The sequence below is a fragment of the Clytia hemisphaerica genome, unplaced genomic scaffold, assembly GCF_902728285.1.
Source record: "Clytia hemisphaerica strain Z4C2 unplaced genomic scaffold, Clytia hemisphaerica genome assembly, whole genome shotgun sequence".
Classification (NCBI taxonomy): domain Eukaryota; kingdom Metazoa; phylum Cnidaria; class Hydrozoa; order Leptothecata; family Clytiidae; genus Clytia; species Clytia hemisphaerica.
The window spans coordinates 28221-172399 of record NW_027103535.1 but is presented as its reverse complement, the minus strand read 5'-3'; the positions used below and the strand labels follow the sequence as shown (position 1 = coordinate 172399).

At 34.9% G+C, this 144179-nt stretch overlaps 1 protein-coding gene and 8 long non-coding RNA genes across 12 annotated transcripts; 1 reads left to right on the top strand and 8 right to left on the bottom strand.

Annotated features, from left to right (window-relative positions):
• Positions 1 to 19907: 19907 nt before the first annotated feature.
• On the bottom strand, positions 19908 to 21589 carry LOC136799944 (uncharacterized). Of its 3 annotated transcripts, XR_010845645.1 has the most exons (5): positions 21506 to 21589; positions 21084 to 21223; positions 20663 to 20802; positions 20238 to 20377; positions 19908 to 19960 (listed from the first exon to the last, which is right to left on the bottom strand). It is a non-coding gene; the product is annotated as an uncharacterized lncRNA (long non-coding RNA). The 3 variants fall into 3 exon arrangements; XR_010845643.1 differs by lacking the exon at positions 20238 to 20377; XR_010845644.1 differs by lacking the exon at positions 19908 to 19960 and having other exon boundaries at positions 20184 to 20377.
• Positions 21590 to 21591: 2 nt separating this feature from the next.
• LOC136799947 (uncharacterized) lies at positions 21592 to 22380 on the bottom strand. The gene is made up of 3 exons (XR_010845648.1): positions 22346 to 22380; positions 21925 to 22064; positions 21592 to 21643 (listed from the first exon to the last, which is right to left on the bottom strand). It is a non-coding gene; the product is annotated as an uncharacterized lncRNA (long non-coding RNA).
• Positions 22376 to 23656, bottom strand: LOC136799945 (uncharacterized). Its single transcript, XR_010845646.1, has 3 exons — positions 23609 to 23656; positions 22767 to 22906; positions 22376 to 22485 (listed from the first exon to the last, which is right to left on the bottom strand). It is a non-coding gene; the product is annotated as an uncharacterized lncRNA (long non-coding RNA).
• Positions 23657 to 24480: 824 nt separating this feature from the next.
• On the bottom strand, positions 24481 to 25208 carry LOC136799946 (uncharacterized). The gene is made up of 3 exons (XR_010845647.1): positions 25130 to 25208; positions 24872 to 25011; positions 24481 to 24590 (listed from the first exon to the last, which is right to left on the bottom strand). It is a non-coding gene; the product is annotated as an uncharacterized lncRNA (long non-coding RNA).
• A 44985-nt stretch (positions 25209 to 70193) lies between these two features.
• On the bottom strand, positions 70194 to 71547 carry LOC136799943 (uncharacterized). 2 transcript variants are annotated; one of them, XR_010845641.1, is made up of 3 exons: positions 71528 to 71547; positions 71110 to 71249; positions 70194 to 70707 (listed from the first exon to the last, which is right to left on the bottom strand). It is a non-coding gene; the product is annotated as an uncharacterized lncRNA (long non-coding RNA). The 2 variants fall into 2 exon arrangements; XR_010845642.1 differs by having other exon boundaries at positions 70194 to 70704.
• Positions 71548 to 73736: 2189 nt separating this feature from the next.
• LOC136799936 (uncharacterized) lies at positions 73737 to 79241 on the bottom strand. The gene is made up of 2 exons (XM_067056566.1): positions 78254 to 79241; positions 73737 to 78058 (listed from the first exon to the last, which is right to left on the bottom strand). Exons 1-2 carry the CDS (start codon positions 79239 to 79241, stop codon positions 73737 to 73739), a joined length of 5310 nt encoding a protein of 1769 aa, XP_066912667.1.
• A 1075-nt stretch (positions 79242 to 80316) lies between these two features.
• Positions 80317 to 92137, bottom strand: LOC136799942 (uncharacterized). Its single transcript, XR_010845640.1, has 4 exons — positions 91955 to 92137; positions 81261 to 81490; positions 80806 to 80946; positions 80317 to 80368 (listed from the first exon to the last, which is right to left on the bottom strand). It is a non-coding gene; the product is annotated as an uncharacterized lncRNA (long non-coding RNA).
• A 2200-nt stretch (positions 92138 to 94337) lies between these two features.
• On the bottom strand, positions 94338 to 108242 carry LOC136799940 (uncharacterized). The gene is made up of 4 exons (XR_010845639.1): positions 108013 to 108242; positions 102559 to 102665; positions 100477 to 100601; positions 94338 to 94364 (listed from the first exon to the last, which is right to left on the bottom strand). It is a non-coding gene; the product is annotated as an uncharacterized lncRNA (long non-coding RNA).
• Positions 100363 to 116953, top strand: LOC136799939 (uncharacterized). The gene is made up of 6 exons (XR_010845638.1): positions 100363 to 100402; positions 108598 to 108656; positions 113427 to 113503; positions 113621 to 113750; positions 114141 to 114316; positions 116866 to 116953. It is a non-coding gene; the product is annotated as an uncharacterized lncRNA (long non-coding RNA).
• Positions 116954 to 144179: the final 27226 nt, after the last annotated feature.

Sequence of the window (144179 nt, the reverse complement as noted above, 5' to 3'; positions counted from 1 at the left end):
TGGAGAAAGTGAGTACATATATCAAAGAAATTTTTTTCCTTCGAATAATGTTAAAAGTTATATACTACTTGTAGACTATTTCTTCTATCTGGGTCTTTTATTATTGTCATGGAAAGAGTATAACAACAACGGAATAAATCTTTTTCACCGACTTCTGCTTTGGATACGGATTCCACTATGCACTGCTCTGTTTTCTTCTGAACGTTTCAAGCAAATAGTTACGTTCTTTCAAGCTGCTCAGATTTTAACAAAGCCAGATTTCTTATCTGTACTTCCTATTAATCATCCTAAGCCTTCTAAGCATTTTGGGCTGACTTTCCAGCGCAGCTGGTTTATTACATTTCAAGTCATGTGATAAAAATAATTTGTGCGCTTAGTTGGCCTGGTTCCTCCTCCTTATTTATCATGAAAACACATTCCAGGCGGCTGCATGCTGTGATGGCCAGTATGGCAGTCACATTAAATTCAAAAGGAAACCGGGTTCCTTTTGTCATTTTCCGTTCACAGTAAAAAGTCCTGGAGATCCAAGCTATGATTTCTTATTTTATATACTGATGGCAAAATATATAGCATGGTTTGAGCTGAGAGTTTGAATTTCTCAGATCCTAATGACGGTTGAAAACACAGCCAATCATATTTTGTTATTCTTTTACTAGTCACACTTTCTTAGATAACGTGCAAGTTCCGAAATTTGGTTTTTTATTTTAGTAAGCAAGGACAGCGCTAAATTCGAATTTCCCACTGTAAATTTTTGAGGTGGAAATCTGCCTCACAGGTCATACCCGTTCTGTATACATCAGATTATAAAAAATAAAGGACGGTTCTCGTGTCTAGGTAAAAAGGTCTACTAAAAAATTCCTTGCGTGCAAAATGTTGTTTTGATTTGAATATCTTAGTTGAAAGCATGCTAATTAGTTCTTTAGTGATGACTTACATCGCTAAAAGTTTTTATTCAAACATAAGTAATAACACTTCACATTATTCATATATCAACAATCTGTGACGTGATAGGAAAAGTACAATTTAGTGATTGATTGGTAACTTTGATATGTATTTGTTTATGTTTATGATTTTTTTATTTCGAAGATCAGCATACATCTATGTCGGGTTAACGAGACGCATGTTGATATTAGACGATTCTATGTTAATTAATTTTTCATCCAAAAAAAGATATTCCACCAAAAATGCTGACGTCAGCCAAATTTGTTCTTTGATCAGCTCAGTTTGGTGAACATGACATTAGGCCCAAAGGTGCACATCATTAAAAGAATCTTTTTTGCACGGCTAGTTTGAAAGACGGGGCACGGGTTACGGGTTACGGGGCACGGGTCACGGAGCACGGGGTGACAGGGTAGCTCAGATCTAAGTAATTCAAACAGAAAATGTTTTAAAAAACACCAAAAATTATTGAAAAATCAATTATAAGGTATTTTATCCAGGATAACTATTTAAAACTTCAAAATCTAACCATGTGCTTTCGAAGTTTGCGTTATGTATAATGCTGACCGGAAAACACTGCAACTATTACATGCATATAACAAGCTTATATTATCAATAATACACTTTTATAACAATATATGCATGTTATATGTTATACGTAAGTAATATACATAATTACAATTCCCATCGCCTGAAAACCAATCTTTCTCAAGGAAATGATAGTCCGGCTATTGTTAAATCATATCTCATTATATCCCCTCGATCACCTTGAGAATGAATATAATTTTTAATAGAAATAACCTAATTGTACTCATATCTCTAAAAATCTTGCAGCATTTTAATCGTTTTAAAACATGTCAATCTATATCTAGTCACTTTTCACATAATTAGCATCCTATTGAGTATAAAAAAACATTTTGCTGTAAATTGGTTCAGAGGCCTTATCTCTTATGATTTTGACAATATTTTTGTCATTCAATATCATTTTGTCAATATTTGTGGGTAACATATTTTTTTTTAAATTTTCATGATAATACTATTCGTATATAATTGTTTCAGACATACTATACTAGTACTATCATATGTGCTATGTAGTACGTGTTATGAATTATACGCCATGATATCGTTATATTTTTTCCGGTCTGTAATTTGTATGCCCCGTGCCCCGTACCCCGTACCCCGTGCCCCGTACCTCGTGACCCGTACCCTGTGACCTGTGTTTCGAACTAGCCATTTTTTGCATAATTAAAATGTTTTTATTCAAATCTTGCTGACTTTCTAAAAATAAAAAAAATAAAAAAAATTTGTAACAAAGTGCTGATATCAGCAACGGATGTGAGAGTTAGTATAATATAGTTAAAATCATAGAATAAAAGAAGAACTTTAAATCTCATATGTTTTCAGGAGTATTAAATTGATAAAACTTTTCCATATTTCACTTTTTCACATCAATTCTTCAAAATTGACCAATATATACTCCTAATCCCTTAAAATTGACCCGCACTTGATCCAAATTCGTAATTTTGATATAGGAGTTTTAGTCTCAACTGCCAACTGTGCAAATGAGCTAGAACGTGTAAGGCAAAATGCGCGAAAATTAACAAATCTCAACTTTAAAATGAAATGGCATAAAACCAAGACAAATGGCATTTTTCATTTTCTCTTTAGAAGATTCTTTAGCCTTTTTAGAAAATTTTTGTCTACGGGTTAAAATTTTGATCTGTTCAATTTTTTATAATCAAGTAATCAAAGTTTTCCACTCTGTGTAAATGCAACGGGTCGCAGTGAATAAGTGTATTTGCACAGGGTTTTTTTGTCACTTTCGTTTTCGACTCGTTGCATTTGCCGCATGTCGAACCCTGCAAATGCCAGGATTTCTGTGACTGTTAGAGCTCTCCTACAGTCCTACATTTTGGTGAAGCAAGTTTCACATCTACAGTTGAGTCTTTGAAACTCAAACCCGCACTGGCAACTGGAAACACAAATTTGTTAAAACTTTTTCACACACGGTGATCTGTAGCCAGAGAATCCAAGCGTTAAACTTTATTCACAGTCTAGTTTATGATATTTTTGCTGCTTGTTTAACACTTGGCGCAGGTAACTTGCCTACAGGGAGATTTTTCCCTGCAATGCAGCATCGAGCTGATTGGCCAGCTTTCGGCGTATTACTTAGCAGTACTTTTGCGCGCATTTTGATAATTTCGATGCACACGCATAATTTATGGAAAAAGCTGACTCTGCAGAAAAAAAGAAAACAAATGAAAATAAAAACATAGATTCATTTAGAAACAAAATGGCTGTTGGCTGGATGTCTAAATACATGTGGCTGATGTTTTGATGTCGTTTTTAGTAGTTTTGAAAGTCTTTTAGAGCTTGTGAAAGAGCCGCATCTTTTTTATTAGCTTGACTATAAGACGGTCTCCTTCCTTATATTTTATGTGCATATCATCAGTTTGTATTTTATTTGTAGAGTTAAAACGCTGAAGCTCTAAACAGATGGGTGAAAACATACAATCTGACGAATATGCTATCTAAAAATCGTAAGGACCGCGTTTGTCTAAAAAGACTGGGGATGACGACAAAGTTGCGTGATTGTGTTTACGAATAGGGCACCGTATCAGTTTTTGACTTTCTGGCACACAACAAGATTCATTGTTGTAAAATTTTCAGCGGGAGGAGTATTTTCCTCAGATGTATAATTTTCAAGTGCCTTCAGAGGTTTACCGTGCACGTAGGAAAATTATGAACCGCTGTTATCAGGTTACCTGCACCAAGCTCTATAATCTTAGAACTTTGTGAGGTGAAGTATTTTTTGTTTTTTCTATGATTACCGTGAGTGGTCCTAAATCTGACAGCCCTGTCCAAATCTGACCCCCCAAATAACTGCTATGAAAAAAAATTCTATGTTTACAAACATTCCCTCTCCAAGTTGAACAATAAACTATATCCTATATTGCAAGAATTCTTGAAACAAAACATCTAACAAGATGACTAAAATGTCAAGATGTCAATTAATGTGATAAAAAAGTGTGAGTTGTAAAAATAGTTATATACCTCTATTATTCAGATCTGTTGCTTGTGTTTAAAACGTTAACAATTTTGTAATAAAAAATTATGTTTTGTATAACCATAAGAAGCAATAATGTTTTGGTTCAATTGGTTCAGTGTATCAAATCTCTCAGTTTAGTTGACACTTTGGTATCTTCATTGCGTCACAGCGAAAGGTTTGTTTTTATTTTAGTTTGTATCTTTGAAAGACCCCATTGGATTTAGGCAGGGATGTCGGATTTAGGACCACTCACGGTATGAGCTTGGATTTCCAGGCTAGGTGATCTGGTGTTGGAAGTCATGGCACAGAATTGTGCTTACGTTTTGTGTCATCTTAAAAAAAGAAGAATGTTGCAGCGTTTTTCGCGCATGTTCGAATCTCTGCCAATCAAATTGTGTCACGCATTTGAAAAACATTCGAATTATTTCATGAATAAAAACAAAAACAATTCGCGTCAGTTTGTGAGTGGCTTTTAAAAAGAAAAGATCAACTGGATCAACTTTTCAAAACAAAAAACTCAGCTTTGTTTGTGATTAATTATAATTCTTTTTTTTACAAAAGTTTGGAAAAGGTTTATAGAGAAAGTTCTAAAATTACTTTCCATGTTGAAATTTGATTGTCAAAGGTAAGGATTGATAATGCTTTGCTTCAGGTTTCACTGTAAACATTTCCCTTCGGTTTTCGAAGGATTGTATCTATATTATATTAAAACTAAATTTTCATCAATGGTAATTCATTTTTGGATATCAAGAACTCCCAAGGAGAAACAGTAAGTCTTTTTTAATTTAAAGATGAAAGATGCCAGTAGAAAAGTAGTAGAATTTGTCTGTGCCTCTCTCTGTAAAGGTAAGAAATGTTTCAAACTTTCTTTCTTTTTTTTTCTTTTACTCTTTTTCTATACATACAGGTAAAACTTTAAGTTTGTGCTACTACATGTTTTTTTTTTATAAGCATACAAAAATCCGAAAACAGGCTCAGAGATGCTTAGTTCGAAAGCTTAATAATGCTGAAAAATGCTTGAGGGGATGCTTAAATCAAAAGCATAAATTCAGGGAAATACTGAAAATCCGTAAAATTCCAGCCAAAAAAAGCCAAAATCAGGAAAAAAACATTTTTCGTAGCCTCAAGTAATACTTGCCATATGCTTAATTTTTCCCCATATCTGAGCCTAGATATGCTTATAAGTGCAATGCTTATAAAAAAAACATGTAGTTTGAATTAAAAATTGCCCAATAATGCAATCTCTACCTTTCAATCTTCAATTTTTTTTATAATTACAAAATATTTTTTGGTATATGCATCAGAAATTCAAAACAAAAACAATTCGTGAAAAGTAATGCCAGCGTTGTTAAATCTTCAAATGCTAACTTTGAAAAATTTTTCATGAAACTTCATAGGACCAGTGCGTACTAAAATTCCCTTAAAGATATAGGTTTTTACACATCATTTTTTGGGATTTTTTATCTACTTTCTCCAGGGATAGGTGCCAAATTTGGGTCCAGGTGCGCTTTAAATACAAGCTTTTTTGTGAGTAACGTCAATTTTTACCAGCTGGATTTTTTGGGGGGTCTGAGAAGTGACAAATCTTCTAGCCAAGCTAGCGTAAAGAAAAATCATTACAACCCATAGATATTTATACGTCGTTGGAAAGAAAAAGAACTGAAGTTTCTTCTGAGAGGGGTGCCAAATTACAAGACAAATATTTCTTACATTAAATGCACTTAGAAAATTGCCTTTTCTTAGGATATAGCTGGAAAAAGGTTGTGGTTGTAAAATAACTTGAAATTTTCTGTCATAACTCATTCGTAATGTAATTTTGATATCAATCAAAAGAGGAAGAATCCAGGGTTTCAAAAATACCAAACTTAGCCCTTAGAAATAAATTCAAAGACTTTAGAGATGATACAGAGGTGCTATGAAATATTAAAATTTTAAAAAGCTTCTCTTTTTGATGTAAAAAAAGTGACGTCAAACACCCGGATTTCAACACATGACACAAAACGCAACGTCAATTCTGTGCCATGTATGAAAAATCAGGGAAACTTTGACTCGTTTTTTAATAACTCGAGTTTTAATAGTCGAATGAAGATGGAAATTTGTGTACCTTGAGCTGGTCCTAAATCCGACATCCCTGCCTAAATCCGATGGGGTCTTTCAAAGATACAAACTAAAATGAAAACAAACCTTTCGCTGTGACGCATGAAGATACCAAAGTATCAATTAAACTGAAAAATTTGATACATCGAACTAATTGAACCAAAACATTAATTGCTTCTTATAGTTATACAAAACATAATTTTTTATTACAAAATTGTTAACGTTTTAAACACGAGCAAAAGATTCAGAATAAATAGAGGTAATTATTATTACAACTCACACTTTTTTTATCACATTAATTGACATCTTGACATTTTAGTCATCGTGTTGTTTTGTTTCATGAGTTCTTGCGATATAGTTTATTGTTCAACTTGGAGAGGGAATCTTTGTAAACATAGAATTTTTTTTCATAGCAGTTATTTTGGGGGGTCGGAGTTAGGCAGGGCTGTCGGATTTAGGACCACTCACGGTATATAGTGCAATTGATGTACGAAATAGACCAAAATCTAAAATTTCGGAAAACTACAATAAGGTTTCTTGAAACAGAGCACTTCAGTTTTCTCAGATCCCTCAAAATCCCTATAATCCCCTCTCAGATCCCCAAATCCGCAAATCAGAATTCACATAAGGCGGCAATCACAAATATCTTCATTACGCGTCCTCGTTGGGTCTAATAAGTGAGTCGGTCAGTCGGTCGGTTGTAAAAATTTTCGGGTTTCCATTTTTCCATCCATTTTTGGAGTGCATTCATGGAGGTAACTGCCAGCCAGCCAGCAGCCAAAACAACCACGTGTAATTGGTGGTTTAAAATTATGACCTTTGAACACTGTGACCTCCGACCCCAAAATGGCGCTTGTAATGATAAACAGATTCGGCTAATGCTTCAGATGCATCAGGCCGCGCGGGACGCGCGTATATCATGCGAAGCCACCCTGGTGCACATCCCTAACCCCTCACCCGGCCGGCGGTGCACCCACCCAGCGGTGCACATGTGTGGTGGCTTCTTCGGAGTAATGGCGATCATAACAGTTAGCCTAACTCGTCAGTCAGACTTATTTATATATAGTACTAAGACCTTCGTATAGTTAACCCTAAATAACAAATTTACGGCAGCTGGTTTGGCCTAGTGGATAGGGCATTGGTTTCGAAACCTATAGGTTCCCGGTTCGAGACCCCCTTTGGTCACTATTCACTATTCACAAGTCCAGCCGGATGCATCTGAACTGAAGCTTTAGCCGAATGTTGATAAACAAAGTCAAAATGCTCTGCGAATGCGCTAGAAATCGCTCGCAAAAAATTGGTAATAATAAAATTTTTGAACGAAGGAAAGGTCATTGACATAAAAAGTCCGACAAATTTACCAACTCACCGACTCAATTCTACTCAATTTTCGAGAGTCGGTCGGGCGACGCGAAACAAAGATATTTGTGATTGCCGCCTAAATTTTGTACAGTAAATGCTACAGACCTAAAATTTTTACTGTAGGAACAGACCATAAATGCAATAAGGATAAATTAAAAAGTTTTTGTTGATTGATAAATTTTTCTACAAAAATTTAAATCTATCGATATTTTGATAACAGATCGCTGTGTTTTGCGAGGAGAGTTATGGCTGTGAGAGGGAAGAGAAAACTTGATTGAGCGAGTTTTTTAAAAAGTTATAGAGGTTTGAGTTAAAGAAACTCAACTGTATAAATTGACCATATGAAAAATATTAAGAATACCTTTTTACTGTGCTATGAATTGACAGCTTCTGTAACACCTCCTGCTCCTCCTACACACGTGGGCCAACACATCGCGTTACCATTTTGAAGTAGCTGTTTTTTTTTTTGCTGCGTCAGCTTTTTCTATTTTTCCCGGGCTAAAAAAGCCACCGCATCCACGCCACCGCCACGACGAGCGTTTATTGAATTTTTATTTTGGTTTTTAGGAGGAAGGTGGTTATTTATTCGAAGGGGGCGTTTAGTGAATAATTATTTATAACCAAGGTCATTTTTGAATCAGCCCTTGTTTTGTCTTCTCATTATCATTTGTGTACAAATATCATTGTTAGTTATCGTATTCATTCGTACGTCCCGCCCAAAGGGGGAGGGGGGGGTACTAAGGTTGCGAGCTGACGGGGATGGGGTGCTTCCCGACTTTCGAACTTTGGACCCTTACCGGGACTAAAAAGGAGAAAACAAACAAAGGGGGTAGAAAGTAGCTGAAAGAATCAAAAATTTGTTCTAATTTTTCCGACCCTTAGCGACTTTGGAAATTCAACAAAGAACGGCGGCACATACCGTACTCTCCATTTGCCTAAGTACCCACCCCCGGGGCGTACGTCTAAGTTTTCCTCCCATTTATACTTACTTACAGACCCAAAATCTAAATTTCCTCCCTCAAAGGGTCGTGATTTTCAAAAAATTGGAGAAGAATCGAGTGAAAATCGACAAAAATATTCATGAATCAGAATATTCATGATGGAAATGATAAAAAAATTGAGAATGTGCTAAAGAATATCATCATCATGGATTTCTTTTTTTAACCATTTATTTGCATAAGCCTAAAAAAGCTAACATCGCAAATATCAATTGACTAAAATCAACGGTCAAAAATTGTTCACCGGCATTTTGGAAAAAAAAGTGAAACGTTTTGAGGGGGGGGCTGGCCATGGCCTAATTATAAAATAATGAATATTAATAAATAGTTGTTGACCTACAATCATGGACAAAACATTTAAGACAAAGGGGAGTTTTAGCTCTGAGTTTTAACATGAGACTTAAGACCTTAAATTTGCTCCAATAAGGCTTGGAACATAGCCTAGAAGCCATCGAACCCCTCCAAAATCGGAATATTCAATGAAAGAAAGTGAAAGTACTAAGATAGCTATTCTCGTCCGAGTTTATATTCTGAAATGAAGTTAAAATACCTTAAAATCTCAATATATTTCCACCATGATTTCAGAGGTATTAATGGGTGAAAGGGTCACGATAAACTATTTTAAACTACACCTCAAGAGGTGCTTTTAGGTATTTTAGGTTATGTACAATGAAGATATTCCAAAAATTAGGGGCACTGTCGTGTCAAATATTGGTGGCAAGTCTCTTTTAGCGAACAATTGGTCAAAGAGATCATTCAGCGAGAGGGACCAAAACCAGTATCGAGGGTATCGGAACTAACGGATTGAATTAGTTCCATGAAACTCGATTTTCAAATGATGGAAAGCCACAGAATCGATACCTATAGGAAAAGCTTATATAGGAAGCAAGCCATAACGAGCCAGAGCCAGAGCCTCACGTCCGTCTATGTGACACATTTTAAGGTTAATGAAGAAGAAGTTTGGAAGCTTACGTTACACCCATCTAAAACATCTCGACAGTTAACAAAATACCAGTGATGTGCTTTTCAGACTGATGGAATCTATTCTACATTCTACATTATCGCGAACAACCTGAAGTTAGCCGGTATGGCTGTTTGGTTAAGAATTTCATTACCTATTTCTAAGCGGAAGAAGGCTGCTATTCCTGGCTACACCCATGTATCACAGACCCGCTGGAACCCCAGCCCCATTGAAAAATGTGGCCGAAATTTTGTCACACAATTTCAGCCCCACCGGGAAATTGACTTTAATTTCATTCCCAGGAACAATAAAATTTCTACCCCCATTGGGATTTTGATAGAAATTTTTATCCCCACTGTGGGAAAAAGTCCCACCGGGACAGGGGACAGGGGGGTCAGGGGGGTCTAGCTAGTCAAGGTGAAACATTCAAAATCAAAAGTGAACTCAATCATGATATTAAAACGACAAGGAACAGCTTTGATAAGAGCGGGGTAGGTCGAATAGTCTGAAACTTTTTTCATTTTTGAATATGTTTTTTAAATATTAAACTTAGTCCGGCGGCGGATTTTGGTGACCCTGACAAGCCGTATATATTGTTTTTTTTCTCACTATATGGTCTCTTGGGACTTCAAAACCAGTTTTTGGAAGGCTGGAAAACCTGGAGAAAATGTTCTATGGAGCCGTGAAGAAGGTAAGGTCAAATTGGCCTACAATCGGCGTGGAAAGGGAAATTCCATCAAAACTTTATAATCGCAAGTGATTTTTCAGTGCTTTGATTTTGAAGTACAGTTCGGAAGTAGAGTTTTTATTCTGAGTTTTAACATTAAACTTTCAGGATCAGGATCTAAAAGCTCAAAAATGTTCCAATAAGGCTGAGAATATAGTCTGGAAGCCACTTAACCCCTCCCAATTCGAAAAATCCAATGAAGCAAAGTGGAAGTACTGAAACTACAATCCTCGCCCGACCTTGAAATTCTGAAAAACGTTAAAATACCCAAAATTGTCAATATATTTCGGCGCTGATTGTAGAGAGCCTTGCAAAGTCAATTATTGAAGTTCCTTATTGACAAAAACTGATTGTATTATCTGATAGAACTTTAAAGAAGAAATTTCCAAAATGGGGTTATTTCTCTTATTTGGTTGCTAAGTCCCCCGGAAATGGACGCTACATCTTCAAAAATGCAAATCTTTATGCTGACTTTCAACAGGTGCATCTCGAAGAGATCAGTGGACGTTCTCTAATTCGACATAATCAAACCAAATGTCTCAAATGATTATGATTAAGTGCAACAAAAGACCCCCCTCAGATGATAGATTAAACAAATTTTATAATTGAAGCAAGGTCAGATTAGTAATTGGAAATGAAAATTTGTCTTGAACATTTGATCAATGGAATCTAATCAGATCCCAATTTACTTATCCATCAAGCATAGTTTTGAGTATTCGAGATCCAGATCTTGATTTTGAATTAGTCCTTTTGTTTTTTTAACATATTCTGATCAGATCCCAATTTATTTATCTTTCGTGGGTAGGACCAATCCCAAATGCACTCGGAGGGCTCACATCTATATTTCTATCATTGAGATAAAGCAATAAACTTACACTAATCAACTGTCCCTGTAACGATTAATCATATTCTCCATGAAACCAAGGCATCATTTCCTGTTGGGTTCTTTCGTTTTTCTTTAAAACGAATCGTCAATAAATTCTTTCACAGTCTCTTTTATTTACTTTGTTTCACTGAAATGTGAAATTCACGAAATTTAGTTTCTAATTATATATTGCGTATTCGATAAATGTTTGTGATAAAACAATACACCAAAACATATGGATAGAGTACAATAAAGCACGAAATATCAGCATTACTTTGGGAAGACCAAGTAAATAAAAAAATCGATATAAGATAACTTAAGTCTTCTGGATTAGGATTAGTAACTTATCATAGGACTTGATACTTTGCGATCGTTCAAAAGATATTTCTGAGTGCAATATTTTCAAATAAAGATTCGGTAATAGAAAAAAAAAACCAAGATGAAAGGAAGCAAAGAAAGGTCAAGGTTTAGAATAACAGGATAAAATTTTTGTTTTGATGGTCAAGTTATATTTACTATGAAGAACAAATAATGATTCTTATCAGCAAAAAATATTACAAAATATTTTTGTGAATTAGCATCTATGTACTCTGCTTAGTGGTAGTTAATAAAAAATATTCAATGTCATTTCATTCTTGAATTTTCTTGACCAACATTAGACCATTAGCACTTCTAGACGAACTGATGTCAATCTTTGAAGTTAGGTGCTTTCCTGAAAACAAAAAAAGTAATAGAAATTCTTAATCACTGTAGATAATTGATGATTGAGAATGAGGCTCTTTCTGATTATTCATGATATTCATGATGTAATCTTTTATATGGAAGCACACAAAATAATCCGGAACTAGTGGCAAAATAGTCTTTTGTTATTTTGCCACTAGTTCCGGGTTATCTCGGGTGCTTCCGTATAAAAGATTACGTCATGAATATCATGAATTTAACCTGTTGATTGAACTTTCTAAGCTTCAAGAAATTCTTGGAATAAGAGATCGACTAGCTGTAGTATTCGTTGTTTAAGAAGACTAATATTTACTGCTGATATAACAACGATCCCTTTTAAAAACCTAACATGATGTTAAAGAACTTTACACTCCTGTCTCACGGCCCCGGTGGAATTCTTTTCCTCGGCGGGGATAATTATTTCTAGTGAAATTCCAATGGGGATAGAAATTTTATTGATCTAAGGTTAAAAAATCCAGTGGGGATGGTTTTGAAGTGCCGCCATTTTTAAACATTGAATTTCGAATGGGGATAAAATCAAACTAAATTTCCCAGTGGGTTTAAAATCCCTCGGTATTTTCCCACCGGGGACAAAATTTTTGCCAAATTTAGGGCTGGTGTCCCAGCGGGTCTGTGACACAGGGGTGTAACTTTTAAAGGTGAAAAATCAAGTCATACTAACAACAAGTTATATAATTTGCATTTGCATTTGTACTTTTATACATTGAAAAGGCGCCTCTTTGTCTTGAATTTAATGTTCATACACGGGTAAGCCACGCAATTTTACTAAATCTTTTGGGCTTTAAACACTCTTTTGACTTGAAAAAGTCTGTTTCTCTTGGACCAAAATCACCAAAATTAGTATTTAACTCCTTGGATGTTTCATTATAACTTTTAATCGAATTGATTTTCTTTAGAACTCTTGGGAATACAATGCTTGAGCGCAGAACGAATCCCTTTTAGAAAGAACGACCCAAACCAAACTCTCTGGAAAAATATTTGAACTTTCTTATACCCTTAAAGATTCATTTTGAAGTACACCCTAAAATAAAATGGGGTGATCAACTTTTTTATCAGATATATTGTAAAATATCACCTCACCTCTGTACCAAATGCAAATGTCACACATTACTTCGAACTGGTTGGTCATCATGCCTTGCAGATTTCGACATGTGACTTTTCTGGGACAAAACGAGATTACACATGAAGACATTCATAAAATATCCATTGGTGTGGTACTGTGATAGCCTGATTGAACCAAGTTCCTTGATTGAGCAGATTCCTGGAAGAAGATAAATTCATGAGATTCCGTAAAAAGCCTTTCAAAGCTCAAGGTTGAACAGTTCATTTGGCGTATGGTTAAATTCTAGATGCAGAGTGATAACCTCAAATGATATAATTCAAAAGTAAAAATATCAAAACATTGTGTCCCGAAAAAAAGTGAAACAGAATTTAAAACGTTGTTTTCTTGTCGTGCCTTTTCAGGGGGTCACCAGCATTGAGTTTCAAGCCCGAAGGCTAGAGGTCAATCTCTAACCTTTCTCAGGCAAGAAAAATTGAAGCCTTAAAATATGCGCCGTATTTTTGATGACGGATTGAATCTAGCAATTCCTTTGTTTTCGAGTGATATATTTTTCAACATGAAGCGGTAAATTTTAGTTTCAATCTGTCATTTGTGTAAAAGCCAGGCAGCTCGCTCAAGGCCGCGCAACTTTGGTAGGATTTGTTGGCTTCAAATCCTACCAAGGAGATTGACCTCTAGCCCTTCGGGCTTGAAACTCAATGGTCACCAGCATTTAATGGGTAACAAGGAGAGTGTTTTTGCCACAAAGAGAGTCCAGATGATATTTTTAACATCTAAATATATTATTTCCCAGAACTAGACACGTCATTTACCTACCTCTAATTTTATTAGAGTGTGAAGGTCGCATCAGATTGATCAGGTTAACTTCAATTGTTATCTTCGGGATTGTTCGAATTCGAAGTTTTTGGTATTGGGTGTCAATTTAGACATGTTTCTTGTATTGCCGCTACAAAGGCCTCACTTCTAAGGCGTCACCTGAAAAACCTATAAAAAAGAAGCCATAGATTAAGAACACCCCTGTCTCGCAACCCCGGTGGAACTTTTTTTCTTCAGTGGGGATAAAAATCCCCATTGAAATCCCAATGGGGATAGAAATTTTATTGTTCTTGTTCCAATGTTAAAAAATGTTGGAATGTAATCTTTAAACATTGATTTCCCAGTGGAGCTAAAATTCTAGGGTCTTTTCCCACCAGGGAACAAATTTTTGCCAAATTTTCCAGTTGGAATGGGGTCTCACTGGGTCTGTGACACATGGGTGATTAGCAACAAAACAAAATATAAATAAAATACTGTAAAATAACCTGCAAGATAGCTAAAATTTTGTTTTGGCAATGCAGGGCTATTCTTGAAAAATGTTCCCTTATGTCAATGATGACCTTGTATACAACAAGGAACGAAAATGAATAAAGCAAACATCAGTAAACACTTTCGGTTTAGAGCCTAATCAAGTGGTTTTAATTCAAGAGGCTTACCCATGCTGGATCATTTTAATGGTTTTTCAGAAAAGTTTCATCGTCGGGCAATTCCTTCATGCTGACAGAGGGATGTGATGCGTGAAACATCCTCCTTCTCATCTTACTTAGCCAGTTGATTATGTCTTGGCAGGCATTATACTCTTGGCTGAATTGACGGTTGAGCCATGGATGGCTGCTTTTCACCATTTCTTGCTTGATATAAGCGTTGGAATCTATCCTGAGAACGTTAAAATTTAGGAATGAGTGTGGTAAATAGCACATTAAGAAATTTTGAATTAATTTTGAAAATGATCTTTTGAGGAGAGGTGTTGCAAAGCGTGAAACTGTTGAAAGATGGGGAGAGGTGTGGTGACCAAATCGATGGTAATTTAGGAAGAACTTTTCAAAGAAAGATGTGACAAACCTTGACCTGTAAGAAGATGTGAAATTCACTGAGATTTGCAGTGATTTATTGAGGACTGAAATTTATTGAGATTTAAATTTTTGGAGGAGAGGGGGCAATTGTCCGGGGGGCAATTGTCACGGGTGGTAATTGTCCTAGAACCGTGGAAAAACTGGTGGAAATTTGGAATCTCTTCGGGAGAGGTGGACAAACCCTGAGCTGTTGAAATAATTTGAAATTCACTGAGATTTGCAGTGGTTTATTGAGACTGGACTTTTTGGAGGAGAGGTGTGGCGAACTGTGAAAAAGTGGGAGAGAGAAAAAGAGAAAATGGTGGTACCGGTACCAGTGGTATTTGGAGACTGGACTTTTGAAAGGGAGTATTATGAGACTGAAATGAGGTGTGGAGAAGTTGATTATTGGAGACTGGATTTTTTAAGGAGAGGTGAGCCAATCTTGAAGCTTTAGAGAACTATTTTGAGACTGATTTATAAAGAAATAAGAGAGGTACGGCTGAGTGGTGAGCTGTGGAACTGTTTAGATATTTGGTGATAATTCATTGAAAGATTAATGGTATTTTGAGAGTTGGAATTTCTTGGATCGGAAATGTGAGCCATGAAACCTGAGATTCTAGTGTAACTTTAAAATATTGAGAAGAGAGTTGGTATCTTATGGCTGAAACTTTGAGAGGAAATTAGCAAACAGTGGCACTGAAGAGAGATGATCATAAATTTACTAGGAAAAACTGGTGGTATGGCTGAATTCTTAGAAGAAACTGTGGAGGGTTGGTAAAATACTACGAAAACTGGTGGTGTTTTTGAAGTGAATTTTTTATGAGAGGTGTGGCAGCCCATAAGAGTTTGGAGAACGTGACAATTGTTCATGGAGAAAATCCAGTGGTATTTTGAACTTTTTGGGAAGGAGTGACAAATAAAATAGTAAATCTGTGGTGATTAACTGAGGAAACTAGTAGTACTTAAGATGGGTTTTCTAGTATGATTGCAAATCGTGAAACTTTGGAGAGGATGAACTTTTGAGGAGACAAACAGAGAACTTTGAAAAGCGTGGTATCTATTAACTGAAGAAAGTGGCGGTACTTTCGAAGCGAGTTTTCTAGGAGAGGGTTTGCAAACCGTGAAACTTTGAAACGTGGTCAATATTCATTGAGAAAATCCAGTGGTATTTTGAAACTGAATTATCTAGGTGTGGCAAGCCATACAACTGTGGGGAGAAGTGAGAATCTTTCATTTAGAAATACAATGGTATTTTGGCAACGAAATCTTTGAGGAGGTGTAGCAAACAGAGAATTTTGGAGAGTATGTGATATTAGTCAACTTGAAATTGGTGGAATTTTTAAAGTGGGTTCCATGGAAATGCCATCTCGGAAAGGGATATTCTGAAAAGGCATACTCTGGAAAGGCTGTGCAAACCGTGAAACTTTGGAGATAATTGTAGAGATCTACTAAGAAAACCCAGTGGTAATTGAGACTGAATTTTCTAGGCGGCGTGTAACAAACCGATAAAATTTGGTGAACATGGTAGCTATTAACTGAAGGAACTGGTGGTATTTTCTAAGAAAGGTTGGCAAACCATGAAACTTTTGAGAACGTGGTCATTATTTATTGAGAAAATCCAGTGCTATTTACGGACTGAATTTTCTAGCAGAGATGCGGGAAACTGTGGAACTGTTAAGATAACTGGTAATAATTCATTGAGAAATGTAATCGTATTTTGAGGATGAATCCTTTCGAGGAGATTAGGAAACCATGGCAATTATCTAATGATAAATAGTGGTACTTTGAGATGGAACTACCACAAGAAGTCTTTTATAAACCGTGATTCTTTGAGTAGAGGTGTAACAAACAGAGTATTTTGGAGGGAGTGAATGTGGCAAACAGATGTGGTAAACAAAAAACTGCGGAAAGCGTGGTAATGAATGATGGTATCTTTGAAGTGAGTTTTCCCGGAGGGGTGCTGCAAATCGCGAACCTGCTGAGAGAGATCTAGTGGTATTTTGGGAGTGAATTTTCTAGGATCAGCAAGCCATACAACTGTTGGGAGACGTGGGAAGATTTCATTTAGAAATAGTGGTATTTTGGCAACGAAATTTAGATTTGAGGAGAGGTGTAACAAACAGAGAATTTTGGAGAGTATGTGATAGTAGTCAACTTGAAATTGATGGAAATTTTAAAGTGGGTACCATGGACTGGCCATCTCGGAAAGGCATACACCGGAAAGGCAGTACAAACCATGAAACTTTGGAGATAATGGTAGAGAGGGAGTGAACAAAAAACTGTGGAGAGCGTAGTAATGACTGGTGGTATCTTTGAAGTGAGTTTTCCCGGAGGGTTGTTGCACACCGTGAAGCTTTGAAGAGTGAGGTGGTTGAGAAAATTCAGTGGTATTTTGAAACTGAATTTTCTAGATGTGGCAAGAAATAGTGTCGAGAGAAGTGGGACTATTTCATTTATAAAAACAGTGGTATTTTGGCAAGGAAATCTCTTAGGAGCGGTAACAAGCAGATAACTTTGGAGAGCATGGTTGATTGGAAAGTGGTGGAATTTTATGGTATTTTGAGAGCGAATTTTCTAGGAGATTTGGACATGTGTGAACCAGTGGTATTTCGGGACAGAAGTTATCGAGGAGAGATGTAATAAACCAGAGTTAACATAGTTTTACAGAGATGGTAGTAATTTACTGGGGAAGCTGGCTGCTTTTGGAGTCTATGGAATGAATGGGCTAGGAAAGCTTAACAAACTATGAAACTGTGGAGAGAAGTGGTCATTACTTATTGAGAAATCTCGTGGTATTTTGGAACAGAACTTTTCATGGAGAAGTGTGGCTAGTAGATAAGACAGAAAAATGTTTGTAGTATGTGCTGAATTTCAAAACCCTCTTTCTGGTACTTGAAAGAAGGAGAACAGCTAGCAGAGTTGTATATTTCTTGCTAATAATACAATTTTCCTGTCCAGATGGACAGGATGAAATATTGGTTTACATGTTAATTGCATAGTTACATACTGACGACATTGTGAGAAGGACCGCTATGCTAAGATAGAGAGACCACATTGATTACGGAAGTCTATCGAATAGACTTTTCAAAATTCTTCAATGATATCAGAAAAAAAGATTTATTCATTTTTGCTCACATCATCAAAGTTTTGTAACTTTTGTGAAACACATTTTTGGTCAGAATATGAAATGCTATTTGTATGTCTATTTTGTGACTTTTATCAAAGGCCATGAATTATGTGGTTTTTCAGGCGAAAACAACATCATATTACCAGGCATTTGCTTGTTCACTTTTTGTTGACTAATGCTTTCCTAATAGGAGACAGATGCATTGTTTGTTTTTTGAAAGAATTACCTCCCAAGTCATTTCTTTCACTTTCAGAAAAGGGACTATTAAAATTTAAAAATATTCATTTCCAAAATTTTATAATTCTGTGTTGTCAAGTTCAGCATAACCTTTCATCTTATGTTCATGCTGCGATTTTCCTGGTCTATCCTTACAAGTGCCATCTGGATTCTGAAAATCATTGATAAGTTGAAGATAGTGTTTGTTGTTCTTTGGACAGCTGGTATGATTTTGAAAGGGTGACAGGGTCTGTTGTTGACATTAGAAGGTTTAAATACTTGACTGCGATCTGTCAATTCATCCAGCTCTCTTGGGCAGCGTTGGGTTGACTCTGCACAAACGTTCATGGTGCTCTTAATCCAGACTGCTTGACAATATTTTGGGTGAAGACGAACATGCTAGTAGGGATCAAACCCATCAAACCAACCAACCATGTTGTGTATATTTTTGATTGATATGGTAGTTGATATAAAACAAATGTACTAAAAATAAATACAACTTATAATAATCAAAGCTATTCAAAGCCCATTCAAAGCTATGATACCAACCTTTTTTTTGACGAACTAATTTCTTTCAAGCATTCCTCGATAGATTTAGCTCCACACTTGTAAATCAGCATTTTTCTTATTGTGGGGTCCTATGAAAGAAATGACCAAACCAAAAATTGAGCAAAAATCACTCAATGAAATTCAAAAAAAGGATGAGTTTTAGATGTAGGAGTAATTTTTTACAACAAGAGAACGATTTTTGCCAATTTTTTAGGGTTTTTCTCATTATTTAGGTGTATACTAAAAATCCATCGATATTTTAAAAGTTATCTTCCAATAAAAGTTAAAAAATACATCACTCAGAGTTACGTGCTTACACACTAATCATATGTACAGTAATGATTGAAAATTTGAAATTCGACGTAAAAAATCAAAAAACTGGATAATTTGTGCAATAAAACTGTAATAAAAACAACGATTAAAACATATTGAAAATAAAATGTATGATTCATCCGGGGGAACCGATTTGAAGGTCTTCAGATTAAATCTGTTGTTATGGCGACATGTGGAAATAAGTTCTGATCTTTTGTTCACGAGATGAAGCTCTGATGTAATAAAGTGAAATTTTTCTGTGAGACAGAGGTTGCAGTTTATTACCAAGCCGTTGACATAAGAGCGAGCGTGGTCGATAATCTCCCATGATAATTTTGGTTGTATGATTTTGATTTGCAGGTCCCAAACGTGGTCGGATAACTCTGTTGATGCCCTTTTGCATTCATAGTTGAAGGTGTTATTATGGCTGTACCATCTTTGTTTGAAAGAAATCTACTAAAAAAAACCATCAATTTTTCAAAGCAATTTTTTGGAACAAGATGAGTTTGCCATAAAAACGATGAAAATAAATCGATCTATCCCAGCTGGCACACAACGTTGTTTCGACGTTTATCTAACGTTCATAACGTCCATATAACGTTAGATGAACGTTGAAACAACGTTGTGTGCCAGCTGGGATGATTGCCCTTTCAGCAATTAATTTATACCTCCTTCAGAAGTGTATTTTGAAAGAAAGCCATGAAATATTTGAAAATTGATATCTACCCTATGTCGTATCGTATCAAAAGCTGTAAACAAAGAATAGAACAGTTTTTGGAATATGATTAATCAATCCCTTACAGTTTGGTACCTTACATTAGATAATGATTTGCAAGAGGCAAATTTGTTTAAGATGATTTTAGAAATACATTTAAGACGATTCATCACTGACAGAAATGTATTTTATAGGGAGTTCTGGTGGATGTAAATAAACAAGTTCTTACCTAATATTACGTATGTCTCAGCTGAATATATGGATGGAATGATTGTTTCATCAGCACATTCAGAATGTTGAACTCTGGAAAAAGGTTTTTCGATACAAGTGCACTGTAAATACGTCCTGCTGTGTGACCCAGTGTGATCCTAAAATGAATAATTATTTGCTTTAAACAAATTTACAAAACCACTAAGTCCGACGTTCAAAAATCTTTTAAAGAGTTTGAATCTAGTAAGCTCAAGATATGATTAAACAATCACTTACAGTTTGGCACCATTTGATTACATTAGATAATGATTTGCAAGAGACACTGCACCCTTTACAAATTTGTCTAAGATGAGTTTTGGGGATAAAACCTACTCATCACTGACAGAAATGTATTTTATAGGGAGTTCTGGTGGATGTAAATAAACAAGTTCTTACCTAATATTACGTATGTCTCAGCTGAATATATGGATGGAATGATTGTTTCATCAGCACATTCAGAATGTTGAACTCTGGAAAAAAGTTTTTTCGATACAAGTGCACTGTAAATACGTCCTGCTATGTGACCCAGTGTGATCCTAAAATGAATAATTATTTGCTTTAAACAAATTTACAAAATCACTAAGTCCGACGTTCAATAATTTTTTAAAGAGTTTGAATCTAGTAAGCTCAAGATAGGTATGATTAACTAATCACTTACAGTTTGGCACCATTTGATTACATTAGATAATGATTTGCAAGAGGCAATGTACCCTTTACAAACTTGTCTAAGATGAGTTTTGAAATAAGATAAAACCTACTCATCACTGACAGACATGTATTCTATAGGAAGTACTGGTTGAAAAAAATAAACCTTTCCTTACCAAATATTACGTATGTCTCAGCTGAATATATGGATGGAATGGTTGTTTCACCAGCACATTCAGAATGTTGAACTCTGCAAAAAGGTTTTCTCCATAAAAGTGCACTGTAAATACGTCCTGCTGTGTGACCCAGTGTGATCCTAAAATGGATAATTATTTGCTTTAAACAAATTTACAAAATCACTAAGTCCGACGTTCAATAATTTTTTAAAGAGTTTGAATCTAGTAAGCTCAAGATATGATTAACTAATCACTTACAGTTTAGAACCATTTGATTACATTAGATAATGATTTGCAAGAGACACTGCACCCTTTACAAATTTGTCTAAGATGAGTTTTGAAATATGATAAAACCTACCCATCACTGACAGACATGTGTTCTATAGGAAGTACTGGTTGACAAAAATAAACCTTTCCTTACCAAATATTACGTATGTCTCAGCTGAATATATGGATGGAATGGTTGTTTCATCAGCACATTCAGAATATTGAACTCTGCAAAAAGGATTTCTCCATACAAGTGCACTGTAAATACGTCCTGCTGTGTGACCCAGTGTGATCCTAAAATGAATAATTATTTGCTTTAAACAAATTTACAAAATCACTAAGTCCGACGTTCAATAATTTTTTAAAGAGTTCGAATCTAGTAAGCTCAAGATATGATTAACTAATCACTTACAGTTTAGAACCATTTAATTACATTAGATAATGATTTGCAAGAGGCAATGTACCCTTTACAAACTTGTCTAAGATGAGTTTTGAAATATGATAAAACCTACTCATCACTGACAGACATGTATTCTATAGGAAGTACTGGTTGAAAAAAAATAAATCTTTCCTTACCAAATATTACGTATGTCTCAGCTGAATATATGGATGGAATGGTTGTTTCATCAGCACATTCAGAATGTTGAACTCTGCAAAAAGGTTTTCGATACAAGTGCACTGTAAATACGTCCTGCTGTGTGATCCAGTGTGATCCTAAAATGAATAATTATTTGCTTTAAACAAATTTACAAAATCACTAAGTCCGACGTTCAATAATCTTTTAAAGAGTTTGAATCTAGTAAGCTCAAGATATGATTAAACAATCACTTACAGTTTAGAACCATTTGATTACATTAGATAATGATTTGCAAGAGACACTGCACCCTTTACAAATTTGTCTAAGATGAGTTTTGAAGTATGATAAAACCTACTCATCACTGACAGACATGTGTTCTATAGGAAGTACTGGTTGACAAAAATAAACCTTTCCTTACCAAATATTACGTATGTCTCAGCTGACTATATGGATGGAATGGTTGTTTCATCAGCACATTCAGAATGTTGAACTCTGCAAAAAGGTTTTCTCCATACAAGTGCACTGTAAATATGTCCTGCTGTGTGACCCAGTGTGATCCTAAAATGAATAATTATTTGCTTTAAACAAATTTACAAAATCACTAAGTCCGACGTTCAATAATTTTTTAAAGAGTTTGAATCTAGTAAGCTCAAGTTATGATTAACTAATCACTTACAGTTTGGCACCATTTGATTACATTAGATAATGATTTGCAAGAGGCAATGTACCCTTTTCAAACTTGTCTAAGATGAGTTTTGAAATATGATAAAACCTACTCATCACTGACAGATATGTATTCTATAGGAAGTACTGGTTGACAAAAATAAACCTTTCCTTACCAAATATTACGTATGTCTCAGCTGAATATATGGATAGAATGGTTGTTTCATCAGCACATTCAGAATGTTGAACTCTGCAAAAAGGTTTTCTCCATACAAGTGCATTGTAAATACGTCCTGCTGTGTGACCCAGTGTGATCCTAAAATGAATAATTATTTGCTTTAAACAAATTTACAAAATCACTAAGTCCGACTTTCAATAATTTTTTAAAGAGTTTGAATCTAGTAAGCTCAAGATATGATTAACTAATCACTTACAGTTTGGCACCATTTGATTACATTAGATAATGATTTGCAAGAGACACTGCACCCTTTACAAATTTGTCTAAGATGAGTTTTGAAATATGATAAAACCTACTCATCACTGACAGACATGTGTTCTATAGGAAGTACTGGTTGACAAAAATAAACCTTTCCTTACCAAATATTACGTATGTCTCAGCTGAATATATGGATGGAATGGTTGTTTCATCAGCACATTCAGAATGTTGAACTCTTCAAAAAGGTTTTCTCCATACAAGTGCACTGTAAATACGTCCTGCTGTGTGACCCAGTGTGATCCTAAAATGAATAATTATTTGCTTTAAACAAATTTACAAAATCACTAAGTCCGACGTTCAATAATTTTTTAAAGAGTTTGAATCTAGTAAGCTCAAGATATGATTAACTAATCACTTACAGTTTGGCACCATTTGATTACATTAGATAATGATTTGCAAGAGACACTGCACCCTTTACAAATTTGTCTAAGATGAGTTTTGGGGATAAAACCTACTCATCACTGACAGAAATGTATTTTATAGGGAGTTCTGGTGGATGTAAATAAACAAGTTCTTACCTAATATTACGTATGTCTCAGCTGAATATATGGATGGAATGATTGTTTCATCAGCACATTCAGAATGTTGAACTCTGGAAAAAAGTTTTTTCGATACAAGTGCACTGTAAATACGTCCTGCTATGTGACCCAGTGTGATCCTAAAATGAATAATTATTTGCTTTAAACAAATTTACAAAATCACTAAGTCCGACGTTCAATAATTTTTTAAAGAGTTTGAATCTAGTAAGCTCAAGATAGGTATGATTAACTAATCACTTACAGTTTGGCACCATTTGATTACATTAGATAATGATTTGCAAGAGGCAATGTACCCTTTACAAACTTGTCTAAGATGAGTTTTGAAATAAGATAAAACCTACTCATCACTGACAGACATGTATTCTATAGGAAGTACTGGTTGAAAAAAATAAACCTTTCCTTACCAAATATTACGTATGTCTCAGCTGAATATATGGATGGAATGGTTGATTCACCAGCACATTCAGAATGTTGAACTCTGCAAAAAGGTTTTCTCCATAAAAGTGCACTGTAAATACGTCCTGCTGTGTGACCCAGTGTGATCCTAAAATGGATAATTATTTGCTTTAAACAAATTTACAAAATCACTAAGTCCGACGTTCAATAATTTTTTAAAGAGTTTGAATCTAGTAAGCTCAAGATATGATTAAACAATCACTTACAGTTTGGCACCATTTGATTACATTAGATAATGATTTGCAAGAGACACTGCACCCTTTACAAATTTGTCTAAGATGAGTTTTGAAGTATGATAAAACCTACTCATCACTGACAGACATGTGTTCTATAGGAAGTACTGGTTGACAAAAATAAACCTTTCCTTACCAAATATTACGTATGTCTCAGCTGACTATATGGATGGAATGGTTGTTTCATCAGCACATTCAGAATGTTGAACTCTGCAAAAAGGTTTTCTCCATACAAGTGCACTGTAAATATGTCCTGCTGTGTGACCCAGTGTGATCCTAAAATGAATAATTATTTGCTTTAAACAAATTTACAAAATCACTAAGTCCGACGTTCAATAATTTTTTAAAGAGTTTGAATCTAGTAAGCTCAAGTTATGATTAACTAATCACTTACAGTTTGGCACCATTTGATTACATTAGATAATGATTTGCAAGAGGCAATGTACCCTTTTCAAACTTGTCTAAGATGAGTTTTGAAATATGATAAAACCTACTCATCACTGACAGATATGTATTCTATAGGAAGTACTGGTTGACAAAAATAAACCTTTCCTTACCAAATATTACGTATGTCTCAGCTGAATATATGGATAGAATGGTTGTTTCATCAGCACATTCAGAATGTTGAACTCTGCAAAAAGGTTTTCTCCATACAAGTGCATTGTAAATACGTCCTGCTGTGTGACCCAGTGTGATCCTAAAATGAATAATTATTTGCTTTAAACAAATTTACAAAATCACTAAGTCCGACTTTCAATAATTTTTTAAAGAGTTTGAATCTAGTAAGCTCAAGATATGATTAACTAATCACTTACAGTTTGGCACCATTTGATTACATTAGATAATGATTTGCAAGAGACACTGCACCCTTTACAAATTTGTCTAAGATGAGTTTTGAAATATGATAAAACCTACTCATCACTGACAGACATGTGTTCTATAGGAAGTACTGGTTGACAAAAATAAACCTTTCCTTACCAAATATTACGTATGTCTCAGCTGAATATATGGATGGAATGGTTGTTTCATCAGCACATTCAGAATGTTGAACTCTTCAAAAAGGTTTTCTCCATACAAGTGCACTGTAAATACGTCCTGCTGTGTGACCCAGTGTGATCCTAAAATGAATAATTATTTGCTTTAAACAAATTTACAAAATCACTAAGTCCGACGTTCAATAATTTTTTAAAGAGTTTGAATCTAGTAAGCTCAAGATATGATTAACTAATCACTTACAGTTTGGCACCATTTGATTACATTAGATAATGATTTGCAAGAGACACTGCACCCTTTACAAATTTGTCTAAGATGAGTTTTGAAATATGATACAACTGACTCATCACATAATTACTAAGTTAGACAAAGCTGCATTATTACTTTCATAAATGGTTTGAATCTAATAATTGCATTTTCAATATAAAGAAGATTCATATTATCAATAATGAGGGAATCTTTACTTGTCCCTCATGTGAAACCTACTTTAATAAGATGAAAAGGAGATGTAATTTTATTCACATTGTACAAAAAGGGATTAACACTTTAGGCCACACCAGCACGAGTCCTTGTATGGGTCAGACATACTCTATGCGATCGTCATCATAATGAATTTATAAGTAAGTGGTATGTGATGTATTACTTCATAACTTGACAGCTTAAGTTCGGTTTGATGTCTTTAATCTGCTGATTCCCATTATTGTGTCACATCAACGTTAATTTTATGATAACCTGGTGTATTTGGAGTATGACATCATTGCCATATAAGTTTTTACATCTTCCTTCATTGATGATTTTAGTGCTTGAGTTGTCTCCAAAATTTGCAATAAATTGTTTAAAGTAATCCAGTAAGATTCACTGACACCTATTAAAAAATAAAGTAATAAAAAAATCAAAGCAATGAACAGGGGTATGCTGGTGCTTATTTGATCTATTACACCTAAAGAAAAAATTTTAAAAAAATTAGTTACTATAAGTATCCACCTCCAGGCTTTTTAAAGGCCAACAAAAATTGTCATCTTGACCACAAGATGCTTTGCGGATGCCACCTTTGTGTCTTTTTGCTGTTTCCTTTTTTCTCTGGTGTTTTTGCTTTTGCATTGTTGTGAATACAAGCTGAAAATATTTACCCGTCATTGGCTCTGTTCATTCTGAAAGCATGTAATCACAATATTCAATGCTATGCTCGGTCTAAGCAAATGAATGCCAGGGTTTCACTTTTTAAAAAAATGGAGCATGTTGAGTGAATTGTCGTGAATACAAGTTCAAAATATTTACCCGTCATTGGCTCTGTTCATTCTGAAAGCATTTAAACACAATATTCAATGCTATGCTCGGTCTAAGCAAATGAATGCCAGGGTTTCACTTTTTATTAAAAAAAATGGAGCATGTTGAGTGAATTGTCGTGAGTACAAGTTCAAAATATTTACCCGTCATTGGCTCTGTTCATTCTGAAAGCATGTAAACACAATATTCAATGCTATGCTCGGTCTAAGCAAATGAATGCCAGGGTTTCACTTTTTAAAAAAATGGAGCATGTTGAGTGAATTGTCGTGAATACAAGTTCAAAATATTTACCCGTCATTGGCTCTGTTCATTCTGAAAGCATGTAAACACAATATTCAATGCTATGCTCGGTCTAAGCAAATGAATGCCAGGGTTTCACTTTTTATTTAAAAAATGGAGCATGTTGAGTGAATTGTCGTGAATACAAGTTCAAAATATTTACCCGTCATTGGCTCTGTTCATTCTGAAAGCATGTAAACACAATATTCAATGCTATGCTCGGTCTAAGCAAATGAATGCCAGGGTTTCACTTTTTATTTTAAAAAATGGAGCATGTTGAGTGAATTGTCGTGAATACAAGTTCAAAATATTTACCCGTCATTGGCTCTGTTCATTCTGAAAGCATGTAAACACAATATTCAATGCTATGCTCGGTCTAAGCAAATGAATGCCAGGGTTTCACTTTTTAAAAAAATGGAGCATGTTGAGTGAATTGTCGTGAATACAAGTTCAAAATATTTACCCGTCATTGGCTCTGTTCATTCTGAAAGCATGTAATCACAATATTCAATGCTATGCTCGGTCTAAGCAAATGAATGCCAGGGTTTCACTTTTTATTTAAAAAATGGAGCATGTTGAGTGAATTGTCGTGAATACAAGTTCAAAATATTTACCCGTCATTGGCTCTGTTCATTCTGAAAGCATGTAAACACAATATTCAATGCTATGCTCGGTCTAAGCAAATGAATGCCAGGGTTTCACTTTTTATTTTAAAAAATGGAGCATGTTGAGTGAATTGTCGTGAATACAAGTTCAAAATATTTACCCGTCATTGGCTCTGTTCATTCTGAAAGCATGTAATCACAATATTCAATGCTATGCTCGGTCTAAGCAAATGAATGCCAGGGTTTCACTTTTTATTTAAAAAAATGGAGCATGTTGAGTGAATTGTCGTGAATACAAGTTCAAAATATTTACCCGTCATTGGCTCTGTTCATTCTGAAAGCATGTAAACACAATATTCAATGCTATGCTCGGTCTAAGCAAATGAATGCCAGGGTTTCACTTTTTATTTTAAAAAATGGAGCATGTTGAGTGAATTGTCGTGAATACAAGTTCAAAATATTTACCCGTCATTGGCTCTGTTCATTCTGAAAGCATGTAATCACAATATTCAATGCTATGCTCGGTCTAAGCAAATGAATGCCAGGGTTTCACTTTTTATTTAAAAAAATGGAGCATGTTGAGTGAATTGTCGTGAATACAAGTTCAAAATATTTACCCGTCATTGGCTCTGTTCATTCTGAAAGCATGTAAACACAATATTCAATGCTATGCTCGGTCTAAGCAAATGAATGCCAGGGTTTCACTTTTTATTTTAAAAAATGGAGCATGTTGAGTGAATTGTCGTGAGTACAAGTTCAAAATATTTACCCGTCATTGGCTCTGTTCATTCTGAAAGCATGTAAACACAATATTCAATGCTATGCTCGGTCTAAGCAAATGAATGCCAGGGTTTCACTTTTTATTTAAAAAAATGGAGCATGTTGAGTGAATTGTCGTGAATACAAGTTCAAAATATTTACCCGTCATTGGCTCTGTTCATTCTGAAAGCATGTAAACACAATATTCAATGCTATGCTCGGTCTAAGCAAATGAATGCCAGGGTTTCACTTTTTATTTTAAAAAATGGAGCATGTTGAGTGAATTGTCGTGAATACAAGTTCAAAATATTTACCCGTCATTGGCTCTGTTCATTCTGAAAGCATGTAAACACAATATTCAATGCTATGCTTGGTCTAAGCAAATGAATGCCAGGGTTTCACTTTTTTAAAAAATGGAGCATGTTGAGTGAATTGTCGTGAATACAAGTTCAAAATATTTACCCGTCATTGGCTCTGTTCATTCTGAAAGCATGTAATCACAATATTCAATGCTATGCTCGGTCTAAGCAAATGAATGCCAGGGTTTCACTTTTTATTTAAAAAAATGGAGCATGTTGAGTGAATTGTCGTGAATACAAGTTCAAAATATTTACCCGTCATTGGCTCTGTTCATTCTGAAAGCATGTAAACACAATATTCAATGCTATGCTCGGTCTAAGCAAATGAATGCCAGGGTTTCACTTTTTATTTTAAAAAATGGAGCATGTTGAGTGAATTGTCGTGAATACAAGTTCAAAATATTTACCCGTCATTGGCTCTGTTCATTCTGAAAGCATGTAATCACAATATTCAATGCTATGCTCGGTCTAAGCAAATGAATGCCAGGGTTTCACTTTTTATTTAAAAAAATGGAGCATGTTGAGTGAATTGTCGTGAATACAAGTTCAAAATATTTACCCGTCATTGGCTCTGTTCATTCTGAAAGCATGTAAACACAATATTCAATGCTATGCTCGGTCTAAGCAAATGAATGCCAGGGTTTCACTTTTTATTTTAAAAAATGGAGCATGTTGAGTGAATTGTCGTGAATACAAGTTCAAAATATTTACCCGTCATTGGCTCTGTTCATTCTGAAAGCATGTAAACACAATATTCAATGCTATGTTCGGTCTAAGCAAATGAATGCCAGGGTTTCACTTTTTAAAAAAATGGAGCATGTTGAGTGAATTGTCGTAAATACAAGTTCAAAATATTTACCCGTCATTGGCTCTGTTCATTCTGAAAGCATGTAATCACAATATTCAATGCTATGCTCGGTCTAAGCAAATGAATGCCAGGGTTTCACTTTTTATTTAAAAATGGAGCATGTTGAGTGAATTGTCGTGAATACAAGTTCAAAATATTTACCCGTCATTGGCTCTGTTAATTCTTAAAGCATGTAAACACAATATTCAATGCTATGCTCGGTCTAAGCAAATGAATGCCAGGGTTTCACTTTTTAAAAAAATGGAGCATGTTGAGTGAATTGTCGTGAATACAAGTTCAAAATATTTACCCGTCATTGGCTCTGTTCATTCTGAAAGCATGTAAACACAATATTCACTGCTATGCTCGGTCTAAGCAAATGAATGCCAGGGTTTCACTTTTTAAAAAATGGAGCATGTTGAGTGAATTGTCGTGAATACAAGTTCAAAATATTTACCCGTCATTGGCTCTGTTCATTCTGAAAGTATGTAAACACAATATTCAATGCTATGCTCGGTCTAAGCAAATGAATGCCAGGGTTACACTTTTTATTTAAAAAAATGGAGCATGTTGAGTGAATTGTCGTGAATACAAGTTCAAAATATTTACCCGTCATTGGCTCTGTTCATTCTGAAAGCATGTAAACACAATATTCACTGCTATGCTCGGTCTAAGCAAATGAATGCCAGGGTTTCACTTTTTTAAAAAATGGAGCATGTTGAGTGAATTGTCGTGAATACAAGTTCAAAATATTTACCCGTCATTGGCTCTGTTCATTCTGAAAGCATGTAAACACAATATTCACTGCTATGCTCGGTCTAAGCAAATGAATGCCAGAGTTTCACTTTAAAAAAAAATGGAGCATGTTGAGTGAATTGTCGTGAATACAAGTTCAAAATATTTACCCGTCATTGGCTCTGTTCATTCTGAAAGCATGTAAACACAATATTCACTGCTATGCTCGGTCTAAGCAAATGAATGCCAGGGTTACACTTACAAGAAATGGTGCATGTTGAGTGCATTATTTTAAATACGAGCTCAAAATCTTTTCCTGTCATACACTGGAACCAGCGTAGCCTACCTTAACGTAGCAAATCGTCAATCGGAGTGATGTCAAGCCCATCTCAAAGAACAGTCATAAAGACCCTTTCTGACAAACGCGTTGAAGAAATCTACCTAATCATAACATTATCATTGCGAACAAGCCTGCTTCAACCATCCACTACAGCCCAAAGTGTGCTTGCATGTAACATGACACCTCTCACAGCAAATGAGAATACACGACCACGACACTTGATAGAAATCTTTTTATTTGTTAAAATTGGAAGTAACTCCCTGTATTTCTTCCATGCCTACCTGACACGGGAAGTAATGGCATCAAAGCAGCCACCATTGTTTTCAATCATATCACCGAGATAAAAAAATGTCTGTACAACTTCAAGATTAAACTATATATAGCAAAAACAGTAGGAGGAGGTACATCAACATGATTTAAACCGACTGGACACACATAATTCAAGTCTCCTTTTAGGTGACCTTTTATCCTATAGCAACGTTTGTGTATGTAGCATTGATATCTACTACATAGAATAGAATTGCTTCCTACACCCTTATAAAGAACACCACAAGGTCATTTACTTAATTTTTGTCTTTCACTCAGGCCATTATGCAGTGCATAACCTTGGTCTTACAAGTGTTAACAATGAGGCCATTTGCTTCAATTCTTTGTTTCCACCGAGTAAGCTTTAACAAAAGCTCATCCTTTGATTCAGCAATAATAACAAGATCATCAGCGTACGGTAATTCCCAGGGACAGCCAGTTCGAAATTCTCGAGACAGAGCCTCCATAATAATTATGAATAACAGAGGACTTAGGACTGAGCCTTGATGGACACCAACCTTTGCGATAAATTCTTCACTAAACTGACCATTGATCCTTACACACGATTTTGGACCGTTATAAATCGCTTGAACAGTTTGTACAATCCATTCAGGGACAACAAAGCTACGCATAGCCCATCATAGTACTTTCCTGGGAATGCGATCAAAGGCCTTTTCCAAATCTACGAAGGCGAAGACAATATGTTTCCCTTTGCCTAGATATTTTTCTTGTAGCTGTCGAAGATTAGAAATAGCATCAGTCGTACCACGACCAGGCATGGAGCCGAATTGCATCTCATCGATTGAGATTTGCTCTTTGACACGAATTTCGAGAATATGTTCAAGAACTTTAAGTAAAACTTCAAGCAACTCTCGAGTGACTTAGGGCAAGTCTCAGAAACCTAACAGTTTACCCTAAGTTTTCGCTACCAATAGCAGCCAGATTCAGAGATCCACTTAGGGCTCTAAAGTACCTCTATACCTTAAGCTTTCAGGATCCGGTGTTACGTAATTAAATATTAACCCAAAAATTAATTATTAAAGAAATTGTAATCATGACGTCATAATTTGATCGAATTTGGTGACATCATGAATCGTATACTCGCTATAATATTAAAAATACATGTCCAATCTTTCCCAAAATTGAACCAAAGATGCATCCAACTGAAATGTAACTTTTTGAAAAAAAAATTTTGCAAAAATTTTATGACGTCAGCAAAAAATTGCATTTTTCGATTTTTTGCATTTTTTGCTGACGTCATCAAAATTTTCAAAAAAATTTTCATTGAAAAGTTCGGCACCATTAAGATGCATCTTTGGTCCAAATTTGAGAAAGATTCGACATGTACTTATAGAGTTAGAGCTAATTTACGATTTATGACGTCATAATTTGATGACGTCATAATTCACACTTTCTTTAATAATTAATTTTTAGGTTAATATTTAATTACGTAACAACCGGGTCCTGAAACCTTAAGGTATAGGTCATCTAAAAATCCATAAGTGAGTCCCTGAGAATGGATGCTATTGGTCGCGGATTCGAGATTTGTGATTCTTAAAAATCTAGACACGCCTTAACTCACCCGAGCTTAAGAACACGACGGTTGCCACACTCTAGTGAGTCACCTTTACCTTTGTACATACTGACAATGAAAGATTCATTCCATTCTACAGGAACTTTACCTTCACGAAAGACCATATTTATAAGTGGTGTTAGTTTTGGAACAACACTGTCACATGAGATCTTGAGTATGACCGGAACAATGCCACTAGGGCCCGCAGATTTGCCAGACTTCATTTTATTTATAGCTGATAGTACCATTTCATGCGGAATTTTTAACGGGGACCTATGATGAGCTCTGCATGAAAGAGAACAGATTCGTCCCTATCAAACTCCGAATTCAAAAGTACCGCGTAATGTTGCTTCCAAACATCTAATTTCGACTTATCATCATACACAATGACACCTTCTTTATTCTTGATAAACTTCTTGCCAACAATGTCCTGATTTTCAGATTTTAAATTTCTGGCAAGCTGAAAAACATGATTCAGCTTATCCTTTTCATGAAGATAGCAAAATCTTTCATCAGAAGCATTTTTCTTAGCAATATAAACCCTAGACTTCGCTCTACATTTGGCAGCCAAGTAGGGCTCTTTCTGACCACCTTGTTTCCAACATTTCCAAAGTCTGCGCTTTTCCTTCACCGCAAAATCAACGGTTTCATTCCACCACCAAGTTTCTTTGCACCTCTGTTATTGCGATTTAGACCAACCATAGGTTGTATTAAATGACTCGAGAATGGAAGACTCTAATATTTTCCATTGGCAATGACAACGTTTTGTAATTTAGCGTCAACACATTCATGAAAGACTTCGGACAAAGCAGGGTCTCTCAGTTTCCAGACACGTCTAGGGAAGGTTTCATGTCACCAATAATTAATTTAGATAGATTAGCAGCTAAACAGAAGTCTAGAGACCTAACACCGTCAGCATTTCTAGGACCATAACCATTTCCACCATGAACATTGTCGAAGCCAGCTGTATCCTTGCCAACATGACCATTGAGATCACCACATATTATTGAAAATTACTTTGCTGGAGTTATGGCCATTTGAGCCAAGAGATCATTATGGTATCGCCCTGGAAAAGGTTGACGATTTCAAATACCTTGGAGCTTACACAAACATTAACCATGACATAGAGATTTCACTCCTGTTAATCATGGTTACTAACGTCTACTCTGATAAAGAAATTAGACGGAGCGTTTACGAGAATCCCGAAAAAAGTCAAAAACATCCGGCCTAATGTCCACATTACTAACAAAGTGTTGTACGGCAAGCTGCACCAATTGAGCAGTCTTATCCAGAAAAGAAGATTGCAGTTAGCAGGTCACGTCATCAGAGGAAATGAGCCGGCATCTAAACTTCTCCTTTGGCAGCCAACATTCTTAACAAAGAAGAGAGGTCGTCCACACAAGACACTACTTAAAGTCTTAGAACAAGACACTGGACTTGACAAAGGCGAGATGGTTCGTTTGGCACACAACAGGGTCAGATGGAAAGACATGGTCATGTCATCACTTTCAAGTGGATGATTTATGTATGTATGTTAATGAGTTCCCCTTCGCAGGCATTTCTGCCTCTCCGAAAGGATATACAATAAAGTTGTTTAGAAAAAGTTCGTTATGTTAAGACCGGAATTCAAAAGTTCTCTTCTATCCCGTTTGGTTGCTGGAGTCTTTGCGGTCTTTCTTTCCATGCTTCGTCCAGGTTAACCCTGAATTGGAACACGGTTTTGGATTTGACGACGTCGGCTGGTAGATTATTCCAAGGATTGATTGTTCGATAATAAAATGAATTGAACTGTGCACCTCTAACACCATCTTTTGGGATTCGCTCAATGAGTTGAAGGTCGTGTTCATGGTTCCTTGTGACACGCATCTGGTGCTGAAAGGTTTTGTGTAGTGAAGATCCATCGTAGACATTGAAATGTTTGTATTTTTATAATGTCGTTCCGCTCTCGTTGATATGCAAGCGTCGGAAGATCAAGTCTGCGCAAAGATCAGAAATATATCGGATCAAGAGGATAATGAAACCACAAAGTGTTAACCACTTGTCAACAAACCAACTCGATCCCAAATCAGCAGACCCTCACTTCAGTCAAACCTCACAGCAAAACCGAAGCCAGCAAGTAAACGGTTACAGAGCGCCGAATACTCACCCTGTCGCCAGAGCCCTCGATTTGTGTTAGCCAGGTGGACACCACGCGGAGGGAGAGGGTTGACTTCTGAGGAGAGGCTATCCAATGAGGCGCCGGACGAACATACATCTAGTATGTGTCCATCACTCAGCTTGACCACCCAAACAATGTTTAATCTTGAACATTGCTATGAATAATGTGTTTGTCTGAATAAACAAAGAGAAATAATGAAAACATAATTAAAAGTGTGCGAAATCCGTGATTTTTAACATATTTCTGTCATGTGTATGGCTTAAAAAATTCTTCTTAGTCAGATTTGGCGATATTTTTGGTATTGCTACTGTGCCTGACTATGCATCTCCGTGCAAGCAATTAGGAAAAAATCAAACACTGTGTCATTCATGGCACCCTTACAACAACAACAACAACAACAACAACAACACTGGTACCTCAACAAGATTGGTGGTCTCGATACTGAGAAAAATCAATTTCAAGTAACCTTCAAGAAAGTAATTACTCCAGACTTCAGTGGATGCAAACGGGAAATCAGATATTACCTATGAATAAACTAGCACGCAGTAACGGTGCGAATCTTCCCGCGCAACATCCTATAAGTATAAGCTCAATTATCAGGATTTTATTTCCATAATACGGAACAGATGATTTTGGGCCCTAATTGCTTGAGTATTCAATATGCTGAACTGAAACAATAGGACTTTGAAATCTCCCAAAAACGACTATTACTTCCAATATCAAATGAGATTACACTTTTTCCTGTATCCTTTTAAAGCCATCATCAGGTCAAGCTATTAGGATCAGGCATAGTACTTCAACATTTTGAGTATTTAATTAATTTCTTTAATTAAAACTTAATTGTTTGATGGAGTTTGATTAATTCGATCAGTTTGAAAAAGTTCGATTGATCAAGTCTGGTTTTGTCACATTTGAGAAGGATCTTTAAAGCAAAACTGTTGTAGTATGCTAAAAGAAAAATTCGATTTAATGACCCGCTTATTCAATCGAACTTGTCGAACCAATCAAACAATCAATCTAATCAAACGATTAAAGTTAAGTGAACTCTAATATTTTTTTAAAAATTGTGAGTGTTTGATTCGATCAATAGGTTTCGGTTTGATCCCTTCGATAACCCGCAATTTTGTTCGACAAGTTTGTGCCACTCCAGTTAGTCACACTAGAGTCCAACCGAATTGCTTATCAAAGATTAATGCTGCGGAAGCGCTTTATCAATTACTTGACTCGCGAGCAAAAAATGCACCGCAAAATTTACAAAGGGATATTTATGAAAAAATAAACCAGCGCTTTTTAATAAACTTAAAACTTACTAAATATTACCTAAATTTGGTGTTGGTCTTCTACTCCACAAATCAGTTTATGAGGACAGACAGGGATAATACTTCTTGCATGGTCAAGAGATTCGTACTCTTTGTACAGTGTTTAGTTTTCAAAGAATTTGAATGACACCTGTTGATAATAACACCCCTGTGTCATAGACCCGCTGGGACCCCAGCCCCTCTGGAAAATTTGGGAAAGATTTTGTCCCCAGTGGGAAAATACCCTGTATATTCAGCCCCACTGATAAATTGACTTTGATTTCATCCCCATTCGAAATCCCACTGAATTCTTCTTGGAACAACAGAATTTATATCCGGATATTCGGATTTTAATGGGAGTTTTTATCCCCACTGAGGAAAAAAGTTCCACCGGGGCTGTGAGACAGGGGTGTATAATGAGATGTATAGTAATTAATTGGAACTCTAAAGCTATAAATACGTTTTTCAAGTCTCTGAAAGTGTACGTTGCAATTCTAAGGTTTTGTAGGAGAAAAGCGTCGAGGCAAGAACAGAATAATTTGTTGGGGCGAAGATCTACAAATTTTTTACCACACATTCCATATAAAATGAAAATTTGCACTTTGAGGATTGACTCTTTACGCAGGATGGACGTTGAAACAAAATGGTGTTTGCCAGCTGGTTTCGTATCAAGTTGCCAAGTGAATTTTAGCTTGAAGCTCCAGTTTATATCTCACACATTGTGTGAACAAGCTGTCCAGTTGTGAGCACGAAGTGTGGTTTCCAGAGTTTTTTCACTTTGAGGAACTCTTTTTCAACCTGAAATAAAATTGATATATCAATCATATATCGTTAAACAAATAGATCAGGAATACTTTCACCAACTCCTTTTCTGCGACCTAAAAATGAATATATAAGCAGGAAAAAGAAAACATGGAAACTGGAGACTTGACTTTATAAAAATTGGTAAACCCCCTTCAACTTAAGGGCTCTGACCATAGTCCAAAAATTGATTTTGGTATTTGAGCATAAAAGTTATATTTCAGGTTCCTTAATACTTTTAACTAAGAATTGCCTTTATAAATTGCTTTTTAATCGAATCCCTTAAGGTAATTAAGAATTTAATTGCGAAAATGACGTTATGAACTTTAAAAAGACGTTAGTAATATGTTGCATCACCCTGTATTACAAAAAGTGCTTAGTTTTAATCTCTTTACACTGTCCGCAAAGAATTGAACAATTTTAAATTTTTTGTCAAAAGTTATGACTGTTTTTTTAAGCAAAATCCAGATGAAAAATTGATGACAAACCACTATTTTGAAGATTTCGAGACAAAGAAGCATTTACAAAAATTTTCCGCAAAAATTGTTATTGTTCGGTAAAAGATACACCATCTACTGCGAAAACTTTTTCAAAATGTTTTTTCTTCGCCGGAACTAAGCCCTTCAAAGTTGAAATACTCTTCCTCGCCAAAGGTCTTCATTTTCTTCCTCATCAAATTTTTTCAATGCAATTTTTGAATTTTCAGATTCAGGAATAGTTTGTCTAACAGAAAATGTATAACATGCCATAGTTTTGTTGGTTACATCAGTCAGAAAACACATTTTAAACACGGCAATTATGAAAAATTCACTATGGTCAGAGCCCTTAATTAACTCATTGTGGAACATAAAGACAACCACAGTAGAATTAAAACTCTTTTGGAGACTTCGGCGTATTTGTTGATCTTTGAAATCAATTTTGAGTGTTAAAGTTGATGTCCCAAACACCGTTCATACCATAGGGTTTTCTTATACTATATTCACAATACTTTGTTTAAAAAACAAGAACTTTCACATCGCATAAGAAATAGAAATAATAATTTTATTACTTTCAAGTACTTTAAATTCTGTATAGCTCATATACTCTTGTTTCCCGAATAGACGGGGGGGGGAGGGGTCCGAATAAGCAGGGGGTAGGGAAATTTTCCGAATTCTAATAAGCGGGGGGAGGTGGAATAGGAGGGGGTAGTATTATTCAAATTCAATTAGTGGGAGGGGGTCTTAATAAGAGCGGGTTGGATTTTTTCTCTTAGCAATTAGCGGGGGGGACGTCTATTCGGGAGACAAGAGTTATACTCTGTATATGATTTTAGAGCTTGTTTTAGGATCAGAGTCAAAATAAGATTTGTCAAGAACATGAAAATGAAGGACTGAAAGAGTTTATGAACGATCCGAGACCTAATCTTCCAAGATAAATTTCAAAGACGTGAAACGTGCTTCCCTTAGAAATACGAATAGAGATGTTCCGGTGAAAATTAAGTCTTCGTGGTCAAATATATTGTAAATATTAACAATAGATGGCTAAAAAAATACACATTTGTTAAACTGAAAAACTGGTTACAAGGAATCAATTAATATTTGAAAATATGTTTACAGCCCGCTTCAGGTGTCATTAGCTGGATAAATCCTTTTCTAGTAGAGTTCTCTTTGAGATATGTGTGTTGCCAACGTCCTGATAAAGTTTTTAAGATGAATGAGACATAAATTCTAATTCCAATACAATAAAATATTTCCGGATCTAGTGCGTCAATTCTTTAATGATTTACCCCACCCTTTCAGCCGGAATAAAAACCACAAAGGCAGAAATTTGCCTCTAAATTTTTGCCTACAGCTATATTTAGAAGGGGAGACTTTAAATCTTAAGCCAGAAAAAAATAGTAAAATAAAAGGTACCTCAAAACCAAACTCTCTGCAGCAAATCTTTGACGATAAAAACAGCTTCTCTACATCTACTCATTTTCTTGAATCCAAAAAGCCTTCCGTCATAACTTCCATCATCACGTGCTTTCAAACGTCGTCCTGATGAAAAAAAAAGAAATTAGAATTTTCAAAGCAGGCAAATATCGAAAGTTTTCTTCCGAAGAACTTAGGTTTTCAGCAAGAACTTAGACATCTATCCTGATTCGCGTTCAAACCAATTGAGTCTCGCTTATATTTTTCTTTCTCAGCTCTATATAATTCGATATTTACCTCGTGTTTATCGGATTAGGGAGACTTCCTACTATTCGATACGCTCCCGCATTCAATGAAAGTCCGATTCCCCTTGAAAATCGAATTAGAGAGCGTCAACTGTAATCACAACATTATTGCGCTTTTTTAGTATTAAAACCATGGCACTTTGATATTGAAAAAAAACTGACTGTAATTGTAAACATATAAATCTTTAAATGATTCTTCTCTTGAAAGAAAAATTCAAATAGATTAAAAAAGACCGGATAAAGTGTGCTTAGACCTGTTTACATCGATCGTGCGAGAGTGCACGTTAGGCCAAAATTCTTAACATAGGTTCGGCCACACACTCCGCGCGATCAATGTTACATTTCCATAAAGAAAGCGGTGGACACAATCTGTATGTTTATATTTTTTTGTTTACTCAGCAGTTTTTCTCTTTCTTGATTGGTTGAAAAATTATCGATTGGGATGTGCACTGCTCCTGTACGCTCAAAAAAGTTGAAAATTTTCAGCGTAGAAAAGAGCACAAAAGCCTAGCATTTTGTGTACGAGAAAATTTAATTTGTGACGTCAATGTGCTATTTAAGGACGTTTTGGCCTATCGTACACGCTCGCGCTCGATGGAGACAGACTTTAAAGGCCACTGCTGCGAGAATATATATATAATATGAGAAAAAAGGGAAATTCCCCAGGAAGTTTCTTTGAAATAACAGTCGATTTGTAAGTGCTCTAAAGTAGGTTCAAAGGACAGACTTTTAACTTGGAGTTTTAACGCTAGACTTAGGACTTAATACCTTTGGATCTGAGGGTCCAAAAGCTCAAAAATAGTCCACGAAGGCTCAAAATATAGCCTAGAAGTCTGCTAACCTACCCATCCCAAAATGAAATATTCGATTAAATTAAAGAGATCGACTTTCTCACCTGAACTTTAAAACTGGAAAAACGTTAAAATAGCCGCAATTCTAAATATATTTCGACCATGATTGTAGCTTTGAAGCTATATCAGATTGTAGCTTCCATTCCAATTTTGCGAGACTTTTTTTATTGTTTTATTTCTTCCTAACTTAGATAATCTCTTTTCCAAATTACTTCAGTTCTGCTTTGTATGGATTCCAGTCTCGCGATTCTCTCAAGCATTTTAAGGCATGTCCAAATTTTCCGTAAATTAAACACCAATAGCACTCGCCAAGAGGTGTTCATTCATACCTTTTTGGAAGCCTATTAGGGTGTAGAATATGAAAAGTGCTGTTCGATAATTGTTTTGTTTGCCCAAATAAAGATATATGGAATAATAATAATGTAAAAATGCTGACGTCAGCAAAACTTATTTTTTAAATAACTTTTGATTGGCTTAATTTTAGATCATATTCTACACCCTAATAAGCTTCCAAAGAGGTATGAATGAACACCTCTTGGGGCGAGTGCTACACGTTTTTTTATATAAAGAACACGTTTATAAGGAACTCGAGGCTGAAAATGGTCCAAAATAAGGAATTGTTTAGGAACTGCTCAGGCTGAGAATAAGTAACTCGTTGGTTGTGAAAATCAGCCAAAATAATCAAAATTAGTCGCGTGATGCTGCACGCACGTGCGTAATAAAAATTCCTTGACAAAGTTTTTCAACATTGTGGCGGCGCAAGAAAAAAAGATTTTACAAGATGGTAGCCCAAGATATGCGCACATACATGCACAAAAAAATAATGTGAGGGAAAACTGTTTGGAGTTCCATTTGGTAGGTTATTTTCATACTTCTGACTTTTAGGTAATTTTTAGTTATTCTCCCCATTCCATCATCATGTTTGAATTCCATCGAAAGTGCAAAAGGGCATAGATATGATTTACAGTAGTAGGATTTCAGTTTTCGTTAGTTTCATCAATTCCCATCTGGAAAGAAGAAAATTAACTATATCGCATAATTGTTTTGCAAATTAAGTAACCCTAGAAAGCATGAAAAACAAATTTAAAGAATGAAGCTCCACTGACTCTAAGATCAAAACAACCAGACAGTACTAATCATCGAGAAATTTGATTCTCGAAGTAGTAATCCAAATGGTTGGCGGACGATATCATCCACCAGGATGCAATTGAAATTTTTCAATCTATGGACCTAGACGCGGGTTGGGTTTTTATCAGTTAAGGCATCCGTACCCTGTGATCTAACTTAGGATCCCGTAGGGACCTAGCCGAGGTCGGAGACCTATTTCACCGGTACAGTATGGGCAAGTTTCAGAAAAATACTTAGAAAACAGTTAAAAACACTAGAGAAAGTCAGAGAATCAGGATAGAAAATAGGAAAGTAGAAAATAGGGAGAAATAAGAGAGGATGCATGCTATATCATCTCTGATGATATCGTTTGCCAACAAATCCAGACGGTAGTAATCAAATGTTTGATTGTGATGATCGATAATGATCGATAATAATCGAAGGTAGTCAGTGACCACCTATCAATTTTATCGGTGATCAAATACTCACTCATTTCCAGATTATGGCATTTTCTTTAACCATTCTCGATTTGTTCAATCATTTCGATTACTTTTCCATTACCTTCAATCTTATTGAATACCTTCGATTGTATTGAGTACTTTCCATAACCAAACGATTACTTTGATAATCCATTACTATGATATATCTTTAAGAAAAACCAAAAAACTGACCTTAAAATACCAAAGCACAAAAAGAAGCCCCACCTTAAAGATCGACCCCTTATTACCCAGCCATTATTCCCTGCCATTTTGTGTGCCTTTGCTGCCTGTAACTCATATCGCACATTCTATTTGGTCGGAGAAAACGAAAGTGGTTTTTGCGCGTGAATTGCATGTTTTAATTGGCCGAAGTTAACTTGGTTTCATACTGGAAACATAGTACTTGATAAAATCAAAGGCTGGAAAGTACTCAATACAATAGAAGGTATTCAATATGATTGAAGGTAATCGAAAAGTAATCGAAATGCTTGAACAGATAAAAAATGGTCGAAGATAATGCCATAATCTGGAGTCAAGTGTGTATTTGATCACCGATAAAATCACTAACCACCTTCGATTATTATCGATCATTATTGATTACTTCGATCACAATTGAACATCCCATTAGTACCGTCTAGAAACAATAATGAAATATGTATATAGTATATGTGTTACTTAATATGCCTTTGTTTTTTGTTGCTGTGATGCTTAGGCTTTTAATTATTTAGCATGACATCATGTCCTTAAAAATGTCTATAGTCAATTCATCAATGTAAACAAAAGTAGTCACTTAAATCCTTGACCTAGTAGCTTTATTTGTTATTGTTTTGGTTGGATTCAATTATTTTAAAAATGCATATCCAGATATTTCAGAAAGAAAAAAACATTGAGAGAAAGCTTAACATGGGTTTACCAAATTATAGTACAACAAACCATTTCAATGTGAGGCAAAAATTTTTATGGGTGAGATGAACAAGCCTTTTTCAGTATAAAAAAGCTACCGTCAACTGCTCTAACTTGGAACGATTGGTTGAAACACGCCCACGGGACTGTTGATATCTGGTCTGTATTTTCACCTACCGTTAAATCTCTTTGACAACAAATTTGTTTTGATAACTCCAACAGTTTTATCAATCATACTTTCTGTCTGTCTGTCATAACATGTCATGATAACTTTATAGTGCACCATTTTCAACTTATCTTTATGATATCAACAGTCCCGTGTTTCAACCAATCGTCCCAAATGGTAGAAAATCAAATTTTTGCAATTTCTGCTGATGTCATCAAAATTTTTAAAATAATTTGAAAGTTAATTTTAATTTACCTAAGCGTCCTGGAAATGTGTGCATATTAAGCTACAAAAATTGAATTTTTGTGATCTTTGAGATGTGATTGTGAGAAAAGTAGAAGACGTTATGTTTTGTGATCACTGAGTGCATTGAAAATATATTTTGGAATAAATCGGTGTGTCGTGTCGTTGTGTTGTGTCCCTGGTGAAACCAAGCATGTAACAATCATTATCAAAGAAATACAATTGACTTACTTGGTGGTTCGCTTGGATGGTTGAATACTAGAATCATCTCCCCACTGCTCAGTAGTCCTTGATAGTTCTTGATTACCATGATTCAACTTTGCAGTTAAGGTGGTTGTCTAAAAATTTGAGATAGTCATTACTAAATACAATCAAAATTCATTGAACCACAATCAAAATTCATTCAACCACATGGTTATTGTAAATAAAAACAAATGATAACAAATAATAACTTTTGTAAATACAAAATAATTCTGTCCAGTAAAATGCCAAATTGGTTTCATTAAAATCCACTAACTAACCAACTACAAATCAACTAACCAGTTAAAGCTTTGACACTTTGGATGTTTTTACCTCCTTTTTTCAAGAAATTAATGTGTTCCATCAATGTCATTTTATGTTAGATACAGTAGACTGTTTTCTTAAACAAGAATGAAAAGGGTAAAGTTAGATTTGAAGTGGTAACTTCAGAAATTTCTTTGAAAATGAATGGAATTGCAATATTCTTATAGAGTGTATAATATATACTAAGGCTTTCTCAATGTAGCATTGAATTCTATGAATAGAGCTTTTTCATCATGAGCTCCACCAAGCAATTTTGTGTTGATTATTGCTCTGGATGCAATTTATTATGTACACTTATTAATTGAAGATTATTCACTTTTTCACCGCTCATCTACTTTGGAATAATTTGTTAAGAAATCTGAGAAATTCCTAAAATTCTTTGCCAAGAACCTTACAAATTTAACCCTAATTTGATTCCTTTAAAGTTTGTAACACTTCTAAGCAAAAACCAAAGAGAACAGTTTAAAAATTTGGTTGAGCCAAATTGATTTCTTTCAATTCAAATTTTAGTGAGATTTTGATATTTACTTTTGTCTAATTGAAAGACTTAATTTGAAGGTGTTTTAGAGCTAACATTGTTTAGTTTTTAATGTATATGTTATACCCAAGTGTCTCTCAACAAGCATTTTATGAAGCATTCGAATTTTAGGCAAGTTTTCAACTTAAATTTTTGACTTAATTCCTTGGATCAATTTTAAATTTCATGAAAGACTTCTAAAACTTAGAAAAAAAAACATTATCATTTGTGTCGTTGTGAATTAACTGTCTTTTTGGATATTATACGTCACTTTCCACAATGACATCTCAGATATACAAACTTTCTTATCTATGGCTTTCCATCTAAATGATAACACTTTGAATAGTTTTCAAATAATTACATATAAAATGGGAAACTTAGTATGAGAATGCTCAAAGTATAATGGAGTTCACTCGTTCCTATTCCTGTATTCTTTCAAGGAAAATATTCCCTGCATATATTTTAAGGAAAGTTTTGCCTTCCTTCTAAAAGAAAATCATTGCCCTTTTGAAAATAAAATAATTTCTGTATTCTCAAGGTAAATCAATGCAAATTTTCAAAGAAAATGATTTTAGTCTCATTTAGACATTGCGTATTCTACAAGGAAAATTGTTTCTAAAAAAAAATGCGTATTTTCCAAGGAAAATAAAATTAAGTATATTTATTTTTTGGAAAGACTATACTCAAGGAAGATGTTTTTTTTCAATATTTTTCAGTAAAATCAATGTATCCTTCAACAATAGTTCTTTTTTAAATTCTAGGGAAGTCATCCATGTGCGTCCAGGCACATTTCTATTTCATGCTATTACTTTCAGCTTTCCTGTTATCTCATGCGTATATGCTTATTTTAAAAAGACAGCAGGATAATTTCATTGTCATTCTCAGGTAAAATCGTATTTTTTAGAGGAAAAGAAATCCTGTAATCTGAAGTAAAGCAATTTGTATTTTTCAAGGCAAATCAATGCATATTTTCGAGGGAAATGTATCATGTATTCTCAAAGAAAAGAAACTTAATGTTAGACATTGTTGTTTCTGTATCATTTTCAAGTAAAAATCAAGGAAATTAATCCATGTTTTCTGAAGGAAAATCAAAAAACTTTCCGGGAAAACTACTTTGTATTTCTCAAGAAGAATCATCATGGTTTTTATCAAGGCAATATTTAATTTATTTCAATATATTGTTAATTTTCTCATTAAAGAATCTGTAAATTGTAGTATATAAAGCAAAAAATGCAAGGCTTGTACTTTTTGTATGGAAAATGATGATACACAAAAAAAAGTTTCTAGTATTTTCAAAAACAGAAAAAATGATACGCTGTTTTCATGAGGAAATTATTCCTGTATTGCTCAAGGCAAATCTTAATGTAGTCTTTGTCAAGTTGAGTCTTTTTCTGCTTTGTAAGGGCTGCCTTGTATTTTGTCTAGGAGAATAAACACTTAATCTTACTATCTTTTACAAGAAAAAAAATGTTTTCCATAATAAAAATCTCTTGTAAACACAGAGTTTCTTGTAAAACCAGAGTTCTTGCAAACACAGAGTTTTCCCTATTTGCAAGGAAAAACTCTGTATTTGCAAGGAAAAGCTCTGTATTTGTAAGGGAAAACTCTGTATTTCGTTACGTTGCTTCTCGAAAAGGTAAAATTGAAAAGTGTTGCTATCTAACCTAAACCCACCTCTTAAACCCATTCTTCAAGCAAATTCCTTATCACAGTACTATAATAAACAGCTGACTTACATAATAGAATTGAATATTTTAGGATTTGATGATCTTTTTTATCAAAATGAACACATACAAATACCCTAAATTTCACAGATATTCAGCCATAGGATCCTTTGTAACTCTCGCTCTCTCTCTTTCTTGTAGATTTTTAATTTGGCTCTATGTAGTAAATAAAGCCTAAACCAGATTAAAGTAATTTTCTTTACGTGTTTCGAATTCAAAATTGTAACAGTTTCAAGCTGGAAATTCAATTCAAGTAAACTTAAGCACATATTTTTCTTAAGAGGTCTTTCATGAAACTTAATATTGATCCAAATAATTTAAATCAAAAATCTAAGTTGAGAACTTGCCTAAAATATGAATGCTTAACTTTGTTGAGTTGCACTTGAGTGTAAAATATACAGTAAAACAACTAAACAATCTTAGCTTTAAAATTCCTTCGAATTAATTCTTTTAATTAGCCAAAAGTAAATATCAAAGTCTCACTAAAATACACAGAATCTTAGCTTTAAAATTCCTTCGAATTAATTCTTTCAATTAGCAAAAAGTAAATATCAAATCTCACTAAAATTTAAATTAAAGAAATTAATTTGCCTCAACCAGACTAAGCATCAATTCAAATTCTTAAACTTCCTCTTTGGTTTTGGTTTAGAATTTTAACTTAAACTGTGTAGTTGGAGTTGTAGAAATTGAATCAAATTACAAAAAGTGTGCTCGAGCAGTGCAGTCTGTTCCTCTAAAGCATCCTGCATTGTAACAGGCATGCGTAATTTGTCGTTCTTTTAGACCACATGTAGTTAATTCCCGTGATAAACGAAAGGGAATGAATCGCTAGGGGTGGTACAGTCACTTTCAGTCGGGGTTGTGTCGTTTTTTATGAAATTTGTTGTTCTTTTTATCTATTTTAGTGATGCAGGATTCTTTAGATAAACCCCCTCAGTGAATAGAATATATTTCAAAGTAATATATGCATAAAACTGAGGAATTCCTTTCTTTCTTTCTTATTATTAGGTGGCATCACAATCAATCCTCTAATCTGGTCTAATTTCCAATCTCGGAATATGATGAACCCAACTGACTGAAATAGCAATTACATAAATTATTGTGGAAGTGAACGTGTAAGACAAATGTTTGGGAAATCAAAAAGACAATTTTTGTAAGGATGTTGAGTTTTGTTTGTATGGAACTTTGAAAGACTGATAATTATACATAACATCATTTCCTGATTAGGAGATATTTATACATATTTTAGCAAAAATGAAAAAACCGTACATCATGTGTCCAGGTTAAGGAGTTGCCATAAAGCCATTATGGTAATAACCGTGAGGGCACATTGCTATACATTGTACATATTTTAGCATCCGCAAAATCAGGTTTGTTTTGATTTAACTTTGTATTTTAATAATGACCAGCCAGGTTATTCATTTGAGGGCTTTGCAAGTTACCTGACTTCACGGTAATACTCAAGCTAATACTTTTTAGGACGTCGCACAGGAAGATTTTGCAGCGCTATCGAGTGGTAATTCTGAAGAATGTTAGCGTGCCAATTTGAACAAAACTTATAGGTAATATCTAAATTCCTGCTTGGTTTACCTGCATTCACTGAAGTGTGGAGTAATTAGTTATGCAATTGACCGGCGCGTTCTCCCAAACAACTATGGCTATGCCATACGGTAGAATTGTCTAATATCGACACCCCTCCTTTAAAGTCGACACCAGATCTATAAAATAATCAAAACAAACCTTGAATGAAATTCTTGGTATCATTCTTATCAAACAAGTTCATCCATTTCAAACTAGAAGTTCAGTAAACATTGTAATTCTTTTAATTGAAAAAGCAGCCAAATTATAAGCAATTTTACACATAATACGTATATGAAACATGAAACGCATACATGCAAACTTTCTTGTGCCCATCATTAAAATTTTACAATTTTATTAGTCAGCCCCGGTGACTCTTCAAATCGGTTCGACGATTTTTTTCCCGCTGGTCGTCGTTAAGACTTTCATTTTTAATTCCGATTTCGGATTATTTTCGGGAAACAGGATTTCGGGATTATTTAGCGCGCGAAAATAATTTTTTCTTAGCAAGATAAAATAAGAAAAGAAAAAAAACACATAACATAAAAAGAAGCCTTATAATTAATAATAAGAAAAAAAGAAGAGAAAAAAAATTCTTTTTTGCGTCAGTTAATAAAAGATGCTTTTGCATTGTAAATAAAGAGAGCTAATTATAGAGAAAGCATTGTGGAGAAAGTGAGTACATATATCAAAGAAATTTTTTTCCTTCGAATAATGTTAAAAGTTATATACTACTTGTAGACTATTTCTTCTATCTGGGTCTTTTATTATTGTCATGGAAAGAGTATAACAACAACGGAATAAATCTTTTTCACCGACTTCTGCTTTGGATACGGATTCCACTATGCACTGCTCTGTTTTCTTCTGAACGTTTCAAGCAAATAGTTACGTTCTTTCAAGCTGCTCAGATTTTAACAAAGCCAGATTTCTTATCTGTACTTCCTATTAATCATCCTAAGCCTTCTAAGCATTTTGGGCTGACTTTCCAGCGTTTATTACATTTCAAGTCATGTGATAAAAATAATTTGTGCGCTTAGTTGGCCTGGTTCCTCCTCCTTATTTATCATGAAAACACATTCCAGGCGGCTGCATGCTGTGATGGCCAGTATGGCAGTCACATCAAATTCAAAAGGAAACCGGGTTCCTTTTATCATTTTCCGTTCACAGTAAAAAGTCCTGGAGATCCAAGCTATGATTTCTTATTTTATATACTGATGGCAAAATATATAGCATGGTTTGAGCTGAGAGTTTGAATTTCTCAGATCCTAATGACGGTTGAAAACACAGCCAATCATATTTTGTTATTCTTTTACTAGTCACACTTTCTTAGATAACGTGCAAGTTCCGAAATTTGGTTTTTTATTTTAGTAAGCAAGGACAGCGCTAAATTCGAATTTCCCACTGTAAATTTTTGAGGTGGAAATCTGCCTCACAGGTCATACCCGTTCTGTATACATCAGATTATAAAAAATAAAGGACGGTTCTCGTGTCTAGGTAAAAAGGTCTACTAAAAAATTCCTTGCGTGCAAAATGTTGTTTTGATTTGAATATCTTAGTTGAAAGCATGCTAATTAGTTCTTTAGTGATGACTTACATCGCTAAAAGTTTTTATTCAAACATAAGTAATAACACTTCACATTTCTCATATATCAACAATCTGTGACGTGATAGGAAAAGTACAATTTAGTGATTGATTGGTAACTTTGATATGTATTTGTTTATGTTTGATTTTTTTATTTCGAAGATCAGCATACATCTATGTCGGGATAACGAGACGCATGTTGATATTAGACGATTCTATGTTAATTAATTTTTCATCCAAAAAAAGATATTCAACCAAAAATGCTGACGTCAGCCAAACTTGTTCTTTGATCAGCTCAGTTTGGTGAACATGACATTAGGCCCAAAGGTGCACATCATTAAAAGAATCTTTTTTGCACGGCTAGTTTGAAAGACGAAGCACGGGTTACGGGGCACGGGTCACGGAGCACGGGGTGACAGGGTAGCTCAGATCTAAGTAATTCAAACAGAAAATGTTTTAAAAAACACCAAAAATTATTGAAAAATCAATTATAAGGTATTTTATCCAGGATAACTATTTAAAACTTCAAAATCTAACCATGTGCTTTCGAAGTTTGCGTTATGTATAATGCTGACCGGAAAACACCGCAACATATTACATGCATATAACAAGCTTATATTATCAATAATACACTTTTATAACAATATATGCATGTTATATGTTATACGTAAGTAATATACATAATTACAATTCCCATCGCCTGAAAACCAATCTTTCTCAAGGAAATGATAGTCCGGCTATTGTTAAATCATATCTCATTATATCCCCTCGATCACCTTGAGAATGAATATAATTTTTAATAGAAATAACCTAATTGTACTCATATCTCTAAAAATCTTGCAGCATCTTAATCGTTTTAAAACATGTCAATCTATATCTAGTCACTTTTCACATAATTAGCATCCTATTGAGTATAAAAAAACATTTTGCTGTAAATTGGTTCAGAGGCCTTATATCTTATGATTTTGACAATATTTTTGTCATTCAATATCATTTTGTCAATATTTGTGGGTGACATATTTTTTTTTAAATTTTCATGATAATACTATTCGTATATAATTGTTTCAGACATACTATACTAGTACTATCATATGTGCTATGTAGTACGTGTTATGAATTATACGCCATGATATCGTTATATTTTTTCCGGTCTGTAATTTGTATGCCCCGTGCCCGTACCCCGTGCCCCGTACCTCGTGACCCGTACCCTGTGACCTGTGTTTCGAACTAGCCATTTTTTGCATAATTAAAATGTTTTTATTCAAATCTTGCTGACTTTTTAAAAATTAAAAAAAAAAAAAAAAATTTTGTAACAAAGTGCTGATATCAGCAACGGATGTGAGAGTTAGTATAATATAGTTAAAATCATAGAATAAAAGAAGAACTTTAAATCTCATATGTTTTCAGGAGTATTAAACTGATAAAACTTTTCCATATTTCACTTTTTCACATCAATTCTTCAAAATTGACCAATATATACTCCTAATCCCTTAAAATTGACCCGCACTTGATCCAAATTCGTAATTTTGATATAGGAGTTTTAGTCTCAACTGCCAACTGTGCAAATGAGCTAGAACGTGTAAGGCAAAATGCGCGAAAATTAACAAATCTCAACTTTAAAATGAAATGGCATAAAACCAAGACAAATGGCATTTTTCATTTTCTCTTTAGAAAATTCTTTAGCCTTTTTAGAAAATTTTTGTCTACGGGTTAAAATTTTGATCTGTGCAATTTTTTATAATCAAGTAATCAAAGTTTTCCACTCTGTGTAAATGCAACGGGTCGCAGTGAATAAGTGTATTTGCACAGGGTTTTTTTGTCACTTTCGTTTTCGACTTGTTGCATTTGTCGCATGTCGAACCCTGCAAATGCCAGGATTTCTGTGACTGTTAGAGCTCTCCTACAGTCCTACATTTTGGTGAAGCAAGTTTCACATCTACAGTTGAGTCTTTGAAACTCAAACCCGCACTGGCAACTGGAAACACAAATTTGTTAAAACTTTTTCACACACGGTGATCTGTAGCCAGAGAATCCAAGCGTTAAACTTTATTCACAGTCTAGTTTATGATATTTTTGCTGCTTGTTTAACACTTGGCGCAGGTAACTTGCCTACAGGGAGATTTTTCCCTGCAATGCAGCATCGAGCTGATTGGCCAGCTTTCGGTGTATTACTTAGCAGTACTTTTGCGCGCATTTTGATAATTTCGATGCACACGCATAATTTATGGAAAAAGCTGACTCTGCAGAAAAAAAGAAAACAAATGAAAATAAAAACATAGATTCATTTAGAAACAAAATGGCTGTTGGCTGGATGTCTAAATACATGTGGCTGATGTTTTGATGTCGTTTTTAGTAGTTTTGAAAGTCTTTTAGAGCTTGTGAAAGAGCCGCATCTTTTTTATTAGCTTGACTATAAGGCGGTCTCCTTCCTTATATTTTATGTGCATATCATCAGTTTGTATTTTATTTGTAGAGTTAAAACGCTGAAGCTCTAAACAGATGGGTGAAAACATACAATCTGACGAATATGCTATCTCAAAATTGTAAGGACCGCGTTTGTCTAAAAAGACTGGGGATGACGACAAAGTTGCGTGATTGTGTTTACGAATAGGGCACCGTATCAGTTTTTGACTTTCTGGCACACAACAAGATTCATTGTTGTAAAATTTTCAGCGGGAGGAGTATTTTCCTCAGATGTATAATTTTCAAGTGCCTTCAGAGGTTTACCGTGCACGTAGGAAATTATGAACCGCTGTTATCAGGTTACCTGCACCAAGCTCTATAATCTTAGTGAGGTGAAGTATTTTTTGTTTTTTCTATGATTACCGTGAGTGGTCCTATAAATCTGACAGCCCTGTCCAAATCTGACCCCCCAAATAACTGCTATGAAAAAAAATTCTATGTTTAGAAACATTCCCTCTCCAAGTTGAACAATAAACTATATCCTATATTGAAAGAATTCTTGAAACAAAACATCTAACAAGATGACTAAAATGTCAAGATGTCAATTAATGTGATAAAAAAGTGTGAGTTGTAAAAATAATTATATACCTCTATTATTCAGATCCGTTGCTTGTGTTTAAAACGTTAACAATTTTGTAACGAAAAATTATGTTTTGTATAACCATAAGAAGCAATAATGTTTTGGTTCAATTGGTTCAGTGTATCAAATCTCTCAGTTTAGTTGACACTTTGGTATCTTCATTGCGTCTCAGCGAAAGGTTTGTTTTTATTTTAGTTTGTATCTTTGAAAGACCCCATTGGATTTAGGCAGGGATGTCGGATTAAGGACCACTCACGGTATGAGCTTGGATTTCCAGGCTAGGTGATCTGGTGTTGGAAGTCAAGGCACAGAATTGTGCTTACGTTTTGTGTCATCTTAAAAAAAGAAGAATGTTGCAGCGTTTTTCGCGCATGTTCGAATCTCTGCCAATCAAATTGTGTCACGCATTTGAAAAACATTCGAATTATTTCATGAATAAAAACAAAAACAATTCGCGTCAGTTTGTGAGTGGCTTTTAAAAAGAAAAGATCAACTGGATCAACTTTTCAAAACTAAAAACTCAGCTTTGTTTGTGATTAATTATAATTCTTTTTTTTACAAAAGTTTGGAAAAGGTTTATAGAGAAAGTTCTAAAATTACTTTCCATGTTGAAATTTGATTGTCCAGGATTGTCAAAGGTAAGGATTGATAATGCTTTGCTTCAGGTTTCACTGTAAACATTTCCCTTCGGTTTTCGAAGGATTGTATTTATATTATATTAAAACTAAATTTTCATCAATGGTAATTCATTTTTGGATATCAAGAACTCCCAAGGAGAAACAGTAAGTCTTTTTTAATTTAAAGATGAAAGATGCCAATATAGATAAGTAGTAGAATTTGTCTGTGCCTCTCTCTGTAAAGGTAAGAAATGTTTCAAACTTTCTTTCTTTTTTTTTCTTTTACTCTTTTTCTATACATACAGCTAAAACTTTAAGTTTGTGCTACTACATGTTTTTTTTTATAAGCATACAAAAATCCGAAAACAGGCTCAGAGATGCTTAGTTCGAAAGCTTAATAATGCTAAAAAATGCTTGAGGGGATGCTTAAATGAAAAGCATAAATTCAGGGAAATACTGAAAATCCGTAAAATTCCAGCCAAAAAAAGCCAAAATCAGGAAAAAAACATTTTTCGTAGCCTCAAGTAATACTTGCCATATGCTTAATTTTTCCCCATATCTGAGCCTAGATATGTTTATAAGTGCAATGCTTATAAAAAAAAACATGTAGTTTGAATTAAAAATTGCCCAATAATGCAATCTCTACCTTTCAATCTTCAATTTTTTTTATAATTACAAAATATTTTTTGGTATATGCATCAGAAATTCAAAACAAAAACAATTCGTGAAAAGTAATGTCAGCGTCGTTAAATCTTCAAATGCTAACTTTGAAAAATTTTTCATGAAACTTCACAGGACCAGTGCGTACTAAAATTCCCTTAAAGATATAGGTTTTTACACATCATTTTTTGGGATTTTTTATCTACTTTCTCCAGGGATAGGTGCCAAATTTGGGTCCAGGTGCGCTTTAAATACAAGCTTTTTTGTGAGTAACGTCAATTTTTACCAGCTGGATTTTTTGGGGGGTCTGAGAAGTGACAAATCTTCTAGCCAAGCTAGCGTAAAGAAAAATCATTACAACCCATAGATATTTATACGTCGTTGGAAAGAAAAAGAACTGAAGTTTCTTCTGAGAGGGGTGCCAAATTACAAGACAAATATTTCTTACATTAAATGCACTTAGAAAATTGCCTTTTCTTAGGATATAGCTGGAAAAAGGTTGTGGTTGTAAAATAACTTGAAATTTTCTGTCATAACTCATTCGTAATGTAATTTTGATATCAATCAAAAGAGGAAGAATCCAGGGTTTCAAAAATACCAAACTTAGCCCTTAGAAATAAATTCAAAGACTTTAGAGATGATACAGAGGTGCTATGAAATATTAAAATTTTAAAAAGCTTCTCTTTTTGATGTAAAAAAAGTGACGTCAAACACCCGGATTTCAACACATGACACAAAACGCAACGTCAATTCTGCGCCATGTATGAAAAATCAGGGAAACTTTGACTCGTTTTTTAATAACTCGAGTTTTAATAGTCGAATGAAGATGGAAATTTGTGTACCTTGAGTGGTCCTAAATCCGACATCCCTGCCTAAATCCGATGGGGTCTTTCAAAGATACAAACTAAAATGAAAACAAACCTTTCGCTGTGACGCATGAAGATAACAAAGTATCAATTAAACTGAAAAATTTGATACATCGAACTAATTGAACCAAAACATTAATTGCTTCTTATAGTTATACAAAACATAATTTTTTATTACAAAATTGTTAACGTTTTAAACACGAGCAAAAGATTCAGAATAAATAGAGGTAATTATTATTACAACTCACACTTTTTTTATCACATTAATTGACATCTTGACATTTTAGTCATCGTGTTGTTTTGTTTCATGAGTTCTTGCAATATAGTTTATTGTTCAACTTGGAGAGGGAATCTTTGTAAACATAGAATTTTTTTTCATAGCAGTTATTTTGGGGGGTCGGAGTTAGGCAGGGCTGTCGGATTTAGGACCACTCACGGTATATAGTGCAATTGATGTACGAAATAGACCAAAATCTAAAATTTCGGAAAACTTCAATAAGGTTTCTTGAAACAGAGCACTTCGGTTTTCTCAGATCCCTCAAAATCCCTAGAAATCCCCTCTCAGATCCCCAAATCCGCAAATCAGAATTCACATAAGGCGGCAATCACAAATATCTTCATTACGCGTCCTCGTTGGGTCTAATAAGTGAGTCGGTCAGTCGGTCGGTCGTAAAAATTTTCGGGTTTCCATTTTTCCATCCATTTTTGGAGTGCATTCATGGAGGTAACTGCCAGCCAGCCAGCCAGCCAGCAGCCAAAACAACCACGTGTAATGGGTGGTTTGAAATTATGACCTTTGAACACTGTGACCTCCGACCCCAAAATGGCGCTTGTAATGATAAACAGATTCGGCTAATGCTTCAGATGCATCAGGCCGCGCGGGACGCGCGTATACCATGCAAAGCCACCTTGGTGCACATCCCTAACCCCTCACCCGGCAGGCGGTACACCCACCCCGCGGTGTACATGTGTGGTGGCTTCTTCGGAGTAATGGCGATCATAACAGTTAGCCTAACTCGTCAGTCAGACTTATTTATATATAGTACTAAGACCTTCGTATAGTTAACCCTAAATAACAAATTTTCGGCAGCTGGTTTGGCCTAGTGGATAGGGCATTGGTTTCGAAACCAATAGGTTCCCGGTTCGAGACCCCCTTTGGTCACTATTCAACTTGAAAAAAATTCTAAGTCCAGCCGGATGCATCTGAACTGAAGCTTTAGCCGAATGTTGATAAACAAAGTCAAAATGCTCTGCGAATGCGCTCGAAATCGCTCGCAAAAAATTGGCAATAATAAAATTTTTGAACGAAGGAAAGGTCATTGACATAAAAAGTCCAACAAATTTACCAACTCACCGACTCAATTTTCGAGAGTCGGTCGGGCGACGCGAAACAAAGATATTTGTGATTGCCGCATAAATTTTGTACAGTAAATGCTACAAACCTAAAATTTTTACTGTAGGAACAGACCATAAATGCAATAAGGATAAATTAAAAAGTTTTTGTTGATTGATAAATTTTTCTACAAAAATTTAAATCTATCGATATTTTGAATCCGATAACAGATCGCTGTCAGTTAGGAACATTTGGCGAGTTCCTGTACGCGACCGCGATCTAAAAAATCATAACAACACTCATTAAAAAATGACGTTCGTGTCTTTTCGCATTTTTTTAGCCTAGACAATGTAGCAAACATAGTAAATATAAGCACACTGTGCTTTTAATTGGCTGAAATCTTTTTTTGCATCGGAAAAACTTTTTCAAACTTTCAGCAATGATTGACCAAACTGTTACAATAAAAATTATCCAGCGCATTTTTTATCTTCTTATCTTCTTAATCATCGATGAAGCACTCAAAGTTTACTGAATTTAAGCACATAAGATATTCTTATAATTATTGATATTCACTAAAACACCATTCGCTGTGCGCTGCGGTGGAGTGTATGACGTAACTCGCGTGGTAACTAACTCGCCTTTTGTTGGAAGATCATAATGGGCGTTTTGGCGTTACCACCCTCGAAGCTAGCGGGCGCCCCTGTCTTTCCGCAACTCTTTCCACCATTTTAGATGGCCATAACAATAGATCTAAAAGGGCGCCATAATCTTGGAAGATAATTTGTTTTGGTCTCCAGCTTTGGGAAGTAGCAATGTTTTTGGTTGTTTTTGATGGAAAATAGTAAGAAACTTAAGTTTACAAGTGGCATTTAGTTTTTGCTGGCTTATAGGAGGGCAGGATCCTGGATGGTTTCCCTAACTGGCTGTGTTTTGCGAGGAGAGTTATGGCTGTGAGAGGGAAGAGAAACCAGTATGGATTCCACAAAATCTTGCGCCGAAGATATTTTTCCGTGCAGCAAGCCTCACGCCAAGCAAAATTTCTTTTGTACCAGCATTCAATTTTTCAATAAGGGTGCAAGATGGGAAAAGAGGCACATGGGCCAACATAATTAATAAATTGACGCGAGCGCAAGCGAGCGAAAGCAAATTTAGCCAAACGGAAGCTAAAAATCGATGGATTATGGAGTCATTCACGCCAAGCTGGAATTATTACTTTACGCAAACTGAAAATCAAACAATCTTTGTAAGTACCCTTACGCCAATGTGCCAAAAACGTTTCAGTTGTACGCCGAAGAACTTCGGCGTTAGTTACACGAAATCCATACTGGAAGAGAAAACTTGATTGAGCGAGTTTTTTAAAAAGAAATTCCAGTTATAGAGGTTTGAGTTAAAGAAACTCAACTGTATAAATTGACCATATGAAAAATATTAAGAATACCTTTTTACTGTGCTATGAATTGACAGCTTCTGTAACACCTCCTGCTCCTCCTCTTACACACGGATTACCCTTACACACGTGGGCCAACACATCGCGTTACCATTTTGAAGTAGCTTTTTTTTTTTTTTGCTGCGTCAGCTTTTGCTATTTTTCCCGGGCTAAAAAAGCCACCGCATCCACGCCACCGCCACGACGAGCGTTTATTGAATTTTTATTTTGGTTTTTAGGAGGAAGATGGTTATTTATTCGAAGGGGGCGTTTAGTGAATAATTATTTATAACCAAGGTCATTTTTGAATCAGCCCTTGTTTTGTCTTCTCATTATCATTTAACGTCGTGTACAAATATCATTGTTATCGTATTCATTCGTACGTCCCGCCCAAAGGGGGAGGGGGGGGGGTACTAAGGTTGCGAGCTGGCGGGGATGGGGTGCTGCCCGACTTTCGAACTTTGGACCCTTACCGGGACTAAAAAGGAGAAAACAAACAAAGGGGGTAGAAAGTAGCTGAAAGAATCAAAATTTTGTTCTAATTTTTCCGACCCTTAGCGGGACTTTGGAAATTCAACAAAGGTACCCTTATTAACGGCGGCACATACCGTACTCTCCCGGGGCGTACGTCTAAGTTTTCCTCCCATTTATACTTACTTACAGACCCAAAATCTAAATTTCCTCCCTCAAACGGTCGTGATTTTCAAAAAATTGGAGAAGAATCGAGTGAAAATCGACAAAAATATTCATGAATCAGAATATTCATGATGGAAATGATAAAAAAATTGAGAATGTGCTAAAGAATATCATCATCATGGATTTCTTTTTTTAACCATTTATTTGCATAAGCCTAAAAAAGCTAACATCGCAAATATCAATTGACTAAAATCAACGGTCAAAAATTGTTCACCGGCATTTTGGAAAAAAAAGTGAAACGTTTTGAGGGGGGGGCTGGCCACGGCCTAATTATACAATAATGAATATTAATAAATAGTTGCTGACCTACAATCATGGACAAAACATTTGAGACAAAGGGGAGTTTTAGCTCTGAGTTTTAACATGAGACTTAAGACCTTAAATTTGCTCCAATAAGGCTTGGAACATAGCCTAGAAGCCATCGAACCCCTCCAAAATCGGAATATTCAATGAAAGAAAGTGAAAGTACTAAGATAGCTATTCTCGTCCGAGTTTAAATTCTGAAATGAAGTTAAAATACCTTAAAATCTCAATATATTTCCACCATGATTTCAGAGGTATTAATGGGTGAAAGGGTCACGATAAACTAGTTTTAAACTACACCTCAAGAGGTGCTTTTAGGTATTTTAGGTTATGTACAATCAGGGATATGTTATAGCGGAGCTGGATAACGCACATTTAAAAAAGCCTTGTTCTATCTCTGTCCCTGACATTAAAATTTTATATGAAATTTAACTTTTTTAATTACAAACTCGTGAAATTTGGATTTCCTCTTAGCCAATGATTCTGCTGCTGCATTTATCGTTCACAATTAAAAACTTTTAATTATCAAGAGGGTCTGTAAAACATTGGTGAATGACAATTAAAAAAAATGAAAAACATTGTTTTCATTAGTAAAGTTATAAGAAATTTCTTCTGTAAGATTATAAATAGTACTTTTTTATTTGAAATACCGCGCTACACCGCGGGGTGCCTCACTTTCTAACTGATATTTTCAGATAGCAAGTCGGTATGTCTGATTATGGAAAAAATTTCAAGTCAATTGAAACAATATTTGTCAAAATATTTACATCCGAAATTTTTAAAGAGAAATCATGAAAGCTTCTCAAATTCATAACACACGCTGATAAAAATTGATTTCATTTACAAGAAAGCTTTTGGGGTATCTTCTACAAATATTATTTTGATGAAAAGCGGGAACATCATAGCAAAATATGTGCAAACGTACTGCATGAATACTTTGTCTGCTTCATTTTTCTTATAAAAACAGAACACTCAAGGGGACAGAGATTGATTTCTATTATCAACAGTTTACAATAGAAAAGACAAAGAAGCAATCCGCTAAGGAATTCTCGTCCTTCATCCAGCTCCGCAATAACATATCCCTGGTACAATGAAGATATTCCAAAAATTAGGGGCACCGTCGTGTCAAATATTATGGTGGCAAGTCTCTTTTAGCGAACAATTGGTCAAAGAGATCATTCAGCGAGAGGGACCAAAACCAGTATCGAGGGTATCGGAACTAACGGATTGAATTAGTTCCATGAAACTCGATTTTCAAATGATGGAAAGCCACAGAATCGATACCTATAGGAAAAGCTTATATAGGAAGCAAACCAGAACGAGCCAGAGCCAGAGCCTCGCGTCCGTCTATGTGACACATTTTAAGGTTAATGAAGAAGAAGCTTGGAAGCTTGCTAACGTTACACCCATCTAAAACATCTCGACAGTTAACAAAATACCAGTGATGTGCTTTTCAGACTGATGGAATCTATTCTACATTCTACATTATCGCGAACAACCTGAAGTTAGCCGGTATGGCTGTTTGGTTAAGAATTTCATTACACTATTTCTAAGCTATTTCTGGCTATCACAGACCCGCTGGAACCCCAGCCCCATTGAAAAATGTGGCCAAAATTTCGTCCCCAGTGGACAAAATACCACACAATTTCAGCCCAACCGGGAAATTGACTTTAATTTCATTCCCAGGAACAATAAAATTTCTACCCCCATTGGGATTTCGATAGAAATTTTTATCCCCACTGTGGGAAAAAGTCCCACCGGGACTGTTAGACAGGGGTGTCTGGCTAGTCAAGGTGAAACATTCAAAATCAAAAGTTAAGTCAGTCATGATTTTAATACGGCAAGGAACAGCTTTGATAAGAGCGGTAGGTCGAATTGTCTGAAACATTTTTCATTTTTGAATATGTTTTTTAAATATAAGGAACTTAGTCCGGCGGTGGTTTTCGGTGACCCTGACAAGCAGTATATATTGTTTTTTTTTCTCACTATATGGTCTCTTGGGACTTCAAAACCAGTTTTTGGAAGGCTGGAAAACCTGGAGAAAATGTTCTATGGAGCCGTGAAGGAGGTAAGGTCAAATTGGCCTACAATCGGCGTGGAAAGGGAAATTCCATCAACACTTTAAAATCGCAAGTGATTTTTCAGTGCTTTGAAGTACAGTTCGGAAGTAGAGTTTTTATTCTGAGTTTTTAAATTAAACTTTCAGGATCAGGATCTAAAAGCTCAAAAATGTTCCAATAAGGCTGAGAATATAGCCTGGAAGCCACTTAACCCCTCCCAATTCGAAAAATCCAATGAAGCAAAGTGGAAGTACTGAAACTAAAATCCTCGCCCGACCTTGATATTCTGAAAAACGTTAAAATACCCAAAATTGTCAATATATTTCGGCGCTGATTGTAGAGAGCCTTGGAAAGTCAATTATTGAAGTTCCTTATTGACAAAAACTGATTATATTATCTGATAGAACTTTAAAGAAGAAATTTCCAAAATGGGGGTATTTGTCTCATTTGGTTGCTAAGTCCCCCGGAAATGGATGCTACATCTTCAAAAATGCAAATCTTTATGCTGACATAAGCATTTTCGAGAAGATCTTTGACGAATATAAAATTACCTTCAACAGAAGCATCTTGAATAGTACTGTTGATTAGAGGTATACTTTATAGGATCTCCGTGGCTATCTTGAAATATTTGAGAGAAACTACAGTTGACGCTCTCTAATTCGATTTTCAAGGGGAATAGGATTTTCATCGAATACGGGAACGTATCGAATAGTAGGAAGTCTCCCTAATCTCCTGTCTAAGTTCTTGCTGAAAACCTAAGTTCTTCGGAAGAAAACTTTCGATATTTGCCTGTTTTGAAAAGTTTTGAGGAATCGAATTTCAAAATTATAATTCAAACGTAAAAAGATCGAAAATTTGAATTTCGAACTCCGTCCTAAAGGCCTTTTTACACGCTAGAAATCGAATAAGAGAGCGAAAAACCTTCAAGGGGAGCTTATCGAATAATAGAATGTCGAATAGTAAAGCGTAGTTTATGAGAGTTTCTTAAGGAAATTTGACGGTGACTTTCAATTTGATCGAAAACGGGAGCTTATCGAATAGTAGAACGTCGAATTAGAGAGCGTCCACTGATCTCTTCGAGATGCACCTGTTGAAAGTCAGCATAAAGATTTGCATTTTTGAAGATTGTCCATTTCCGGGGGACTTAGTCGACCAAATGAGACAAGTGATTCATTCATTTTGGAGATTCACTCTTTAATCTCTAAAATAATACAATCAGTTTTTGTCAATAAAGAACTTCAAAAATTGACTTTCCATGGATCTCTAGGCCAAAATAATGTTTTTCATTCCAAAGCTTTTTAAACAATCCAAAAAGTCAGGCGCGCTAATTTCGTTCATTCAATTCCCAAAAATCGCCAAATATCTATTAACCATGGCATGGAGAGCTTCATCCCGAGTAGTTACGGAGGATACGCCATTTTGATTAAATTTTAGTCATCTGGAGGATTCCTTTATTTCCTATAATGTAAAGCTGGCGAGACAATCATTCATCTTGGTGAGAGCTTTATCATCTGTCACTGAGAATGAAAAGTATAAAGTAATTGCCACCGGAGGAAGCCTAAAGCTTCTGAGGAAGGCATTCATAGCTTCACGCATAAGGAAGTTGGGCAAACATCTCATAATTTTGCGTGCGTTTTTTCAGTATTTTAGTTCCGCTTAACGGTAGCATTTTTATCTTACGGTCTCTATTGTTTTACCATCGTTAAAAAGACTTTTCCGGAGTTATTTTGATCTGATTACTCATTTTGAGATGTCAGTTTGTCTTTTTCTTATCCCTGGAGAGATAAATTAATTTAAGGAAATTCCCTTTCCTGGAATATTCCCTTTTTATACCACAAGTAGTTATTAAGCGCTCTTCATAGGTTAAAAATATGACTCTACTCAAAGTATTCGAACAGTTATGATGATAAACGTGTACATTAGTAAAATAACATATGAAGAGCAGTATCTTCAGTTATATACGCTATTTCTAGGAAAAACCAGTAAGTCATATGATTCTGGCTGGGCTGCTCTTAAATGGCTAGTGTAATTTTTTGAAACTAAACCAAAACTGTATGAGAAGATTAAGGTTTTTTCACGTAAATCTCTCCGCAAGCTACGAAAAAGAACGATGCAAAAGTCGTGCACCATTAATAAAGTTTACAATGTTCTAGTATGATCATCTCGAGTCGAAAAGAGTTTTGGCCAAAACTAATTTTCTTGGGGACCGCCAATGAATTGCATGTCTGGTCGTAACACATTATGAAGAAGGTATGGTTGTTATTGCATGTCTTTGAAACTTCTTGGAGACCTGAAATTGAAAAGCAGTGCGCCATTACAAAATGGTAAATACAAAATCCAAACCAAATGTCTCAAATGATTATGATTAAATGCAAACAAAAGCCCCCCCCCTTCAGATCAGAGATAGATAGATAGTTACGAGTTAGGAATGCGAATTTCACATTTGACAAAAAGTTTAAACAAATTTTATAACTGAAGCATAGTCAGATTAGTAATTAGAAATGAAAATTTAAATTAAATATTTGATCAATGGAATCTGATATAAAGTTCTGATCAGATCCCAATGGATTTTATCCATCAAGCGTAGTTTTGAATATTCGAGATCCAAATCTTGATTTTGAATTAGTCCTTTTGTTCTTGTAACTTGTAACATGACTTAAATTTTCTAGGAATGTTTATTCTAGGTGGTTATAACCAAAATATGTGCTCCAAAATAGCACCTAATGTCCCTCTATCGACCTATCTCCAAAGTTTCTCAACCAGGGTCATGCAGGAATTAAGCTTGACAAGAAATTCTGGTAAATTTGCACTCGAATGATTTCTCTTAATATACTGTGAATACTAAATTAGATAGACCTTAAACTTGTTACGAGTGCCACGGCACGTTGTGACGTGCCGTGGCACTCGTAAGGTTCGGCTTGAGCATCGCTCTCCCAGTGTCGTTCGAGTGTCATGGTATACACCATGGCTTGTCAGCTCGCGTCTGTCAAGTTGCAGTGTCTGCCGGCGCCGTGATTCTTACTCTTTTCGTAAGTAGGACCAATCCCGAATGCATTCGGAGGGCTCATATTCTATCTTTCTATAATTGAGAAAAAGCAATAAACTTACATTAATCAGCTGTCCGATTAATCATATTCTCCATGAAACCAATGCATCATTTTCTGCTGAGTTCTCTCGTTTTTCTTTAAGAAGAATCGTCCATAAATTCTTGCACAGTCCCTTTTTATTTACTTTGTTTCACTGAAATGTAAAATTCACAAAATTTAGTTTCTAATTATATATTGCGTATTCGATAAAAGTTTTTGAGAAAACAATACACCAAAACGATATGGATAAAGTACAATAAACTCAAAATATCAGCATTACTTTAGGAAGAAATAGTAAATAAAAAATAACTTAAGTCTTCTTGATTAGGAATGAAAACAGAAAAAGGCTGTAACTTATCATAGAACTTGATACTTTGGGCTCGTTCAAAAGATATTTCTGAGTGCAATATTTTCAAATAAAGATTCGGTAATAGAAAAAAATTGAACACCAAGATGAAAGGAAGCAAAGAGCGGTCAAGGTTTAGAATAATAGGAGAAAATTTTTGTTCTGATGATCAAGTTATATTTATGAAGAAAAAATAAGGATTCTTATAAGCAAAAAATATTACAATATATTTTTGTGAATTAGCATCTGTACTCTGCATAGTTAATGGAAAATATTCCATGTCATTTCATTCTTGGATTTTCTTGACCAACATTAGAAGATTAGCACTTCTAAGCGAACTGTCAATCTTTGAAGTTAGGTGCTTTCCTGAAAACAAAAAAAGTAATAGAAATCCTTAATCACTGTACATAATTGATGATTGAGAATGAGGCTCTTTCTGATTTTTGATTGAACTTTCTAAAGCTTCAAAAATTCTTGGAATAAGAGATCGACTAGCTGTGGTAGTTGTCGTCTAAGAAGACTAATATTTACTGCTGCTATAACAACGATCCTTTAAAACCTAACATGATGTTTACTTTACACCCTTGTCTCACGGCCCCGGTGGAATTCTTTTCCTCGGTGGGGATAAAAATTTCTAGTGAAATTCCAATGGGGATAGAAATTTTATTGATCTAAGGTTAAAAAATCCAGTGGGGATGGTTTTGAAGTGCCGCCATTTTTAAACATTGAATTTCGAATGGGGATAAAATCAAACTAAATTTCCCAGTGGGTTTAAAATCCCAGGATAATTTCCCACCGGGGACAAAATTTTTTGCCAAATTTTCCAGTAGGGCTGGTGTCCCAGCGGGTCTGTGACACAGGGGTGTAACTTTTAAAGGTGAAAAATCAAGTCATACTACAAATTATATAATTTGCATTGTACTTTTATAGATTGAAAAGACGCCTCTTTGTCTTGAATTTAATGTTCATACACGGGGAACCCACGCAATTTTACTGAATCTTTTGGGCTTTTAACACTCATTTGACTTGAAAAAGTCTGTTTCTCTTGGACCAAAATCACCAAAATTAGTATTTAACTCCTTGAAAATTTCATTATAACTTTTAATCAAATAGATTTTCTTTAGAACTCTTGGGAATACAATGCTTGAGCGCAGAACGAATCCCTTTGAGAAAGGAACGGTCCAAACCAAACTCTCTGGGAAAATATTTAAACTTTACTATACCCCTAACAGTTCATCTTGAAGTACACCCTTAAATAGAATGGAGTGATCAATTTCTATATCAGATATATTGTAAAATATTAATCTCACCTCTGTACCAAATGCAAATGTCACACATTACTTCGAACTGGTTGGTCATCATACATTGCAGACTTCGATATGTGAATTTTCTGGGACAAAACGAGATCACACATGAAGACATTCATAAAATATCCATTGGTGTGGTGATGTGATAGCCTGATTGAACCAAGCTCCTTGATTGAACAGATTCCTGGAAGAAAATAAATTCATGAGATTCCTTAAAAAGCCTTCCAAAGCTCAAGGTTGAACAGTTCATTTGGTGTATGGTTAAATTCTAGATGCCAAGTGATAACCTTAAATGATATAATTCAAAAGTTAAAATATCGAAACATTGTGTCCCGAAAAAAGTGAAGCAGAATTTAAAACAATGTTTTCTTGTCGTGTCTTTTCAGGGGGTCACCAGCATTTAATGGGTGACAAGGAGAGTGTTTTTGCCACAAAGAGATTCTATTAGTCCAGACGGAGTCCAGATGATATTTTTAACATCTAAATATATTATTTCCCAGAACTAGCCACGCCATTTACCTACTTCTAATTTTGTTGGAATGAGAAAGTCGCATCAGATTGATCAGGTTAACTTCAATTGCAATTGTTCGAATCCGAAGTTTTTGGTATTGGGTGTCAATTTAGACGTGTTTCTTAACACATTTCACCACAATGGCCTAATTTCTAGGGCGTCACCTGAAAAAGCTATAAAAGAAGAAGCCATTAATTAAGAACACCCCTGTCTCGCAGCCCCGGTGGAACTTTTTCTTCATTCGAGATAAAAATCCCCATTGAAATCACAATGGGGATAGAAATTTTGTTGTTCCAAAGTTAAAAAACTTTGGAGTGTAATCTTTAGACATTTCCCAGTGGAGCTAAAATTCCAGGGTATTTTCGAACCAGGGAGCAATTTTTTTCCAAATTTTCCAGTGGGAATGGGTTTTAAGAAGTGTTTTTTCATGACAAGCCGAAATTTCAAGTCCTTGTATTTGTATGTATTTACGATCCGGGTATCAGCAACAAAACAAAGAATAGATAAGATATTGTAAAATGACCTGCAAAATTTTGTTTTGGCAATGCAGGGCTATTCTTGAAAAATGTTCCCTTGGTTCAATAAGACCTTGTATACAATAAGGAACGAAAATAAATAAAGCAAACATCAGTAAACACTTTTGGTTTAGAGCCTAATCAAGTGGTAGTAGTTGTAATTCAAGAGGCTTACCCATGCTGGATCATTTAATGGTTTTTCAGAAAAGTTTAATCGTCGGGCAAATTCCTTCATGCTGACAGAGAGATGTGATGCGTAATCAACGAAACATCCGTCCTTAACTCCTTCTCATCTTTCTTAGCCAGTTGATCATGTCTTGGCAGGCATTATACTCTTGGCTGAATCGACGTTTGAGCCATAAATGGCTGCTTTTCACCATTTCTTGCTTGATATAAGCGTTGGAATCTATCCTGAGAACGTTAAAATTTAGGAATGAGTGTGGTAAATAGCACATTAAGAAATTTTGAATTAATTTTGAAAATGAACTTTTGAGGAGAGGTGTTGCAAAGCGCGAAACTGTTGAAAGATGTGGAGAGGTGTGGTGACCAAAACGATGGTAATTTAGGATGAACTTTTCAAAGAAAGATGTGACAAACCTTGACCTGTTAGAAGATGTGAAATTCACTGAGATTTGCAGTGATTTATTGAGGACTGAAATTTATTGAGATTTGAATTTTTGGAGGAGAGGGGGCAATTGTCCGGGGGGCAATTGTCCGGGGGGCAATTGTCACGGGGGGTAATTGTCCTAGAACCGTGGTGAAGTGGTAATAACTCATTGAAAAAACTGGTGGAAATTTGGAATCTCTTCGGGAGAGGTGGACAAACCCTGAGCTGTTGAAATAGTTTGAAATTCACTGAGATTTGCAGTGGTTTATTGAGACTGAACTTTTTGGAGGAGAGGTGTGCGAACTGTGAAAAAGTGGGAGAGAAAAAAAGAGAAAATGGTGGTACCGGTACCAGTGGTATTTAGAGACTGGACTTTTGAAAGGGAGTATTATGAGACTGAAATGAGGTGTGGCGAAGTTGATTATTGGAGACTGGATTTTTTAAGGAGAGGTGAGCCAATCTTGAAGCTTTAGAGAACTATTTTGAGACTGATTTATAAAGAAATAAGAGAGGTACGGCTGAGTGGTGAGCTGTGGAACTGTTTAGATATTTGGTGATAATTCATTGAAAGATTAATGGTATTTTGAGAATTGGAACTTCTTGGATCTGAAATGTGAGCCATGAAACCTGAGATTCTAGTGCAACTTTGAAATATTGAGAAGAGTTGGTATCTTATGGCTGAAACTTTGAGAGGAAATTAGCAAACCGTGGCACTGGAGAAAGATGATCATAAATTTACTAGGAAAAACTGGTGGTATGGCTGAATTCCTAGAAGAAACTGTGGAGGGTTGGTAAAATACTGAGAAAACTGGTGGTGTTTTTGAAGTGAAATGTTTTTATGAGAGGTGTGGCAGCCCATGAGAGTTTGGAGAACGTGACAATTGTTCATTGAGAAAATCCAGTGGTATTTTGAACTTTTTGGGAAGGCGTGACAAATAAAATGGTAAATCTGTGGTGATTAACTGAGGGAAATTGGTAGTACTTAAAATGGGTTTTCTAGGATGATTGCAAATCGTGAAACTTTGGATAGCACGAACTTTTGAGAGAGCTTTTAAAAGCGTGGTAGCCATTAACTGAAGAAAGTGGTGGTATTTTCGAAGTGAGTTTTCTAGGAGAGGGTTTTCAAACCGTGAAACTTTGAAACGTGGTAATTAAACATTGAGCAAATTCAGTGGTATTTTGAAACTGTACAACCATACAACTGTGGGGAGAAGTGGAAATATTTCATCTAGAAATACAATGGTATTTTGGCAACGAATTCTTTGAGGAGGTGTAACAAACAGAGAATTTTGGAGAGTATGTGATAGTAGTCAACTTGAAATTGGTGGAATTTTCAAAGTGGGTTCCATGGAAAGGCCATCTCGGAAAGGGATATTCTGAAAAGGAATACTCTGGAAAGGCTGTGCAAACCGTGAAACATTGGAGATAATGGGAGAAATTTACTGAAAAAACCCAGTGGTATTTGAGACTGAATTTTCTAGGCGACGTGTAGCAAACCGATAAAATTTGGTGAGCATGGTAGTTATTAAATGAGGGAACTGGTGGTATTTTCGAAGTGAGTTTTCTAGGAGAGGGTTTGCAAACCGTGAAACTTTGAAACGTGGTAATTAAACATTGAGCAAATTCAGTGGTATTTTGAAACTGTACAACCATACAACTGTGGGGAGAAGTGGAAATATTTCATCTAGAAATACAATGGTATTTTGGCAACGAAATCTTTGAGGAGGTGTAACAAACAGAGAATTTTGGAGAGTATGTGATAGTAGTCAACTTGAAATTGGTGGAATTTTCAAAGTGGGTTCCATGGAAAAGCCATCTCGGAAAAGGATATTCTGAAAAGGAATACTCTGGAAAGGCTGTGCAAACCGTGAAACATTGGAGATAATGGGAGAAATTTACTGAAAAAACCCAGTGGTATTTGAGACTGAATTTTCTAGGCGACGTGTAGCAAACCGATAAAATTGGGTGAGCATGGTAGTTATTAAATGAGGGAACTGGTGGCAATTTTGAACGTTAGTTTTCTAAGAAAGGTTGGCAAAGCGTGAACAATTTGGAGAATTGTTGAGAACCGTGATTCTTTGAGGAGAGGTGTAACAAACAGAGTATTTTGGAGGGAGTGAATGTGGCAAACAGATGTGGTAAACAAAAAACTGCGGAGAGCGTGGTATGACTGGTGGTATCTTTGAATTGAGTTTTCCCGGCGGGGGTGCTGCAAATCGTGAACCTGCTGAGAGAGATCTAGTGGTGTTTTGGGAGTGAATTATCTTGGTGGGCAAGCCATACAACTGTTGGGAGACGTGGGAAGATTTCATTTAGAAATAGTGGTATTTTGGCAACGAAATCTTTGATTTGAGGAGAGGTGTAACAAACAGAGAATTTTGGAGAGTATGTGATAGTAGTCAACTTGAAATTGGTGGAATTTGAAAAGTGGGTTCCATGGAAAAGCCATCTCGGTATTTTGAGAGCGAATTTTCTAGGAGATTTGGACATGTGTGAACCAGTGGTATTTCGGGACAGAAGTTATTGAGGAGAGATGTAATAAACCAGACTTAACATAGTTTTACAGAGATGGTAGTAATTTACTGGGGAAACAGGCTGCTTTTGGAGTCTATGGAATGAATGGTCTGGGAAAAGTTTAACAAACTATGAAACTGTGGAGAGAAGTGGTCATTACTTATTGAGAAATCTCGTGGTATTTTGGAACAGAACTTTTCATGGAGAAGTGTGGCTAATAGATAAGACAGAAAAATGTTTGTAGTATGTGCTGAATTTCAAAACCCTCTTTCTGGTACTTGAAAGAAGGAGAACAGCTAGCAGAGTTGTATATTTCTTGCTACTAATACAATTTTCCTGTCCAGATGGACAGGAGGAAATATTGGTTTACATGTTAATGGCATAGTTACATACTGACGACATTGTGAGAAGGACCGCTATGCTAAGATAGAGAGACCACATTGATTACGGAAGTCTATCGAATAGAATTTTCAAGATTATTCGATGATATCAGAAAAAAAGATTTATTCAAAGTTTTGAAACTTTTGTGAAACACATCTTTTGGTCAGAATATGAAATGCTATTTGTATGTCTATTTTGTAACTTTTATCAAGGCCATGATTTTTGTTATGTGGTTTTTTTAGGTGAAAACTACATCATATTACCAGGCATTTGCTTGTTCAACTTTTGTTGACTAATGCTTTCCTAATAGGAGACAGATGCATTGTTTGTTTTTTGAAAGAATTACCTCCCAAGTCATTTCTTTCACTTTCAGAAAAGGGACTATTAAAATTTAGAAATATGCATTTCCAAAATTTTATAATTCTGTGTTGTCAAGTTCAGCATAACCTTTCATCTTATGTCCATGCTGCGATTTTCCTGGTCCATCCTTACATGTGCCATCTGGATTCTGAAAATCATTGATAAGTTGAAGATAGTGTTTGTAGTTCTTTGGACAGCTGGTATGATTTTGAAAGGGTGACAGGGTCTGTTGTTGACATTGGAAGGTTTGAATACTTGACTGCAATCTGTCAATTCATCCAGCTCTCTTGGGCAGCGTTGGGTTGACTCTGCGCAAGCGTTCATGGTGCTCTTAATCCAGACTGCTTGACAATATTTTGGGTGAAGACGAACATGCTAGTAGGAATCAAACCCATCAAACCAACCATATTGTGTATATTTTTGATTGATATGTTGTTGATATAAAACTAATATACAAAAAATAAATATACAACTTAAAACAATCAAAACTATTCGAAGCCCATTCAAAGCTATGCAACGGATTAGAATAGGTGGATTAAGAACTCATAGAAAACACTCCTCGTTAGGTTATCAAACTTTTTTACGAGTTTGCTAGCAATTAAAACTTGATAAGTTGTAAAAAAGTTGTAAAAAATCATTACTTTCAACATTTTCATTGGTCATTACGTATCACGTGGTACATTTTAAATAAGAAAATGCACTTTTTTAGCCCTTTCTATCCAATGCAGAAATTAGCCAAATAATTTGAAATTTATTTTCCTAATTTTAAATACAGTCTTCTTTCACCAGTATGCAACCCATTCGTGACCCATCGATAGTTTCTTAGTTATAGACCATACGTTAATTTTCACTTATCTGAAGATTGCCATTGACAAAAGATTAAAAATTTACATTAAAACTGGTCTAGCGTTTGTTGATGCTAAAACGTAAGTGCAGGATTTAAAATATTTGCAAAATCATCAAAATTGATCGAATCATAGGACAAATTCGTTTTCGAAACTGTATAAATTGGAAAATTGTTCTTATAAAAACAATGAAAAAACTAAACGAGGAGTGCGCAGAGTCATTTACAGATTTTTCTTGTAACAATGAGAAGACAATGGATCTCTCTTGGGAGCAACGAGAGAAGTTAATCCACCTATTCTAATCCGTTGAGCTATGATACCAATCTTTTTTTGACGAACTAATTTCTTTCAAGCATTCCTCGATAGATTTAGCTCCACACTTGTAAATCAGCATTTCTCTTATTGTGGGGTCCTATGAAAGAAATGATCAAACCAAAAATTGAGCAAAAATCACTCAATGAGATTCAAAAAAAGGATGAGTTTTAAATGTAGGAGTAATTTTTTACAACAAGAGAACGATTTTTGCCAATTTTTTAAGGGTTTTCTCATTATTTAGGTTTATACTAAAAAATCCATCGATATTTTAAAAGTTATCTTCCATTAAAAGTTAAAGAATACATCACTCAGAGTTTTGTGCTTACACACTAATCATATGTACAGTAATGATTGAAAATTTGAAATTCTACGTAAAAAGTTGAAAAACTGGATAATTTGTGTAATAAAACTGTAATAAAAACAATGATTAAAACATATTGAAAATAAAATTTATGATTCATCCGGGGGAACCGATTTGAAGGTCTTCAGATTAAATCTGTTGTTATGGCGACATGTGGAAATAAATTCTGATCTTTTGTACGAGATGAAGCTCTTATGTAATTAAGTGAAATTTTTCTGTGAGACAGAGGTTGCAGTTTACCAAGCCGTTGACATACGAGCGGGCGTGGTCGATAATCTCCCATGATAATTTTGGTTGTATGTTTTTGATTTGCAGGTCCCAGACGTGGTTGGATAACTCTGTTGATGCCCTTTTGCATTCATAGTTGAAGGTGTTATTATGGCTGTACCATCTTTGTTTGAAAGAAATCTGCTAAAAAAAACATCAACTTTTCAAAGCAATTTTTGGAACAAGATGAGTTTGCCATAAAAACGATGAAAATAAAAATTTTCCCTCTAAATCGATCTATGATTGCCCTTTCAGCAATTAATTTATACCTCATTCAGAAGTGTATTTTGAAACAAAGCCATGAAATAATTGAAAATTGATATCTACCCTATGTCGCATCGTATCAAAAGCTCTGAACAAGGAATAGAACAGTTTTTGGAATATGATTAATCAATCCCTTACAGTTTGGTAACTTTACATTAGATAATGATTTGCAAAAGGCAAATTTGTTTAAGATGATTTTAGAAATACATTTAAGACAATTCATCACTGACAGAAATGTATTTTATAGGGAGTTCTGGTGGATGTAAATAAACAAGTTCTTACCTAATATTACGTATGTCTCAGCTGAATATATGGATGGAATGGTTGTTTCATCAGCACATTCAGAATGTTGAACTCTGCAAAAAGGTTTTCTCGATACAAGTGCACTGTAAATACGTCCTGCTGTGTGACCCAGTGTGATCCTAAAATGAATAATTATTTGCTTTAAACAAATTTACAAAATCACTAAGTCCGACGTTCAATAATTTTTCAAGAGTTTGAATCTAGTAAGCTCAAGATATGATTAACTAATCACTTACAGCTTGGCACCATTTGATTACATTAAATAATGATTTGCAAGAGGCAATGTACCCTTCACAAATTGTCTAAGATGAGTTTGAAATATGATAAAACCTACTCATCACTGACAGACATGTATTTTATAGGAAGTACTGGTTGACAAAAATAAACCTTTCCTTACCAAATATTACGTATGTCTCAATTGGATATATTGGAATGGTTGTTTCATCAGCACATTCAGAATGTTGAATTCTGCAAAAAGATTTTCTCCATACAAGTGCACTGTAAATACGCCCTGCTGTGTGACCCAGTGTGATCCTAAAATGAATAATTATTTGCTTTAAACAAATTTACAAAATCACTAAGTCCGACGTTCGCAATAATTTTTAAAGAGTTTGAATCTAGTAAGCTCAAGATATGATTAACTAATCACTTACAGCTTGGCACCATTTGATTACATTAAATAATGATTTGCAAGAGGCAATGTACCCTTCACAAAATTGTCTAAGATGAGTTTTGAAATATGATAAAACCTACTCATCACTGACAGAAATGTATTTTATAGGGAGTTCTGGTGGATGTAAATAAACAAGTTCTTACCTAATATTACGTATGTCTCAGCTGAATATATGGATGGAATGGTTGTTTCATCAGCACATTCAGAATGTTGAACTCTGCAAAAAGGTTTTCTCGATACAAGTGCACTGTAAATACGTCCTGCTGTGTGACCCAGTGTGATCCTAAAATGAATAATTATTTGCTTTAAACAAATTTACAAAATCACTAAGTCCGACGTTCAATAATTTTTTAAAGAGTTTGAATCTAGTAAGCTCAAGATATGATTAACTAATCACTTACAGCTTGGCACCATTTGATTACATTAAATAATGATTTGCAAGAGGCAATGTACCCTTCACAAAATTGTCTAAGATGAGTTTTGAAATATGATAAAACCTACTCATCACTGACAGACATGTATTTTATAGGAAGTACTGGTTGACAAAAATAAACCTTTCCTTACCAAATATTACGTATGTCTCAATTGGATATATTGGAATGGTTGTTTCATCAGCACATTCAGAATGTTGAATTCTGCAAAAAGATTTTCTCCATACAAGTGCACTGTAAATACGCCCTGCTGTGTGACCCAGTGTGATCCTAAAATGAATAATTATTTGCTTTAAACAGATTTACAAAATCACTAAGTCCGACGTTCGCAATAATTTTTAAAGAGTTTGAATCTAGTAAGCTCAAGATATGATTAACTAATCACTTACAGTTTGGCACCATTTGATTACATTAGATAATGATTTGCAAGAGGCAATGTACCCTTTACAAACTTGTCTAAGATGAGTTTTGAAATATGATAAAACCTACTCATCACTGACAGACATGTATTTTATAGGAAGTACTGGTTGACAAAAATAAACCTTTCCTTACCAAATATTACGTATGTCTCAGCTGAATATATGGATGGAATGGTTGTTTCATCAGCACATTCAGAATGTTGAACTCTGCAAAAAGGTTTTCTCCATACAAGTGCACTGTAAATACGCTCTGCTGTGTGACCCAGTGTGATCCTAAAATGGATAATTATTTGCTTTAAACAAATTTACAAAATCACTAAGTCCGACGTTCAATAATTTTTTAAAGAGTTGGTCTAGTAAGCTCAAGATATGATTAACTAATCACTTACAGTTTGGCACCATTTGATTACATTAGATAATGATTTGCAAGAGGCAATGTACCCTTTACAAACTTGTCTAAGATGAGTTTTGAAAAATGTTACAACCGACTCATCACTGATAGACATGTATTCTATAGGAAGTACTGGTTGACAAAAATAAACCTTTCCTTACCAAATATGTCTCAGCTGAATATATGGATGGAATGGTTGTTTCATCAGCACATTCAGAATCTTGAACTCTGCAAAAAGGTTTTCTCGATAAAGGTGCACTGCAAATACTTCCTGCTGTGTGACCAAGTGTAACCCTGAAATTAATAAGAGTTTGCTTCAAACAAATTTAATATAATCACTAAGTCAGACAGGGCCTCAATATTACTTTCATAAATGGTTTGAATTTAGTAAGCGCATTTTCAATATAAAAAAGATTCATATTATCTAAAATGAGGGAATATTTACTTGTGTGGTTTTATATGACCGTACACTATGAACCGACTGAATATACTATCTTTCAAATGTAATAGATACGTAATATAATAATACGCACCGTGTTAGCTATAATACAATAATACAAGAATATAAATATACGACACTCCCCACCACCGAATGAGTCTAAAAATACCGAAGAAATATAGTAACAAAACTACGTTTCTCATGTAAAATATATATACCGTAAAAACCGAAATATAAAGGACTGTATAATAAACTACTCAAAATTTTTAATTTCTTCTTTGGCGTTTTGTACGAATTTGACGCCTTGCAAGTCTATCTCTTGTTTCTCGTCTTTGGTACTTTCAATAATTACAAGTTTGTTTATGGGCCGACGCAAAGGGCCATTAATTGTCTTTACGACTGCTGCACGAACTTGATTGTCTTTACCACTAATAGTTTCTTCGACACGACCCATTTTCCAAGTATTTCTAGAGCCTGTGTCTTCGATCAAACAAACGTCACCAACTTTGATAGTGGTATCAATACCACGCTTGCTTTTAACATAGTCCCGTTCTCGCAAGCTGGTTATATATTCGACTTTCCATTGTTGCCAGAAGAAAGTTAAAATACGTTTTAAATTGTCACATGTTAATACGTCAGCGTTGTCGTTGCTGTCCGTATTTACGTTTGTTGTTTCGATCTTACGCCCGTAAATGAGATGGTTGGGCGTTAATGGTGGATGTCCAACTTCAGAATCGTAAACGTAAGTCAACGGTCTGTTGTTCAGAATGTTTTCAATTCTCTTCAATAACGTTAACAGTTCGTTATAAGTTAGTATCTCTTTTCGTAGAGACTTCTTCAAAATTCGTTTCGTGGATTGAATCATCCTTTCAAACATACCACCCTGCCAGGGGGCGGCTTCGATGTTGTACGACCAACGAATCATTCTCGATTTTGCGAATTCTTTCGTTGCGTTTGACGTGAAGTTTGAGCCATTATCACTTACGACTTTGCTTGGAGCACCATAACGATTAAAGAAGCGCTCAAGCATTTGAATAAAGGCGTCGGAGCCGTAATCTTCAGCAATGTCTAAATAAACAGCTCGTGTCGTGGAGCATGTGATCAACGCGATCCATGCTTTGTATGTAGATTCATCGGTACCAAACGTGTTTCGAATATGGACGGGACCAGCGTAGTCCACGCCAATATTTGTAAAAGCAAAGTTTTTATCAAGACGTTCTTTTGGAAGAATAGGGACATCAGGGTACCGACACTTTTGTCCTTCAAAGATTTTACAAAGTTGACATTTGTTAATAACAGTTCTTACGAGTGAACGTCCTTTTGGAATCCAGTACGATTGACGTAGGTGATTCAAAGTTTCTTTCGTCTTGTTGTGACCAACGCTAACGTGGCTGTCACGAACGACCAGTAGTGTGAACGGATGACGTCTTGGAAGTAGGATTGGATACTTTGTATCGAACGGAACAGGAGCGTTGCCAATACGACCATGACAACGAAGGATGCCGTTGGAATCTGTGAATACGTTGAGTGATTTCTTCGTTTGATCAAATTGTTTGTCATCAAAGTCTTCTTGTACGTCCTTGAGCAAAACAAGTTTTGCTTGGACCATATCATCAATTTGATTGTTATTATTAGTTTCAATAATTGTATTGGTTGACTGTTTTCTTCTTTCTTCATTCTTCTTTTTAACTTTTTCTCTTAGCTTACGTATGAAGCCAATCACCATGGCCATCACACGAAGCAATTTTGTTAATGAACTAAATCTCTTATATTCGATTATTGCCTGTAAAGTCGGCTCATCGAATTGTGTGTTTAAACTAAAAACCCCTTCCGTTTCTTCTTGTTCCATGTCGCCCTTATACTCACGAACGACATGAAACTTTGTAATGGGGATCAAATCAATACTCTCATCACAAGTTAAACAAGTAATTTTCTCATCAGTTGTCAAATCAGTAAATTGACAACTCCCAGAATAAAAGCTAACAGTGTTCTCAGTAAGTTTTTCAGTAAATTTATCACCAGGCTTCAAGTCAGGCCAGGAAGATTCTGGACCAGACAAGAAGGATGGACCATGGAACCATTTTTCGTTGTTCTTCAATTGTGAGAAGAGAAGTCCTCTCGAATTGTCATCAGATGGATTGTTCGAAGTGTCTACAAGTTTCCAAACTTTTATCGTATCATTTTCACGAATTTCATTAACGCGATTTTGTACAAATTGTTTGTAAAGTTTCTCATTTTTCAACCAGCAATAAACAATGCTTGAATCAGTCCAAGCGTAACACGTATCAATAATAATTTTACTTTGTAGCTCGGAGGTAACTTGTTTCAATAATCGAGAAAGTAGTTGGGCCCCTAAAAGTTCGAGTTGGGGCATTGTCTTTTTCTTGAGTGGAGCAACTCTCGATTTGCTCGCGACGAGTGACGGTGTAGCAACGCCCGAATCGACAGTGGGCTTCAGGTAAACACAACAACCGTAGGCGTCTTGCGACGCGTCGCTAAAACCGTGAAGTTCATGCGACGTAACATTTTCATTGTTGGAATCATAAGCTCTATTAAAACGAATTTCACTACATTCTCTCAAATCAGTAATCAGTTCTTTCCAAATTTTCAACGAGTCGTCAGGAATGGGCTCATCCCATTGTAAGTTTTGTGTACAAAGTTTTTGAAATAACAGTTTAAATTTCACGACGAGTGGATTAATCAACCCCAATGGGTCAAAGATTGATGAAGCGAATTGTATAACGTTTCTTTTCGTAGGATTTTCGAAATTCACTTTACGTAGAATTTCACTCAAACTAATAACCAGCGAGTCATTAGTTTTATCCCAAGGAATACCGAGTACCTTGGTCAAATTGTGATCAATAGTTTCAAGATCACCCATGTAACAATTTTTAACTTTTGCTTCTAGATTTGCACAGTTCGATTGCAATTTTCGTAAGTTTAAGCTCGCAAGAGCAAAATGAGACTTACAGTTCTTGTAGAAGTCGAAGGCTTCTTGCATACTGTCGAAGCTCGTAGAAAGGTCGTCGACATGAAGCGAATTCAATACCGTGTTTCGAAACAGTTCATTTTCGTGTTTGTTGACGTGATGACGTAATGTTGCGTTGAGCAGGAACGGCGAGGATGTCACTCCAAAGAGGACACGACAGAAGCGATACGTCACGAGATCATTGTTGTAGAAATTGTCGAAATTGATGTCATTAATGTTCTTAATCCAAAGGAATCGTACGTAATCACGATCTTTCTCGTTGAGTCGAATTTGTAGAAAAGCTTTCTCCAAATCTGCGATGATACCAATCTTTTTGGCTCGAAATCGAAGTAACGTCCCGAAAAGTGACGAAGTAAGCGATGGGCCAGCGTGTAGACAATCATTCAAAGCTGGACCATCAAGAGAGGAACTGGCGTCGAACACCATGCGTATCTTGGTTGTTAACCTGTCCAATCGTAGAACAGGTCGGTGTGGCATATAGTACGTTTGCCCTTCAGTAGATGTATCAGGGGCGACTTCAATGATGCCTTGTCGAAGTTGATCTTTGATGATTTCATCATAATCGTGTAACAATTGTTCGTTAGTCTTAAATTTCGTAAGCAGACTGTTCATTCGACGCGTAGAGTTGTAAAGATTATCCTTTAAAATTTCATGTTTCTCAATGAATGGAAGCTGAACTTCATAACGAGCTTGTTCAAATTTGATTTTACTTTCAAATTGTTGTAAAACAACTTCCTTTGGGTTTTCAGTTCTACCCACTTCTTCGATTTCCCAAAACTTTTTTAAAGTCGAATCAACATCACATGTCTGACAGTTAAGCGTGTGTGCAGACAGAGTAACAGTAGCTTGGGTTGTTGAACAAACTGTGTCAGTAGTGAGTGGGCCTGAGAAAATATAGCCCAGCTTAGTATCCGTTCCAACTAGTCCCTTGGAACTACGAATAGTTTTATTCTTTACAAATTTCCAGAAGTTATCTGCACCGATAAGAAGATCAACGCGTAAAGACTTTTCACAAACAAGTCCTTTGTCAGCAACTTGTAAATTTTGGAATTCGGGCAGACTACTAACATCATAAACGAAATCATTTCGTATGGGATGACAAATTTCATTGCAACAAAGTTTAATTTCTTCTGGACCTTCATTGGTTTGAACTTTCACTTTAAAAACGTCGAGGGTTTTCGATTCGACGTGACCACCAAAAGTTTTAATACAAATGTTTTTTGTTTCATCGGAACTAAGTTTCAGTTGCTTAGCAGCAGTGGGGGAAATATACGACAGTTGTGAACCGAGATCAAATAAAATTCTCATTTCTTTGGAGACGTTCGGGCTTGAAATCGTTGCAGTAGCTGTTTGCAAGTATACTTGACAACTGTGTGTAGACAAACATGTAATGTTATCACTCTCATCGTTTTCTTTATTATGTGTGCTCTCTCCCTTTGAATCAGTTTTTGTGTCTCTCTCTTTCCCTTTATCCTCACTTTTAGTATCTCTCTCTTTCACTTTGTTATTATTATTATTTCTGTGATATCGACCATTTCTATCTCCTTTGTCCCTTTGTTTAAAACAGATCGACACGTGATGTCTTCCTTTACAAGAAAAACAATTGAAATTGGCTTTGCAATTGTTTGCACTGTGACTGGTCTTTAAACAAACAAAGCATCTTCTCTCAATTTGTAGAATTCTTTTTCTTTCATTTACGTTTTTAATAAAAGAGCAATTTTGTTCTTTGTGTCCCGACCTATTACAAAATACACAATTTCTCGAAATGTTTTTGGACTCACTTCCTGTATAGAGCGAGGAAGCTGTTGATCTTTTATCGTTCTCTTTTGACGTCATAGTTAATGATACCTTTTCTCGTGCTTCTAATTCATTTTTGAATGACTTCAAAATATTTTCTAAATCAAATTCCTTTTCCCGTGAAAGAATAAGCTTCAGTTCATTAGGAACCTTGTTGATCAACAGTGGGACTAGCAATGGCCCATACTCATCATGCTTCATGCTCAAAGATTCCAAGTTTCTTATTTCTGTTTCTACAGAATCGTAAAGTTTTCTCAATTCTTTCACCTCAGAAATGTCACAAACAGATTCAAGTTCGATAATTCTGTTCATGTGAACAGTTTTCAAAATTTGAGAATTTCCAAACCTCTCTTTAAGAAGTTCAAGAGCTTTCTTGTAATTGTCTCCAGATAAGCGGAGGCCTTTTAAAAGACTTTCAGCCTCACCCGTTACAAATCCGATCAAATAATTCATCTTTTGAATCGGTGGAATACTATTGTTCTTATCAATAGCTTCAGTGAAGGACTCGATAAATGACTGGTATTCAGAGGGTTCACCAGAAAACTTTTTGATATTTAAGGTCGGCAATTTGACTTTCACACCCGTGCTTGAAGAAAATGAGGGATTCGATTGAGAGATGGGAGGAGAGCTTTCAATTTGAGGTGCCACTGAATTTGCATAATGTCTAGCGATAAAACTGTTAATTGAGGTTAATTTAGTTTTAGTTTTTACCTCGTATTCCATACTTTGTTCAATTGCTTTGGTGTAGTCTTCATCTTCCTCACATTGATCAGCTAGATGTTGATCGATTTCCAAAACTTTCTCTAACTTCACACTCAAAGTTTCATTTATTGTTTTTAAATAATCCAAGCTATTTTGGTCAACTTCTTCCAGTGACATGATCCTTTTTATTTCACCATTGAACAATTTGTCCATGTAGTTCATGAACCCTGCTCTCTGCCTTTTAACATTTTTATCTGCATCTGTAGACATTTTGATTTTTGATTTTTGTTTTATTTCTTATTTATTTTATATCTTATTTATTTGAATTACTAATCTTCACTCACACCACCAGCGAGCACAAGTTAAGGCGAGAGAAACAGAGTCAAGAACCATACAGTCAATAATAATCGATATCAATAATAATCCAGGAACAGCAATCAAGTTCCAAATAAACAATTTAAATCAATAACAGGAACCAACAATCAAGTATCAAGTTCCAAAAATACAATATAATCAATCAAATTACTCAATCAATTATATGAACTGTCCAAGTTCAAAACAACAATGTGTAATAAACCAACAATTTTGACCATATGAACATTCAAGTTCAAAATAAGTTCACCATACATAAGCTACCAAGCTTACAAAAATCAAAACATTGAACTTCACCCGAGTTCAAACAAGCTACCAAGCTTATAAAAAATCAAAACATTGAATGAACTTCACCTGAGTTCAAACAAATAAATTCTTCAGTGAAAACACGGTTTTCACAAAACTAATTAAAGAAAAACAAATACATAACTTCTCAAATTTCATGTATTTCTAACATCCGGTTCGATGTGGACCATGTGGTTTTATATGACCGTACACTATGAAGTTATGTAACCGACTGAATATACTATCTTTCAAATGTAATAGATACGTAATATAATAATACGCACCGTGTTAGCTATAATACAATAATACAAGAATATAAATATACGACAACTTGTCCCTCATGTGAATGCCACTTTAGTAAGATAAAAAGGATGTCTAATTTTATTCACATTTTACAGAAAGGGATGAATTCTTTAGGCCAAACCTTGCGTGGATCAAACAAACTCTTTGCGGTCGTCATCATAATAAATTACTAAGTAAGTAGTAGGTGATGTATTACTTAGTGACTGGACAGCTTAAGTTCGATTTGATGTCTTTAATCTGCCTATTCACATTATGGTGTTGAAGCAACGTTAATCCTATGATAATCTGGTGTATTCGGAGTATGCCATAATTGTCACAAAAGCTTTTATATTTTCTTTCATTGATGGTTGTAGTGCTTGAGTTGTTTCCAGGCTCTAAAAAAATTTGCAGACAATTGTTACAGTAATCCAATGAGATTCACTGACAGCTATTAAAATCTAAAGCAACAATAAAAATATCAGAGCAATGAACTGGGGTATTCTGGTGCTTATTTGATTTAATATACCTTAATCAACCTAAATTAGTTAATGTACCTAGTTAAACTCCAGGCTTTTTAAAGGCCAACAAAGATAGTCATCTTGACCCCAATATGCAGATGGCCATCTTTGTGTCTTTTTGTTCTGTTTCTGTGTGGTATACCTTAGCATTGTATAAAAAGCTGTGAACAAAGAAAAGAACACGTTTGGAGATTATGATTAATTAATCACTTACAGTTTGGCACCATTTTGATACATTAGATAATGATTTGCATGAGGCACTGTACCTTTTACAAATTTGTCTAAGATGATTTTTGAAATATGATAAAACCTATTCATCACTGACAGACATGTATTCTATAGGAAGTAATGGTTGACTAAAATAAACCATTTTTTACCAAATATTACGTACTGTATGTCTCAGCTGAATATATGGAATGGTTGTTTCATCAGCACATTAAGAATGTTGAACTCTGGAAAAAGGTTTTCTCGATACAAGTGCAATGTAAATACGTCCTGCTGTGTAACCCAGTGTGATCCTGAAATGAATAAAAGTTTGTTCTAAACAAATTAAACATAATTACTAAGTTAGACAAAGCCGCATAAATTGTTTGAATCTAATAATCGCATTTTTAATATAAAGAAGATTCATATTATCAAAAATGAGGGAATCTTTACTTGTCCCACGTGTGCATGCTACTTTAATGAGATAAAAAGGATGTCTAATTTTATTCACATTATACAAAAAGGGATTAACTCCTTAGGCCAAACCAAGATGAGGCCTTACGTGGATCAAACATACTCTATGCAATCGTCATCGTAATTAATAAATAAGTAGTAGGTGATGTATTACTTCATGACTTGACAGCTGAAACTCGATTTGACTCTTTAATCTGCTGATTCACATTATGGTGTCACAGCAAGGTTAATTTTATGATAATCTGATGTATTTGGAGTATGACATCATCGCCATAAAAGTTTTTACATCTTCCTTCATTAATGATTTTAGTGATTGAGTTGTCTCCAGGCTTCAAAAAATTTGCAATAAATTGTTTAAAGTAATCCAGTAAGATTCACTGACACCTGTTAAAAAATAAAGTAATAAAAAAATCAAAGCAATGAACAGGGGTATTCTGGTGCTTATTTGATCTATTATACCTAAAGAAAAAATTAAAAAAAAATTAGTTACTATAAGTATCCACCTCCAGGCTTTTTAAAGGCCAACAAAGATTTTCATCTTGACCACAATATGCGGATGGCAATCTTTGTGTCTTTTCGCTGTTTCCTTTTTCCTCTGGTGTTTTTGCTTTTGCATTGTTGTGAATACAAGCTCAAAATATTTTCCCGTCATTGGCTCTGCTCATTCTGAAAGCATGTAAACACAATATTCACTGCTATGCTCGGTCTAAGCAAATGAATGCCAGGGTTTCACTTTTTATTTAAAAAAATGGAGCATGTTGAGTGAATTGTCGTGAATACAAGTTCAAAATATTTACCCGTCATTGGCTCTGTTCATTCTGAAAGCATGTAAACACAATTCAATGCTATGCTCGGTCTAAGCAAATGAATGCCAGGGTTTCACTTTTAAAAAAAATGGAGCATGTTGAGTGAATTGTCGTGAATACAAGTTCAAAATATTTACCCGTCATTGGCTCTGTTCATTCTGAAAGCATGTAAACACAATATTCACTGCTATGCTCGGTCTAAGCAAATGAATGCCAGGGTTTCACTTTTTAAAAAAATGGAGCATGTTGAGTGAATTGTCGTGAATACAAGTTCAAAATATTTACCCGTCATTGGCTCTGTTCATTCTGAAAGCATGTAAACACAATATTCACTGCTATGCTCGGTCTAAGCAAATGAATGCCAGGGTTACACTTTTTATTTAAAAAAATGGAGCATGTTGAGTGAATTGTCGTGAATACAAGTTCAAAATATTTACCCGTCATTGGCTCTGTTCATTCTGAAAGCATGTAAACACAATATTCACTGCTATGCTCGGTCTAAGCAAATGAATGCCAGAGTTTCACTTTTTAAAAAAATGGAGCATGTTGAGTGAATTGTCGTGAATACAAGTTCAAAATATTTACCCGTCATTGGCTCTGTTCATTCTGAAAGCATGTAAACACAATATTCAATGCTATGCTCGGTCTAAGCAAATGAATGCCAGGGTTACACTTTTTATTTTAAAAAATGGAGCATGTTGAGTGAATTGTCGTGAATACAAGTTCAAAATATTTACCCGTCATTGGCTCTGTTCATTCTGAAAGCATGTAAACACAATATTCAATGCTATGCTCGGTCTAAGCAAATGAATGCCAGGGTTACACTTTTTATTTTAAAAAATGGAGCATGTTGAGTGAATTGTCGTGAATACAAGTTCAAAATATTTACCCGTCATTGGCTCTGTTCATTCTGAAAGCATGTAAACACATTATTCACTGCTATGCTCGGTCTAAGCAAATGAATGCCAGGGTTTCACTTTTTTAAAAAATGGAGCATGTTGAGTGAATTGTCGTGAATACAAGTTCAAAATATTTACCCGTCATTGGCTCTGTTCATTCTGAAAGCATGTAAACACAATATTCAATGCTATGCTCGGTCTAAGCAAATGAATGCCAGGGTTACACTTTTTATTTAAAAAATGGAGCATGTTGAGTGAATTGTCGTGAATACAAGTTCAAAATATTTACCCGTCATTGGCTCTGTTCATTCTGAAAGCATGTAAACACAATATTCACTGCTATGCTCGGTCTAAGCAAATGAATGCCAGAGTTTCACTTTTTAAAAAAATGGAGCATGTTGAGTGAATTGTCGTGAATACAAGTTCAAAATATTTACCCGTCATTGGCTCTGTTCATTCTGAAAGCATGTAAACACAATATTCAATGCTATGCTCGGTCTAAGCAAATGAATGCCAGGGTTACACTTTTTATTTTAAAAAATGGAGCATGTTGAGTGAATTGTCGTGAATACAAGTTCAAAATATTTACCCGTCATTGGCTCTGTTCATTCTGAAAGCATGTAAACACAATATTCAATGCTATGCTCGGTCTAAGCAAATGAATGCCAGGGTTACACTTTTTATTTTAAAAATGGAGCATGTTGAGTGAATTGTCGTGAATACAAGTTCAAAATATTTACCCGTCATTGGCTCTGTTCATTCTGAAAGCATGTAAACACATATTCACTGCTATGCTCGGTCTAAGCAAATGAATGCCAGGGTTTCACTTTTTAAAAAAATGGAGCATGTTGAGTGAATTGTCGTGAATACAAGTTCAAAATATTTACCCGTCATTGGCTCTGTTCATTCTGAAAGCATGTAAACACAATATTCACTGCTATGCTCGGTCTAAGCAAATGAATGCCAGGGTTTCACTTTTTAAAAAAATGGAGCATGTTGAGTGAATTGTCGTGAATACAAGTTCAAAATATTTACCCGTCATTGGCTCTGTTCATTCTGAAAGCATGTAAACACAATATTCACTGCTATGCTCGGTCTAAGCAAATGAATGCCAGGGTTACACTTTTTATTTAAAAAAATGGAGCATGTTGAGTGAATTGTCGTGAATGCAAGTTCAAAATATTTACCCGTCATTGGCTCTTTTCATTCTGAAAGCATGTAAACACAATATTCAATGCTATGCTCGGTCTAAGCAAATGAATGCCAGGGTTACACTTTTTATTTAAAAAATGGAGCATGTTGAGTGAATTGTCGTGAATACAAGTTCAAAATATTTACCCGTCATTGGCTCTGTTCATTCTGAAAGCATGTAAACACATTATTCACTGCTATGCTCGGTCCAAGCAAATGAATGCCAGGGTTTCACTTTTTAAAAAAAATGGAGCATGTTGAGTGAATTGTCGTGAATACAAGTTCAAAATATTTACCCGTCATTGGCTCTGTTCATTCTGAAAGCATGTAAACACAATATTCACTGCTATGCTCGGTCTAAGCAAATGAATGCCAGGGTTTCACTTTTTAAAAAAATGGAGCATGTTGAGTGAATTGTCGTGAATACAAGTTCAAAATATTTACCCGTCATTGGCTCTGTTCATTCTGAAAGCATGTAAACACAATATTCACTGCTATGCTCGGTCTAAGCAAATGAATGCCAGGGTTACACTTTTTATTTAAAAAATGGAGCATGTTGAGTGAATTGTCGTGAATACAAGTTCAAAATATTTACCCGTCATTGGCTCTGTTCATTCTGAAAGCATGTAAACACAATATTCAATGCTATGCTCGGTCTAAGCAAATGAATGCCAGGGTTACACTTTTTATTTTAAAAAATGGAGCATGTTGAGTGAATTGTCGTGAATACAAGTTCAAATATTTACCCGTCATTGGCTCTGTTCATTCTGAAAGCATGTAAACACAATATTCACTGCTATGATCGGTCTAAGCAAATGAATGCCAGGGTTTCACTTTTAAAAAAAATGGAGCATGTTGAGTGAATTGTCGTGAATACAAGTTCAAAATATTTACCCGTCATTGGCTCTGTTCATTCTGAAAGCATGTAAACACAATATTCAATGCTATGCTCGGTCTAAGCAAATGAATGCCAGGGTTACACTTTTTATTTTAAAAAATGGAGCATGTTGAGTGAATTGTCGTGAATACAAGTTCAAAATATTTACCCGTCATTGGCTCTGTTCATTCTGAAAGCATGTAAACACATTATTCACTGCTATGCTCGGTCTAAGCAAATGAATGCCAGGGTTTCACTTTTTAAAAAAATGGAGCATGTTGAGTGAATTGTCGTGAATAAAAGTTCAAAATATTTACCCGTCATTGGCTCTGTTCATTCTGAAAGCATGTAAACACAATATTCACTGCTATGCTCGGTCTAAGCAAATGAATGCCAGGGTTTCACTTTTTAAAAAAATGGAGCATGTTGAGTGAATTGTCGTGAATACAAGTTCAAAATATTTACCTGTCATTGGCTCTGTTCATTCTGAAAGCATGTAAACACAATATTCACTGCTATGCTCGGTCTAAGCAAATGAATGCCAGGGTTACACTTTTTATTTAAAAAAATGGAGCATGTTGAGTGAATTGTCGTGAATGCAAGTTCAAAATATTTACCCGTCATTGGCTCTTTTCATTCTGAAAGCATGTAAACACAATATTCAATGCTATGCTCGGTCTAAGCAAATGAATGCCAGGGTTACACTTTTTATTTTAAAAATGGAGCATGTTGAGTGAATTGTCGTGAATACAAGTTCAAAATATTTACCCGTCATTGGCTCTGTTCATTCTGAAAGCATGTAAACACAATATTCACTGCTATGATCGGTCTAAGCAAATGAATGCCAGGGTTACACTTTTTATTTTAAAAAATGGAGCATGTTGAGTGAATTGTCGTGAATGCAAGTTCAAAATATTTACCCGTCATTGGCTCTTTTCATTCTGAAAGCATGTAAACACAATATTCAATGCTATGCTCGGTCTAAGCAAATGAATGCCAGGGTTACACTTTTTATTTTAAAAAATGGAGCATGTTGAGTGAATTGTCGTGAATACAAGTTCAAAATATTTACCCGTCATTGGCTCTGTTCATTCTGAAAGCATGTAAACACAATATTCACTGCTATGATCGGTCTAAGCAAATGAATGCCAGGGTTACACTTTTTATTTTAAAAAATGGAGCATGTTGAGTGAATTGTCGTGAATACAAGTTCAAAATATTTACCCGTCATTGGCTCTGTTCATTCTGAAAGCATGTAAACACAATATTCACTGCTATGCTCGGTCTAAGCAAATGAATGCCAGGGTTACACTTACAAGAAATGGTGCATATTGAGTGCATTATTTTAAATACGAGCTCAAAATCTTTTCCTGTCATACACTGGAACCAGCGTAGCCTACCTTAATGTAGCAAATCGTCAATCGGAGCGATGTCAAGCCCATCTCAAAGAACAGTCATAAAGACCCTTTCTGACAAACGCGTTGAAGAAATCTACCTAATCATAACATAATCATTGCGAACAAGCCTGCTTCAACCATCCACAGTTACAGCCCAAGGTGTGCTTGCATGTAACATGACACCTCTCACAGCAAATGAGAATACACGACCACGACACTTGATAGAAATATTTTTATTTGTTAAAATTGGAAGTAACTCCCTGAATTTCTTCCATGCCTACCTGACACGGGAAGTAATGGCATCAAAGCAGCCACTATTGTTTTCAATCATATCACCGAGATAAAAAAATGTCTGTACAACTTCAAGATTAAACTATATATAGCAAAATCAGTAGGAGGAGGTACATCAACATGATTTAAACAGACTGGACAGACATAATTCAAGTCTCCTTTCAGGTGACCTTTTATCATATCAACGTTTGTGTATGTAGCATTGATATCTACTACATAGAATAGAATTGCTTCCTACACCCTTATAAAGAACACCACAAGGTCATTTACTTAATTTTTGTCTTTCACTCAGGCCATTATGCAGTGCATAACCTTGGTCTTACGAGTGTTAACAATAAGGCCATTAGCTTCAATTCCTTGTTTCCACAAAGGAAGCTTTAACAAAAGCTCATTCTTTGATTCAGCAACAATAACAAGATCATCAGCGTACGGTAATTCCCAGGGACAGCCAGTTCGAAATTCTCGGGACAGAGCCTCCATAATAATTATGAATAACAGAGGACTTAGGACTGAGTCTTGATGGACACCAACCTTTGCGTTAAATTCTTCACTAAACTGACCATTGATCACACGATTTTGGACCGTTATTAATCGTTTGAACAGTTTGTAAAATCCATTTAGGGACACCAAGGCTACGCATAGCCCACCATAGTACCTTCCTGGGAATGCGATCAAAGGCCTTTTCCAAATCTACGAAGGCGAAGACAATATCTTTCCTTTTGCCTAGATATTTTTCTTGTAGCTGTCGAAGAATAGAAATAGCATCAGTCGTACCACGACCAGGCATGAAGCCGAATTGCATCTCATCGATTGAGATTTGCTCTTTGACATGTTCAAGAACTTTAAGTGAAACTTCAAGCAACTTAAGACCACGACGGTTGCCACACTCTAGTGAGTCACCTTTACCTTTGTACAGACTGATAATGAAAGATTCATTCCATTCTACAGGAACTTTACCTTCACGAATGACCACATTTATAAGTGGTGTTAGTTTTGGATCAACACTGTCACATGAGATCTTGAGAATGACCGGAAAAATGCCACTAGGGCCCACAGATTTGCAAGACTTCATTTTCTTTATAGCTGATAGTACCATTTCCTGCGGAATTTTTAACGGGGGACCTATGATGAGCTCTGCATGAGCAGAGAGAACAGATTCGTCCCAATCAAACTCCGAATTCAAAAGTACCGCGTAATGTTGCTTCCAAACATCTAATTTCGACTTATCATCATACACAATGACACTTTTATTCTTGATAAATTTTTCGCCAACAATATCCTAATTTTCAGATTTTAACTTTCTGGCAAGCTGGAAAACATGATTCAGCTTATCCTTGTCATGAAGATAGCAAAATCTTTCATCAGAAGCATTTTTCTTAGCAATATAAACCCCAGACTTCGCTCTACGTTTGGCAGCAAAGTAGGGCTCTTTCTGACCACCTTGTTTCCAACATTTCCAAAGTCTGTGCTTTTCCTTCACCGCAAAATCAACGGTTTCATCCCACCACCAAGTTTCTTTACACCTCTGTTGCGATTTAGACCAACCAGAGGTTGTATCAAATGACTCGAGAATGGAAGACTTTAATATATTCCAAGACTCAATATCATTGGCAATGACAACGTTTTGTAATTTAGCGTCAACACATTCACGAAAGACTTCGGAGAAATCAGGGTCTTTCAGTTTCCAGACACGTCTAGGGAAGGTTTCATGTCACCAATAATTAGTTTGCGATGGCGTGTACATTCTTCCCCATTTATAACAGTAACATTATGAAATAATTTAAGGTGGTTACGAGGGATAAGAATAAAATCTATTTGAGATAGAGATGGTCCAGCCTAGTAAGTGATCAATTTACTGTCTGGTTTGGAAATGAAAAGGTTTGTGCTAGATAGATTAGCAGCTAAACAGAAGTCTAGAGACCTAACACCGTCAGCATTTCTAGGACCATAACCATTTCCACCATGAACATGCCATTTCCACCATGTCGAAGCCAGCTGTATCCTTGCCAACATGACCATTTTGAGATCACCACATATTATTGAAAATTACTTTGCTGGAGTTATGGCCGTTTGAGCCAAGAGATCATTATAAAATTTGTCTTTCTCAGATTCAGGAAGACCAGTTTGAGGTACAGAGACACTGAAGAAACGGATGATTGATTTCTCTATCATGATACAGATATACATAATCCTACTGTTTACACGTTCAACTGATATAACATTTTCGATAAAAGCTTCATCAAGAAGGATACCAGCACCATCATAACCAGCAACATCACCACACCAGAAAAATTTATATTTGCTGTTTTTACCACTGATTTCAATGGCTGAATGACCTTTCCAGCGAGATTCTTGAATCGCACAGATTAAAATTTCGCGACGTGAAACTGTGTCTACAATTTCTCCAGATCTACCTTTCATGGTTCCGACATTCAAAGTACCAGCGCGAATATTTGTAAATATTTTAGTTTTCATAATTGGCTGTCAGGACCATGTGTAACATGCATGGGTCAATAAAGCCCATCTGAGTTACCCAGCACACTAGATTAGGCTACTCGCCACAGAATACGCAACCGTTCGCGACTAACTATGTACAGCCATTCACTCATTGACACGGAAAACACCTTGAGTTACAGAGAAAGGACTTTGAAGAAGAGTTGATGCATGAGTTTTATGACCGGATGTCCTTCCTGTCGTCAACCTACTCACAGTTGCAGGACTGAGTATTTTTACAGAGATACCAGCTCACCGGAAGACACAGTGTAATACATGATCACCTGATCACCCGACAATATCTATTTATTCATTTCATTCATTTATTTATTTAATGAATTCCCCTTCACAGGCATTTCTGCCTCTCCGAAAGGATCTACAATAAAGTTGTTTACAAAAAATTCGTTTTGTTAAGTCCGGAATTCTAAAGTTCTCTTCTATCCCGTTTGGTTGCTGGAGTCTTTGCGGTCTTTCTTTCCATGCTTCGTCCAGGTTAACCTTGAATTGGAATACGGTTTTAGATTTGACGACGTCGGCTGGTAGATTATTCCAAGGATTGATTGTTCGATAATAAAATGAATTGAACTGTACACCTCTCGCACCATTTTTTGGGATTCGCTCAATGAGTTGAAGGTCGTGTTCATGGTTCCATGTGACACGCATCTGGTGCTGAAAGGTTTTGTGTAGTGAAGATCTATCGTATACATTGAAATTTTTGTATATTTCAATCATGTCGTTCCGCTCTCGTCTATATGCAAGCGTCGGAAGATCGAGTCTGCGCAAATATCGGAAATATATCAGATCAAGAGAACAATGAAACCAAAAAGTGTTAACCACTTGTCAATAAACCACCCCGATCCTAAATCAGCAGACTCTCACTTCAGTCAAACCTCACAGTAAAACCGAATAAGCCAGCAAGTAAACTATTAGTTATTTTTACAGGACGCCGAATACTTGACCTGTCGCCAGAGCCCTCGATTTGTGTTAACCAGGTGGACACCGCGTGGAGGGAGAGGGTTGACTTCTGAGGAGAGGCTATCATCCAATGAGGCGCCGGACGAACATACATCTAATATGTGTCCATCACTCAGCTTGACCACCCAAACCATGCTTAATCTTGAACATTGCTATGAATAATGTGTTTGTCTGAATAAACAAAGAGAAATAATGAAAACATAATTCAAAGTGTGCGAAATCCGTGATTTTTAACATATTTCTGTCATGTATGGCTTAAAAAATTCTTCTTAGTCAGATTTTGCGATATTTTTTGGTATTTTTACTGTGCTTGACTATGCATCTCCGTGCAAGAAATTAGGAAAAATCAAACACTGTGTCATCCATGGCACCCTTACAACAACAACAACAACAACAACAACAACAACAACAACAACACTAGTACCTCAACAAGATTGGTGGTCTCGATACTGAGAAAATCAATTTCAAGTAACCTTCAAGAAAGTAATTACTCCAGACTTCAGTGGATGCAAACGGGAAATCAGATACTACCTATGAATAAACTAGCACGCAGTAACGGTGTGAATCTTCCCGCGCAACATCTTATAAGTATAAGCTCAATTATCAGGATTTTATTTCCATAATACGGAACAGATAATTTCGGGCCCTAATTGCTGGAGTATTCAATATGCTGAACTGAAACAATAGGACTTTGAAATCTCCCAAACGACTATTACTTCCAATATCAAATGAGATTAAACTCTTTTCCTGTATCCTTTTAAAGCCATCATCAGGGCAAGCTAATAGGATTAGGCATAGTATTCCAACATTTTGAGTATTCAATTAATTTCTTTAATTAAAACTAAATTGTTTGATGGAGTTTGATTAATTCGATCAGTTTGAAAAGTTCGATTGATCAGGTCTGGTTTTGTCACATTTGAGAAGGATCTTTAAAGCAAACTGTTGTATAGTATGCTAAAAGAAAAATTCGATTTGATAACCCGCTTATTCAATCGAACTTGTCGAACCAATCAAACAATCAATCTAATCAAACGATTAAAGTTAAGTGAACTCTAATATTTTTTTAAAAATTGTGAGTGTTCGATTAAGTTCGATCAATAGGTTTCGGTTTGATCCGTTCGATAACCCGCAATTTTGTTCGACAAGTTTGTGCCACTCCAGTTAGTCACACTAGAGTCCCGCCGAATTGCTTATCAAAGATTAATGCTGCGGAAGCGCTTTATCAATTACTTGACTCGTGAGCAAAAAATGCGCCGCAAAATTTACAAAGGGATATTTATGAAAAAATAAACCAGCGCTTTTTAATAAACTTAACACTTGATAAAACTATGAAATATTACCTAAATTTGGTGTTGGTCTTGTGCTCCACAAATCAGTTTATGAGGACAGACAGGGATAATACTTCTTGCATGGTCAAGAGATTCGTACTCTTTGTACAGTGTTTAGTTTTCAAAGAATTTGAATGACACCTGTTGATAATGACACCCCTGTGTCATAGACCCGCTGGGACCCCAGCCCCTCTGGAAAATTTAGGAAAGACTTTGCACCCAGTGAGAAAATACCTTGTATTTTCAGCCCCACTGGTAAATTGACTTTGATTTCATCCCCATTCGAAATCCCACTGAATTTTTCGTTGAACAACAAAACTTATATTCGGATATTCGAATTTTAATAGGAGTTTTTATCCCCACTGAGGAAAAAAGTTCCACCATGGCTGTGAGACAGGGGTGTATAATGAGATGTGTAGTAATTAATTGGAACTCTAAAGCTATAAATACGTTTTTCAAGTCTCTGAAAGTGTACGTTGCAATTCTAAGGTTTTGTAGGAGAAAAGCGTCGAGGCAAGAACAGAATAATTTGTTGGGGCGAAGATCTACAAATGTTTTACCACACATTCCATATAAAATGAAAATTTGTACTTTGAGGATTGACTCTTTACGCAGGATCGACGTTGAAACAATGGTGTTTGCCAGCTGGTTTCGTATCAAGTCGCCAAGTGAATTTTAGCTTGAAGCTTCAGTTTATATCTCACACATAGTGTGAACAAGCTGTCCAGTTGTGAGCACGAAGTGAGGTTTCCAGAGTTTTTTCGCTTCGAAGAACTCATTTTTCAACCTGAAATAAAATTGATATATCAATCATACATCGTTTGCTAAATAGATCAGGAATACTTTCACCAACTCCTTTTCTGTAATCTAAAAAGGAATATATAAGCAGGAAAAAGAAAACATGGAAACTGGACTTTATAAAAATTGGTAAACCCCTTTAAACTTAATTAACTCATTGTGGAACATAAAGACAACCACAGTAGAATTAAAACTCTTTTGGAGACTTCGACGTATTTGTTGATCTTTGAAATCAATTTTGAGTGTTAAAGTTGATATCCCAAACACCGTTCATACCATAGGGTTTTCATATACTATATTCACAATACTTTGTTTCAAAAACAAGAACTTTCACATCGCAAATTACTTTCAAGTACTTTAAATTCTGTATAGCTCATATATACTCTTGTTTCCCGAATAGACAGGGGGGTCCGAATAAGCAGGAGGTAGGAAAATTTTCCAAATTCTAATAAGCGGGGGGAGGTGGAATAAGAGGGGGTAATATTATTCAAATTTAATTAGTGGGGGGGGGTCTTAATAAGAGCGGGGTGGATTTTCTCTCTTAGCAATTAGCGGGGGTGATGTCTATTCGGGAGACAAGGGTACTACTCTGTATATGATTTTAGAGCTTGTTTTAGAATCAGAGTCAAAATAAGATTTATCAAAAACATGAAAATGAAGGACTGAAAGAGTTTATGAACGATCCGAGACCTAATCTTCCAAGATAAATTTCAAAGACGTGAAACGTGCTTCCCTTAACAGGCGCGGATACAGAGGGAGGCTATAACCAATGGAGGAGAGTGCAATTTAGTATCGTATTACTTCATATAGAAACTAATTACTCTCCATGAATAAGATAGCCTACCTCCTGTATCCGACCAGAGATATGTCATAGCGTAGCTGGATAACGCACATTTAAAAAAGCCTTGTTCTATCTCTGTCCCTGATATTAAAATTTGATATGAAATTTAACTTTTTTAATTACAAACTCGTGAAATTTGGATTTCCTCTTAGCCAATGATTCTGCTGCTGCATTTATCGTTCACGATTAAAAACTTTTAATCATCGAGAGGGTCTGTAAAACATTGGTGAATGACAATTTAAAAAATGAAAAACATTGTTTTCATTAGTAAAGTCATAAGAAGTTTCTTCTCTAAGATTATAAATAGTACTTTTTCATTTGAAATACCGCGCTACACCGCGGGGTGCCTCACTTTCTAACTGATATTTTCAGATAGCAAGTCGGTATGTCTGATTATGGAAAAAATTTCAAGTCAATTGAAACAATATTTGTCAAAATATTTACATCCGAAATTTTTAAAGGGAAATCATGAAAGCTTCTCAAATTCGTAACACACGCTGATAAAAATAGATTTCATTTACAAGGAAGCTTTTGGGGTATTTTCTACAAATATTATTTTGATGAAAAACGGGAACATCATAGCAAAATATGTGCAAACGTACTGCATAAATACTTTGTCTGCTTCATTTTTCTTATAAAAACAGAACACTAAAGGGGACAGAGATGGATTTCTATTATCAACAGATTACAATAGAAAAGACAAAGAAGCAATCCGCTAAGGAATTCTTGTCCATCATCCAGCTACGCTATAACATATCCCTGATCCGACCCTGCTTAGAAATACGAATAGAGATGTTCCGGTGAAAATTAAGTCTTTGTGGTCAAATATATTGTAAATATTAATAATAGATGGCTAAAAAAATACAAATTTGTTAAACTGAAAAATTGGTTACAAGGAATCACCTTCTAAATTAATATTTGAAAATATGTTTACAGCCCGCTTCAGGTGTCATTAGCTGAAAAAATCCTTTTCTAGTAGAGTTCTCTTTGAGATATGCGTGTTGCCAACGTCCTGATAAAGTTTTTAAGATGAATGAGACATAAATTCTAATTCCAATACAATACAATATTTCCGGATCTAGTGCGTCAATTCTATAATGATTTACCCCACGCTTTCAGCCGGAATAAAAAACCACAAAGGCAGAAAGTTGTCTCCAAATTTTTGCCTACAGCTATATTTAGAAGGGGAGATTTTAAACCTTAAGCCAGAAGAAAATAGTAAAATAAAAGGTACCTCAAAACCAAACTTTCTGCAGCAAATCTTGAACGATAACAACAGCTTCTCTACTCTACTCCTTTTCTTGAATCCAAAAAGCCTTCCGTCATAATAACTTCCATCTTCACGTGCTTTCACACGTCGTCCTGATGAAAAAAAAAGAAATTAGAATACACTTTTCCCGAGATGTTTTGATTTTGCATGAAAACGAGGCCGGGCTGTATGAAAATGTAAACACGAAATCGAAAGTGGTTTGCGAATAAGGGAAAACACTATGCTTTTGATAGTTTTGTGAATCTTTCTCATCTCTTTGAAATCAAAAAGATGTTAGTAATGAAAACAAAACTAAAATATCAAGAGATCATACCTAACATGAGTTATATTTGTTTTTCCACTATGAATTTGATTAATCTTTTTATTAGAAGAAAAAGGAGAAAAAAGTTGTTGTTATGAGATGTTATAAGAAGTCTTTGCTGTGATATTGAGATTTTTAAAATGAGTGAGGAGAAACAAAGTTGTTCGAAAAGCAGTCCTTTGAAAAGCTCAAAAGGAGGGAAGAGCATATATTGTTGTATTCCTGCTTGTAGTAGCAGTTTTTATGACAGAAATGGGAACAAAAATGACATTGGATTTTTTCATTTCCCTACTGATAAAGAGGAAAGGAAAGCTTGGGTTCGTGCAGTCAACACTGTGAGGAGGAAGGGACCTGGTGATAATTTTCAAATAACCCAATACACACGAGTATGTGAAAGACATTTCAAAAAGGAGGATATAAAAGTTTCAAATGGTTTTCATAAACGAAAAACGAGGGTTAAGGGTGCTATTCCAACTTTCAAGCAGTCTGAACCGAAACGACCGACACGTAGATCCCCTCGTAAAAGATCAACTGAAGCCGTCTTTGATTCTGTTTTTGCTGGGGAGAGAGAACCTGAACCTGAACCAGAAAAGGAATTGACTGAATTAGAGGTATTAAAAAAACAAATTGATGAGTTAAAAGTTCAAAATCAATCTTTGATAAATGAAGTTAAAGTGTTGAAAAATGACCTACAAAAGTTAAAAGAACATACTTACAACTTTGAAAACATATCAAAAGATAAACAACTATTCAAATCAGAAACAGGATTAGAAGTTGAATCCTTTGAAATTCTATATGAAATGTTAAACCCTGGTGAAAAATGTGAAAATGTAAAAATGTACGAATCTAAACAAAATGAGCAGAGGAATGATCCTAATGTATTGAGGTCACCTACTACCCCTGGGTCCTATGAGAGTTATAGTGCAAAACCTGGACGTTCTGTCAAATTAAATGCTAAAGATCAATTGTTTTTATATATGACATGGTTAAAAGGTGGATTTAGTCTTAAACATTCATCTTGGCTGTTTGAGTTACCAAAATCGACTGTCTCAAGATATCTTATAACATGGTCGAATTTCTTATATTTTTCACTTGGCTCTTTACCAATTTGGCCCTCAAAAAGGGTAGTTAAAGAAACCATGCCTACTACTTTCAAAGATACCTATCCTAAAACTCGCTGTATTATAGACTGTACCGAACTTTTTTGTCAAAGACCCTCTTCATTGTCAATCCAAAGTCATATGTATTCACAGTACAAGAGTCATGTGACCTATAAAGGATTGGTAGGAATTTCACCATCTGGTGCAGTGACATTTGTCAGCCAGTTATTCGAAGGGTGTATCTCTGATAACGAAATTGTAAGGAGATCTGGATTTTTACAGAAGAAATTATGGGATGATGGTGATGCTGTTATGGCTGACCGAGGATTTACAATCGAAGAGGACTTAAAACCATTGAATGTGGAACTTAATATTCCTGCTTTTCTCGAAGGGCAGGATCAGTTCACTGAACAACAAGTTAAAGAAAGTCAAACTATTGCATCTGTTAGGATACATGTCGAACGTGCAATTCAAAGAGTAAAAAAGTTCAAACAAATAAGAAATGAAATTCCCTTAACGCTACACGGTTCAATCAATCAAATTTGGACTGTCTCCTGTTTACTTTGCAACTTTATGCCAGCCCTTATTCAAAAAGACCTACCTACCTATTGCAGCACCTACATAAATATCTAATATATGATAATATACATAAGATATATAAACATATACAAAACATGAGGGAAATATATAAGTAATTTTCTTCTGTTTAGTTTTTTTTAGAGTTTTTCACATAAAAAAAGATAGATAAGGTTCTTGCTAATATAATATTCCTCATGTTTTGTCTCTGACTTCAGAATATGTTATATATTATTACATACACTCATTGTTAATTTGAAAGTAAACAGGGAAGTATATAATTATAAAGTTTTCATGTAAAAATGCTTATAAAAATTGTTTAATTTTTTAACAACGTCAATAAAGTAGTTGTGCTCAAAAGGAACTTTTGTAACTAAAATTCCCTTAAAAGTGTACACTATGAAAAAACAAGTCTCCACCTGTGTAAGTCCCATGGCAAGCTGAACTTGGGTGAAATAACCAAACTGGTGATCCCTTTTCAAATAAGTAACACCATTTTCCATGAAAACATAAAACTTTTTGTCTTTCAAAAGTTGAGAGGGAGTTAGGTTTCTTTTGGTGTATGGGCATTTAATTTCTATTAATGCTGGTTTATCACATGAACTGTCTATTAACAGACCATCAGGACTTGCTCCCAGCCAAAAAAGATAAGGTTGAACAACAAGACCAGTTTCCCGAATCATTACATTCTTACCAAGCTTGTATGTAAGATAATCAAAAAACTTTTCCTTGGCAACACTTTCGAAATGTACTCCATGGTCTAAAGCATCTTGAACAAATTTTGGGAATTTTTTGACTACATGAAATGATTGTGCAAGAGTTTCAAAATTTCGCTTCCTTGAAAAAACTTTGTACGCCTTACTTGATGTCAAACGTTTCTCTCTCTCTTTCAACCAAATTTTATTTTGGTGCTGGCCGATGGTTGAACGTTCAATTTCCCTTGATTTTTCTAATGTCTCAGGAAATATTGAATTTAAGTCCATCATTTCAGAATAAGTCAAAGCACCCAATCGGTTGGAAACGCATCATGGGTCTCCATTAGTTGAGCAATGGGTAAATCAAAATCAGAACATTTGTTTATTTTTGGATCAGAGTAACTGTGATCAATAAAGTTTTCTCGAAATAAAAAGTCAGCAGTGACCGAAAAGTTGGCATCAAAAAGAGATAGCTGATAAGAAAGTGGGGATCCAACCAAAAATTCACCATATTTGGTAGTCTCTGTTTCAGTAGTTTCAAGATTAAGAATGTGTGCAAATCCAATTCTAACATCTTTCGACTTGAGTGCTTCCTTTAACCGCTTCGTTCTTTCACAAATCCCCTCCCCATTCATTGAGCTATGACGTCGTGGGTCGTACAAGGTGCAAGAAATGCCTTTATTTTTATCTCCAAATACTTTAGTTGACATGACCGGTAAGGGGTATTTCTGCTTGTCGGTTGGCACACCCCACTGTCTTTTTTTGCTAGTGCATGAAATCTCAGTGGGAACAACCTGAAGCCCTTGTAATGAATAATCAGCCAGCTCAAAAAGTAGTGCCATAGTATGGTTACAATAACCTGACTTGCCAGCTGGACAAGTACAGTGTCCTTTAATCACGTTGGCAGACTGTTTGTCTATAACAACATTCATATTTCTAATATCCCTCTTCATGCTGGCTTTGCATTTTCCTTTAACTGTGATGGTGTTTTTATTGGATTTTGTAAAGACATCACCGGCTGAAATATATCTTTCTAACATAAACCTTCTCCCTCTATCTCTTGTCTTAACAATGGAATGTTTATGCTTCTTTTGGTTTTCTCCAACTTTTCTTTTGCCACTGTTTATGCGAAAGTGTTCAATTTCTTTGATTGTAAACAATGGTAAATCTTTTAAACATTTGCTCCAAGATTCTTCCTCTTTTTTTTCGTTTGTTTCAATAGTAATTTCAATGTTTATATCAATATTATTGACCAAATAGTTGAAAATACTCTCTTTGCACTGCATGTTGTTGTTGCTTTCATCCGCCATTTTGAACTCGCAATACAGCCCGGCCTCGCTTTCATACAAAATCAAAACATCTCGGGAAAAGTGTATTGCATTCGCGAAAAATGATATTTGCAAATTAGCTTATTATGATTGGCCAAGATTCGCATTAATGATTAGCTGTATGCTGCCAAAAAAACGCGATAACGCGATTGGTTTTCTAGAAGACGACCAAAAGAGGAAATACAGTGAACGCTCTCTAATTCGACGTTCTACTATTCGATAAGCTCCCGTTTTCGATCAAATTGAAAGTCACCGTCAAATTTCCTTAACAAACTCTCATCACAATCACAACATTATTGCGCTTTTTTAGACGCGTTAATCATTGGCTGTTATCTTAGAGTAATTAAAACAACCAATTTATATTTTCTAAATGGTGAAATAAGCATTAAAACCATATGGCACTTTGATAATGAAAAAAACTGACTGTAAACATATAAATCTTTAAATGATTCTTCTCTTGAAAGAAAAATTCAAATACAGTGGACGCTCTCTAATTTGACGTTCTACTATTCGATAAGCTCCCGTTTTCGATCAAATTGAAAGTCACCGTCAAATTTCCTTAAGAAACTCTCATAAACTACGCTCTACTATTCGACATTCTATTATTCGATAAGCTCCCGTTTTCGATGAAAATTTGAAGTCCCTTGTAGGTTTTTCGCTCTCTTATTCGATTTCTAGCGTGTAAAAAGGCCTTTAGGACGGAGTTCGAAATTCAAATTTTCGATTTTTTTACGTTTGAATTATAATTTCGAAATTCGATTCCTCAAAACTTTTCAAAACAGGCAAATATCGAAAGTTTTCTTCCGAAGAACTTAGGTTTTCAGCAAGAACTTAGACATCTGTCCTGATTCGCGTTCAAACCAATCGAGTCTCGCTTATATTTTTCTTTCTCAGCTCTATAATTCGATATTTACCTCGTGTTTATCGGATTAGGGGGGCTTCCTACTATTCGATACGCTCCCGTATTCGATGAAAATCCGATTCCCCTTGAAAATCGAATTAGAGAGCCTCAGCTTTTTTAGATGCGTTAATGATTGGCTGTTATCTTAGAGTAATTAAAACGACCCATTTATTTTCTAAATAGTGACCATTAAGTATTAAAACCATGGCACTTTGATATTGAAGAAAAAAAATGACTGTAAACATAAATCTTTAAATGTTAGGAAGGCTTCCTAATCTCTTTTCCAAATTACTTCAGTTCTGCTCTGTATGGACTCCAGTCTCATGATTCTCTCAGGCATTTTAAGGCATGTCCAAATTTTCCGTAAATTAAACACCAATAGCATTCCCCAAGACAAGAGGTGTTCATTCATACCTTTTTGGAAGCCTATTAGGGTGTAGAATAAGAAAAGTGCTGTTCGATAATTGTTTTGTTTGCCTAAATAAAGATATATGGATAAATAATGCAAAAAAATGTAAAAATGCTGACGTCAGCAAAACTTATTTTTTAAATAACTTTTGATTGGCTTAATTTTAGATGCTGAAATTTTCCAGAATGCAAGAGAATATTGAAAATCACATTTTGGATCAAGCATTTTTGTAAAAATATGCTGACGTCAGCAAAATTTTAAAATATTTTTTGATTTAAAATGTGCCTATTCACGATGTCCTACTTTGGTTAAAATTTCAGCATCTAAAGTTAAGCTAATCAAAAGTTATTCAAAAAATAAGTTTTGCTGACGTCAGCATTTTTACATTTTTTGAAGTATTTATTCATATATCTTTATTTAGGCAAGCAAAACAATTATTGAACAGCACTTTTCATATTCTACACCCTAAATAAGCTTCCAAAAAGGTATGAATGAACACCTCTTGGGGCGAGTGCTACACGTTTTTTTATATAAAGAACACGTTTATAAGGAACTCGAGGCTGGAAATGGTTCAAAAAATAAGGAATTGTTTAGGAACTGCTCAGGCTGAGAATAAGTAACTCGTTGGTTGTGAAAATCAGCCAAAATAATCAAAATTAGTCGCGTGATGCTGCACGCACGTGCGTAATAAAAATTCCTTAACAAAGTTTTTCAACATTGTGGCGGCGCAAGAAAAAAAGATTTTACAAGATGGTAGCCCAAGATATGCGCACATGCTCAAAAAAATAATGTGAGGGAAAACTGTTTGGAGTTCCATTTGGTAGGTTATTTTCATACTTCTGACTTTTAGATAATTTTAGATATACAATGCATGGTGAAAGTTTGCAAACTAACCTTTTGATAACACTGTCACTGTCTCCCCATTCCATCATCATGTCTAAATTCCATCGAAAGTGCAAAAGGGCATAGATATGATTTACAGTAGGATTTCAGTTTTCGTTAGTTTCATCAAATCCCATCTGGAAAGAAGAAAATTAACTATATCGCATAATTGTTTTGCAAATTAAGTAGCCCTAGAAAGCATGAAAAACAAATTTAAAGAATGAAGCTCCACTGACTCTAGGATCAAAACAACCAGACGGTACTAATCATCGAGAAATTTGATTCTCGAAGTAGTAATCCAAACGGTTGGCAGACGATATCATCCACCAGGATGCAATTGAAATTTTTCAATGTATGGACCTAGACGTGGGTTGGGTTTTTATCAGTTAGGGGCATCCGTACCCTGTGATCTAACTTAGAAAAGAGTTAAAAACACTAGAGAAAGTCAGAGAATCAGGATAGAAAATAGGAAAGTAGAAAATAAGGGGAAAATAAGAGAGGATGCATGCTTTATCATCTCTGATGATATCGTTTGCCAACAAATCCAGACAGTAGTAATCAAGCGTTTGATTGTGATGATCGAAGTAATCAATAATGATCGATAATAATCAAAGGTAGTCATTGACCACCTATCAATTTTATCGGTGATCAAATACTCACTCAATTCCAGATTATGGAATTTTCTTTAACCATTCTCGATTTGTTCAATCATTTCGATTACTTTTCCATTACCTTCAATCTTATTGAATACCTTCGATTGTATTGAGTACTTTCCATAACCAAATGATTACTTTGATAATCCATAACTATGATATTGATATATCTTAAAAAAAAACCAAAAAACTGACCTTAAAACCAAAGCACGAAAAGAAGCCCCACCATAAAGATCGACCCCTTATTACCCAGCCATATTCCCTGCCATTTTGTGTGCCTTTGCTGCCTGTACCTCATATCGCACATTCTATTTGGTCGGAGGAAACGAAAGTGGTTTTTGCGCGTGAAATGCATGTTTTAATTGGCCGAAGTTAACTTGGTTTCATACTGGAAACACAGTACTTGATAAAATCAAAGGCTGGAAAGTACTCAATACAATAAAAGGTATTCAATATGATTGAAGGTAATCGAAAAGTAATCGAAATGCTTGAACAAATAAAAAATGGTTGAAGATAATGCCATAATCTGGAGTCAAGTGAGTATTTGATCACCGATAAAATCACTGACCACCTTCGATTATTATCGATCATTATTGATTATTTCGATCACAATCAAACATTCCATTAGTACCGTCTGGAAACAATAATGAAATATGTATATAGTATATGTGTTACTTAATATGTCTTTGTTTTTTGTTGCTGTGATGCTTAGGCTTTTAATTATTTAGCATGACATCATGTCCTTAAAAATGTCTATAGTCAATTCATCAATGTAAACAAAAGTAATCACTTAAATCCTTGACCTGGTAGCTTTATTTGTTATTGTTTTGGTTGGATTCAATTATTTTAAGAATGCATATCCAGATATTTCAGAAAGAAAAAAAACATTGAGAGAAAGCTTAACACGGGTTTACCAAATTACAGTACAACAAACCATTTCAATGTGAGGCAAAATTTTTTATGGGTGAGATGAACAAGCCTTTTTCAGTATAAAAAAGCTACCGTCAACTGCTCTAACTTGGAACGATTGGTTGAAACACGTCTGTCTGTCATAACATGTCATGATAACTTTTTAGTGCACCCTTTTCAACTTATCTTTATGATATCAACAGTCCCATGTTTCAACCAATCGTCCCAAATGGTAGAAAATCAAATTTTTGCAATTTCTGCTGATGTCATCAAAATTTTTAGAATAATTTGAAAGTTAATTTTAATTTACCTAATCGTCCTGGAAATGTGTGCATATTTAAAGCTACAAAAATTGAATTTTTGTGATCTTTGAGATGTGATTGTGAGAAAAGTAGAAGACATCATGTTTTGTGATCACTGAGTGCATTAAAAATATATTTTGGAATAAATCGGTGTGTCGTGTCGTTGTGCTGTGTCCCTAGGTGAAACCAAGCATGTAACAATCATTATCAAAGAAATACAATTGACTTACTTGGTGGTTCGCTTGGATGGTTGAATACTAGAATCAGCTCTCCACTGCTCAGTAGTCCTTGATAGTTCTTGATTACCATGATTCAGCTTTGCAGTTAAGGTGGTTGTCTAAAAATTTGAGATAGTTATTACTAAATACAATCAAAATTCATTGAACTGCAATCAAAATTCATTCAACCACATGGTTATTGTAAATAAAAACAAATGATAACAAATGTGACCCCCCAAGTGATTTGGAGTACATTAAAAATGAGACCGGTCTTGGTGCGGACAGATCGATAATATGTGCGGCAAAAAAGCGGCGAAAAGATTTACCGTGCGGCCAGAAATCATCCAAAAATCTTTTCTAAAAATCCATTCAAACGCACTCGATCGGTCACTAAAGAGCACCATTTGAATAAGTGCGGTATTCAGTGCGGTCATGGTGCGGACATTTTGCCGTTCGAAACGTTTGCCGGTAAACAAGAAATCATAACAAACAGCATACAGCATACATACAAACGGCGGGGACCGCACCATCGTCCGCTTTAGTCGACGGGGACCGCACCATCGTCCGCTTTAGTCGGCGTTTTGTACGCACGGACCATACGGTACTGTGCGGTCTTCTGGCCGCTTTTTTCAACTTTTACTCGCACAATTAACCAGTCGGAAAGCGGCACGAGCACGACCGCACCAAGCCCGGTCTCGTTTTTAATGTACTCCAAATCGTTTGGAGGGTCACAAATAATAACTTTTGTAAATACAAAATAATTCTGTCCAGTAAAATGCCAAATTGGTTTCATTAAAATCCACTAACTAACCAACTACAAATCAACTAACCAGTTAAAGCTTTGACATTTTGGATGTTTTTGCCTCCTTTTTTCAAGAAATTAATGTGTTCCATCAATGTCATTTTATGTTAGATACAGTTGACTGTTTTCTTAAACAAGAATGAAAAGGGCAAAGTTAGATTTGAAGTGGTAACTTCGGAAATTTCTTTGAAAATGAATGGAATTGTAATATTCTTATAGAGTGTATAATATATACTAAGGCTTTCTCAATGTAGCATTGAATTCTATGAATAGAGTTTTTTCATCATGAGCTCCACCAAGCAATTTTGTGTTGATTATTGCTCTGGATGGAATTTATTATGTACACTTATTAATTGAAGATTATTCACTTTTCCGCTCATCTACTTTGGAATAATTTGTTAAGAAAACCGAGAAATTCCTAAAATTCTTTGCCAAGAACCTTACAAATTAAACCCTAATTTGATTCCTTTAAAGTTTGTAACACATCTAAGCAAAAACCAAAGAGAACAGTTTAAAAATTTGGTTGAGCCAAATTGATTTCTTTCAATTCAACTTTTAGTGAGATTTTGATATTTACTTTTGTCTAATTGAAAGAATTAATTTGAAGGTGTTTTAGAGCTAACATTGTTTAGTTTTTACTGTATATTTTATACCCAAGTGTCTCTCCAAGAAGCATTTTATGAAGCATTCGAATTTTAGGCAAGTTTTTAACTTAAATTTATGACTTAGATTCCTTAGATCAATTTTCAATTTCATGTGTCGTTATGAATTAACTGTCTTTTTGGATATTATACATTACTTTCCACAATGACATCTCAGATATACAAACTTTCTTATCTATGGCTTTCCATCTAAATGATAACACTTTGAATAGTTTTCAAATAATTACATATAAAATGGGAAACTTAGTATGAGAATGTTCAAAGTATAATGGAGTTTACTCGTTCCTATTCCTGTATCCAAGGAAAATAATGCGTATTCTTTCAAGGAAAATCTTCCGTGAATATATTTTAAGGAAAGTTTTGCCTTCCTTCTAAAAGAAAATCGTTGCGCTTTTGAAAATAAAATAATTTCTGTATTCTCAAGGTAAATCAATGCAAATTTTCAAAGAAAATGATTTTAGTCTCATTTAGACATTGCGTATTCTACAAGGAAAATTGTTTCTCAAAAAAATGCGTATTTTCCAAGGAAAATAAAATTAAGTATATTTATTTATTTGAAAAGACTATACTCAAGGAAGATGTTTTTTCTCAATATTTTTCAGTAAAATCAATGTATCCTTCAACAATAGTTCTTTTTTAAATTCTAGGGAAGTCATCCATGTGCGTCCAGGCACATTTCTATTTCATGTTATTACTTTCAGCTTTCCTGTTGTGTCATGCGTATATGCGTATTTTAAAAAGACAGCAGGATAAGTTCATTGTCATTCTCAGGTAAAATCGTATTTTTTAGAGGAAAAGAAATCCTGTAATCTTAAGTAAAGCAATTTGTATTTTTCAAGGCAAATCAATGCATTTTTTCAAGGAAAATGTATCCTGTATTCTCAAAGAAAAGAAACTTAATGTTAGACATTGTTGTTTCTGTATCATTTTCAAGTAAAATCAAGGAAATTGATCCATGTTTTCTGAAGGAAAATCAAAAAACTTTCCGGGAAAACTACTTTGTATTTCTCAAGAAGAATCATCATGGTTTTTATTAAGGCAAATTTTAATTTATTTCAATATAATATTGTTAATTTTCTTATTAAAGAATCTGTAATTGTACTAAAGCAAAAAATGCAAGGCTTGTACTTTTTGTATGGAAAATGATGATATCTTTAATGTTACACAAAAAAAAGTTTCTAGTATTTTCAAAAAAAGGAAAAATTATATGCTGTTTTCATGAGGAAATTATTCCTGTATTGCTCAAGGCAAATCTTAATGTAGTCTTTGTCAAGTTGAGTCTTTTTCTGCTTTGTAAAGGCTGCCTTGTATTTTGTCAAGGAGAATAAACACTTAATCTTACTATCTTTTACAAGAAAAACAATGTTTTCCATTATAAAGTTTTCTTGCATATATAAGGGAACACTCTGTATTTGTAAGGGACAACTCTGTATTTGCAAGGGAAAACTCTGTATTTGCAAGGGAAAACTCTGTATTTGCAAGGGAAAACTCTGTATTTGCAAGGGAAAACTCTGTATTTGTAAGGGAAAACTCTGTATTTGTAAGGGAAAACTCTGTATTTGTAAGGGAAAACTCTGTATTTGCAAGGGAAAACTCTGTATTTGCAAGGAAAAACTCTGTATTTGTAAGGGAAACCTCTGTATTTGCAAGGAAAACTCTGTATTTGCAAGGGAAAACTCTGTATTTGCAAGGGACAACTCTGTATTTGCAAGGGAAAACTCTGTATTTGTAGGAGAAAACTCTGTATTTGTAAGGGAAAACTCTGTATTTGTAAGGGACAACTCTGTATTTGTAAGGGAAACTCTGTATATTTTTTAAAGAACATGCTGTCATTTACACGGTACGATTTTCTTGTATTTTTTAAGGAAAATAGCATAATAAAAATGTTCAAAAATCATTGTTTTAATTTTCAATACAATCTCTCTGCAATCTCTTTCAAGAAAAATAATTATTTTTGTGTTATGAATATGATGTTTTTAAGGAAGATGTTTTTTTGGGACATTTGACAAAATTTCTGAGATTTTTTTGCTTCTCGAAAAGGTAAAAGTGAAAAGTGTTGCTTTCTAACCTATACCCACCTCTTAAACCCATTCTTCAAGCAAATTCCTTATCACAGTACCATAATAAACAGCTGACTTACATAATAGAATTGAATATTTTAGGATTTGTTAATCTTTTTATCAAAATACAAATACCCTAGATTTCACAGATATTCAGCCACAGGATCCTTCGTAACTCTCGCTCTCTCTCTTTCTTGTAGATTTTTAATTTGGCTCTATGAAGTAAATAAAGCCTAAACCAGATTAAAGTAGTTTTCTTTACGTGCGTCCAATTCAAAATTGTAACGGTTTCAAGCTGTAAATACAATTCAAGTAAATCTAAACATATTTTTTCTAAATAGGTCTTTCATGAAATTTAAAATTGATCCAAATAATTTGAATCAAAAATCTAAGTTGAAAACTTGCCTAAAATGCTTATCAAAATAAATTTTTTCCAAAGAGGTATTTCATAAAATTTAGAATTGATCCCAAAAATTTAAATTTATCTAATTTGGAAACTTGCCTAAAATACGAATGCTTAACTTTGTTGAGTTACACTTGAGTGTAAAATATACAGTAAAAAAACTAAACAATCTTATTCCTAAACTTTTTCTTTGGTTTTGGTTCAGAATTTTTTAAAACTTAAACTATGTAGTTGGAGTTGAAAATTAAATCAAATTAGGGTTGATTTTTTTAGGCTCTTGGCAAAGAAATTTGGGAATTTCTCTGAGTTCTTAACAAATTATGAATCCAAAGTAAATGAGTGCTGAAAAAGTGATAATCTTTTAAATTTCAAAGTGTGCATCAATAATCCATAGCAACAATAAACACAATATTGCTTGATAGAGCTCAAGAAATATGAAGACACTCTATTCATAAAATTCAATGCTGCATTAAGAAAACTTTGGTATACAGTCCATGAGAATATTGTAATTCAATCAATTTTCAAAGAAAGTTACCACTTTTGACATGTCCAAAATCCAGGGCTACAGGACTATAAGCAAAGCCAAGCTAAAAACCTAGGGCTATGTCAGGGCTATACTTGGGCTACCATAGGCTACCAAAATAAATTGGAAGAATTCAAAAGTCCACTTTGCCCTTTTTACTCTAATTAGAAAATTGTCGAGTCACCTATCTGATTAGGGCTTAAAATGAAGCAGATAAGAGCTAATTAATTTTGTGAAAGAGAAAGCATCAAAAGTGTTAAAGCCATAATTGAAGCACTAACTAATGACTAATCACTATAAAGTAAACTTGCCTTTTTGCTTTATTGCTGGGGAAATTTCATTTTGTAGAACATGAGCATTACTTTCTAATTACTCTCTGCTACCTTTCCAAGACACTGAATTTCCACATTTTAACAATCAGCACTGAATTGACTCAGAAAATGGCAAGGGTTCTCAAAAAAGGATCATTCAAAAATACTCGAATTCTTTATTCAATCTGAGAAAAACACAAATTCTCAGACAGGAGATGCCTAGGGACAGTCCCTGATTAGAAATTGAGTTTCCATCAGCTTGGGAACCACTTACAGCAATCAATACATATGAGAGGCCTTGAAATTTGTCTAAAGACCCCTTGCTTATCATAAAGCTAGGAAATTTTTGATTCTGCCCAACTCCTTACATATTTTTAGCATTTTGCTGACACATAGTAAATTTTTTTTCAAATATTGAGTTTTAAAATTGAATTCAAAATTGAGTATTTTGGCTGTATAACGGCCAAAATAAAGTGTTTGAAATTTTTACTGCCTGTTATTTTTTCAAACGCACAATAGATAAAATTATCCAAAAAGATTGAAATCTTCAAATTTGATTCTTTAGCTTCTGAGAAACACCCTTTCCCAGAGAAAACTAGTCTCAATATCCGTATAATTAACCCTTCAAACCTAAACTATTAATATTCAGACTATGGAAGGAATCATAAACTCAAACAGAATCAGAAAAGAAAAACAAATTCATACCAAAACAAATCATCAGCATCTTTAGTGATCCTTGCATCGTTTTTTTTTCTTTCTGTTCAATTCAAAGTTTTCAAATATGCAGTTTAAAATGTCTATTCCCGTGTAAAATTTCTCACGAACCAGCATACCTCCATCGTGACGAGAAGCAAATGACTTTCAAAGGTGTCTCGCCGCGGCTTTTAAGGAAGATCACTCCCTTGATTTTGATTGGTCGGGATTGCACCCAGTTAAACATTGAAAACCATAGAAACAAGCTATTTAAACAAACTTTCCAATCTGCGAAACCGAGAAAGTAGCATCTACGGAAGTTAGTTTGATCGTTGACGCCCGCTCGGCTTTCATTCAGCTCGTTCAGAAAATGCATTAATTTCAATAGATGCGTAAAAAGTCTGTTTCTATGGTATTTATCGTTACACTGGATGTATTTCAAACCAATCAGGATCAAGGGTCCGAAATCCCTTAAAAAGGACGGCTGCCATTCAAAAGAGCTATTTGCATCTCGTCGCGCTGGAGGTATGGTGGTTCGTGGGACACTTAATAAGGAAGTTGACTTTTTAAACTGAATTATTGACATTCATTGCACAGATTTCAACAAAGACCAACGAATAGAAAGACCAACGAAAAGAAAGCTGCTGTATGTTTCGGTATGAATTTTCTCTTGTTTTTATCTTTTTGTCTGGATTTAGAAAGTTTTGAAAAGTTTTAAAGGCAAGTTTAAAAGTTTTCTTCAAAAATTATCCACCATTTTTAGAAACCATGTTCTGTCTAAAAACGAGAATTATCCAATTTGAAAAGAAATCCAAGTCTAATCGGCATTTGCACTTTTCCTCGTTTACAAGTTAACCTTCTACTTTTTTCATACTGTTTTCTATTTGTCTTTAACTTTATTACCTTTGAGAAATCATGTCTTTCTCAAATCAGGTCAGAAAATAGTTTTGTCACTGTCATTATATCATAAAAGGAGAGGATTTTGTTAAAACAGTGCAGAAGGCTTTGGTAGTTAGCAGTTCCATATAATTTCCTTTTGTTTTTCTTTGCGTAAATGAGACATTTCTGCATTTTCAGTGTTTTGTGGAATGACACTTTGTTATCGTTTCTACAGTCTTGTAACTGCTTCTTTGTGTTTGAAGAATTATGATTGGCAAAGGTTTGATAAAGGATGATACGTTACGCAAGGTGTTCTCTATTAGAAATTGTATTTTTTAATTACTTGTGTAATCTTTTGTTTTACTTATGTCGTGCGACAGTTCGTGGTGAAATATTTTTGTCTGGAGATTCGAGGAGAAAAAGCTTTGATAAAAAGTATATGCGTTTTTTCAAAATGTTTATTATTGATTTGTTTAATGAGCTATGAAAAGATTGTTGAGTTTTGGGAATTCCTTTAGAGCAGTTCTTTGAGAGGAGATGTTAGGTTTGAATGGTATTATGAACATAATTTTAGTCATTGTTTTGATACGTCGTAGAGTCGTAGAGTCGTAGAAGATGAGCTGATTGGGATTGATTGAATTTTATGAAATAGGTTGGTATACTAGATGAAGTGCTCTATTAAGCATTGTTTTGTATCTGCTTTCTCGAAAGTTAATATTGTAAGTTGGTGTTTTGTTACTGGAAGAATAAAGGGTAGTCATCCGGTTTCCGCATTTTTGCTACTTTTGCTTTAAACAGTTTCTAAATGAAGGCTTGTTTTATTAGTAGACTTTGTTTTGACTGGACTTGGTTATGACTTTGTTTTCTTGCATGTGTCCTTGATTTCGAGATGAAATTTTCATTATTGACAAGGTTTTATGTAACTTTTCGATATCATCCTTTTTCAAAGCTTGGGTTGTGCTGACAGGTTTCGCTATTGAAATGATTACGGCTTTCAGATCCCTCTTTTGAATCTTTTTTGACCAATTTGCTTTACGTATGATATTAATGTCGATGTTATGTTATGGTGATGCTAATAATCTTTCTCATCTCTTAATACGATTTTCGACTTCAATAAATATTTTGCTGACCAGAGTAACGTAAGAAAAAGGAAATTTTCTTCTGATTTCGTTTTTTAGGAGACTGATCGTTTTTTATTTGAATCTGTAGTGGACAAAATTTATCATTCTATAATTAATACTTTACACTCATAGTGACCTATTTGACTGTTTTGAAGAAAGTGTGGAAGCAACAGTGTCGGACATTTCAGTCATTTATCATAGATTCATCAGTTGTCATGAGACACATTTTGATAATGTTTTTGAAGTTAACTATTTTAGTGCTGCTTCAAGTTATTGATTGATCAACATTCGTCAACTACTATTAGAAGTGTTTCCTTTCAGGGGGCTATGTGTCACCAATTTGCAATGGAGCAGGATGGAAGTACAGGTTTAAGTGACTGGTGTACTGTTCAATTTGTAGCAGAGTCTTTTGTGATTTGAATGTGAAAAACTTGTTTGATGGCTTGCTGAGCTTAAAGTTACTCAACCTTTAAAGTGTTGACTGACTTAAAGTGGTTTTCATAAAACTGACTTGTTGATCCAGTATTTCGAAATTAAATCACAGCTTTTCCCTACTGGTTTGGAGTGCATAAGATTAATTTTTCCTGAATTTTGAATTAAATTTTTTATTCTTCAAGAAAAAAATTAATGACAAAGTTTTCACGGAATTTGTATCGTATATTTGTTATTCGTCGGTATTTTGATGATTATTTGAAATTCTAGCTCGATAAGTCGGTGGCTGGATGCAATGGTTTCTAATGGTCCAAATGATGGAAGTTAACACTGGAACAGGTTTTTTTGGCATGGATATCCTTTTGTATCATCATGGAAAGCACGAGTTGAAGTTACTCTTTGGGACAATTTTTTTCATGTCAACGGTTAACCGAAAAATATGTTGTTAGACTTGTTCGTTGTATCCATTCAACTCATAGCTTGATAGGATCTCCATGGTTTTTATCAACATTGAACATTGGTCCAGAGACAAAGATACAACAAAATTTCAACTTTGTAGAAAACAAAGCCATAGGGTGAAAGTAGCTTTATTGCTCTTATTTTCTCTAAGTCATAAAGACTGCAGACTGAATGAAGTCTACGATGGTATAGACTGGCTAGCAATCACATTGTTGATATAACAGTTTTAAGTGTTGCACTCTCTTCGAATCAAATCTTAATTAGGATGTCTCATTAGAAATGACTTGGGCTTCATATTAAAACTCCACAAGAAGGTTGAATCACATTGTCCAGATCTCAAATTTTCTAAATTTAACATTTCAACTTTATTTGAATTGTTCAAAGCTCTTTCAAACTGTCAACTAGTTTTCATGAAACTATTTTTTCAAAGAACTAGTTGACAGTTTGAAAGAGCTTTGAACAATTCAAATAAAGTTGAAATGTTAAATTTAGAAAATTTGAGATCTGGACAATGTGATTCAACCTTCTTGTGGAGTTTTAATATGAAGCCCAAGTCATTTCTAATGAGACATCCTAATTATAATTCGATTCGAAGAGAGTGCAACACTTAAAACTGTTATATCAACAATGCGATTACTAGCCAGTTTTATACCATCGTAAACTTCACTCAATCTGCTGTCTTTATGACTTGGAGAAAATAAGAGCAACAAAGCTACTTTCACCCTATGACTTTGTTTTCTACAAAGTTGATTTTTTTTGTTTCTTTGTCTCTGGACCAATGTTCAATGTTGAGAAAAACTTTGGAGATCCTATCATCAAACTATGAATTGGAAGGGAAAACTTAGATACAACGAACAAGTCTAATAACATATTTTTTCGGTTAAACGTTGACAAAGAGTAACTTCAACTCGTGCCTTCGTTGATACAAAAGTATATACATGCCAAAGAAATCTGTTTAAGTGTTCACTTCTATCATTTGAACCATTAGAAGCCATTGCATTCAGCCACCGACTTATCGAGCTAAAATTTCAAATAATCATTAAAGTACCCACGAATAACAAATACATGATACAAATTCCGTGAAAACTTTGTCATTAAATTTTTTCTTGAAGAGTAATAAATTTAATTCAAAATTCAGGAAAAATTAATCTTATGCACTCCAAACCAGTAGTGAAAAGCTGTAATCTAGTTTCGAAATACTGGATCAACAAGTCAGCTTTATGATAACCACTTTAAGTCAGTCAACACTTTAAAAGTTGAGTAACTTTAAGCTCAGCAAGCCATCAAACAAGTTTTTCACATTCAAATCACAAAAGACTCTGCTACAAATTAAACAGTACACCAGTCACTTAAACCTGTACTTCCATCCTGCTCCATTGCAAAGTGGTGACACATGGCCCCCTCAAAGGAAACACTTCTAATAGTAGTTGAAGCAGCACTAAAATAATTCACTTCAAAAACATTATCAAAATGTGTCTATTGGCAACTGATGAATCCATCATAAATGACTGAAATGTCCGACACCGTTGCTTACACACTTTCTTCAAAACAGTTAAATAGTAGGTTACTATGAGCGTAAAGTATTAAGTAAAGAATTATAAATTTTGTCCGCTAAAGATTCAAGTAAAAAAACAATCAGTCTCCAAAAAAATGAAAGCAGGCGTTTCTCTCTGGTCAGGAAGATATTTATTGAAGTCGAAAATCTAAATAAGAGATGAGAAAGATATATTAGCATCACCGTAGCATAACCTCGACATCAATTTCATACGTTAAGCAAATTGATCAAACAAATTCAAAACAGGGATCTGAAAGCCATAATCATTTCAATAGTAAACCTGTCAGCACAACGCACAGTTTGAAAAAGGATGCTATCGAAAAATCACAAAAAACTTTTTGACAATAATGAAAAATTCATCTCGAAATCAACACACATGCAAGAAACCAGAGTCATAACCAAGTCGTGTCAGAACAACTTCTACTAAAACAAGCCTTCATTTAGAAACTGTTTGAGAGCAAAAGTAGCAAAAACACAGAAATGATAACTACCCTTTATTCTTCCAGTGACAAAACATCAACTTACAATATTAACTGTCGAGCAGATACAAATCAATGCTAATAAAACATTTAGTATAAAACCTATTTCATAAAATTCAATCAATCGCAATCAGCTCATCTACTACGTAAAAAACAATAATTCGAATTCTGTTAATATTATCGTTCAAACCTGACAGTCTCCAAAAAAATGTAAGCAGGTGTTGCTCTGGTCAGCAAAATATTTATTGAAGTTGAAACTTTGCATAAGGGATGAGATTAAGAATAAGAAAAATCAAATGCAACTTATTTGAGGACGTTTTAAAAGCCATAATAATTTCAACAACAGCACGCCTTAAGTTGGACTTTGATGTGATCTCGAAGTCTTTTTAGTTCTGACAGATTTGTTTCCATACATCATGTCTGTACAAAATATTACTTTATATTGTTCTTCTGAAACTCATAGATCATACATCAATATTGTTTCTTCTTTTCTCTTACCAGGCGCCACCTGTGATCCGTCATTTGTACCGTTCAAAACCAATTCAGATATTGAAAGCTCATCGGAAGTGTCAGTTTTGGTAAATATTTTTAAACTTATACTATATTATCTGCTACTTTTAAACTACGACTTAATCCTGATTTAGTTTAACCCTGTGTAACCCTGTAATATTTTATTCTCATATTTTTATCTTCAGATTTCATCTTTCATTCGAAACACGTATTGTGACCAATGGAGTCACAAATGGTAACTGATGGCGTATATTTAAAACTCTTACCACTAAGAAGTACGACCACTCACATTAGAGATGTAATGAGTTCTTTTGAGTAAGTTTTTTTGTTAAAATAATATCTTTGTCTTTGTAGAAATGTTTACAAGCCAAGGAATTGTTTCTTGTACGTAGATCGGGTGGTGCTTTCATACGATCTTAAAATTAAACACGACTTGCGTGACCATTCCTTTGTGTAGTGAGAAAATAATTACTTTCCTTTTCTTCTTACAAATTTCGAGTATGAATACTTATCCAACGATGAATGAGGTGAAAACTATTCATTCCGCGTTAGGGATCTTAAAATATAATTGTGATGATTTCAGCTTTAGAAGCGTTTTCAAAGATTTGACACATGGTCAATGGCAACATAGTGAAACTATGTGAAACATAGTTGCCTATACGACGCAAAGAATAACATTGATTCAAAGTTTCTCTTTTATTTCAGACTCTTCAATAAAGCATTCTTATAGCAAGCCTTGGACGGAAAGTATTGACGCGTTCACTATACATTGATTTAACAGCATTATCAACATATTAACCAAGGCTCAGCTAATGCTCTTACCGAATGGCAGTCTTCAAATACACTTAATATAACATCCGCTATTCGTGCAAAACAGAAATGTAAGTTAAACATTTGGAACATAGATTTGATTGTGTCCTGATGAGAAGGGGAGCACTCAATTAAAAAAAACGACCTTGCGTGCGGCCCAAAACAATGCCTTTGAAATCGGACCCTTACAGTGCAAAAAAAATTAGCCAATTTTGAGCAAATTTGACGAAAAACATACGGTGCATTTTGACCAGATTTTCCATACTTTACACCCTCAGAGTGCACTTTGCTCATTTCTATCCTTAGTGGCTGTCCACTAGTACGCACGCACTAAAATGCCGAAAATCGAGTAGCCCTCCCCATGTACGCACACGTACGCAAATAGCTATACCCTCTGGTAAGTACGTACGTACGTACAAGCAAAACAGGGCTATGAAAAACTTTTCTTTGCGTACGTACATTTTCCTTTGACCCCTCCCCTCCCACTGTACGCAAGCATACGCTTTTGAGAACACCCCTACCCCCTTAGTGCGTACGTACTATGTGGAAGACCCCTTACAGTGCTCTTTGGGAAGCTTGGAAAAAGGACTCTTAAGGGCAGCGCACAGTAGATCATTTACGAGGCCCTCTCCCATGTCTGAGATACACCAGGTGAATAGAATTTAGTGATCGACGTATTATCCTTTTCGTTATTACTTTAGTTATTACTTTTACCAGATGTGTCGCTTAAGTATTTCGCGACTACACGATGAAGGAAATTCTAAGAGCTGATTAGTAGGGGGCCAAGCCTGGGGTTCCGTGACATCTTTTCTACGACCTAACCATTTTTAGTCCATCCGAAAGAACAGTATACTATGAGATATTTCTGAGAGGGAGGACGCGGATTAGGCCCGGGAAAACTTTTGTGATCAAAATAGTGACGCCATAGGCAAAGCTGCAAGGGAAAATAAGGGATAGAGAAATAGCTTATTTTCAAAAGTCAAAATAAACGAAGATGATTGGTACCATCTGAAAGAGCATGAAATTCTGAGCAAAAAAGTGTATTACAACAACTCTCTGACTAAAACACATAAAGAAATACAGCCCCTTGAAGTTAAAAAACATACCGACGTCAGTACGATCAAGACAAGATTTGACGTCAAATCACAGTAGAGCGCTGACAGTTAGTTGGTCTTAAACCGGCTGTATTTCTTTGTGTGTTTTAGATGGGAATGAGAGAGATGAACCATGCCATCAGGGGAACTGGCCTAGAAAATAATCTGAAAATATTAGAATATTCTAGGAAATCACTACGCTATAAATGTTGGTAAATAAAATAGTAGCTAAGAATTTCAATTCCAAATAATTAAACATATCATACACCAATTACACCATTTAATACACCATTCTAGACAATTCTGTTCAGTGCCATATCATACCAATCAACAATATCAACATTAACTTTTCTTAAAGCTTTACAAATGTCTCGTCTATATGTAAATTCCAGGGCTCCTTTTGGACGACGATTATTAACCCAAGACGAGAGAAGCTCGCGATTTTTGAGGACAATTTTTTTTCTGGCCAAAAATGCCGGATCTATGTCAGAAATCGCCGTTTTTGCAGGACTTTTTTTAATATTCTTTGTTGTTTTTCTCACTCAAAAACATTTATAACAATGCCCACTGGCCCGCACTTTTCAAAATTTATTTAATTTATCATTTTATAGGAAACAATTTTTTGTAAGAACTAAGTAGCAAAAACCTCTGTATCTTTTGAAAAATTGAATATTTTCCAAGAATTTTTTCAGATGATAACAATTGTACATGGAACAATCTGAATCTTCACCTGTCAAAAATACTAGCTTCTTTGCTGCTGGAATGCCCTTTGAGCACCTGAACATATCATGGCTACAAAATCATTTAACTTGGAGTTTTGAGACCTTTTCAAGCCAAAACATAATTTCCAGAACTTAGAGCTGGCATTTGTTCATCTTCCAAATCCATTAAAAAGTTCTCATGAAAGGTTTTTGAAGTCTGATTGCAAAAAGTATCAACCCAAAAAAATGATCATGTTGAAACCCTTAAAAAAGCTCAACAGACATAAAATGTCACCAATATTTTATCCAAAAAGAGTATCTAAATATCCAACAATACAAAGAGAGCCTAAAATAGTCAACCTCTTAGTGGTTGAATCAAATTTTTTGTCGGTTGAATGCCTGAAAGACATTTCGCACACGTTAAGTTATAATTATTCTGATAAAATGCTTCATTCCTCCTAATAATCAAGCAGATAGCAAGAGAGAAGTAATCATTACATAAGAGAACATACCTGTAATAAGGCCAAGGCTTAAAAACTCGGAGAAATTCTAAATATCTCTATCTATCAGTGTCTATGTCTCTCTATTTTTGTAGGCGCTCTGCACAGGGCAATGATGACGTTATCGGGAGCGATCGGGGGAAGGCTTCAATTTTGGGAAAAAAACAAAAAACGGTTTACGTGAGGTTTCTTTTAAAAAAATATTACACGAATTGGGTTCAAAATGTAATGTATCAAAAAGCTTTCGTCTTTAGTGTATTATTTACAAATTTATAACAACGTCATGGCTATTTGTAAGATTGTGGTACATATTTCCAATTTTCAGAAAATCAATTGAAGCACAAAGTTCGTCGAAAAAACACAACTGATCGAGTCGAGTTCAAGAATGAGCTTGAACCATACGTGGCTAAGGTATGTTCTTTGTTCACAGAAAATAACACATGTATAAAGTGTAGGTTTATAGGAAAAAATTCGACTACGCTGCACCACAAGTCTTTTTCGGGAAGCTACTCAGCCCAATCACAATCTTGAAGCTTTAGGAAGAAGTCTACATGTAAATCCTTGATTTTACTCTGATTCGTATTCTTGTTCAAATCTTGGGTATTTCGGTAGTAACTTCTCAATCTGTGCAACAAGTTCACTATAAAATGAAAATGTCATAGAAATGTCAGATAGGGAGCATCTAAAGTGACATAACAAAAATGTCGAAGCAAATGAAGTTTAACTGAGCTCGATGTATGGATAACCTCTTTTCTTCATTGATATTGTGTTGACTCGATTTTATATCAATCGTGGTTTCCTCGATTTTACTTGATTATATTTGGCAATTGTGTAAGTATTTTCGTTTAATTTTACTCGACTTTCTCGATTTTATTCGCCAAAATTTTACTACTTTCGACTTTCACATGCGATTGACGATTAAGTTTCACATAGAGATCAATAAAGGCTGATAAAAGAGTTGTTTTCAAAATGTCGAAGCAAATGAAGTTTAACTGAGCTCGATGTATGGATAACCTCTTTTCTTCATTGATATTGTGTTAACTCTATCTTCATGTCAGTCGTGGTTTCCTCGATTTTACTTGATTATATTTGGCAATTGTGTAAGTATTTTCGTTTAATTTTACTCGACTTTCTCGATTTTATTCGCCAAAATTTTACTACTTTCGACTTTCACATGCGATTGACGATTAAGTTTCACATAGAGATCAATAAAGGCTGATAAAAGAGAGTTGTTTTCAAAATGTCGAAGCAAATGAAGTTTGACTGAGCTCGATGTATGGATAACCTCTTTTCTTCATTGATATTGTGTTAACTCGATCTTCATGTCAGTCGTTGTTTTCTTCGATTTATTTACTCGATTATATTTAGTAAGGGTTCAAGCATTAAAATACGATTTTATTCTAACTCTTGATTTAACTAAGCTTGGTAGATGAAAGAAATTTACTTGAATCCCTTTAAACTTAATATCATCTTGTGTCTTAATTACGTTTTGTTTAGCCCACTGACGACAAACAACGAACGAAGGTTCCGATGCATCCACCAACGTACTGTTCTGAACGAAACTTTGTCAACGTAAACACGGTTAGAAATTTCTCAATTAAATTATTTTTCTTATAAATTGCAGTCCTTTTATATAATAATGGTTTTATAAGAACTTTGAGGCTAAAAAACTATAACAATTATTAGAACCAAAGCTGAGCCTGGATTGGCTAGAAAACGCAAGGTTTCTAACAACAAACGCACTCCGTCTCAATGATCCAGTGGGTATTTTAAAACGCCAGTTTTGATAACTATGGCAGGGATATGTAATGGGAATTGGTGGATAGAAATTAAAGGATAGTTTTAATTTCCATATTTGGCTTTTCTAGAAAAATTGAGTATGGGGAGTGGAGAATCTAACCCCGGACATTGTGACTTTTAACGCCCCAGACAGCAGGTCTATCCCCCTGGACAATAATTAGTTACTAATTAAGACCCCATGGACCATCAAAATTACCCTCAAAGAAAGGAAAATTACCGTCAAACAAAGAAAAATTACCCCCAAACAGATCAAGTTTACCCCGGACAGGTCAAATTTTGTAGATTTTTCAATACCCCCCGGACACTAGATCCACCCCTCATGTACGGACTTTTTCTGGAAGAGCCTATTACCGCAAAAAAATTGGTAATTTTGATCGAGTCGACCTGTGTAATTTATGATCGGGATATGACCATATATGAGCCCCCCCCCCCAGCGGATCCTCAATTCACGCAATCACGCAATTTTTTTTCGAAATTCACGCATTCACGCAAATTTTCCTCGAATTTCACGCACTAACCCATTTTTTAGAAAATCGGGAAATTTTCGGGAAAATTCGGAGAAACATTGGAAGATCAGGGAAACTGCACATAATCGATGGAAAAAAAGGAAAATTCACGTATTCACGCACAAAACAGCCCAGATTCACGCATTCACGCAATCAAAAAGTGGATTTTCACGTTTAAGCAAGTTTTTTTCACCTCACGCATTCACGCATTTCTTTTCAATTTTCACGCATTCACGCAACCGAAAATGCCCATTCACGCATTCACGCAAACCGCTGGATGGGCCACATATATTTTGATTAATTTTGACTGGGTTCCCTCATTAGCATTTTTGGCAATTTGTTCTCTTTGTTATCCACCGGGAAGATCTTATCGGGTCATCGATAAAGGGGTATACATATAGATTAATTAGAAAAATAATGGCTCATTAATATATTTAACTGAAGTGTACGGTATTTTTCTACTGATTACTTTTGCGCCATTTTATAGATTGGTTATGGGTATTGCTGAAACTAAAAACAACCCATTAAACTAAAAGAACCCTACACGTCGACCTCTTCAGGTATTATATTTGTTTATATATATTTTTTTATATAAATTTCTTATTCTTAAAGAGTTTCCAATATTTATTACCGTGGTACTGGTAAGGATATTTAGGAATGAAGGGGCATTTTGCTCTCATTCTCAGTAACATTTCCCCCGTGAGGGGGGGGCACTAGGTTTTTGGGATGACGGGTGTATGCTGCCCAACATTTGGCGACCAGGCCTTTAGAGGGACCAAAACGCTAAAACGGACCCTTAGAAGGACTTAATCGAGGGAATCCTGAATTTATAACAGTTATTGGGGCTATCTTACTAAAAATTTGAAAATGGAATTGGAGCTATTTTATAAACCTTATGAAGCCTTAGGGGGACCGGAATTAGATTTTTGTTATTTTTATGACCCTTTATTGGGATCCTTAAGGACGGCACATACCCTTCTTTTGCCTTTTGTCTTTGTCTAATCCCCCCGTCGGATTTACCCATTTAACTAATTTGATTTTCAATAAGAAGGTGAATTTGAGGGTTTTTACTGCATATAAGATTTAGTCTGCTTCGGACTCTATTTTCGGACACACATATATTTCAAGCATTTAAACTTTCCATTTCAATCTCGTCCTCTACGTAATATCAGCTTTTTGATTCTTACTGATAACGCTAGGATATTCTCTGGCGTTAATCAGTAACGTAAAAAAGCCTGGGATGCACGGGGACGAAGTTGCTTTTCATTCATCAATCTTGTTTCACCTTTATACGACCTTTACTTTCAGATTTTTGTGGTTTGGAGGAAAAGCCAACCAGACAGTTACCACATTAGTGGTGGTGATTGTGGACTCTGTAAACATCCAAATATCTGTAATAGAGTGATTTAATTTTGCTTCGATTTTGAAGAAGTCTTTGATCATTCATTTCTCCACGAACCGTAAACATATTGTACAACAAAGAACGATAAAGGAGATAGAGAGATTGTGATTCTGATTAAATGGTTGGTCGAGTTTTGTTATCCACGTCTATTACTCGTTAACTATGTTGACACCAGATTTCTTTTAGTAAACCAATTTCTCACAGACCCGGTAAGATTTTTTCAGCCAGTGGGAATAAAAATAACGGACCGAAACTCGATGGGGATTGACATTTCCATATTTTTTATAGCTGGGAATTTAAATTCTTTTGTTTTCAGGTCAGAAACTCCAGTGGGAATTGGGAAAAATAGCATAATATTTTGCAGTGAGGAAATGGTTTATTTGATTATTTTCAGTGGGGACAAAAATTGGAGGATAATTTTTCACCGGGAAGATATCTTGGGCAATCTTTCTAGTGGCAAGGGGTCCCAGTGGGTAGATGAGATGGGGTGCTTTAGTTTTGTATTACCAGGGGTCAATGCCACCTCTATGACATTTCATCTGATTGATTTTGATTTTCTTGAGTTTTACTTTAGGCGTACAAACTTTCGCGAGGACGAAAAATCGCGAATTTACTTTCGTGAATTTAACGGGATGATATTTTTCGCGAGTATAAACTTTCACGAATCAAGACGTAAAATTGAGAATTTTCACATGAAAAAATGGCTTAGACAAATATTTCTGGGATTGGCTTGAGACATTTGTCCTTTGACTTATTATCTTTTAGCAGGCTAAAAAGTGCCATAAAACTTACATTTTATTCAAAGTTTTACAGGTTTTCTATTTTGTCAAGAAATTTTCGCGAGCATAAACTTTCCCGAATGTCCCTTCCTAGAATTTTTAAAGACATTTATTCTCGCGAAAAGGGCCAAAAATTACGAAAATTGCGAAAGTTTCTGCTCATCGCGAAAGTTTGTACGCCTAAAGTATTATTGATTTCTAATTCCTGTAAAAGTTAGAAGTAATTTTGATCAGTATTTTAGAACTTATGGGTATTTAAAATTTTTGCTATTTTACTTGATTTTGTGTTTAGTTTAATGATAAATGCTTGTAAATATTATAAAGCTCGATCTATAGGGTGCAATGTTATTGTTACACCAATAGACCTTTTCGTAAATTACGTCACGAACATGAGATGCCTCGTATTCAAACAATTACCATGGTGATTATGTCCCTTGACAGATTAAATGATATTTTATGAATAGAAATTAGTTTTAATAAAATCCGCTGGGAGCTAATCACCATGGCAATATTTTCAGAACGAGGCAAGTGATGTTCGTAACGTAATTTATGAAAAGGTCTATTTATCAGGTTCTTTTCGTGAATACACCTTTTCGACCGTACCCACTAATTACCGCGCGGGCATTTTTTTGTCCGTTTTACCACCCTAAAACCGTCTAAGTCTTAAAAGCAATAGAAAAAGGTGTAAAAAAGGATTGGATCGATTTTAGGGGGATGATTATATAATAAAGTGTCAAGCGCCTGACCGCGTAACTACGGTCGAAAACGTCTATTGAATAAAATGAAATAATCTTTCCTGTGTTCTTTTGATTCAAAAGCTCAATTAGAATTTCTTAATAAATTCGAATCATCAGTTAAAGTTGCTAGCCGAACTACTTAATAACTGATACAAGTTTTTTTATATGAACAGACTATATGAGAACATGGCTTCGATAGCCAAAATATTGACAACAAATTTAGAACATTTTAAGGCTTCGCGGGTTCTAAAAAAACACCGGAACACACAAAAATACTTACCAAATGGTAAAAATAAGAACATGCTAAGGACATTTTCAGGTTTTAAACTAAAAAAGTTAAGAACATTCGAAGGCTTCAAAAATTCTATATGTTCTTATAAAAAAACGTGTACTCGATAAGTATTAACACGATTCACTGCTGACTGCTCTTAGTAAAGACATAGAGGTATAAAGAAAGACAGGAGATGAATTTGTCGGTAATTGGTCGTTAAAGTCTTTTGATTTCTTTTATGTAATAAATCAAAAGAAATTCTAGGCTCGCCCGACGAAATACGACTTTTTAGTAGAACTCAAGTCTGTTCTGAACATTCTTACTATCAGCATCGAAGATTTCTAGCCTTCTAATATACGAAAATAAAATAAAATTTAGCTCCACGAAATAAGTTTGCGTTCAATTTTGGCATCCATTAAATTTTGTTTTGAAAAGATATTTTCTCTAGGCAGAAAATAAAAAGTTCTTTATAAGCACACACAATTTCAGACCCAATTTGTAGACAAAAAGTCGCTGGAGAATTTTGGAGGAAAGTATTAAGCAATAGGGTTAACCTTGAAGAAAATGTTGATCGAAAAATCTTGTCATTTGATGAAGGATTGCAAAGTTTACAGGCCCTTTTTTAGTCCAAATATTTTCTTACACCAATGTCAGAAACAATGAATCTCGTCTCATCTTATTTCCAACACTTAAGTTAGCCAATAAGATTTCACCTATCAACAAAAGAGCTCATTAAAAATGCACGATATATGAGATTATGAGCATGCATACCTCGTAATTTTTTTAATCGTAGGGCGAGCATGGTTACAATAGCATACTTCTCCTGTTTCTTTATACCTCCATGGTAAAGAGGTTAATGTACTGATAGTAATTTGCGTTCAAAGGACTTTTCATATAGAAACCTTTGCTTGCTTTTTTATTGCTTTTTTTGCTTTGATTTGCATACAATTTGTAGGCATTTGAAGCAAGAGCCTTTTAAAGTCAGAACTTCGATGACATTCAGAGAGGTTAAATTTTTTTATTTCTAAAAAAGGTCCAGGCAGTGGGTGTTAATCAAAACTTTCTGCAGTCGATTTAAGTGCCTCGTCTGACTTATACTAATTTTTCTCGTCTACTTATCTTTCTCGATTTTTATATTAAAAAAACTCTCTACCTGTAATGATATGCGATGCGTGGATGTAGATGTTTAAGCTTTTTAGTTTGAATGAAATTTAAAAAATAGTTACAAAATTCGCACATAAAATTAATTTTATTACACTACCCTAGTTTCGGACAGTTTTAACCATTCTTAGATTCAAGAAGAGATTAAAGTGTGAGCGCTTTTCAAACTTTTGTTGACCAATCGAACTTTTCGTTTAATTCACGCTGATTTTATAAGAATATTACACAAAAAAATATCCATGATGATATTGGCCAACACATGCTTAGATTATAACCATTAAGAATCTAGCAACAGAACCTAAGAATGTCATATTTGTTCCTGTAATTGGGCTTTTCCAGAAAAAAACCGTATACCCCCTGTTGAGGAGGTCCACCATTTTGTGGCTGGAAATGCTGCAACCCTCTGGAATTCCAGGCAATTTCAGGCTTAAACCCCTCTGGAAATCTAAATTTTAGTAGGATTTAAAAGGCTACCCCCATGGAATTTCAGTTATTTTTGACCGATTTTTGTATCTCCCTTTGGAATTCCACCACATATCAAACCCTACCACCTTGTAACGGAAATGGACCTCCTCAACAGGGTGTATACGGTTTTTTTTCTGGAAAAGCCCATTGACACTTATTCTATAAATACTGATCCACATACTTCCACAAATTATTGCCACAATTTTGAAGTATGTATATTACATGTTAAATTTGATTGGGATCGAATCCTAAGGCACTGGCACTAGTTGAAATTAATTATGACTAGCTTTAATAATACCATTACATTACTCAAGTATTCACAGTGGAGTGCAACATTGATAAACATTTTATCTCTAAACTACATAATACCTCACTCAGGTCATTCGCTGCAACTACGTATTACTTGTGGTTTTAAGAGAACCACAAGCAATTATCCAGAACATGGTATAAATGAAATTGCGGACGACAGTCTTATTGCCTTGTGATCACCACAAGGCATTTTCTAGGGGTACGGTATATAAGTAATTTAGGCGCCTTGGGTGGATGATTGGTCTGGTGGGGGAGGGTTGGTGGATAATAGAAACCCACCCATTCATCTTAGTCTCTTTGATAGTTTGAGTTCTTTTAGTAATTTCTACTATGAAAGTATACGAAAAAGTATATGTTTTGATTGAGTTTTAGAATAATTTAAAATTCATGAAAAAGAGTGTCCGGGACATAGAGCATTGATCCCCCGGTGGTCCAATAGGACCTCAACCCTTTGAGGACACGCAATCATGGCCTCAAAGAGCCCCAGGGTGGGGTTGAGCCTTTACACCGTATTTACCTGGTCGTTAGTATGTACTGACTTGCATGCAAGACCAGCAACTGACTAAGAGCGTAGGCAGTGAGGAGTTTTGGCTCAGAGGAATAATTTGGTGTGTCAGTGGAGGTCCAGTTCCCCGGTATCGAACCCTATGTGCATAGTATGCCGTCTCCGTATGTGTGAAAAGGCTTATCATGACACGCGACCAGTGCGAACCTACCTTATTGGAGTCATCAAGCACGCTATATAACTACTTGTGGTTATTAGAAGAAAATTATTGTTTAGTTATCAAGGCAAATGATTCAGGGAGTACATTTTCTTTAACGACAACTACTGATTCGGGATCGAAATTCTTTTTTGTCAAATCCCGCAACATAATATATTTGCAACAAATACCTTAAACAGTTCGCTTAAACAAATCTGTTATCCTCAAATTATTTGTTTCTTAGAAATTGCCTCGTGCTTAGAGGAGGGAGTTAATCTAAAGAATTCTACATTTAGCCCATTTACTAAAAATACAAAAAAAGAACGACCAATTACGCTATCCACAGAACCCGGATAGTTTCTCTAATGCTTTGATTCCTCTTTGCTTATTACAAAACTAACTTTTAACTACACATGTTAAAAGAACGACAAATTACGCATGCGTATTATAATGCCTCATTCTTTAAAGGAGTATTGTTGTGCGCAGATATGTAATTTTTGCGCAAGTATGTAATATCTGCGCAGATATGTAATTATTTTGCGCAGATATGTAATTTCTGCGCAAATATGTAATTATTTTGCGCAACTATGTAATTTCGATCTGCGCAGATATGTAATTAAATTTTTGCGCAGATATGTAAAACACGATCTTTAAAATCAATGGTACCCCCTTGATAGCTTTTACCATTACTTTTACCTTTTTTTCGACTTAAGGTATTTTAGCTAATTCCTATCAAATACAAGAAGTAATATCTTATAACAACAATTTTTAGCTTTCGGTGATTGGTTCTTTCAAAGCAAAAATGGAATAGCGCCTTAAATGAAAGTAATTATTTTTCTTATAAGAATCATCGTTATAAGAAAATTCTCTATAACTTTTCAACCACTAAGTTTTAGCTTTTGGTGATTGGTTCTTTCAAAGGAAACATGGAATAGCGCCTAAAATTAAAGTAATTATTTTTCTTATAAGCATCATCTTTATAAGAAAAATTATTTACTAGCAATTAGCTGTCGCTATGAATGCCCCGCCGATAGCAGATATTAGCCCAGAGGAACTTAGCCATGAAGAGAGCAAGGGAATCATAATCATACTATAAATTGGTGAAATGAGTCTTCATAAAAAAGTGCTCAATGTTACTAGAGCTGTTTAAAGTTAAGAAACACGAGCCTATGCGGTTAAAATTTCCTCAATAAGATCCATTCATAACGAAAGTGTTAATCCAAAAAAAAACATGTTAAATCTACACTTTCTGATGCAAAGTGACCTGAATTAAAACCATTACTGTACAAGTTTTGCAACATGTTTAAGAACTAGAATGATATCAAAGTTGATTTTCTTCAATCACCAGATAAAAATCTTTTGAAAACCCAAACATAAGAATGTATACTGTGAAACTGAAAGTGCTCCCTTCCCATAAAGAATACATAAGGCAGATTAAAGGTGAATTCCAAAATGAAATTGAATACAATTTCATTCATTTGATTTGACATTTAAAAAGTAAGTAACTTTGGACTGGTGGCATACTGTAGATATAATTTATTTGTATCAGAGGTTACTGAAAATTATCTGAAAAACTTTAACAATGTTTATACGTGCTTCTGCAAAAAGTTTTCAGTTAGCTTGAATAAAATTTCTTCATGGTTACTAGCTAAAGATATAAATTTGATACCTTAAAGGAAGAAATTTTGGCGGGAATTTAATTTGGCAGATGGCCGAAAAAGTTTTTTAGATTGAATTTAATTTGGCGGATGGACGAAAAAACTAAATTTGGCGGGAATTTAATTTGGCGTTTGCTGAAAAATTTATCCTTAAAATGGCGTAGAAACAGCAAAAAAAGGCAAAAACACCTTAAAAAAGATCATATTTTCAAAAAGTTCATATTTTCAAAAAGTTTAATTTGGCAGGAATTGAATTTGGCGGATGGCGGAAAAAAGAAATTTTGGCGGGAACTTAATTTGGTGGATTCTGGCCAAATCCGCCAAATTTTCTTTCCACCAAAATTTCTTCCTTTAAGGTAGTTGCTCTCAAAATTGGCAGTTGAATCAGATAATTCTAATAAAGGTTAGGTATTAATTTTCAGGGATTAAATTTGCCGGATTTCACAGCCTCTGTTCTTATTTACAAAAGACCATAAAATAAAATCCTAAGAAAATCTGAAAAGGGTCCTTCAGCAAAAATTGGTCACCATGAAAATATTAAAACATCATCTAATCCGCCACTGTACACAATTTTTTTCTATCGCTGTAATCCACTTCCACTTCCCTGGCAACTAAGAAAGCGGAGATTCTTCAACGAAATGACTGTTATTTCAGACTGTCAGACACCGTGTCCCGTTGTAACCACCGTCAACATGGTTAAAAACTTTTCACTTCACAGGTGGGTACAACATTGTGTTTGTATTATATTGGACGTCTGGTTCTAAAAAGTCAAAAAGTTTGTTCAGTTTTGATTTGAGCAAAGTACGCTCCTACGTTTAACATCAACACGGTACAGTGTGCAGTAGTGGTATTAGTAGAGAGAGTGTTCGAGTCTGTTCATAATATGTGACAAAACAATTCAAATTGAAACTACTCCAATAGCGTGTGTAATAATAAGCTTTTCTTAGAAGCTTGAAATGTTTTGTCCCAGTCTGGAATTCAGGTAACTAGGGCTGAAAATCTCTGGCGTACATACACATCGAAGTACTGTTCGAGTACTTGCGTATTGGCGTAAAAAAATATTCACAAAATAGCATCAAATACTCCATAATCCATCGTTTTGTCAGACTGTGTGACACTGTCATTGTACATTGAAGATGTCATCCATCTGTCCATTATTCTGACAATCGTATAAGGTTTGATCCAATATCAGTAGTTTGATAGTTATTCATTCAGTAGCAAACAATGTCCCTCAACTAAATCCAGTTCTAGTCTTGAGCAACTACGTTAAAAAGATATTAACCACCAAGCAAAAATCTTGTGTGCTGTTTGTTGTTTGTGAAACCTTTAAAGCTGTATGGCTGGCAGTGCAAACGGGACTTTTTGTTTGTGAAACCTTTAAAGCTGTATGGCTGGCAGTGCAAACGGGACTTTCGATTTCTCGCTTTCACAAATGCTCTGTGTAAAATGCACGAAAGTTAAAAAAATATCACGAAAAAAAATCTGAAGAAACAACATGAATATTTTTCTGGCGAGCAAGTCCGCTACGTGAAGCAACAAAAGCCCCTCTGCGGGGCAATAACTTTTCAACGACTAAGTTTTAGCTTTCGTTGAATGGTTCTTTCAAAGCAAAAATGGAATAGCGCCTTAAATGGATGTGACTATTTTTGTTATAAGCATCAGCTTTATAAGAATTAAATCAATAACTCTAGATAGACGGTCATATACTTTTCGGTAAATAAGGGACGGCGCATAATATGATCATATTTATTTGTCTTATAAGGAACTACTTTATAAGAATCAAATCAATAACTCTTGATAGACGGTGATATACCCTTCGGTCATTAGTTTTTACCTTCTGATAAGCATATACTTTATAAAGAATCAAATCAATAACTCTTAATAGACGGTGATATACCCTTCGTTTATTAGTTCTTACAAAGTAAACAAGGGACAGCGCACAATATGAGCATATTAATTTTTCCTATAAGCAACTACTTTATGAGAATCAAATAACTCTTGGTAGAATAGTATTTACCTTTCGGTAATTACCGTATTCCTACCAATACACGCTCTTTCTCTGAGAAAAAAGACTCCCTCAATGGGAGGTTTTAAAATTTTTAATTAACACCCTTTTCTTTAACACCCTTCCTGAAAGTCTTAAAATTAAAAAGATGCCCAAGGCGTTTATTCGAAGAAATACGGTAGTTTTTACAATCTAATAGAACCTCGACTCGAGATAGTCACTTTATTGATTTTGAAGATATGAATTGCATTTCTTTACATTACAGTGAGATAAAGTAAAATTCTATTGGTTGTCTTTACCAATACATGGACTAATTTATGATAAAAAACTCCCTTTTCCTTTTCATGGCTCGATCTACGAGCAAAGTCATTAAATTTGATTGAATTATCCAATGAAATAGAGTGGGATTAACGAAGTTGTGATTCTCGCTCGAACTTTAAATTCTGAAGAATGTTACACAATTCAGGAATATTTTGACACTGATTGTTAAAGATATTTAAAAAAATGACATGTCTTTCTTATTTTCCCCTTACAAATTAACAACTAAGGCAAAATATTTGACTTTAAGCCATCTAAAAGGAGACAAATTTAATTTTTTTGAAGTGGAATTGGAATTCACAATGACACAATGGCTCTATCGAAAGAAATAGGGAATTTTGCTAAATCTAACATTAGTTTATTAGAATTTTATAAGAACAAGGTTTTTTTCTAAGTGGAATAGGCTTTCAGAGATTTGATTTATCAAACAAAAGCCAACAAATATTGTTTAGGAGTTATGAATTGTGTTCTTATAAAGTTGATGCTTATAAGAAAAATAAAATTTCTAGCTTCAGCACTATCCTATGTTTGCTTTGAAAGAACCGATCACCAAAAGCCAATATCTATTGGTTTGAGAGTTATGAATTGTGTTCTTATAAATTTGATGCTTATAAAAAATAAATTTTTCTACCTTAAGCACAATCCTATATATGCTTTGAAAAAACCAAACGCCGAAAGCTAATAATCATTGGTTTAGGAGTTATGAATTGTGTTCTTATAAATTTGATGCTTATAAAAAATAAATTTTTCTACCTTAAGCACAATCCTATAGAGTCCCCTGTCCAGTTGGCGACCGGTCCAGTTGGCGACCGAACGTCTTTGAACCCAGAAAAGTCATACAAAAACAAACCTCTGGAGAATTTCTTTTGGTAGTAATCTGCCTTGACCTATTTCCCGTACTGTGTAAAAAAAGTTCTAGAAAAGAACGAGTAGAATCCGAAAGATCCAACTTTGCACGGAAGCACATGAAAAACCCGGATTTTTCGAAAAAAATAAAAAATGGCTACCTGTGGACAAAAAAGCCTCGTAAGAAAAAACGCTTCAACTCCCACTCCAAAAAATACTTGTCCAAAACGATGAATATGTTAGAAAGCATTTCTGTAAAAATCAGCTCGATACAGTTTTTTTCGTTTGAAATATTGATAAAAAAGTTGACGCAATCAGCTTTGAAATTTGACGTCCAGTCTGCGACCGACCAAACTCAAAAAATGAAAAAGAAGACTCTACATTGCGATTAAAAAATTCCAGACGCGAAGAGAAAAAAACAGACATAAAAAATTCCCGCGTTTTTATTAAATGAAGACTCTCCATAGACCGCCACTTTCAAAACAAAACAAAAACAAACTTTAGAAAAAAATGGAGACTTGAAGAAAAATTCTGAAAAACATGCCGAAGGGAAATGTAAGTGAGCTATTTTAAAACAAAAGAACGAGTGTAAATAAATGTAATACGGGAAAGCTTATGAGTTTTTTTATTATCCTGATCAATTAATACGACCTTACCTGCAAGTAGAGCACTGATTTTTTCTTTCTCGCGATCGGTCGCAGACTGGTACGTCGGTCGGGAACTGGGCACTAGTACCGCTCGCTTCGAAAGTTTTTTATTCTAAGAAGATCGCCTCAAATAAAAAATCAAAACAAACACGAAGAGCATGTTAAAAGTTGTCTAACCGTTGGTCGAAAAGGATTTTCAAAAAAGCTCGGGTAAGTTATGGGATGTCTCAAAAACTGAAAATTACCATAATTTTTAGATCGCATTAGTCGACAGAAAATGACCAAACAATTGACTGAACATGAAGGGTATTATGATGTAGTTTCTAACCTGATGTGTAACCTAATTGTTTTTTCGCTGATTTTTGCGAAAAACCGCAAAAAATGATTATTACGTAATAATCGATGACGTCATCAAAACTAAAAATTGAATTTCTCAAGAATGGTTAATCCAATTGTCTTCAAACTTTCACCAAAGATGTATCTTACTAAAGTCGATCATTTGAAAAAAAAATTGTTTCAAAATTTTGATGACGTCAGCAGAAATTACCTTATTGGAACTAATTTTCGCGGGTTTTAATTTTAGCGTTTTTCGCGGTTTTTCGTCAAAATCGCGAAAATTTGATCCCGCGAAAAATTTTGAGAGCTGAAAACCGCGAAAATTAATTCCCGCGAAATACAATTTTTTCCAATTTTATCGAAAAATTTGAAAAATCCCTAGGAAAATGAAAGAAATTTGTCCAAAAAAGGACAAAACGCGAAAATTAAAACCCGCGAAAATTCCAGAATGGAAAAAACCGCGAAAATTAAAACCCGCGAAATGCAATTTTCCGGATATTTTTTTTCGACCGCGAAAATTAGTTCCCGCGAAAATTAGTTCCAATAAGGTAGTGAAAAACGAAAAATCCTATTTTCTGCTGACATGTTCAGTCATTTGTTTGGTCATTTTCTGTCGACTAATGCGATCTAAAAATTATGGTAATTTTAAGACATGCCATAACTTACCCGAGAGTAAAAAGTAAGTGAAAAATTTGAATCAAAAAATTTTGGTCGCCAACTGGGCAGGGTACTCTATATGCTTTGAAAAAACCAAACGCCGAAAGCTAATAATCATTGGTTTAGGAGTTATGAATTGTGTTCTTATAAAGTTGATGCTTATAAGAAAAAAAAATTTCTAGCTTCAGCACTATCCTATGTTTGCTTTGAAAGAACCGATCACCGAAAGCCAATATCTATTGGTTTGAGAGGTATGAATTGTGTTCTTATAAAGTTGATGCTTATAAAAAAATAAATTTTTCTAGCTTAAGTACAATCCTCTATTTGCTTTGAAAAAACCTAACACCGAAAGCTAATAATCATTGGTTTAAGAGTTATGAATTGTGTTCTTATAAAGTTGATGCTTACAAGAAAAACAAAATTTTCCTCATTAGCACAGTCCCCTAGTTGTTTTGATAGAACCAAACGCCGAAAGCCAATATGACTTTGAAAAAAAGATATTGACTTGTTTCTTATAAAGATGATGCTTATAATAAAAACAACAATCGCTTAATGTTCAACAATGTTCAAGATATTACTTCTTGTATGTGAAAAATTAATGTTAAAATTTAGTTAGTTTTTCAAAACATAACCAAGTCAAAAAGGTCGTGTTTTACATATCTGCGCAGAAATTTAGTTACATATCTGCGCAGCTCAAAATTACATAGTTGCGCAAAATAATTACATATTTGCGCAGAAATTACATATCTGCGCAAAATAATTACATATCTGCGCAAAAATTACATATCTGCGCATAACAAGCATATTAAAGATATCAACCAAAAATTGTCACCATTTCCAAAAAATCTTGAAAGAGTATGACTTGAAAGACTATATGTAACAAATCCTGCATTACTAAAAATAGACAAAAAGAACGACAATTTTCCCCGTCCACAACCCTAAACCCATTTAAATTCATTCCTCTTTGTTTATCAGGGAATTAACTACATGTGGGTTTAAAAGAACGACAAATTACGCATGCATGTTACAATGGCAGGCTTTTCAGGACGAACCTATAGGCCATTTCACAGTCGCAAAGCGTAATGGGTAATCAGGACCACTGCGCGCTAATAACGACTTACTTTTGGTCCAAAGTTTTGAAAAAAATTTAAGATTTTTGCGTCTAGCCAACGGGAAGCCGTAATGGAGGCGCAATCAGTCCTGATTACCCATGATCCATTTCGACCGTGAAATGGCCTATTGGAAATGACATCCCATTTCTCACTCCCACCGCCAGAACTAGTGAACATTGCGTTTCCATTAAGTTCAAATAACGCGTTTCTGTAAGGTTAGAAATTAAACGCAAATCTAACTCAACATTACCCCAGGATTTGTTTTGTGAAATTTCACTAACAGTTATTGGAGTAGTAGAAAGAAAATACATCTATTTAATTGAAAATTGACATTTCACTAGAAAACATCATAATTCTTAAAAGTACGAAAGTCGGTTACAAAAAGGTTACAAAGGGTTAATTCAATATTCCTTAAAGATAATATATATTTAAAATTGTACAAAACACTTTTAGGAAATTCTGCATAAACACCCCCTTTTAACATCCCCGGTAGGATTTCTTCAGCATGTGGAGGTAAAAATAAGGGACAAAAACTATTAGAATTGATATTCCCATGTTTTTATGGCTCAAGTTTTTAATTCCATGGTTTTAAAGCCAGGAAATCAGCCGGGATGGAAAGTACAGCACAATTCTTGCCGCGAGGATTGGTCTATCTAATGTAATTAATTCAGTAGAGACATAGGGAAGAGTATAATTTCTTCACTATGGACAATATTTTGGCCAATTTTTCCAGTGGAACTGGTTCCCAGTGGGTCTGAGAGAAGGGGGTGTTATATAAAATTCAAATATTTCATCTTTTATTATGCTTATGATTTTTATCAAAACTTAACGGTATTAGCCAAATTCTGGAGCCGCTCGCTGCGCTGCAGTTGATGTGCTAGCCAGTACCTTCCCACAAACCAAATTTTTTCTTTGTTAAATCGCGATAAAAAAGCGGTTTTCGTCTAACAGGCTATTGATGTGCGTGTCGGGACAAAAATCGAGGCGGAAGCCATTTTGTTTACATTTTTGGCTGGGGAAGCACTGCAAAACAGTGCTTTTTGAGTAGATTTGGTGATTCTTGGGAAGAAAGAAGAAGAATACTACTTGGAACCAACATCAAATGTATTGGAATAGACTTCTATCATACATTGGAATAAAAGACAATACTTTTTGAACATAATGAATGTGTGAAACTTGCTTTTTTGTTTACAAACTTCACTCAAGTAGTTTTGTCGATTTCGCTGCTTTTGAAAGCTGTTGATGGAGACTACTAACTTGCAGAAGTAACTTTATATTGGTGCAAACAATGACTATAATAGCTTCACAAACATTCCCTATCATGGAATTCAGCTGAGAAAGATTTTTTTCGATCGCATTGAACAGTTTTGATATGAGAGAGATATCCAAGATATAGGCTCATCCAAACATGGTTTCACCCACATCCCTTTAGATAACAAAAATTTCATGATTCATTTTATTCATCTCAAAAATGGCTGAAGAGACACTAACGGTCAGATCGGATTCATCACTGACTGCGCTGAGGGATAAACTTTACTTTAACTCTCAAAATTTTGTCGTTGAATCTTCCCAGTCGTCAAAGACCGAGTTATAATGTTATACTGTAAATGTGACTGATTTTGAGGTATATTTTACGTGCAGGTTTTGATTGGATCCAGGACAAGAAAAGGATAAGCGAATCCAAAGAAAGTGCCCAAAAATTCTGAAATTTTGAAAGTACCGCAAAAGAAAAGATTGAAAGGTCCTCATGACATTGACATGATTGTGTATATCATATAATGGATTGTTATTGTTTTGGATATCCGGCATACCGTCAACGGCTCTAACTTGGGACGAGTGTCATATCATGGGATGGTTGACTTTCTGAACTATTTTTTCACTGTTAAATCTCTGTTGACAACAAGTTTGTTTTCTATGATTTGGGACTATGTTAATTTAAAATGACTTTTAATAGGTAGAGGTTCGGTAAAATGATTGCCGAATTGCTGTCCTATGTTTTGTCAGACTGTCCCAAGTTAGAGCCCTTGACGGTACAAATCCACTTTGTAGTCATTGCATTTTTAGGCAAAGTTATGATGCCTAAAGCACTGTCTGAAATTATTTTTTTATTTGGATGATTATTAGTTATCAGTTCTCAATTCTGTTCGATGGAAAAGCTTCCAACTTCCCAACAGAAAAAGTACTGTCACAAAGGATTATAATAAAAAAATTTTGAGATGTGTTTACTTTATCATTTAAATATATAAAATTTGTACAAAATTTGTTTCAGTCAAATATTTTTATGCTTGAAAATAGTTTATAAATTCTATTCTGTTGAATAATTTTGTGGTGGTAAAGATAAGAAAAACATAACATGAAGTCAAGTCAAAGTACTCTCAAACACTCAAACATGTTTATGTATAATTTTACTTTTTACCTATATTTCCCAACCCAAAATCTACCTATCATACTCAACTGAGGCCCAAAGTGAGCAGAAAAGATTTTCTACAAAAAGTAATAGTCCAAATAAGGCATATACAGTACAAAAAGTTCTTAGGCTATAGGCCGGATAGGCCAAAGACTGAGCCCGGAATAATTGAAAATTCCCCCAACTAGTCCGGGAGCCAAACCCAAAAAATGGCATTTTGCTTAACCCAAGATTCTACAGGATAAACTATACATTTTTGGAATCCTCAACTATCCTAGTTTTGGAAATGGTCGGTCCCCAAAGCTAACTCCTGGTCAATTTTTCATACTGGGCCCGAGTTTAGGGGGTACTTTTTACCCTTTGTAAGGTTTTGTTAAGGAAAATGCCATTCCAGGGATGATATGTTTTGCTGTATCTAGTCAATCAGTTGACCAATTGCTTTGAAACTTTGCAAAAAGTTTCAAGGTAGGCTGATGATTATTTTCGGCAAAAAATTTTTGTGAAAAATTATTTTTATAGGTTTGCCTGGGAAAAAAAAGGGAAAATTTGGGTATTTTAACTAAATTTTGACCCTTTTCAAGTCTTGGACCTACCCAAACAACTTTTAATGAGACACAAACTAGGTGTTATGATAGACCTTGATGCAATACATCAGAAAAATTTCAAACAGACAGTATTTAGTATTATTTCAGGGCTGCAGGGGGTCAAATTGCCCATTTTTATGGGTTTTTATCTTATTTGAGCAATTTTCACCACTAATCTTGGTTAAAACGTCATCAAAAATAGTTTTAACTTGATTTTCGTGTAACATATCCTGAAAGATTACAATGATGACTTAAAACTAACAAAACCAGGGTGCAAATGGACAAACCAAGGGGTAAAAATGCCCATTTTAGGCGATTTTTATCGTTTTTGGACCTATTTTCACCCATAAAGCGGTTTTATGGTGTACCAATTTTATTTCTGACCACTGAAACAAGGATAATTTTATAGTAGGAGAAATGGGAAAGTTATTTGTGGTTTTCATTGTCTGTAATCAGGGTCACTGTATGGGCAAATCAGGGGGTAAATACACCACTTCTTGGTAGTTGTTGCCTGAATTTTGATGTTTTTGTTGTATGGTAGCCTCACATTTATGAAACTTTGAGATTGAAACCAGTTATATACCCTTCAGTCATTTCTTAGTGCTTTTCTTGACAACTACACAAAATAATGACGGATTTAAAACTTAAGTTATGCCCAAATGATAACATTTATTTGACGTAATTTTGTCAGTTTTTGCTTTGAGATTCCACTATATTGCTATTCAGAGCTACCCAAAATGGTCCCAGCTACTTGTAGAATTATTATCTTGAGACTAGCTACTAATAAAAGGTCAGTAAAACGGCAAAAAATGATCAGTCAAATATAAGTATGTAGTACATTATGAGTATGCAGAGGACCGTTAGTTTTGTTTTCACAAAACGATTAAAAAATCTTTCATCAAGACAGGCCTTAACAATGACACAGCACTTTTATTTCTACCCAAGTTAACAATATTTTACAAATTATTAGGCTCCAAATAACGATTCTACTTAAAAACCAGTACAGGGACCATTTTTGGAAGCTCTGAATAGCAATATAGTGGAATTTCAAAGCAAAAACTGACAAAATTACGTCAAAAAATGTTATAATTTGGCCATAACTTAAGTTAAATCCGTCATTATTTTGTGTAGGTTGTCAAGAAAAGTACTAAGAAATGACTGAACGGAAAGGTATATAACTGGTTTCATCTCAAAATTTTCATAAATTTGAGGCTACCATACAATAAAAACATCCAAATTCAGGCAACAACTACCAAGAAGTGGTGTATTTACCCCCTGATTTGCCCACAGTGACCCTGATTACAGACAATGAAAACCACAAAATAACTTCCCATTCTCTTACTACAAAATTCCTTGTCTCAGTGGTCAGAAATAAAATTGGTACACCATAAAACTGCTTTTGGTGTGAAATAGGTCCAAAACGATAAAAAATCGCCTAAAATGGCATTTTTACCCCCCTGGTTTGTCCATTTGCACCCTGGTTTTGTTAGTTTTAAGTCAGCATTGTAATCTTTCAGGATATATTACACGAAAATCAAGTTAAAACTATTTTTGATGACGTTTTAACCAAGATTAGTGGTGAAAATTGCTCAATCAAATAAGATAAAAACCCATAAAAATGGGCAATTTTACCCCCTGCAGCCCTGAAATAATACTAAATACTGTCTGTTTGAAATTTTTCTGATGTATTGCATCAAGGTCTATATAAACACTAGTTTGTGTCTCATTAAAAGTTGTTTGGGTAGGTCCAAGACTTGAAAAGGGTCAAAATTTAGTTAAAATACCCTAATTTTCCCCTTTTTTTTCCAAGGCAAACCTATAAAAATAATTTTTCACAAAAATTTTTTGCCGAAAATAATCATCAGCCTACCTTGAAACTTTTTGCAAAGTTTCAAAGCAATTGGTCAACTGATTGACTAGATACAGCAAATTATATCATCCCTGGAATGGCATTTTCCTTAACAAATCCTTACAAAGGGTAAAAAGTACCCCCTAAACTCGGGCCCAGTATGAAAAATTGACCAGGAGTTAGCTTTGGGGACCGACCATTTCCAAAACTAGGATAGTTGAGGATTCCAAAAATGTATAGTTTATCCTGTAGAATCTTGGGTTAAGCAAAAGTGCTTATTTAAGGAGATATAGGATTTGGCTCCCGGACTAAACTATGAGTGATTATAAACGTTTCATGTTTGGAAGAGGCTTTTTCTTGAAATCCAATGAAAGTTCCAACATAAATCCAATCTCTTTTTCCTATTTTTTGCTGGTAAAAAGAAGGGGGAGTCTCACTGTTTTCTTACCAAATATCTGCGAATGACGCCTAAAAACGAAAGCGAAAGTAATTTTTGTCCCTACAAGCTGCGCACGGCAGCGCAGCGAGCGGCTCCAGAATTTGGCTAATTAGGTACCATTCTGCGTCAGGGTACCACCATGAGATCCCCCATCCCTGTAAAAATACATCATACTTTAAGGGCAGAAAGTTTCGCGGGCAGAGAGTTTAGCGAAGTCAAAAAGGCGCGAAATTTAGCGAATTATGGTTTTACCCGAAATTTCACAGATAGAGCTTTCGTGAATTCATATAAAATTTGCCTTTTTTGGTAACAAAAACTCATAAAACACGCAAAAATTTAGCAAACAGTGCAAAACTGAGTAGGGAAGTTTATTTTTCGCAAAAAAAACTTTCGCGTTTTTCAAGTTTAATTTCTTACCTAGCAGAAACTGTCGCGAAAAAGGATCAAAATCGTGAAAATCGCGAAAGTTTCTGTCCTTAAAGTAAGTCGTGCATTCAGGTATTCAATGACTCTGTTCAATTTTATTTATTAAAAAAAAACATTATTCATAAAAAGTTATTTTTGTTTAAACTGTAAACAATGGAGCACTCCTGTATCACAGACCCGGTGGGGCCCTCAACCCGAAGAAATACCCTACAAATTCAGCCCCACTTGGAAATCGACTTCATTCGAAATTCAATGTAAAAACCATCCCACCGGATTTTTGAGATTGGAACAATACAATTTCTATCCCCATTTTGATTTCGATAGGTATCTTTATTCCCAATGTGGGATGTGAGACAGGGGTGTAATGGAAGGAAATGTCATCCCAGTTTCCAGTTTTCAGAAGTTTTCATAACATCAATTATGCGACAGGGTTGCGGGGGGGGAGCTATATCTATTTCTCTGTATTTGTTTTGTAAGTATATGTTCGTATAAAGGGAGTGGTCAGAAAGTATCTACTAGAGTAGGGTGGAGGATTTCAGGGGAGGGGTTGGAAAATATTTTTTGAGGGTTTAGGGGGGGGGGTGGTTCCAAAATATTTTCAATGGAAAAGGGGGGGAACATTTTTGGGCAAATCAAAAGATAACCCAGGAGGTCAGAGGTCAAATTTCATGGTTTCACATTTGAAAATTTGAATTTTTTTTTTGGCCTAACGGCCCACATTATTCGTGTTTTGTATTATTGTTCATTTTTTATTCATGAAATATCATCGTGATAGCCTCACTATTTCGGTTCCTAAGGTCTGTCTAAAATTGGTTCAGTGGACTAAGAGAGAATGTTTGTTAAGGGATCCCCCCTCTTACTATTTCATATGTCAGCATAGTCTAGCCTTTTTAAAGTGCTTTTAGCGAACAAAGTGGTTGAAATTTGAAATTTTTCTCCTGTCGTGGTGTCATGGTGCGAAATATTTTTTGATTTTTTGAAATATCCTCCACTCCCCACTAGATAATTTCTGACCACTTCCTATGAAGTGTAATGTAGTTTCCTAAATTATAAAGAAAAAAAAGTTACATCAAGGAAAGTTATCGCTTGGGCTTCAGTAATTTCTCTACTGATTCAAAAGTAAGGCTCGTTTTTTTAATCCGTGCTTATTCTAAAGAATGTACTCAACTGCCACTTTACTAGAATAATCAAACGACAACCTGGGCGATACGGTGGCAATGAATTAAGATCCACAAATTGAAATAGACCAGAGACGACATCTTCATCAATGTAAGGTCTTAATTTTTCACTATAAAGCATTGAATCTCGAATACTAAACTTCCAATGGGGCAACCAAGATGACTTAAATGTAAATCAATAAATATTCAAACTCAATAAATATATATATTACTAACCAATCAGAGACAAAGATTGTGTTCGTCTTTGACCAATTATGTACAAGGATGACTTGGCGTTAGCCAATCATGTGCAAGGATAACTTGGCTTTGACCAATCATGTGCACGGATGACTTGACTTTAACCAATTATGTACAAGGATAACTTGGCTTTGACCAATCATGTGCAAGGATGACTTGACTTTAACCAATTATGTACAAGGATAACTTGGCGTTGACCAATCATGTGCAAAGATGACTTGGATTTGACCATAGAGGGGATGACTTGACTTTGACTAATTGTGTGCAAGTATGAATTCATAAAGATTCACAGCGAGTAATGGAGTTTTCTAAACGGAAGAGAGAAATAAAAGAGATGAGAATCCATTTCCAGCAGTTTCGACCTAGTCCGAATTGCAGAGCTAGACGTATTTTTTATAAAAACAAACTATATGAAAAAGAACAAGGCTTCGGTGGCCAAAATACCCTATTCGTACCCGGGGGCTGTCTCTGTTCGGGGTTGAAACTAATGATAATACACGCTGTAAGAATGGTGTAAATCCATTTTATCATGGATATTCTTAACTTTTTTGGGGAAATCATCGTAAAACATTCTTACAGCAGGATCCTAATTCAGATTAGATTTAACATTTAGTACATACGTTCCAAGCATTAAATGGTATTTTTGTGAAAGAAGTGAGCCTTACACTTGTGGGTAATTGACAATTTATCCTTGAAAATGCTCTAAAAATGGGGTCAGCCTGGAGTTTCTATGAGACACAAATACTTTAAATTTTACAGAACACCAAGAAAAACATTTACTCACTTTCCCCTCTTCTTGAAACGCCCGATGACAAGGCCAACATCCTGCAGAAACAATTTTGCAGTGTCTTTACTAAAGAACCGAAAGGTGATCTACCTGATTTTGACAACAGAACAGATAAAATACTTGAACCACTAAACATTACGAAGGAAATGATAACAGAACAAATCGGATACTCAATGCGAATAAATCAATAGGTCCAGATGAGATTCATGCCTCAATGCTTATTGAACTTCGTGACCATATTGCAGAACCACTATCAATCATAATGAATAAAACTCTCGAGGAAGGAAACTTACCTTGACTGGAAACTAGCATATGTGACACCAATCTATAAAAGCAAAGGAGCACACAACCTTGCTATTAACTATCGCCCCGTAAGTCTAACTTCAGTAGTCTGTAAGTTGATATAAACAATGATACGAAAACACATCATGGAACACCTTTTCAGCAAAGAACTTCTATCGAAAAAGCGAATACGGTTTCATCAACAAAAGGTCAACAGGCACACAGCTTATCTCCTTTATAGATATGTGTTGCGAATCAACTGCAAAAAGTGAAGTGGTCGACTGCATATACTTCGACTTTGTCAAGGTCCAGAGATGAGAATATACTAAATACTTCCCAAAATATACATACACCCCATAGCTCCCAAAGGTGCCAAGGTCCCGACTTTAAGTCAAAAATTTCGCCTAATATTCAAACTGCATGGGGAAAACAAGTATTTGAGATGAAAGTTAATTCAAGATCTACTACTACAAGGAAAAGATTGAGAGTTTTCGGTCATAAAATAAACACCCCATTCTCACAGACCCACTGGGAACGCTTCCCACTGGAAAAATCAGCCAAATCATCGTCTCTGGTGGCATGAGAAATTATCCTCAAATTTTTGTCCCTACTAAAAATAATCAAATAAACCAATCCTCGTGCAAAATGTTGTGCTTTTTTTTCCATCCCCAGTGAATTTTATGACTTGAAAACAAAAGAAAAGTCCACAGCCATAAAAAATTTGGGAATAGAAATCCCCATTGATTTCAGTCCGTTATTTATTTATTTTATTTATTTTTATTTATTCTTTATTTAAAGTTGGGTACTAAAAATCTAGATTTTACAAATGAATATAAAGTCTAATTAAATCCAACTTAGTAAAAAAAAAAAAAAAAAAAGAAGAAAAAATAACAAATATTAATTAAAAAAGTTTAAAAACACATTAAAAGTAGAGTCAACCATATTTCTAAATGCAACCTTTACAGGTGCATATAGGAGAAACAGATTTCAGAGCAGCCTTAAAAGATTTTAGTGAATCTAGGTTCTTAATATTGGATGGTAATTTGTTCCAGGTAGAAACTGCTCTGAAATCGAAAGTATTTACAGCAAAAACACTATCATATTTTTCATATAATGGTAAAGCTAACGTATGACCAGAACGGAGGGTATAAGCAGATTGTCCTGTATTGAAAATATCATGCATAATGCTAGGTCCGATGTGCTGGATTGACTTGAAAACTTCAACGGACAGAAGTTTTAGATTGCGTGCATGAATAGTCTCTACATTACAATCTGTTAGTAAGTCCTCATAACTAACACCACTACTGTTTTTAATAGCACGGAGTGCTCTGTAGTGGCATTTGTCTATAGGTTGCTTCCCCCTTTACCACAAAACCCAAACCAGGGGGCAATAATTAAAAGGTGACAAGATATAAGAGTTAACAAGAATCTTAGTTTGATCATCAGACAGAAAGCTTCTCATCCTACGAAGAGCCCTTAATTTTTGGTTGGATTGTTTACAGAGCTCACTCACGTGGGGAAGAAGAGAGATCTTATCATCGATTTTGAGCCCTAGAAGTTTCACAACCTCAACATTATTTAAGACAATATCCTTGATTTTCAAAGAGAGATTTTGGTTAAATGTTCCCGGGTATATCAGCTGGAATTTTGAAGGGTTAGCAACCATAGAGTTATACTCAAACCACTCTAATAAAATTTTCAATTGGTTTAATAAATTTCTATTTACATCGGCAATACTCGAGCCAGTAGAGGATAAAGTATTGTCATCGGCAAAGAGATTTCTTGAATAATGTAAAATAAATCATTAATGAATATGTTGAATAATAAAGGACCTAAAATAGATCCCTGGGGAACACCTAAGAAAATATCAAGCCAAGAACTAAGATGTGAACCTATACGAACACGGTGCTTTCTATTGCTAAGGTAACTGTGCATGAGTTTAAGGCTGTCATTTCCGAGGCCATACGCTGAAAGTTTGGCTAACAGGAGGTCATGAGGTAAGCAGTCAAAGGCTTTCGATAAGTCAATTAGAACAGCACCCACTTTTTTATTATCAGCAAGAGCATTTTGCCAATTTCTTATTAAGTTTAATACGGCATGCTGAGTGCTATGCTCCTTCCGAAATCCACAAAGGAGTCTTGAAAACGAAGATTCCAAATGCTCATTAAGCTGATCTGCTAAGATACGTTAAAAATCTTGGAGACGACAGGAAGTAAACTTATGGGTCTGTAATTTGACTTATCAGTTGAGGAGCCTTTTTTAAAACTTGGAATGATGTCAGCGAGTTTAAGCCTATCAGGAAATGTTCCTGATGAGAGACAGTCATTGAAGCAAAAAGTTAGAAATGGGACACACGACCTGGCAGCAATTTTAAGCACTCGAGTCGGTATATTTCCACTTACAGATTTCTTTGGCTTAAGGCTCAAAATAGCTTTGAGCATGTCTTGCTCTCCAATTTGGGAAAACTCAAACTTAGCCTCAGAAGTTTTGTGTTTAAGAATTTCCTTAATACTTGGATGATTTTCAAATTTTGAAGTTAAGGAATTATCAGACTTCAAAGGCATGTTATTGCAATCCCAGCTTGGAATGTCAAGATTCTCAGTTATCCTATTGAAATATGAATTGAAAATATCTGCAATATCATTATCAGATGTAAACAAATATCATTCTCAAGCAATTGAATTCTTCCATCATTAGCACAACTTTTGTTTGAGAATTTAGGTTTTATCGCATCCCAAAAATGTTTTGGTTTATTAGTTGTACTCATGAAGTAAGCTTTCCTTGCTTTTCTGTTCAATTTGACAACCAAATTCTTTGACGCTTATAACAATCCTTGTCCTCAGGTTTCTTTGTCTTTTGAGCCAAGGCTTTGAGGTGTGATCTAAGCATGATTGCTTTTCTGAGGTTCTTGGTAACATAAGGTTTGTTATTTGCTCTCAGATATTTGGTTTCAAAGGTGCATGTCTATCTAAATATTTGTAAAAATATTTTCAAAATCATCATAATTGCTTAGTGCATTGTTGAATATACAAGTGTTAAGCTCATAGAGAAATTCATCTTCGTTAAAGTTTTTAATATCTCGATATTTTATGATTTTGGGGTGGTAATTTTTCATACTTTGTCTTAAGCATAAAATAAATCAGATTGTGGAAATCGCTTAGCCCTGTCACTACTGTTCCTGATTTTTTTATGGTGCTTGGTGTATTTGTTAAAATTAGGTCAATGCAGGTGCCTTGGGCTGATTTAAAGCATGTTTTAGATTTCATGATATTGGTAAATTCACAAAATTCAAGAAAATTTCTCAACTTAGGATCAGTAGGTTCAAGATTAAAATCACCACAGACATAAATATTATCATACGCTGGTTCATAATGATAAATAGCTTCAGATAAAGTATTAAAAATAAATCAACATGTATTCTATCAGATCTATAGATATTAAATACTAGCAGTTTTTTAGATTTAAGTCTTAGTTCCAAAGGCAAGATGTGTAAAGCAGGGTCTATATCAAATTTTGACAACTGACGTACTGGAATGTCACTTTTTACGTAAGTTATATAGGCCTCCACTGTTTGATTTACAATCAATTCGAAAAGGAGGAAAATGATAACCCTCAAATTTAAAATCTGCACTAGGAAAAGACTCATCAGTTTAGTTTCTGCTATAGTAAGAACATCAAAAGCGTTACCAACAAAAACTTTAAGATCAGAGAATTTATTTCTTATCGAGTTTATATTTAAA

What these genes read in the sequence shown, in the direction of transcription:
- LOC136799936 (XM_067056566.1), bottom strand. Translation starts at nt 79,241, where the DNA reads ATGTCTACAGATGCAGATAAAAATGTTAAAAGGCAGAGAGCAGGGTTC. An exon ending in TTCCTCGCTCTATACAGGAA is followed by an intron (nt 78,059 to 78,253) that starts GTGAGTCCAAAA and finishes TTTCTTGTAAAG; the next exon opens with GAAGACATCACGTGTCGATC.